We start from the raw sequence: 121896 nt of genomic DNA, 5'->3' as shown, positions 1-121896 counted from the left end.
GAACAACAACACACGCACGCAACCCCCGCGATGATCCCGTCCAGCCCCGGACATTTTGAACATACGGACGCCCACAACCAGGGGCGATTTCTTCATTAGGGCGATTGGGCGACGCACCACCAATGTCATTCAACCACAGAGTCACGCTAGCCGTCACTGTCAGCCTCTGGATATAGTCCAATCAGCGTCATGCTACGTTCTGTGGAGTACCGCCTCTTTTTGGGCGATTTCCCTCCAGCTGAGAATCGCCCCGAGTGGTCCCATAGACTTACATTCAAAGATGTTTTTTTTCGAATGGGGGCGCTGCAATGCATTCTCTATGGCTTCCGGGAGGGCTCGCCCTAACGTGCTTACGTCATCATACGTGCTTACGTCATCATACGTAAGCACGTTTCATCCAACAATATAATTTGTTGCCACCTAGTGGAATCTTTAATAAAATAAACTTGAGTGGTTTGTTTTAATATTGAGTATAGAAACAAACAAGATGTATTGTAAGAGTCACTTTATTTTTCATTAATATTAAAGAAGTGAAGTTGCCTTTACATGCTTAAGCTGTTAATTTATCCATTGCATGGGTGGACCTTATCCTTATCAATCATCCAGACATTTGCCCCCCCTGAGAGATTTTGCAGGAGCCGCCACTGCCCACAACACACAAAGAAACCAACAAGATCAAGGCGATCCGTCAACTAAATGTACAGTTCTTGACATAGGTCCTTCTCCCCGGGCAGATTTGTGGCCAACAATGACCAAGAGGGCTTGCACTCAAGCCCGGGTGGGGGGGGGGGGGGTTTGAGGTCTTCGGGCACTTCTGACGCCAGGGATTCGCAACTGGGGGTGGAACAACACACATCCCTCAGCATCCGATTACTCTGGCCCCCCGTTCCGGCCCGTCTGACACCCCAAACCCCGACCGCACAACACTGGGGATGAATGATGCAAGACTAAGACAATATACGGCACCAAGCGCAACTTATGGCAACTCAACAGCAATATCTCACTCGCCCTTGCCCGCACCGCGGCCGTCCAATTTCAACAACCTCCACCGGCCATTTACCTGACCAGTGCAAATTTCGGGGACTAAAGCAATGGCACTTCGCAACCGACTCCATGCTCTATCCCGTACTACACCTCCTCTGACTCACACACTCCGACACATCACACAGCCTGACGATTTACTGACAAGGAAGGTGTGTAACTTCCTGAGGCCGGATGCCCTCCGACATCCATAGGGGATGAATTTCCACGGCCAGCATTCCCTCAACAGAAACCACATGCAACAGGAGTCGCACTCAACCTCAAGCACCCCGAGCAATTTATGGTTACTGCCACAACTCACCCTCCCATGCTTTCCAGCATGTGTCCTTACTCAGTCCAATCTCAGCGCTCGGCCTGAACCCGTCACATCAAGCTAACCTCGCATAAGCATATTCCTTTTGCCTGAACCCCCGCAATTCCCATATCCCCGAATAGGATCTGCAGGAACGGTTCCCCCTTTCCACTTAACAGCGTTAGCACCCAGAGCGGTATGAGTCCACGGCCCTTCCGCTCAAGACAGCCCAAGGAGAACCCCAGTCTCCTGCCAGCCAGGTTTCACCGTTTGCCACAATGCAACGGGACCACTATCCCCGAGCTCTGTGAGCCCCCAGCCAACTGTTCCAGATGCGCCACAGAGGGTCTCGATCTCCGGGCCGTCAGGTCAAGCCATCTGCCACAGCACGACGGGACCACTACTCTTCGAACAATCTGAGCACACAGGCCACTGCGCTAGACATGCCACGGAGGGTCTCACCCTCCCGCTGTCAGGTCAAACCGTCAGCCATAACACGACGGTATAACTACTTTCGCGTCAGGCGGATCTCTAGATATTTCTTGAATATTACCTGAACCCCTAATGCTTGCTGATGGGGGGGATCCCCGTAACATTCTTGGCCCCATGACATCTGAACACACCCTGGACAGGCAACAATTGCAGGGGCATCTTGGTCAGGATCTCTGCCCCAGAGATAAGTCACAGCCAGCATCCCAAATCCAATATCTCAACCTCCCCCTACTCTGAAACAGGCTACTACACCCCCCATTCCTCCATTCACCGCTATACACACAATCACCACAGCGAACCTCAACGATCCCTTAATTTAAAGGGCTTTGTGACAAAACGATTCTCGAATCAAAAGTCCAAGGCACTCATCCCACAACACACATAATTTCACACCATACACAAAAAATGCTATTCCCGATGAACCAGCCACCACCACTACTACTCGGCTGCCAGCTTTTGCTACTGCAAGCCCAAGTTCTGCCTCAACGAATTCCCGATAACCCGATGCGTGAGGTGATTTTTAGCGGTCGGGTGTCTGGTTCATCATGACTCGCCTGGGCTGGGCCACAGCTGTTGACGAGGCGGTGGACGCAAGGGGCTCCATTATGTCCCCACGACACTTGGCATCCTCGCACAAAGGGTCGAAGCTGGCCGCAGCAGAGCAGACGAGCCAAGGCGCCCGCAGCCAAGGCCCCAAATTGGACCGGTCCCCTCCACGATCCGCCGCCGTCACTCCCCCCAAAGACTAAGTTTCTTCCTGCCGACGGCTCCACGAGAATCTTGGATGGTCGGCCAGTCCATGTGTCTCCACACCGAAATTTTCCGCTCCATGCAGGCCCCCAAGGCCATCCTCGGAAGGTCTTGCACGCTTGCAGGCACCCCTCGGCCCAGATTGTGGGTGGTATACAGCAGACATCTCCTTGTAGGCATTCTGAAGCGTAGCCCTCTTCCCCTCCGGGATGACCCAGAACACCGCGAGGCCATCATCGTCAAGAATTGTAGGCAAAGCAGTCAGCACCTCTTCCTCCGTCCAGCCGTAAATTCCTTGATCAATGGCAACCTTCGTGGTTGCTCGACAGCTCCTCACTCTGCCACCCGAGATGTCACCACCTCCGCCGCCTCCTGCGTAGGCTTCAAAATGGCGGCCCCCGACCACGTGGTCTTCAGCGTGAGAACCCCGCACGACTTTGCGGTTCGTCCCCAGCTGCATCGACTCCCAAAGTCGCCCCTCTCCTCTTCAACGTCAAGTCAGCGACGATCAACCGGAGCTGATCTGCCTCCGCCATCAGGGCTTGCCACTCCTCCGATGCAGGTGCCACACCCCCTGCACCCTCGGGCTTCGTCACCGGGTTCCCGGCTCCCGGAGCTGTTGCGGGAACTCCTTGACCGTCTCCCTTCTCCGTCTCTGAAGATGCTACAGGTGGGTTCTTACTATTTCCTTTCGTTGGCATTTTACAATAGCCACTTCTGACACCACTGTAATGTAGCCCACAGCTCCAGCTCGCGCTAATTACACTTTCCCGCCATTGGATCCCGTGCTTCCCCTCACGTGACCCTGTCAACGCTCGTCCCATCAATCATCATTAGCACGTCCATTAGTAACCATGGTCCAGGCCTCCAGGGGAACCAGACTGTCCCGCTATAGCTCCGCACTCTTTTTACACGGGTTTTAGTAATCCCTCGTTATGCGAAAACTCGTAGTATTTTCGCTGTAACGCATACCTGTCAACCCATACGGTTTACCTGTATTCTTGAAACAGGGAAATTGAATAAAATCTTTTTAATGTTTTTGTATTTCTCCCTTGTGATGGGACTTTATATGATGAACGTTGAGATTTATAAGGGCACGGGGTGAGCAATAATGTCTGAATTGGGTCTGTAATAAGGTAAGGGGTTGACAGGTGTGGTAACGTAACCTTGAAGCGAGGGAACGAATGCAATGTGCGTTACGTTACATTCACTATTACTGAATTTTTAATGTCTAAATTCATTTTTTTTGGGGGGGGGGGAGTCTAAGAATGCACGGTCTATCGTGCATTTCATGTCATGACACTGCTACCACAAACTCACTGTGGTGGTTCCCCACGCTCGCTGTGCCGGCTGACCTTGGCTCGTTTCGGTTTGGTGCTTCGTGTTGATCACGCCTGGTGCTGTACAGTGCACGATTTCACCCTTTTACTTAAACGTTCTTATTTCAGGAAACGTAAGTTAAGGTGTCTGAGGCTATGAAGTGCAAGTCATAGGAGAAGTGCCAAAAGATACCCTAAAGCAATTACCACATCTTGGTGCAACCGCAACCTCACATGACGATTACCAGTTTCTGGTAAATGCTTCACAGTAACTAATTTCGAAAGCAATTGTATTATTTTTTTATCACAAAATTTTCGATTTTCCATTAAATATTTTTTTTAAAGGTTTCTGAATTATTAAGTGTGTTTTTATTACATCTTGGGACTGAAAATTTTCGTCGGAACGCATCTCCAATTGTATAATGGAAGGCAATGCCAAAATAGGGTGCGATATACCGAATTTCGCTCATGGGCAACTTGTCAGGAATGTAGCTGTTCCATATATTGAGATATGACCATATATTTTTAATGTGAAGGCCTATCGTCTGACTATTTTGTTTCTTAAATTATTTACCAAAATTACATGCAACTTCCTTCTTAGCCATGAACCGATTGCCCAGCAGTGCTCCGATTTCCTATTCATAAGCATGTAGAATTTTCAATGTGACCATTCATAAGTACACAAGCATATGTTACAAGCCTTGTATGTGAGCACAAGCAAATTTTATTATCATTTTATACATTATCACGTATCGTCAAAATAGTTCTGGGCATTTTCATATCAGCGGTGTGTGTGTGTGGTGAGATGAATAGCATTTTTATGAAGCAATTATTCAAATGAAAGTGTAACATGTGACATTTATAATAATAATTCACCGGGAAAGTGAGATTTTTCAAATGTATGCTTCACATTACCCAGTGGGAATACATAATTGTTGCTTGTATGATAAGACCTTGCAATGCCTCAGAGTGCTAGCAATGTGGCCTAGTGTTAGTTCATATCAAAATGTGACATATTCTGTGTACCAATGCAAGGTACTGGATTGTATTTTTCCATTGTGCTGTAAATAACACATTGTATATCACTGATTAAATGTTAAGTACTGTGCCTGTTTATTGTAAAAAATCATTTTCTCATTAGTTTATCTTCGTACCAGATTTTTTTTTAACATGTTTTTTTGTATTTTAACTATCAACACAAAACGGTTAAGATTTTACTGAAGATGAATGCAAGACATTAATTTACAACACAGCTGTACTATTGCAAGTGAAATGTCTTGTTTATATTTAAACATATTCTCTTAGAATTCATAAGAATGTCATGAAAACGTGCACAATTACATTTATGTAACTGAATTGTGCCGATTTACAACCCAGGAATGCATGGTAAACCCATTTCCTGTCAACCTTTTATACACATTTAAGAACACAAAACAATTGTACATATTTTAGAATAATTTTTAGATCATATTCAAACATGGAAATTTGTCAAACCATTTTGTCTACTAGCTACAGCAATAAAACAAAAATAGAGCACGAGCATTTTTGTATTCAGATTACTGTTGTTTTATTTTGCTAAAAATATAATAAACGGTCTTTAAAATCTGTTGTGCTTCATACATTTGAATGTCAAAGTTTCGTCATTGGAATGCTCAGCTTAGCAAAAGGCCCCATCCATAGCTCCTCTTCGGCCGAGGGCGACTCTCCGTCGCTGGTGGAGTGCATAGTCTCCCTGGTCTCGTCCGCGTTGTCAGCGGACGACTCCATCTCGTGGAAGACGTGCTGCCGTCCGCGGCGCTGCAGGGTGCTGCTGCGCGATGCCGAGCTGGGAGGGCGCGTCAGCGTGGAGCTGCAGGATGCGCTCGACGGGAGCAGTGTGTTCATATTGTCGCCTGTCTTCCCGTACGACGTGGCCAGGTTTGACTTCTGCAAGTAGCTCTCAAGAGATGTTTTCCCATTGGACGATACTCGTTTCGCTTTGGAGTTATGTGGTTTTCTAGCACTGGAAAGTAATGGATTTTTCCCCTTCGACGTGTGTGAATTCCATTTAGTTCGGACAACCGTCCCATTCTGGGTGATATATACATGCCCCGATTGTCTGGACTCACTGGTGCTGATATAAAATCTTTCTCGCTCCACGGTACCGTCATCTCCTGTTGAGCTACTTTCCCAATGCTGAACCTTGTGCTCCTGCATTAACATAAACAAACCAAATTAGAAACGAATTATACAAATCTGAATATAAATGTTACTCTATGAGTAACTCAGAACATATTAATATAAAACATTGGTATTTTGAGGACATTTAACATATTAATCACACTGACACTTGTAGAATTCCACTTCAACCACTGATGAGGTCACAAAAACGGCACAAGATATTTTATATTGTAATAAAATGAATGGTAAAACATTCAACATATCAGAAATTCTCTATTTTAAATTATGACAGCACAAAGAAGTTAGTAGAAATATAATGACGAGAAAACACAAACGTTAGTTCCTGTTAGTAGAGCCGCATGCAAGTAACATTATTTGAGAAAGTAGTGGAATGAAGAACCAGATATAATTCTGACAAAAGAGAATTTCCAACAAACACAGCCAGACCATGCTAAGCAATGGGTTTACCAGTGCGACTAGGATGAGCGTGCTGCTTTATAACATGGTGACAGTGGAGTCACTCTCTGGAAGTGAACTGCCAACATGGTTTTCCATATCTCCTGTGAAAGACTCTTCTTCATCACTGCCCTCTGTCTCTTCAATTTCCGTTGAAGGGAAATTTTCGGAATCTGTTTTATCCTGATTAGAACTTTCATGATCTGTTTGTCCAGAAGTCCGGGCATCTGTAACTTCACTGGATGTCTGTAAACCTTGTGTGTCAGCTACACTCAGGACATCGCTAATTTGAGCCTCTTCCTCACTAGATTCTGAAATGGACTTGGGCAAGCTCCTGTTAGCAAAGTCACTAGTGGAGGAAACACTGCTGATATTTTTGAAATCATTTGTTCTAACCGTATGAGCTGAGCTACTCTCCACGGTAGTTTCAGAGTCGACGACACTCATTGTAGAGCAAGCTCCACTGGTATGGACTGAAATATTGTCGCTTGTCTCTGCTAACGACCTATATATGGATGAACCATCAACAGAAGTAATGTCTTCTGAGCCCATTTCATCTGCATGCTCCGATTCAGAATTTTCATTCTCCAATTCTGTTGTGTCAACACTGGTTCGAGATTTAGATGTTTCATCTCCTGAGACACTAGGATGTTCAAATCCATCATTCAAACCCTCACGATCAACATCCGCAACCTCATTCTCATCCTCGTGTGATTGTTGTAAACTTTCCTGATCATCCAAAATTGCATCAGTGTCTGTTGAAAATCCTCTGCTAAATGATCTATTTAAATGTATGCTGCTCATTACAGACCTCTTGCTCTGTGCTACTGTACTTGCATCAGATGTATAATCCACTGAACACATTTCACTCTGCTGTGTCTCATCCTCAAAATCTTCAGAATCAGACTCTTCTCTATGCTGGCTTCTCTCCTTTTGACCATTTTCTGAACTAAATCTGCTTTGAGAATCTTCGTTATCCTCGCTGTCTGACATACTGTCCGCTGATACGTTATCTCTTTCTGGCAGTTCAGACAAACTGCTTCTCTGACTGTAATCATACTCTTTTTCAGTTACATCACTGTCACCAAAACTAACTTTTGACTTTGTGCTAGTTGTTTTACTGGACACACTTCCTGATACAGACTTCATTTGCCTTGAAGACAAGGCACTTCTATCAGACATTTCACTGAGCACTGAAAGATCATCAGATTCATTATCTTTGGTTTTTGTTGTAGCGTTAGATTCGCTTCCTTCTTCAGAAAACACACTGGCAGTCCTACTGATGGTCTGGCTCCTGCTTCTCAGCGATGCGTTTGAGACACTGGAAGCCCTCGATCTGCTTCCCTGATCAGACAAGTTGCTGCTCGTCTCCGCACTCATATGATCTCTGCTTCTGGTTGACGACATTGATCCCTGACTTGACAGTGATTTTTTTATGCTGCCCTCACTCGTATCAGACACACTTTTCACACTTTTATCACTTATAGAAGAACCCTTTTTTAAATACTTCCCAGTGCCTTTAGAAACTTTTTTTAAGACACCACCTATTCCAAAGGTTTTTGGCTTTGAACCGTTTTGAGCTTTTTGGAAATAATTCCCATTGATTAATACAAGTTCTGAAGATGAACTGGCCTTGCTAGAGTGCCCATTGGAAATCTGTTGGGGTTCTTGAGGTTTGCTGACCTGACCTTTTATCTTTCTAAAAAACATGGGGAATAGTTTAGCTTTCTTCCAGTGCATTTGAGTTTGAAGAATAGGTTGTTTATCTGAAAAATCATCGGGTCCTATTTTGCTAAATATTGGCTGATTTTCCGCATCATGATTTTCTGGGCTGATGTTGTTCGATGGTAAAATTCTTCCACGTCTTGCTGACATCTGTGATGCTGGCAATCCATCGTAATCCTGAGCGATAGCAGCAGATGGGCTCGAATCTCCCGTTTCTATTTCACCCGCATCCATTTGGGGATCCTGCCTTAAGCTGGGCCTCTCACTACCAGAGTGCCCCGTTTCTGGCAGGCCCTCTGCAGCTGCAGGCGACACTTGCTTCTTATGCTTGCCTTTCTTTTTTTGACCTACAGCTTTTTCCTGCGTGTGACCTTCATGCATAAGCTGAAATGATAGGTGAAACGTGTTACATCATGCACGTTAATGAACACTATTATGGAATAAAAATGATCAAATAAAAAAAGCTTCATACCTTTGAACAAAACGACAAAATTGGAATATTCAGAAAAATACCAACACCATTGTTCAAACATGATGGTTTGGGGTTAACTTTCAGTGGATGCTCTACAACCTTTCCAAACAATTATATTAACAAGTGTAGGCACATTGATAAATATCTGTAGAGAACATTTGTTTATCTTGTTCTTTTATATGTATAGCACCATTTACGGTTAGCATCGCAATTTTATCTCCAACGAGGATTATCATTGTAAACGTAAACACAATTACGAAAACAACAATTGTGACATTTGCAGGCACGTTTTTCTATCTAAGTTATGTATTACATGGTTTGCGTCAAACTGGGACCCATATATAACTGCCTATAAACATCTGCCAGTTAATCAAAATTGGTTCAAACAAGTCTGACCGCTGATAAGACACTTAATGTCAAAACCTGTTCAGAGTTTGATTTTGTCGTAACAACGCTGCTCAAATGATGTACTCCCAGAAGGCTGATGGGATGTGTCCAAAACAGTTTTATTTTATGTGGAGGGGCAGATATGGGAAGAATGCAAATTGTCTGTTAAAAACATGGCAATAAAAAGCAAAGCCCTTCATTGTGGTCGTTTTAAATTCAACTGGAGAGACAAATAGCACTTGGACATCCATGGAGTGAATCTCATAGACAAGAATATATTTAACATTTTTTACGGTATTGTTCTTGGCTGAACTTAAAGTGCCTTGGGATCACTGAAAAGTGATATAAAATGTCGATGCATTGTTTACTATTACTTATTATTGTCAATTCGGGGATTATTGTTACCACATGTAAGTAGGGTTGCCACCTCTTTCACAAAAGATACCAGGAGATATTTCTCGCTCGGCCAAGGTCTAAAAGAACTGTGCATTTTACAATCACAAAGTTCAACAGTTCTAACGGATCTCGGCACAAATCCATTCCTGCCACTCAATCACAGGTGCCAATTCCTGGACTGTCCCCAGGTCAAACCCAGATAGGTGGCAACTCTAACATGTAACCATTACTGAGTGCGTTCTGAGGTGTAACAAAAAACGATCTCACCTCTCCATCCTCACCCAGACCGCCACCTTCCCCGTAGTAATAGTCGCCTTCATCCTCCACGATGGGTTCTCCGTACTCGTTAAACATCCGCTGGGGTGCCGCAATCAGCCGGCGACGGCTACCAAACCCTGCCACGCCGTACCTACAAGCACCGCAGCAAACACATTCGGCAAAAAATGTGCAATTCTATGTCGGTGTTTCAGCTGTCTTTTTTTTAATCACGTGTTTGTACTGTTTATTCGCCTATATACACTAGCGTAGCATTTCAACTGTCACAGCTGGAGTGACTGTACATGAATCCGCGATGTGCACCATTTCATTATTTATATAATTATTTTTGCAACTGATGGTGTGTGGAATTCATTGTATGAATATACACTGTATATGTTATAGATTTAAAATATTGGTTTATGTGTCATTATGTTCCTGCTATGTGCGAGTGTGTGTGTCACCTTGGACACCCTTGCAAACGAGATGTTCCACCTGAAGTGATTTTCCAGGCGTAACATTTTAACTAATAAAATACAGTTTAAATCTAACAAATATTTTCTCACGCAATGAAACATCTTGTATATTTTCCTTCCTCTGCACCTTACTGATTATGTAGCCAAAGGCGATTGCGCTCAGGATGGTCTCGTAACAAATACGTATTTATTTAACAACATCGCTGGTATCAAACAAGAACCCGGCCATTCGGTAACAATACCAGCAATAGCCGTCTCTCTCTGTCTTGACTGTCAAGAGCGCATGCACGTTTTCCATGCACGTCATTCGCACAGATGTCACTGTAAGATGGAAAGGTGTTTAATATATTTATACAAAGAGCTCAAGGTCAACAGTGGTGAGCCAGGAGACGGCAGCCATGACGCCCTTGTGTAGGGAGGGAGTTTCACAAATGTGTGTGATCCCCCAATCCTCACTACCTCCACAGTACGTGATCACAGGCCACATGGAGCATAACCATCAGCGCCCGGTAGATGATACTCACCCTGTGGCCTCGTACCCATAGTAATCATGTGGGTAGTATTCTTGACCAGGATCAATACCGGACTCCATGGAGAGCTCCTGCGGCACATTAAGAAGACATTGTGTATAGAATACCGAAATGCTGAAAGGTATATATTTTTGCAAAAACAAACCATCAGATCAGTAGTGGTAGATTGGAGCAGAGGGACAAGGTGGGGAGTTATGGCGTATGAGTGGCCATGAGGAGAGAGGGTGCAGGGACCAACCTGTTTCCTACAACTTGGACAACTCACGGAGGTGTGCTATATTCACCTTGGACTTCACCTTGTAATTCCTAACGTCACTTACGCATAAACATACCCTGCTGTCATCGTAGATGGTGAAATCAGAGGTACAAGTGACTGAGGTCAGGGTTTCAGGCTGATGTACCACTGCGAAGAAATATATGTAATCATACTTAACTACACTGGTCAATGTGGAATGGTGAAGATACCCGACTTTGGTACTGCACCACTCACGTTCAGGTGACCCACCCACCATGATGAAAGCAGGGTAGGTGTAGGCGTAAGTGATGTCAGGCATACAGGTAGCGGGCATACAGCCATACACGTAGTTTACTTTTTTGTAAGATTAATTCTGCTCTTTATAGTCAACAAATTATGTTTTCCAGGTCGGGCTGTATTTTAAGCTTTTTGTTTCTATCACGCTTTCGCCTGCACTACGACCGCAGGCGTCTTCAGGAGTTGACCTGGGTGACCTTGCCTCGTGGTTATACTGTAAACTCTTTGCGACTTGCTGTCTGCCAAGTCAACAAATTCACAAATTCCGATTGATCAATTCACAGCTGATGCGTTGTGTACACGTGAGTGAGCATTATGCAACAATTAGAATTGCTTCGAAGGTGTTTGCACTTATTCGATTTGTTAATGGTACAGGCAATGGTGGTGGTAAAGCAGAGAGTGATGGCAATGGCGGTACAACGCATTCCAGTGTACAACTGCTTACCCCTTGTTGACCATATCCAATGTTCCTAAAAGGAAATAAACAAAAACGTGTATATATATTTTAGCTATATTATCCAGACCCCCTGTAGAACAATAATGATGATTTGTTCTATATAATCATTGTACAACTAATAAACCATTGTTTATACACAGAATAATCAAGTGTCATTGTGGAGAATGAGAAACAAAATAAATTAGCAAACAATTTCCTCCTCACATCTATCTCTCTATGTAAAAAATGAAAGTGTTTTTTAAACATCCCATCAACCACATTGCCTTATGGAAGTGCATTATATCAGTTGCAGCAGTTAGACACAAGCAAACTCTGGACTGGGTTTTGACATTCAATGTCCCATCAACAGAAACAGGCTTGCTTGAACCAATGCTGGTTCACTGTCAGATGCTTAGAGATGAGGAACCTCTTTTCTAGACATGGGTCCTAGTTTTATGCAAATAATATAATTCGTAACATAAAATAAGCATTTGCGTCCTTAGTTCAAGCAAGCCTGACTATCCTGATGAGACAGTGTCAAAACCAATCCAGTTTGCTGGTATTGAACTAATGCTGCTGAAATGATGCACTCCCAGCAGGCTGTGTGGATATACTTGTATTATTTTAACAGTTTCACTGAAAACTCATGTGCATCGGGCGGTGAAGACAAGGCAATTTAAAACCAACATAAAACCAAAAATAACGTATTTATTTATACACAAAATGAATGTACCCGACATGTACAAATGATTTTTTTCCATGAAAATGTGTAGATGCTAAACAGAAAGCTATGAAAGCAAGACCAGCAAATGCAATGGCAAATACAACGTTATTATTCCTGCAATACACACATCAACTATATTCACACTGTCAGAATCACACTAATCTCCACTTCTTACCTATATTGCTCACAGCCAAACACCGCTGAAACTAAACTATACTAAAAACTATATTCTTTGGGTCTTCAGGTAAAGTCACGTAGATAGGTTCAAAGAAAATAACAAGAAATAACAAAAAAACTACGACGTTTCGATCGCAACACAAGCGTTCGTCATCAGGAAGAGGGGGTTAGCTTCGAAAGGTAAACTGTTTGTAAAGTTTCGAAATGGGCGCAGCTCAAATGTCAGCAGCCAATGTTCATGTAAAAACTAAACTATGTCTAATTTTACCAGGTAAGGCCCACTGAGCTATATAGCTCTTTTTCAGAAGCGACCTGGCCACAAATGACAGCTCAACGAAGTGGCTCATCATGTGGAAATTTGTAGCAGCCAAATACTCTAAACGCATGTTGATTCTAAATGTGGAAGGAAAAACCGGAGAACCCGGAGAAATATCCACGCGGCCATGGCAAGAACATTCAATATACAGGCGTCAGGGTCGGGATCGAACCCACAACCTCCTGTATGCCAGGCAAGGTCGTTAACTTCTCGCCAATGATCCACATATGCACCCCCTATTATTCAGTACATATCGTCATCGACTTACAAACAGTATATGTTTCTGAGACCTGGTCTTAAGTGATTTTGTTCGTATCTCGAAACCCAATATTTAATTGTATATACACTCAGTGTTATAAAATGTCATATGGTTCAACAAAAAAGGAAGCATTGCTAAACCCATAAATAAGAATAAATATTGTACATTCTCACGTAATACTGTAATAAATACTGTAAAGTAAAACACATAAATAAAGTAATATGAAGAAAAAAATCGGTTTATTTTCACTTACCTTGCGTCAAACGGTTCACTGTCATTGTGCATCGCGCCGGATGCTGGGACTCATTACATCTCGCAGAGAATCACTCCGCCGAACAAAATAGTATAGCCGAAAGTTCGCAAATCGGATGGTTCAAATTAATAACATTTTATGGCGGGCGTTCATATCCAGGGGACTGCCTGTATCCATATTTTACGACACATTCCAGTCCTTACTATACATTTACAATTCTTTATTTAACTTATTGTTTTACTGTATACAACTTTTTGTCTCCTCATTTACCTTGAGCCCAACTTTTCAGCCTTCTTTTTTATGTTTTTCAACCTACTGGTTGTTACTGTGACTACATCATCAGAATATCTTGAGATGGTTTATATTTCTACAACTGTGTTTATGCCTCAAAAACTATTTTTCGAAAATAACTACGAATGTTGCTATGAATGACGAACCCCGCTCTCCACGTGACAGGTGACTACACAGGGCTCTTATTGTTTCACAGTCGTGGGATATTTAAGTTTACAAGATATGTTGTGTTTTATTTAAATATTTTAATTAAAACACACTTTCACAAGATGTTCAACTGTTACAACTAGAGTTCATTCGACATAAACCAGCAGTGTGCACCATTACATGATATCTTTATTTACGTGAATGACTGGGTGTGATATTCATGTTATAAGTGCACGCCGTATACGTTATAGATTAACAACGTGTGTAAGTAAATACATTTATAAACGCACAACTCTTGTAGCCTAGGTTACCACGAATGAATCAGACCGTTTACACTCGCATCATGTCAGGTTTGCTATGTGTGTGTGTCAATCAACACCCGGGACACCCTTGCAAACAAGATGTTCAATCCCAGGGATTTCCAGGTGAAATATTTGAATGAATAAAAAATAAATGCAATGAAGTAAAGCACATTCAATCGAACGATTCTGTGGGCCTGATTGTGTAAACTTCGTGTCATAATTTTGACTTCTGCTCAGGTATATATCATTGCAGTCCAAAATTCTTATTGCTCATATCCATGTACGTAGAAGTAGAACTCAAGAAACATGTTGACAGTTTCCATGCAATTTACTTGCACAACAGTTAACACATGTTTGGCTTTTTGTATCAATAATTAAAACCTGAAGTGTCCGTAATAAGATTGATGCATCGTTAAAACACTGCATCCCAGTGATCTAGCACATCAGTACTGTCAGCAGAGCTTAGCACGGGCAGAAGGCTGTCAGCGTCACACCCTCTCACGGTGGTGCCATTGCTGCCCTGAATTCTGTCGGCAGAATCAATGGCTTTATATTGACCCGTCTCCACGTGTCCATTGCTCTCCTTGTAATATTTTAGTGTGGGCCCTCTTTGCGGACTCTTACTCAGCAGATGGCACTTATCTATCTGGCTGTATATGTTGGCCACAGACCTTTCAATCTCCTCCAGGTTGGGAATTGTTTTAAGGATTCCCTTGAGAGGCCTGCGGCGTCTCTCGTTAGTGGGCAGTGTCTCGTTAGTGGGCAGTGTCAGAGTGGGCGAGGAAGGGGGCTCAGAGGAATGTGCGCTTGCTTCAAGAAGAGTAACGGAAACAGGGTTGAGATCGTGTGAAGGAAGATCCACACTACTTGGCAGGGGAGGTGGAATGTGTTGAGAATAAGAACTAGGGACAAGTTGTGGAGGCAGAAGAGGAGGTGGAGGAGGTTGAGGTGGAGGAGGTGGAGGAGGAGGTGGAGGAGGAGGTGGAGGAGGAGGTGGAGGAGGAGGTGGAGGAGGTGATGGAGGTAGTAGTTGATGAAACTTTGGTACTGGGGGAGGAGTCGGTTTTCTGTTCGGAGGTGGCGACGCATCGCACAAGCTGTAAGAAAGTAATTCTCGAATTGTTTGGGAAGACTTTATGCTTCGAGATTCCTCCTGACCATATTCAACCACCTCTTCTGTAGCATCCCCGTTCATCACAGGTAACTGCAGCAGCCATTGCATTGGGCTTGCAGCACCGATATGGGGCAGCATGAGCAGCTCTTGTCTGTGCGAGAGTGGGAAGCTCCAGTTCTGCCGCAAGCGAGCTGCGTCGTCCATAATTGGAAACATTCCCTGTGTTTGCTGTGAGCCCGCACGCTCCTGCAAGCTAAGCGGCCTCCTCTGTTGCATCAGAGTGACGTACGGGTCAATGAGCAAAGGACTGGTGGTGATGTAGGGGCTCTGATCAGATAGAGCGGTGGCACGACTGTGCGATCGTAGGAGACCGTGACGGAGGCTTTCTTTGTTGTATATATACACTTGATTGGTTGCACAGAGACCAAACATCTCGTGAAATTCATCTTGCGCGAATTGGGAGATGCTGCATCCCAACACACAGCACCGTTGTAGGGAGCAGCACGTGCAGGATAAGGGAAAGAAGAGAGCAATGGAAGGGTGATGGAAGAGAGAGAAAAAAAACATAGCACGCTTTATGACAAATAAAAATGGAAAAGCAGTGTTAAGATGAAATCTGTGCAATCTTTACCTTAAGGTGCATATTTTCTTGATGATTATGCAGAATTATATATTATGTGTAATTGAGTGCACCAGATAATAATACTCAACACAAAATAACAAACAAACAAAACTACTATTTTATTTTACAAGGTAAAGCTGACTGAGCTATAAGATGTTTTTCAAAGGTGACTTGACCACGCATGACAGTGAATTTCAGTGGCTCATGTCATCACATTTGTGTATTTATAGCAGTAGCCAAATCAACTCAACGCACGTTTCTAAACGTCGAGGGCAAATCAGGAAGACACGGAGAAACATGCACACGGCCACGAGGAGAACACACAGACTCCACATATACAGGCATGGCCAGGGTCGGGGTCCAACCCATGCCCTCCTGTGTACCAGGTGAGGGAGATAACAAATGACCACCTCAGCGCCCAATAATTGTTGATGTTTTGGGAAATATAAAATCCAAATAAATAGACAATACGTCTTCGTACCATCTCTCCACATAAAATAAATTTAAGAATGTTGTACGCATCCAAACAGTCACAAGGCATTCTGCAAGTGAATTTTCCAGCAGCATTGGTCCATCACAAGCAAACTCTGGACTGGCAAACTCTGGACCACTGACATCAGCAGTTAGGCTTGCTTGAACCAATGCTGATGAACTAATACTATACTAACCATGTTCAACTAGGAAGCTAAGCCTCAATGAGTTTTCAAGACTCAAGTTTCAAATAGAATCCTGCTTCGGAATATTTCACGTGTGAAAGAAAATGATCCGGTGAAAACCCACGTAGCTCCTGCACCAACATGCCGTACCATCTCCTACATACACCGAGTTGTTCATATAATGTTCAATCTCTGCATGATCTGCCAACTGTGCCTCACAAACAACTGCATAGATAGCACTTTCATGAAACTCAAAGTAATCTCGTGTTCAAATAAGCATTGAGATGATGCTCATCTCTTGTCTATAGCCATGAAGCAGTGGTGGAAATGCGACATACCTATAGCAGGGGCGAGTTTATCATTAGGAATACCACTAACTTCCTAACAAAGTGGTTTCTCATTTTATCGACTGTGGAGGGATGATGGGCTGAGTCGACCTCCACCCAGGATTTGAACTCACAACCTTTCGATTGAGAGCAGCTCACTCCTCCCGCTGAGCCACCTGGCCGGATAATGAACCTACTATGAATGAACCTACTATGAGTGCAAGTCTAATGCAAGGATTACAATTGCAATTCCTATGAATGTAGGAATGTAAGATTCCAGTTACAGTCCTGGATGCAAATTGTTAACTTAATTATTATTATATTTACCCCAAAAAAGCTCTCACTGAGTCTCAAGACTCTTTGATCGGGAGGGTTCTGCCAAGTTTTCAAAGTAGGGGACAATGCTACTGTGATGTGATCCCGATCGAGCAACTTGCAGGTACATATTTCAGCGTTGGGAAGTTTGGCCAACGCCAGTTACATTGTGTGTTGTTTTTAGCTTTGGGAGGAAACTTCAGAAACGAGAGGAAACCCATACAGAACAGCAGGAGAACACTCAAACTCCATGCAGAAAAGCGCCCGAGTCGGGGATCGAACCCAGGCCCATCTTACCGTGAGGAAACAACGTTAAACACTAGGCTGGTACCCTGCCGCGCGAATGTGTTTGAATATCATTTCAGGACGGGCAGCTGCGTGGAAATCACTCACCCCGTGTTGTCGCCGGCCTCGTCGTACTGCTGAGCGATCGGCGACTGCGCCGTCTTCCCGGTAGGGAGAGCCGACTGGATGCGCGCATTCTTGGCACATTCCGCTTGGCGTCTGCACACCGGGAGGACACGAGCGCGATGCGTGCACAATTAGCAAATGCATGATGAACGCAAGTGTAGTTGACGTGTACAAGTTTGTTGGGATGGCCACGTTTTTCATCAACTTGTGTCAGCGGTCAAAATAACAATGTGGCTATACCGTCAGCTCCTGAGCTGGTAGTCTGAACAAGGTTAACAGCATTGCACATGCAATGTGGTGATCACATGGCTTGCAGGGCATGCATGTGTTGAACCAATGCTGTTGAAAAGATGCACTCTCAGAAGGCCTATATGGCTGATGGAATGTGTGAAAAAATTAACCTGTAAAAACAAAGTTTTTCACTATAAATCCTTCATATGCGTGGCATCGGTTTTATTTTATTATTCATTTCTGTTTTTCTTGAGTAAGAGTTTCATTTTTATCACATTGGTATTTTAAATTAAATATGAAAATTATTTTTTCCTAAAAAGTGGAAAATTTTGTCAAAAATGTTTTCACGAACATTAATTGTCACGCACAACGAGTCTGTGTGCAAAATGTCAGCTCGATTGGATCACGGGAAGTGGGTTAAAAAACGACCGAAAGATTTGCACGGTTGTAAGCGCGCAAGCAAGCAAGCAAGTGAACTTAATATAAAGGATTTAAAAATACTTTTGTTTTATGTAGAGAGACAGACATGGGAAGGAGGTGCATTGTATACTTTGTTATTTTGTATTATATTTCAATTAACTTGTTATTCACTTACTAGTACAATGAAGCATCAACTTCATACCCTATGTTCGCACTTATATTTGTATACCCATTAGCATAAGAAAATATAATATGTAGATTATATTTAAAAATCAGAAAACATTACAATGTTATACTTGACTTGTTTATGATTGAAAGTGACCATAGTACTTAGATATGTTACTTACTCTTTGAATCTTTGAGAATGCACAGGGACAAAAGAAAACAACATTAGTAACACATTGACATCAATAGCGTTTTATACAACCAGACAGCAGGGGCAAAACACAACGCTCATGTAATGTTACCACTGCGAATCTACAGAATCTAGTGATGTCCATCTACGTAATCTCACGTGTTCCGATTGCTACATCTCAGGCTTAAAGATCTTACGCAGTATTCGTACATCAGGATCGAATACAGTGTTCCTGTACATGGCCAATTCCTTTCGGGAAGAGATCTGGTACACACCATTGCAGAGTACACACCGGTTTCCTTTCCCATTCATGCAAAAACTTCCCCAATAAGGAATTTGTCCAACATCCCGAAGCAGAACTCCCCCAAAGAAGAGTCTTGAGACTCAATGATGGGGGGCTCACACCCCCAACCTCTCGCCAACACTCAGTGTGAGCGCCTAAACTACACGTGACGGGTTAACTCTGCCCCTCACCCTGCCCCTCACCCCCCCCCCCTCCCCCCCACGAATGATGCTCACCCTTCATCTCACGCCCAGCCTTTCCCCTTTCTGTGCACGTGGCATTGAATAACACTGGTCAACACACTTTTTCTGGCATAAGGTATCCCAACGGTTTTAAGGTAAGTTTGGGGTGCTGATTCCAAATCTGGCATGAGTTTTTGTCTATCACATCAGGTTTTTGAGATATCAAATATTGCATTTTCAATAAAAAACTGCAGAAGAAAAATATTAAATAAATGCGGATATCTACATAAATTTATATTATAAACACACTATCCTAAAAATGCAGCACCATATTTTAACACTAAAGCAGTCACTGACTCGCAACAACTTGCAATCATAAGTTACAGAGTTAATTTCGGGTAAAATCAATGAAATGGGGTATGCCGGTAGCATAAAAATGAGATGTGATAGAGCAAATTTGAGATCAGATTTGGAATCAGCACCCTGAAATTAGTCTAAAACAGCTGCAAAAGTCCAGGCCAGAAAAATATGTTTTTTTTTGTTGACCAGTGTAATGAACGCTCCCCTAAAATTTGTACTTTGAAAGAAATCAAGATCGAGACGTCATCATGGGCGAAGCCGCTGATGCCACCACTGCACCTCCTCACTACCGGCACCCCCTGCCCTCCACCAGATCCCGCAGCTGTTGTGCAATCAACACGCAGCGACCTCCTTCTTAGCTCTACCCTGACGTCTTTGCCATCGTCTGTTAGGACCTTCCCCTTGGTGGCCGGACTCGTAGAGACCACTCAAATGCCTCGGGTGTCGGTAATTGTGCATTTTTAAAACAGCTTTAGAAAAATAACACCTCACGAATGTGTGTTTTAATAAATGAGCCTGAATGGATGTCGTGCACAAGCGTGCTCACTGCTTGTAGGTGACAATGACGATGAGGATGGCCGGGATGCAGCAAATGATGATGATGACGGAGAGTGCGATGAGCGCGCCCTCCGTGTAGCCCAGAGCCTGGGCCTGCTTCTGCACCGACTGCACCACGGCCGGCGAGCGGATCTCCTGCACCCGTGCTCCGGCCCCAAGAGACGCCTGAAACTCTTTGTTGATGTCCAGAAGTTTCCCGTCCAAAATTCTGAAGAGATCAACCCGAGAAGGACGCTCGTGTTCAAAATACAACGGCATGTGTTTTTACCTCAGAATTAAAAAAAAGTTAGATTCTGGAGAAATCCAGTATATACCTGGACACAGATACCTTCTCTGTCTCCTTGTCTAGCTTCCCGTTGAAAACCCCTGATCTTAAAACACATCTCAGTTACATACGATGCCTAATAATATGCACAAAGAGTATTTAGACAAGAACATTTACAAAATAGATGGACAATAATACACCTTTTTTGTGCCTTCACGTAAAAAAATGTAAATATTGTTTTACACATCCCATCAGACACGTGACCTGGGAGTGCATAACTTCAGCAAGATTGATTCAACAAATGCACACTCTGGATTAGTTTTTCACATTCGGTGTCTCGTCAGCAGAGTCAGACTTTGCTTGGAGTAATGCTGGTGAACTGCCAGATGTGTATAGGAATTTACGTGAGATAATATTAAAAAAAAAATACATAACTCAGCTTAACGCCACCATGTGACGATGGACGTTATTTGGTGATGCGCCGCCATCAGCTCAAATGAATTCCTACACCATTCTTGCACTTGACGTGTGACTTAAGAGCAAGTGGAACTACTCAAAATTGCATTGTAGGCTTCACGGGTGGCATCTGTTCTGCTAATTTTGCTACTCTTTAGCAAACACACTCTGTTAATTGCAAAGCAGAGAGAGAAACATGCTTGATTCGTTTCAAAAACATTTGCCTGTGTGTTGCGACGTGCAAGTAACGGTGAGACGGAGCTGCAGGGACAAACAGAGAAGCAGAGACAACTGAGAGACTGCGGGATCATGGCTCACGTGTCTTCAAACCTCTTTGGATATAATTGTGAAACTGGCTGAGGCATTGTGGCAATTTTTACTTTTAACAATGCAGCTTAATCATCGCAATATTTATATTTTGGCTTAAACCAGTAACCATCTCCTCTTTTGGGGGTTTTCATTCCAGAGCAAAACAATCTATTTTGGTTCAGTTTTCAGTTTAGGTTCAAGACAATTAACAATAAAACCCGTTCACCGGTTACAGCTTCCAGTTCCGTTAGATGTTTTAAACTGCACAACATTTGTGTGATTCACCAACCCTCGCTGCCTCCACAGCGCTGGATTTCAGGCCTGCGCTACTGCCGCCCATAATCTCTTTTCCAAAACCCTTTTGATGATTATACTGCTTGTTTTATCCAGGAAAGCCTCACGGAGGCCTAAGATTCTCTTTCAGAAGGGTCCTGTCAAGTTTGTCGCTGTAGGAGGTGACGTTGCTATGTGTGGTGATCCAAAGTGAGTAATTCGCAGTAAATGTTTTGTGAGGTTTGGTTGATACTCGTTAAGTTGGATGGGTTTTTTTCTTATAACCTGGCTCAAATATAAAAACGTATTAACTCTAATCTATTACAACGTTATTTGTTGCTGGTCGCATGCGCATTATCCCTTGCAAAACCAATTAGTCATTCAAGTTCTCGCTGGATTTCTTCTGAAAAGGTACTTTCATAAACCTCTTCTTACATCTGTACTGTAAAAAAATATCCGTTTTATATATATAAAAAGTTACAAAAATGTCTTATACCCTATAACTTATATGACATAGGACCACATGTGTGTAATATGGTAAACGGAAGGTAAGAGTGATTTTTTTGCTCAAATGATCATTGAAGCGGTGCTCATCCTTCCGTTTACCGCCTTGAGTCAGTGGTTCCAATTTCACATTCCTCAGATGAGGGCAAGTAGGTCCATATGACAACCACTGTTGACTTCCCAAAAAGTGGTATTCATTTTATCGACCCCCGGAGGGACGACGGGCTCAGTCAACCCCGCAACCAAATTTTTAACTCGCATGCCTGTCAACCCCTTGTCAGTGCCGACCTTATTACAGACCAATTCAGACCTTATTGGTCACCCCATACCCTTATACATCTCAACGTTCATCCTACAAAGTCCCATCACAAGGGAGAAACACAAACAAATAGACATTTTCTTTTTCACGTATTGAAACGGCTGTACGCCGTATGGACCTTTAAACTCAATTTCCCTGGACAAGAATACAGGTAAGCCGTATGGGTTGAAAGGTGTGGACTCGCAACCTTCCCATTGCGAGTTGCCCGCTCTGTCACTGAGCCACCAGGCCGGACATAATATAGGTAAGCCGTATGGGTTGAAAGGTGTGGACTCGCAACCTTCCCATTGCGAGTTGCCCGCTCTGTCACTGAGCCACCAGGCCCGGACATAATATGGTAGGCCTGATAAGAATTCAACTGGAATAATGCAAACATATTTAAATGAATACAAGGACAGTGAAAGAAATGTGTTAAGTCATGGGAATTACTTGAAGAGTTCCTTGCTGGAGATGGCACGGTTAGTCATTGGGTCAATGGCATAGACAGCCACGTCTGAGTTGGTGTAGTCCTCCTGCAGGTAGCCTTCACCGTACTGCCGCGGGCCGATTGAATCCACCACCACCTTGGCCCCTGGAATCTGATCCTGGATGTACCTCTCAATGATCCTACACATCAACACAGAGGGCACGCACAGCCAGAACGAGCACCATCAAACTTCACTGCAACATGTTGATAGTCCTTAACAGTCTCACATGGTTTCAATCAGGAACATCATCATCATCAGTCAAGTTCAATCCACTGCTCGATGAAGGCCTCCCCATACAACAATACACGCAGCACCATGCTCATGAACTGATTCCGTTGCTCCATCTTGGCGTTATATTCCATGTATGCAAATTGGCTTCAATACGCATTCATTAACATTCCACGAAGCATGCATGGGCATGACATTTCATCCTTGTTGAAGGTACTACACTATATGCTTGAGAGTAATTGGGAGGTGTAATAAAGAGCATTAAGTATGCGTTCAGGGAAGTGATGGCTTAGGGGGCCTTCATCCAGCAGTGGATTGATCATGGCTAGGGTTGCTACCCTTTCCAGAGAACAAAACCAGACCATTAGTCAGCCTAGGTCTACCAAACAGTGCAATTATTGCGATATAATGCAAAATAATGATTGTATTAGAATTGCACTTGTTTACCCAGGAAAGCCTCGCTGGGTCTCAAGACTCTTTCTTAGGAGGGTCTGCTCAAGTGTTCACAATAGGGAGCGAGCGATGTTGCTATTTGTAATCCCAATTGAGTTATTTGCAGGTACATCTTCAGCATTAAGATGTTTGACCAATTCCCAGTTATGTTGTATATATATATTTTTTAAATAATGCCACCAGATCTCAGTACAAATCAATTCCTTCCACCCAAACACAGATGCCAATTCCCAGACCCATCTGACTCAAACCCTGGTCAAACTTGGACAGAGGTGGCGACCCGAGGTGAGATGCAAATGCAGCCATTCCATTCGTGTAGAGCGCAACCACTCGATGTTGAGCCAAGCGCAGTGATGTTGGAGCCACAAAGCACATACTTCATCAGCTGGTCCTTGTTGTTTTCCACGACTGCCGGTGGAATGGCGGAGACAATCACCTGCATGTCCAGCTCGTTCACAACAGAGATCTGCATGGACAGGAGACGAACACTGCCCATCTACACGCACGTGATGCACATCGCTGTCTGCTGGCGCAATGCGCGCATGCAGCATCAGTAACAATGCAGTGCACCCATCAATAATAGTGTGGCGATAAATGGAAACAAATATATATGTTATATGAGACATTTGAGGAAATGCCCTTTCTTTGTAGCACATCAAGAATTGTGGTTGCCTGTCATCTACATTTTTACACATTTTACTTTTAAGGCCACAGTGTTATTGACAAATGTGTTGAGCTTTTGTGCACCACTGACAATGCAATTTAAATTTAACACGTAGGCTTTCGCGACCAATATTATTAATAATATAGGTTTTTGGGTCAGATCGCGTTATTTATAAATGTGTCGTAACCCTCTCTACAGCACACCGGTGGGCTAAAGAAGTGAATTATTTTGTCCTTTGAAAAACGTGACACATTTTTTACTGCTTGGCCATGTCGGGTAGTGGAGGGTTACGACACATTTATAAATAACGCGGTCTGACCCAAAAACCTATATTATGAATGCAATTTCACCAAATAATTTACGGCATTATTCGAATGGTTAAACTGGGCTATGCTCCTAAAATCACTTCGAAAGATTCACTTCATTCCATTGCGGAATGCGTAAATATAAAACTACATTATATAAATTGCAGCTAACCCTATCCTTGTACACTGATCGCATATCTCAACTCTCAACTGGTCTCAATAACAAAGTATGCTCGACGGGTTTGACGTACCACCACTTCAGACGTGCCACTCAGTCCAGCTCCGTATCTGTCGACCCCCATCACCTGGAACCTGTAGTACTTGCGTCGCATGTTATAAAACAGCATGGCAGTTTTGATGATGCCAGTCAGAGGCTCAATGATGAAGCCCTCGTTGGTTGAAGATGGCAGCAGCAGTTTGTAGGCAATCATACTGTTATTGCCGCTGTCCCGGTCATCTGCCTGATTGAGATGGACATGAGACATAATGAAATGAGACATAATGAAAGAAGTTTAAGAAAAACATGCTGGGTACATACTTTGAAACCATGAAATTAGAAAGGCATAGCTTTGACACTTTAAAATGTATTCATTTTATTTAATTGCTGAAAAAAATGAAATTTCCAGATCACAATTGCTCATCACTAAAACTGAAAATGTATTAAGTTTTTAGTTGTTGAAATTTTTATATTTTGACTGTATTTGTTTTGCATTTTATGAATAAGGATGCTTTTGACTGCCTCTGCGAGCCTTTGGAACTAACGGTGAACCTCAGGAATACTAAATAAGCCTTTGTCTGACTCTACGAGCCACAGGCATTATTACAGAGACTTCATAACCATGAAGGTTGGCACTACGAGCCACAGAGAAGAAGGCTCAATTTTGCCTGGCTTTACCTGGTAAAATAAAAAAAACAAGTTTAGTTTTATTTGTATATATATTTTTGTAAGTGATTTGTTTACCCTTCCGATACTTTGCATTCCTATCGTGGTTTTGTATTGGTTGTTGCTTTAACCTTGATTTCAAGCTTTCGTAACTGCAGGAATCCATACTCTTTGGTTCTTTCGGTAAAGTCACGTAGGCGCCGGGGCCGTGCCGAGGTCCTGGTCTCAGACTGTGACCTACGTGACTTTACCGAAAGAACCAAAGAGTATGTTGTTTAAACGTTCTGACCTGCCCCTAACTGGGCATCTGTGAAAAAGAGCTTTATAGCTCATCGAATTCCTCCAGTATGACTAAATATTCTGATCGTAATTGTGAGTTTCAAGATGCTCATTTTTTACGAAGTGGCTGTTGTGTAGTACTAGTTATCGTGTACAGTACAGTATAATGTATCAGACTTCAGCAAATGCTCTCAGCCTGTGCTATTGTCATGCATTTGCATGATGCGATGTTCGTTCAGAACAATTCTTTGCATTCCGTTCCAAGCAACTGCCAGAACTTGAAGGATTGTTCCAGAGCACTCCAACTCATCCTCACTGAGAGTGGGGATTTGGCAGGCGTCGCAGGCCCAAACCCTGGAGGAGGAGTGGGCGAGATAACGAGCGCGTGGCGAGATGCCCTCAGCACGTCGCACGGTGTCACCTCTGCCACTGTGCGGCGGAATTACAAAATCTAAATCTTGATTTAGACCTGAGGAATCCGATGAGCTATGAAGCTATTTTTCACAGATGCCCAGTAGGCGTGCGTCAGCAAGTTACGACAATACAGTGAGGTCCGCATTTCCTTGGCACTTTTATAGCTCCGTCCTATACTACTGTGTTATTTATATTGTCCACAATGACTAGAATTATTGTTGTGTTATTTATGACATTTTTTCGTGTCGAACTAGGACCCATATCTAACAGAGAGGGTTCTTGCCTATAAACATCTTGCAGTCCAACCAGTGTTGGTTCAAGCAAGCCTCATTCTGCTGATGAGATACTAAGTGTCGACATTTCGCCAGAGATTGCTTGTGTGGAACCGATGGTGCTGAAATTATGCACTCCTGGAAGGGCTGTGTGGCTGATGAGATGTGTGAAAAAATAGATATTTTTCATATGGAGATACGGATGTGGGAAGGAGTTATAGTGCCTGTTTATTTGTTTTGCTACTCAACCGTAACGCTGCTCTAATCTCACAAATGTGGATGCATTCTGCTGTTGCACAGTTGGGAATCGGACCCTCATCAAAAACTAATCGCGGAATGGAGCCTCATTTGTGACAAAAAGGGCTGTGGAATGAAATGACGGCCATATATATTTTTAAAGTTATCCGTAAAATCATTTTTGACAATGTAAGCTTCATCATGTTTCTTCCATTGTATTCCCTTATTGAAGGAAATACGATTACGCTCCCTAAATTGCAACAATATTTGCACAGATTCTCATGAAATTCTGGGAAGATAACAAAACAAAATATGACTATGATGTTGACTTCCATATATGATCCCTCACCTTGACTTGCAAGACAGATGTAAACGTTCTGGTCTCCTCTGTAACGCCTCCCAAATACAGCGTCTGGTTGAATATGGGAGCATTGTCATTTTCATCCTTCACGTACACGATCACAATTGCCGAGTTTGCTGGAAATAAACACAATAGGCCAACGTCACCAACACGAGTCAGTAAACCTTAATGCACTGCACATGAATTCAAGATCAAAATGCCATTACAGTAAATGCTGATTCGACTATACACCATCATCAGCATCATTGCTGCCATCTTTTTGCCAGATCTTGCAACTTTGAGGCAACAGGGTGACACACATTGGTGCTTCAGAAGCCCTGGCTTCAATTCCTGAGTTAAATCCCTGAATTCCTGAACACTTTCTGTGTGGAGTGTTTATGTTCTCCCCCCTGTTCTACATGGCTTTCCTTTCAGTTCTCGAGATTCCTCCAATAGCTAAAGAGCATGAATTGTAACTGTTATTGGCCAAACATCCCAATGCTGAAAATATACCTGAAGATTACTCTATTGTGATTATACACATCAATCATTGACCCTTACGAGCAGACTAATGGCCACTTGCAGGCCAGTTACTGAGTCACCTTTTGCCACACAGGAACCGCTGTCACTGCGGGTCCCCTTTCCAATGTTTTAGATAAGATGTGATGTAAAGTACTTGAGTTCATTGGGCATTTCTCATCAAGCGCTCTATCAAAGTGATTTTATGCTCAGTTGAGCATTGCGGTGGTGCCCATCGTGTTTCCAGCCCTGAGCCAATTGTGGGAATTCCACATTCTTACGGTGTGACGAGTCTACCCATGGGACAACCACTGGTGACTTCCCCACAAAGTGGTACGGTACTTGTTTCATCGACCCCAGAGGTAGGGACGATGGGCTGAGTCAACCCCCAACTCGGGTGTGAATTAGCAATCCTCACATTGCGAGCCACTCGCTTTACCGCGAAGCCATCTGGCCGGTTAACTGCCATATTAATGCAATGAGTGTGCTTATGCGGACGATCATATTTCACGAATAAATGTAAAACCTCACAGCGAGAAGTGGAGCGCAAGGCTGAGCGGCCGGTGGGGAGCGAGTCGGCCTGCACCTCCAGCTGGTACTGAGGAGTGCTCTCGAAGTCAAGTGGCTTGTTCGTTCTGATCACTCCGGTCTTGCTCTCAATAATGAATGTGTCTGTGGAGGAAGGAAAAAAAAAAACCAAAAACATTACAGGAATAAGCAACGTCAGCAATCGATTTCAGTGGTGGATTGGGAGGGGAGGTTAAGAAACGAGACGTAACCTTCACATGCATTGCGCAGCTGTTTTTGCCCGCTCGTATCTACAACGCTCACCTGCCATGTTCTCTTCCCAACCTCCAAGTTGCTTACCCTATCCTCCCCCATCCTCAACACGTTCCACCCAACACAACCATTGAATCGCATCTACAACACTCGCATGTTATGTTTGCTTCCGGACCTGTGCATTGCTTCTCCTGTCTTGCCACGAAATTCCCAGCATCCATCTCGGACATATCAGCTAAAAAGCCAACAGCTTATATTAAAGCTGCTTCATTTTGACTTACTTGAGGGCCTACAACTTCTGCTGCTGCGTCAACAACAAAGGCCTTAAAGCCTTCTTAAAGAGACCCTGCCTCTGACTACCCTCCTCCTGTCTGGTTCGCAAGTACTGCCAACCTGCCGGGAGATGGGCACGTGGCATAAAATGTCACCTCTGTTAAATTTGTTCTATCATTTGGACACACATCCTCACACAATGCAACCTGGATGCACGCAGCGAGAAGCACCTGTCAGGGCCACACGAGGAGGAGGTGTAACTTGCACCATGTCCACGTGCCTTTGTTCCCCAGTTTTGGTGTTTACACAAAGGCTGAGTGGAAGTAGGGGAGGGTCCAGGACTAGTTCAGATATTTGCCACTGATGTTGGCCATAAGTGGGAATCGAACACAAATATCCCCCATATAGCCTAAATAGACTTTTGGGGCAAGTGCCAGAACGACACACAAAGAAGGGGTGGTGGCCAGCAACACGCCCGACCGCCCCACCAGGTACTAATTTGAGGCTGACTCGACCTAGGGGAGGTCCAAGACCGGTTCAGATAATTGTTACTGTTGTAGTGAACGACTTCCACAACGACTCTTGTAAGGGTGCTTCTTCTATTAACTGTAGCACTGCACAGCTCGGCTCCTTCCCTCTCTGGGTAATTTCCCTTCTCACAACGCCATGGACGAGGCGTCTCTCTCCGGTCCACTAGCGAGGTTCGCTCCCCCCCCCCCCCCGGTCTCGCCGCTGGTTGGCGGCGTGCCGGAGAGAGAAGGGACGGGCTTCGCTGGGGAACCCGCCACGTGGTCGGTGGCGAAGAGAGGAGATGACGAGCAGCGACGCAGTCCGGACCCCAGGCTTCTCACACCAACCACGAGTCCTCCTCCCCTGCCTCCCCTTATATTCACCCCGGCGGAGCCTAGGCGTGGCTGGAGGCGGAGCTAGGCTAGGCTCCGCCTCCAGCCACGCCCCCTCGTGGAACCTTCCCGATGGTTCCCGAAGCGTCCCTCTCGGCTCCGCCCGTCACCTTTGGCCCAGATGTTGTTCCCTCTCAGGATTGGATGGTGATTACATGATAGTGCCTGCACCCAGTTACCCTCTGGCAACCACTGGATGGCGCATCTCTCATTACACTGGTATTGGCCGTATGCGGGAATCAAACTCGGGTCGTAGTGCAGCGCTCTAATCGATACGCTACCGCTCTACAAAAGACAAACACACAGACACGTGCGCAGACTAACCCCCATTGTTGCCAGCGGTGATTGAGTAGGTGATGGTCTGGTTAATGGCCGACGCTGTCACCACGACAACACGTGTTCCAATAGTAGCATATTCGCTGATGGGCTCCGACCTACACACACGACAAGACCTCCATTTAGTCGTCAGACGGCGTAGATTCAACACAAACAGATAAATGCAAACTTGTCAAACATAAAGTGATTCATTGTGTAGAGTTTTGAATGATGAATATTGTAAAACAATGCGTGGGTTTGGCCTTAACCTCTGTCATTGTGAGTTTGGTAACCATTGCTCAATCAATCAATCTTTATTTTATGTGTCAATATCGCCCTCAATAAAATAGGCATCAGTCAAACATTACAACAGAGCGGGAACAGTAAAAGAAAATAAAACAACGAGAATGAAAAAACCCGTCACGACCTCAGTAGCTAACACCGACTGAGCAAATTGCTGCGTCAATCTGGCTCGACACTGGTCTTCATGTGTAATATTCTCCACAGATTTTCCCATAAGATGATCAAATTTTTTAATATTTTTAATAACACACTTTTCTAAGCATAGGCGCAAAACGTCAAGCGGCCAGAAAAAAACCCCCACTGCATTGAAATCGATTCCACAATTGTTAATATTCTCTAAGCCTATTGCAACACCCTCTTATTTTGATAACTGTGGTGTCAAGATCAAGACGTCATCATGGCCGAAGCCGCACTTCCTCGCTACCAGCGCACCGTTCCCTCCACCAGATCCCGCGGCTGCTGCATGTATGTTGAACTTATTTCGCGCCGTATGTACAGTGAGGGAAAAAAAGTATTTGATCCCCTGCTAATTTTGTACGTTTGCCCACTGACAAACAAATGATCAGTCTATAATTTTAATGGTAGGTTTATTTGAACAGTGAGAGACAGAATAACAACTAAAAAATCCAGAAAAACGCATGTCAAAAATTTTCTAATTTGATTTGCATTTTAATGAGGGAAATAAGTATTTGACCCCCTCTCAATCAGAAAGATTTCTGGCTCCCAGGTATCTTTTATACAGGTAACGAGCTGAGATTAGAAGCACACTCTTAAAGGGAGTGCTCCTAATCTCAGCTTGTTACCTGTATAAAAGACACCTGTTCACAGAAGCAATCAATCCGATTCCAAACTCTCCACCATGGCCAAGACCAAAGAGCTCTCCAAGGATGTCAGGGACAAAATTGTAGACCTACACAAGGCTGGAATGGGCTACAAGACCATCGCCAAGCAGCTTGGTGAGAAGGTGACAACAGTTGGTGCGATTATTCGCAAATGGAAGAAACACAAAAAAACTGTCAATCTCCCTCGGCCTGGGGCTCCATGCAAGATCTCACCTCGTAGAGTTGCAATGATCATGAGAACGGTGAGGAATCAGCCCAGAACTACACGGGGGGATCTTGTCAATTATCTCAAGGCAGCTGGGACCATAGCCACCAAGAAAACAGTTGGTAACACACTACGCTGTGAAGGACTGAAATCCTGCAGCGCCCGCAAGGTCCCCCTGCTCAAGAAAGCACATATACATGCCCGTCTGAAGATTGCCAATGAGCATCTGAATGATTCAGAGGACAACTAGGTGAAAGTGTTGCGGTCAGATGAGACCAAAATGTAGCTCTTTGGCATCAACTCAACTCGCCGTGTTTGGAGGAGGAGGAATGCTGCCTATGACCCTAAGAACACCATTCCCACCATCAAACATCGAGGTGGAAACATTATGCTTTGGGGGTGTTTTTCTGCTAAGGGGACAGGACACCGCATCGAAGGGATGATGGACGGGGCCATGTACCGTCAAATTTTGGGTGAAAACCTCCTTCCCTCAGCCAGGGAATTGAAAATGGGTCGTGGATGGGTATTCCAGCATGACAATGACCCAAAACACACGGCCAAGGCAACAAAGGAGTGGCTCAAGAAGAAGCACATTAAGGTCCTGGAGTGGCCTAGCTAGTCTCCAGACCTTAATCCCATAGAAAATCTGTGGAGGGAGCTGAAGGTTCGAGTTGCCAAACGTCAGCCTCGAAACCTTAATGACTTGGAGAAGATCTGCAAAGAGGAGTGGGACAAAATCCCTCCTGAGATGTGTGCAAACCTGGTGGCCAACTACAAGAAACGTCTGACCTCTGTGATTGCCAACAAGGGTTTTGCCACCAAGTACTAAGTCATGTTTTGCGCAGAGGGGTCAAATACGTATTTCCCTCATTAAATTGCAAATCAATTGAGAACATTTTTGACATGCGTTTTTCTGGATTTTGTTGTTGTTATTCTGTCTCTCACTGTTCAAATAAACCTACCATTAAAATTATAGACTGATCATTTCTTTGTCAGTAGGCAAACGTACAAAATCAGCAGGGGATCAAATACTTTTTTCCCTCACTGTAACCACCCGTGCTAATTGGAGGTGTGAGGGATAGACAACAAACTAAACACATAAAGCAGTTTGAAAGAAATGAGTTTATAATCTATATTTAAAAGTGCATAGCTCCAGTGGCTTCCTACTGTCGGAAGGAAGAGCGTTACAGACGGCCGCAGAAGCGCATGTGAAAGTGCACACAATACAGTGACCATCTTTGGTTTGCCAAAAGCTGCTGCTGCGAAGATGACTGGAAAAGTCGATCGACACGCAGCAACCTCCAAGCTCTGCCCTGACTATCTGCTCGTCGGTTGGCACTAACACAATGCCCCAGGATTTTAGCCAAACACCGTGTCGTGTATTGTATGAGATGTTAGCTTTGCGTGGTGGCGTGAGGTTGACTGGTCAGATGTTTTTTTTTGTCCAGCCCTGGCAACAGCTACCTTAGCATCTGAATGGATCTGGGGGAGATTGCGGGCAATGGGTTAAATCTGTTCTCTTCTGCTTGTGCGTTGCCTATCCTGTCTCGCCATGAAACCCCTAGATCTCTGACCCAAGATGTGCTGCAGTGTGTTGATGGCAAATGGGTATTGGTGTGTACCTGTATTCCTCTTGTGTGAAGCGAGGGATGACAGAGGGCTGCAGCACAGTAATGGTGACTGTCGTGCTACTGGTCATAACGGGATCTCCTCCATCGAGAGCCAGCACAACCAGCTAATGAGAAACACGAACGTAAAGCGACACAGTAAAGCGTGGGACTCCACATTTTTCAATGAACCAAACTCGGACACATTTCTGAGTCGGCCTGGGTCTATCGGAATTTGCGTGGATTTTCTGTTATTAAGTTCAAAAACACATTACCGGTGCCAGATCTCGGAACAAATAAGTTCCTGCCACCTGAAAACGGATGCCGATTCCTGGACTGTCCACGTGAAACTTAGGTCCAACCCAGTCATGTAGAAACCCTAGTGGAGAGGCACACCTTGAAATTGGTGTTGGGGTCCTCATTGAGGTTGACTTTGGTCAGGATGCGTCCAGTGTTCTCCTCCACCATGAAGAGGTCAGCAGACCCGCTGGACTGGGCTTCATCAACTGCGTACTGTATTACACCTATACCGCCGTACTGGACACACACATGTGCACAAAGACAAAGAGTCCCCCCCCACCCCGAATAGCCTACACAGACTGTTGGGGCAAGTGCTGCTCACAAGCACCTGTTAAGACTGGAACGGCACACGAGAGGTTTGTGTGCCAGCATCAAACCCTCCCCAGCGTCAATGTTGACTCATCGCAACACATACTCATTCGATTCTGAGCTGACCTAAGAGAAGTACACGACTGGTTCAGATATCTGACATTAATGTTAGCCATGGCTGGGATTTAAACTTGAGCCACAAGACTGCAGCCCAAAACTCTTCTCTTTCTGCTTTCTCCTTCTTCACTCGGACGGGCTCTACTTTGGAATTCCTTCCCATTGTTTTGTTTCCCAAGCTCCTATCATCAAAAAGAAGCTTGCTCAATTGAAGAAGCACATTAACTCCCATCTATTACAACTTTGATAGTGCTCTCTGTTGCTGGCCGCCTGACATTTTGGGCCCTGGAGGAAGCGAGGGTTGTGAAACTCCTTTGCCGTGGGTACTGCTCACCAGGAGAAGGCAGCACCGCAAGTAGACTAATTGCCATCTGTTTCCATCTATACGGGGACAGTGTTCCCCCCTTGTGTGCGTGTGTTTTCTCCGAGCGCTCAGGTTTCCTCCCACATGTTTCCTCCCACATTGGCTGAGAACATCGGAATATATAGAGGGCCACAAAGCTTGGGCAATTGTTGGTTTTGGCTCACCGCGTGGCTGCTGGCTTCCCGCTCGTCTGTGGTTCCCCGCACCTCCGAGTTATTCGCCGCGACAACGAGCGACTACTTTGTGAGTTACAAGTTTGAAATTATAAAAATTACTATTTATTCTCACCTCACTGACACCAATTCCTTTTTCTTACAACCGCTGTTCTCACACTACAATGGGGTTGGCCGTACGTCAGTGCTAAAGCCTAACTTGAACATGGCACGTGGATCTTAGGCAAAGAGCTCCAAGTCGTACGTACGGGAGGGTCCGGATCTCGTGCGAGCACAGAGATGATGTATGTCCCTCGATGTGCATCCGGAGCCACCAGGCCCATCTGGTCCAGCATCGTGAAATTCGGGGCAAAGTCATTCATGTCCTGCCACCAGAGAGACACCGTTTCAAGTTAGATTACAAAATTATTACAAGCATATTCTTGGTTCTTTCGGTAAAGTCAATTAGAAGGGAAATAATACCGAAGAACCAAGAATATGAATCCCTGCAGTCACGAAAGCTATAAATCGAAATTTGATTACAAGCACATCGATAATATTGTTACAGAAAATAAAACAGTGTTGGAGAATATTATATTAGTATTGGAGAAGCAGATTTTTTGCATTAAAATTAAATAGTGGTCAGGGGCCCGAGTACCGAACTGCTTACACAATTCTATACATTGCGTAGGCCAAGATTTGTCCATATCCGATTCCCTACGGGATTTACGCAAAGGGACTGCGTATATTTCCGTGAGATCCTACGGGCGGCCTACGGGCAGCAACATCAACTCATGCCCACACACACCCACACTCTCACAAAAGCATGCACACAGACACACGCCATCACACATACACATGCACATATAGACACACGCACACACTCTCACAAAAACATGCACACAGACACACGCCATCACACATACACATGCACATATAGACACACGCACACACTCTCACAAAAACATGCACACAGACACACGCCATCACACATACACATGCACATATAGACACACGCACACACTCTCACAAAAACATGCACACAGACACACGCCATCACACATACACATGCACATATAGACACACGCACACACTCTCACAAAAACATGCACACAGACACACGCCATCACACATACACATGCACATATAGACACACGCACACACTCTCACAAAAACATGCACACAGACACACGCCATCACACATACACATATAAACACACGCACACACTCTCACAAAAACATGCACACAGACACACGCCATCACACATACACATGCACATATATATAATCCCTGGTGGGCAGTGTGGAACCTGTTGTTCCTACCTGTATGTATACAAGATAACTTGACTTTAGGTAGCCAGGCAGACAGCCCCCTGAACTATCGCCCCCCCCCTCCCTTAGGCCCCTCCCCCCTTAGGCCCCTCCCCTGACCCCCTTTCCCTTAGGCCCCTCCCCTGACCACCCCCCCCCCCCCCATATCCTCAGGCCCCTCCCCTGACCCCCCCTCCCTCAGGCCCCTCCGCTGACCCCCCTCTCAGGCCCCTCCCCTGAACCCACCCCCCTCAGGCCCCTCTCCTGACTCCCCCCTTCCTTAGGCCCCTCCCCTGACCCTCCTCCCTTAGGCACCTCCCCTCTCCGTACCCGGCAGTAGGTCTCCACCAATCAAAGAGCTGTTTTTAAGGTCTCCACCAATCAAAGAGCTGTGTGTATTATATATTTATTTATGCACGACAGACAGACAGACAGTCAGACAGACAGACAGCTAAATAATCCCTGGTGGGCAGTGTGGAACATTGTTCCTCCCTGTATAATTAATATCCCCCATATAACCATTGAACAGACACAGCACACAATAGATACACACCAAACAAATGCACACACACACATAGACATTCCCTAGCAAAGTAACACACTCGAACAATTACGTGCACGCACTCTCACACACTCACACAAATATATACACTTAAAAAAACGATTAATAATATTCAAATAATACGTGCAACGTACAGGCCCCATGATACCACACTGGTACTAGTGGTATCAAAATGGACCTCTTTGGAGGAGGAGCAAACTCCGGGCCGGTTTAAACATGCATGGTCTCGGCAAGAGTCAGACTTGCTTTAAAAAACTTACACCCAGACGGCCATGTGGCTGACAAGATGTGTAAAAAAATATATTTTGTTTTTTCAACGTGGAGAGACAAATATTGGGAAGGGGCATATCGCCTGTTATATTTGGTTGCTCATATTTTCCACGACGCTTATGAACATTATTGTAATTAGGGGTATCTGCCCGGGTTAAAACGCAGGCTCTCAGCGACGAAGGCTTGTAAATGACTCCAACTGTTGTGCTAAATCAGCCTCACTCTAATCTGTGATTGAGATTTTAAGTTTAAGCACAGTTGCCAAGCACTGGCCCAAAGGCACAACACGTCGTTATGCAAGCATTATCAAAGCAATCTTTCATCGTGCACTTTTGCAATATTATTAAAAAATTTAATTTAGAACACATTCAATACAGCTTGCCCCGTTTTCGTGGGCATTTTCACAGAATCTGATTAATAGAAAGACAAATATTTAAATGCTACTTCATAAAGCCTGTCTTTGCCAGGCAAAAGTTTTCAAGAAATATAATAATTAACCTGATATGATCTTTGACAATTTTTATCTACGATCAGACACGAACAACTGCTAAAAAGATTTGTTTTTTTTTTGCGCAAAAAATTATATAGTTGACGACTTGATTCAATTTCTTATATTTAAAGACGTACCCATCGGAAACCGCTGAATTTAAAGATTCTGATCTTTTTTTTTTATTAGAAAAAACTAAAAATTATGAACTTCATATTCTGTGAGGGGAAACTCTGATCTTTTACCGTTTTCGAATAATTCAGATTTGAAAATCATAAAATGTGTATTCTTTCATTCAAACCCGCTTTCATCCAAATATCTCAAAAACAATCAAAGAGAGAACAATCATTGGAACCTCCTTTGCCAGTAGCAAAATATGATAAAAAAAAATGTTTACCCTTTTATCTGGCAACAAAACTGACACCTTTTTTTTACAAGTTATGTTTGCATTGACCACAATACCTGCGGTCGAAATGCAAACATGACTTCTTGTAAAAAAAAGGTGTCAGTATTGTTGCCAGATAAAAGGGAAAAAAAAATTATCAGAGAGAACAATGTTTCTCGCTTTAATATAATGTGTTGTTTAATGCTCTATCAAACGAAAATAAACGCAAACGTATATTTTTTACGGTTTCTGAATGACACGCACAAGATGTTTATGGGGCACTTAAAATCGACATTTGGGGGTGTTAAAATGAAAAATCTCCGATTTGCAGATTTGTCCTGTTGTTTGTGTTCTAAAAAGCGTCATATGTACCATATTTCAGCTTTCTACCTTGTCGGGAAGTACCTAAGTGGTTTTTGAGAAATATGATAAAAAAAAAATGCATCTCCGACCATGAACACATTTCCAGTGAACTCAAACACGTACGCCAAGCTCTTAAGGCTAATGGTTACTCCGACTACACAATCCGCAAAGCCATCACTCCAACCACCAAGAAGGATCCTGTTGAGGAGCCTTTCAAGACCATCACCTTACCCTACATTGCTGGGGTCACAAAAAAGATCTCCAAAATCCTGATTAAACACAAGATCCAGGTCCGATTCAACACAGTACATAAAATCCGTGATCTGGTACCGTCTGTAAAAGATGTGGTTCCAGACATACAGTACCCTGGTGTCTACAAACTAAGTTGCCTCTGTGGTAGCAGTTACAATGGGGAAACCAAACGACATGTCTCGGACCGCATCCGTGAACATAAAGCTGACCTGAAACACTGTAGGACAAACACCTCAGCCGTGGCAGATCACTGTTACAACTCAGTGGGCTCACATGACATTGACTTCTCCAAGACAGAGGTTCTCTGCAAGCCATCTGGCTATCATGAGAGATTCGTACATGAGGCGATCCACATTTACAAACACAGAGACAATTTTAACCGAGAAGATGGATTCTGGCTTAGCAATCACTGGAAGGACGTAATAAACCATTTTGATACACATTAGGGTGGGTAGAATAATACATAGTGTTATATTAAAAATGTATAAGGTATAGGGTGGTTTATAGCAATACAGTATGTAATTTAATGTTGGTTTTGCCTATGGAAGTATATAGTACGGTATAGACGCGTGTGATGTAAGAGAATAAAGTTTAGATGGAAGCATATTATATAATTTTTTACAACGTAGAATTTTTCATGTATTACTTACTGTTAGTAACTCAGCTTATTGTAGAGTATAGTAAGTTTATTGATGATGCTATGTAGTTTATACTTTAGTTTGTCATGCAGTTTATACTGTAGTTTTTTTTACGTGGTTGTTTAGTAACTACAGCTACATACTATCCTTTCCTTTGTTAATGCTCCCCCCCTTCCCCCCCCCCCTTTGATGCTGCTAATCCTGCATAATGCACGGGCATAGTATTGATTTGGAACCCCCCCCGCCCACCTCCTACGCATTTTCCATATGCTGAATTCCTCTTGATATGCAAATTATTTTGTTTAGGCGCTCTTCTTCCCACCTCCCCCCCCTCTAACCCAGCTTAAATATACGCTCCAAGCTTGGGGTGTTTCATTCTTCGCCTGAGGATGGCTGCTTGCGTTGTGGCCGAAACGTCGTGAGAATTGTTTTATTATGTTTTATTTTTATTATTTTATTACTTCCCTTCTACGTGACTTTACCGAAAGAACCAAGAAGACAGATTAAGGTCTTCATTTACACAGAAGATTACATTTTTAAACAGCAAAATCATTAGAAATTTTTACAAAAAGTGCATGACCATTTTTATGGGGAGAAAATTAGCTACCCTGGGTGCGTACGCGCTATTCACACCTTGATGTTGACGTAGACCGTTGCAAGGGATGTGAGGTTGCTGTTATACGCGTCAATAGCCTTGACCAGTAGCGTGTATTCATGTCCTGGTGTTGTCTCATAATCAAGGGACTGGAGAACAGCCAACTGGCCCGTGATATCATCCACAGAGAAGAGCTTACTCATCCCAGCAGTTAGCAGTTGGTATCTGGTGCTTGCATCCATATCTGCATCTGAAGCCTGCGAATAAACGAAGCAAAAGTTGAACAACACTTCAGCTCATCACAATAGCCAGGAAACCCAGAGAGCGAGTCTACATACGAAGCAGCTAACCTGTATGTCATAACATAAATAACTAAGCAAATACTCTTTGGTTTTTTTGGTAAAGTCACGTAGGTGAAAAACTAAATAAAATAATACAACTAAATTAAATCACGACGTTTCGGAAGCAACACAAGCTTCCGTCATCAGGTGGGACAACCACAGTTGTTTTATTTTTATTTTATTTTTCACCTATGTGACTTTACCGAGTCACGAAAACTTCAAATCTAGAACTAAGCAAATAATTAACCTGCTTCACATATCTGTCCCTCAACGTTTTACACATCCCATGAACCACACAGCATTTTGGGAGTGCATCATTTGAGCAGCAACTGGTTCACCACAAGAAAGCTATTGACAGTCATTGTCTCATCAGCAGAGCCAGGCTTGCTTGAACCAATGCTGGTTAAACTGCCATATGTTTAATAAGTAAGCACCCACTTTAATAGACACAGGTCCTGGTTTGACACAAGACCATGAAAGATGCAACACAAAACATTTATTTTTGCCATTGTGGGGAATAAGTAAGAACAAAAATGATCAGCCAATATGGCTCCGTTTAACACTTAGGCTTTCGCGACCCATATCATCTATAATATACGTTTTTTGGGTGAGATGGCGTAAATATAAATGTGTCGTTAAACCCGCCACGACCTGACACAGCTAATTATTAAGGTTTTTCATATAAACAGAACATTGTAAATGTTGTGGATTTGCTCTCCAACACACCGGTGTGCTATACTAGTAACGAATTGGCATGTTCTGTTTACGTGACAAACATTACTAATTGGCTGTGTCGGGTGGTGGCGGGTTTAATGACACATTTATATTTACGCCATCTAACCCCAAAAAAAATCTCTATTATAAATATGGCTCCTTGTGTGTGTTTCTGCATCCAGAGGACTCCTCCGAGACCGCTCCAGCAACTTCAATGAACGAGGAGGCAATTGAAAGCTGTTGGCTTTCAAGTGAGTGGCTTTTGTGAATGTGTTAAAGGGTTCTATAACACATTTGAGCTCGGACCCAATATTTGGATTATCAGCCCAGATGTTAATAATCTTCTGCCAATTATGATAGTCCAGCGCAGCATGAGCCCTGTGTAAAACGTATACAAGAGATAACTGTTGTGTGTGTGTGTATATCTATTTTCCAACTGAGCCACTTTCATCACAAACCTACTTGTTTATACTGTTGTGGTTGGTGTTGTTTTCATTGTGTTTTATTAGGACCCAACACTTGATATTGTTTGATCGTGTGCTTTTGAGTCATCAAATTAAATTAATCAACTTGCTTCGAGGAACATTAACTCCGTCCTAGTATTTTCTCACTATTTAATATCAGAGGATTTCCCACTAGTATCTCACATCTGAAGTGCAACTACTTAAAGAAAAAAAATTGTTTTCTAAACAAAAGTCAAAGCAATTTTCTGATCAAATGCTCATCTGTTTACTAAAACCGTAACTATTTTATTTACCAGGTAAAGCCCACTGAGCTATTAGCTCTTTGTCAGAAACTACCTGGCCACAAATGATAGCTCAATGAAGTGACTTATCATGTGGAAATAAATAGAAGCAGAATAATCTAAACACATGTTAATAAATGTAGAGGAAAAAACCGGTCGACCACGAGAAATATCCATGTGACCACGGGACGAACATGCAAACTCCAACTATAACAGTGTCAGGGTCGGAATGAAACCCACGACCTCCTGCATAACAGGCAAGAGAAATACCATCTCACCACCCGGTGCCCTTTCTATCGTGTACAGTTTAAAGCCAGAGCTGGAAATTCCACATTGCTATGGCATGGGGTGAGTCTATCCATAGGACAACCACTGTTGACTTCTCCACAAAGTCCACTCATTTTCTCAACCCTGGAGGGATGATGAGCTGAGTCAACCGGCAGCCAGGATTTGACCTCTCAACTTTCCGATAGCGAGCTGTTCGCTCTACTGCTGATCCACATGGCTCTATCAACAAAGGCATTTAATACACCGTACATGAGCCTTAGTAGATGGACACGCTCACAGCTTCACCACACCTCGAGACGCAGCACCAGCTGACCCGGAGAGCCATTCTCCGGCACGGTGACATTATAGACGCCCTGGCTGAAGATGGGCGGGTTGTCATTCACGTCCAGCACAGAGATGGCGAGCGGGAGGTTGGTGTGACGAGGGTACAGCGCACGGTCGCTGGCCACTACGGTCAGCATGTAGGTCTCCTGTTTTTCTCGGTCCAAGGCCACCTTTGTGTAAATGCTCCCATTGGCCATGATCGCAAACACAGCCGCATAGTTGTCCAGGCTATACACCACCTCACCATTCATCCCTGCATCTTTATCGGTTGCCTGAGAATAAAACAAACGTGCTTCTAAGCAGGAACAATGATGCATTAATGCAACAACAAAAAAACACGCATTTCACTCTCATTGGCCAAACATCCTAATTGTGACAAAGTACACATTTGGGATTACACATAGTAACATCGCCCCCTTCTGAGGTAAATTGGCAAGACCCTCCTTAAAAAGTGTCTTCAGACTCAGTGAGGCTTTTGTATGTATGTATATTGAACTTCTTTCACACCATATGTAGCTAACCGTGCTAAGGAGGAAGGAAAACAAACTAAACGTAAAAAGCAGTTAAACAAAAGTTTTGAATCGAGATTAAAACAACATAGCTCCAGTGGCTTCCTAATAAGAGCGTTCTAGACGGCCGCAGAAGCGCATCTAAAAGTGTGCGATGCAGTAACCATTTTTGTTCAATGGCTAGCCAAAAGTCGTTGTGAGGATGACTGGAGTTTGCGTGATGGTTTATGCTCCTTGACGAGATCAGCAAGGTATTGTGGTTCATTTGCGGAAAGAACTGTGTGTGTAATGAGTGCGTAATTGCAATAGCAATGCTCTCATCATGCCAATAAACCATATGCTGGCAGGAATTGTAAAAAAATGCATACGTGTGAAAAATGATAACAATATTTTTGTGCAAATAGCATCTAGGTCATAATTTTTCACCCTTTCTGACGAAGGTTGACAGAGTTTATGCTTTTGCTCTGTCCATCTGTTACAGGGGGAGCACAATGACTCTCATAAAGATGAACATATATCAACAAAATGTTGTCTTAAGTTATGCTGCAATTAGAGACTCACACTACACACAACCCGGTAAATTGATCAAAGGGTTGCTCAAAAGTCAGCGATGAAAAACTATTGTGAATTACATATTCATCTTTGCACCATTGCATATTTTATAGTTAAAACACTCATGGTATTAACCAGGGTGGCTTGCCAGATTCGAACTGCGAACCCACTCGTGTCCAACACGGCACCGCTGGGCCATGTCACCGCCCCCCACATTTGTAAGCGCTTCTCACCCGGACTTGCCCAACAAAGACACCGGTTCTTCCCTCGTATACGGAGAAGTTCGTTGGCATCAGAGGATCGAAGGTGGGATCATTATCATTGACATCCGTAACAAGCACCGCTACCGTAGCTGTTGAGGTCTGTGAGCACGCACGCACACACACACAATGTCATGTAAAACCAAACACGACAGCGACTCAACCATTTACATTAGTACTGCCCTGAACTCACTTGTGTACCTTATCATGAGCACTGGGTGAGGCTGGTGACAGAATGGCAGCCAAATGAGAGAACATGGTGTGGGGAGGCCTTAATCCAGCAGTGGATACACAATGGGTGGTGATGATGATGAAATGCGATCGCAATAGAGGTAATAAATGAAGGGGTAGTGATGGGGGCCGGAAGGTTATGTGCTGATGGATAAGACAGCTCGCTGACCCCATTAGGATGTCCGTCAGATGCTGTTAGGATCAGCTGGTACTGGTCCCTTGTCTCACGGTCCAAAGACTTCCACAGGGACAGAATTCCAGTGCTGAGGAACAAAGGGGGGCAACTTAACCCTTAAGATGAGCAGATACAAAGCAACAGTATTCATCAGTCACCATCCTATGAGCTCACCCAGATCCGGAGGAACGCTGCTGGCAAACAGTGGAATCATGTGGATGTCCAGAATAAACACCTAATTCGAGACACAAACGTCACACCTCCTGGCTTTGACATTCCTCCTCGAGGACACTGGTGGAACCATCAACTGCATCAGAGCAGCAACAAGCCGATGTGCACATCTTCATGAAATGGACAATTAAAGACAAGCCGCAGGAGTGTGCGATTGTGGCCATGAAACCCAAACTACAGACCATGTAGTAAACCACTGTGGTCTGCACGCCTTCAATGGAGGAGGAGGAACAGAAAAGCTCCACGAACTCTCTCCTGCAGCCCTCTCGTGGCTAGCAGACCACGACGTGGGCATTTCTCTCCCGAACATATTGATGCCACATACAACAATAGAATGGTCTCTCCAAGTGGCTTGCAGATGTATCCTGCCAGGGAGCCTCGCACGAGTTGAACACCTGGCAGTGAGACTACTCCACCCAGCGTCCCACCAGGGTGGATAAAAATTAACCCGTAAAAACAAAGTTTTTCACTATAAATCCTTTATATGCGTGGCATCGGTTTTATTGAATTATTCATTTCTGTTTTTCTTGAGTAAGAGTTTCATTTTTTATCACATTGGTATTTTAAATTAAATATAAGGAAAGTCGTATATAAGGATTATAAGGTTTTCAGTTTTTGTATGATTGTTTATATTGTACATTTTTGTTGTTTTCTTGAATAATTTTCCGTGTTTAGGAAAAAGATATGATTGTGTTAGTGAAAAATGTTTTTTCCTAAAAAGTGGAAAAAATTTTGGAAACATTTTTCACGAAAATAAATTGTCACGCACAACGAGTCTGTGTGCAAAATGTCAGCTCGATTGGATCACGGGAAGTGGGTTAAAAACGACCGAAAGATTTGCACGGTCGTAAGCACGCAAGCAAGCAAGCAAGTGAACTTAATATAAAGGATTTAAAAATGAATACCGTATTGTGGGGCAAGATCAACTGTGGTTGTCCTCTGGAGAGACTCGCCCCCCGTCATAGAAATGTGAAATTTGCATCACATGCTCAGGGCTGTAAGCAGGAGGGCGAGTAGAGCGTCAATGCTCACTCGAGTCGCAGGAGATCGCTGCGACGCGACGATCGTGGATAAATGTGCGCCCACCTGGAGTTGAGGTAGAACGCTCCGTCTGGGTTTCCACTCTTGATGCTGTAGACGATCGGGTCGTTTTCACGGTCAATGGCCTGAGAGCAAACGACACAAGACCACCAGGTTGATCTGTCGTGGGGGTGTGGGTGAGAATTACGGTGGTGGTATTCTGAATGATCACAACGATTATGGTCAGCGCTTATTCCGCACCTAGGATTAGCATAATTGGCTACGTACGGTGTGAAAGAAGTTCAACATACATACATGGGGCATAGAGGAAAATGTTTCAGTCATCAAGGGGGAAGTGCTACAGGCATGGGTTAAAGCTTCGACAGCAAAGGACGTACGGAATTGACGGATATGGGAGTTGAGGTGCATTGATTCCACACCTCTCAAGTCTACAGAACTTCCAACTTCCATCTCTGTAATGCCCTTATTCATGCCTTGAGTCGCATCTGGGCTATTGCAACCCCACATTCCTCACTTCCAAAGTCATTTCCAGACTTCTCACCTGCATCCATACAGTATGTGACACCACATTACTCCCATCCTCAGATCCCTCCACTGGCTTCCAGTCTAATATCAGCTACAAGCCTGCCCTCACCATATTGGATATACTCTCCCGTGCCTTAGGAATGTGCAATTTCCACCCCTGACTCAGGGCTATAAGCCATATTCAAGATCCTTCATGGGGCTGTCTGTGGCCATGTTGTGTTTTTCACTAAACCTCACACGCAGGTCAGTGTGGGTTTAAGTTGGGGAGGTCCAGGATCCGTTCAGATATCACTCGCCGGGAATGGAAGTCGGGTCGTTGGGTTCATAGTGCAGTGTGTAACCACCGCGCCACTGTCTCCCTGTACCTAATATCACGGTGCTGCTGAAATAATGTACTTCCAGAAGGCTATGTGGCTGATGGGATGTGTAAACAAATACTTTAATTGTTGACGTGTAGGGACCGACATAAGAATCATGCTTATTATCCGCTAATTCATTCTGTTTCTCATATTCTCCACGTTAACTCGAATGCGTATTGGGCGTTTCCTGCATTGTGGGCGATCGCTGCGGAACGGTGCGGTGTTAATCCACCGCCGTGCCGGCTCCATCGCTGTGGCTGTGATAGCCCTCTCTCTGCGTGTGAGCACTTGTTGCAGTGCGTTGTAAGTATGCATGTTGAACTTCTTTCGCACTGTATGTAGCCAACCGTGCTAACCAGAGGTGTGGGGGAAGGACAACAAATGAAACACAAAAATGCAGTTCTAAAGAAATTATTTTCAATCTATATTTTAAAGTGTATAGCTCCAGTGGCTTCCCAATATCGGAAGGAAGAGAGTTCCAGACGGCCGCAGAATCCCATCTGAAAGCAAGTGATGCGGTGACCGTCTTTGTTCGATGGCTAGCCAAAAGCCTTCCTTCCCCCGCACCTCGGATTAGCATGGTTGGCTACGTATGGTGCGAAAAAAGTTCAACATGCATACAAAGCCGCTGTGAGGACGAGCGGAGTTCACGAGATGGTTTATGCTCCTTGACGAGATCAGCAAGGTACAGTAAAACCTTGGATTGCGATTAACTTGGTCTGCGAGTGTTTTGCAAGACGAGAAAACATTTTAAATAAATATTCATTTGATAAACGAGCGAGGTCTTGCAATACGAGTAGTATGTATACGCTTTGTCTGCCGAGCATCACGTGGTCACAACTGATATACGAGTGCTTTGATATATGAGTGCTTTGGATTACAAACACGTTTCCGGAACGAATTATGCTCGCAATCCAAGGTTTTACTGTATTATGGTTCAGCAAGGTATTGTGGTTCAAGCGAGGTATTGTGGTTACCTGCACACTGAGCAAGAAGGCACCGGCACTCAGGGCCTCGCTGACCTCCATGCTGTAGAAGCTGAAGGGCATGCTGGGAGGGCTTTGGTTGTTTGGGGGTAGCACCTCGACGTACACGGTGGCAATAGAGCTCCTGAGCAACGAGCAACACAACAACACAGTCACTCCGGCACGGCAACCGCTCATAGCAGCTTCGGAGAGGTTTTTGTTGTTAATTAATTGGGTAATTAATCTATTCAATGCTTGCCCCCCTCCTTCCTCCCAGCACCCTCCGCTTTCTTTTTTAAAGTTTTTTTCTTCCCTTCTCCATATAAAAGCACACCCACCCCACTCTGTACTCCCCCCCACTCCCTCGCGTCTCAGTTTGTGCTCTGTACTGGGCTCCTATTGAAATATAATATAAAAAATATAGTCTGCTTGAGTGGTAATGCACTGGTTAGCACACTGCACTATGAACTTGGCGACCTGAGTTCAATTCTCAAACATGGTTGCCCATGAATGGCGAGTTATATTTCTTTCCTCTCTAGGCATGTGAATGTGTTCCTCGCCTCGATGCTTGATGTTAACGGTCTTGAGTTTGTTTGTAATTAGCTTTGGCCTCTCTTGGGCTCTGATGGAAAGGAATATTAATTGCACCAGTCTGTGCTGGCTTCCTGTGTTTGTTTGCATAGACATCTCTGGCAATTTTTCGATTTAAAGCTTTCGTGACTGCAGGGATTCATCTTCTTGGTTCTTTCGGTAAAGTCACGTAGAAGGGAAGTAATAAAATAATAAAAATAAAACATAATAAAACAATTCTCACGACGTTTCGGCCACAACGCAAGCAGCCATCCTCAGGCGAAGAATGAAACACCCCAAGCTTGGAGCGTATATTTAAGCTGGGTTAGAGGGGGGGGAGGTGGGAAGAAGAGCGCCTAAACAAAATAATTTGCATATCAAGAGGAATTCAGCATATGGAAAATGCGTAGGAGGTGGGCGGGGGGGGTTCCAAATCAATACTATGCCCGTGCATTATGCAGGATTAGCAGCATCAAAGGGGGGGGGGGGAAGGGGGGGAGCATTAACAAAGGAAAGGAATGTTAATAGTATGTAGCTGTAGTTACTAAACAACCACGTAAAAAACTACAGTATAAACTGCATGACAAACTAAAGTATAAACTACATAGCATCATCAGTAAACTTACTATACTCTACAATAAGCTGAGTTACTAACAGTAAGTAATACATGAAAAATTCTACGTTGTAAAAAATTATATAATATGCTTCCATCTAAACTTTATTCTCTTACATCACACGCGTCTATACCGTACTATATACTTCCATAGGCAAAACCAACATTAAATTACATACTGTATTGCTATAAACCACCCTATACCTTATACATTTTTAATATAACACTATGTATTATTCTACCCACCCTAATGTGTATCAAAATGGTTTATTACGTCCTTCCAGTGATTGCTAAGCCAGAATCCATCTTCTCGGTTAAAATTGTCTCTGTGTTTGTAAATGTGGATCGCCTCATGTACGAATCTCTCATGATAGCCAGATGGCTTGCAGAGAACCTCTGTCTTGGAGAAGTCAATGTCATGTGAGCCCACTGAGTTGTAACAGTGATCTGCCACGGCTGAGGTGTTTGTCCTACAGTGTTTCAGGTCAGCTTTATGTTCACGGATGCGGTCCGAGACATGTCGTTTGGTTTCCCCAATGTAACTGCTACCACAGAGGCAACTTAGTTTGTAGACACCAGGGTACTGTATGTCTGGAACCACATCTTTTACAGACGGTACCAGATCACGGATTTTATGTACTGTGTTGAATCGGACCTGGATCTTGTGTTTAATCAGGATTTTGGAGATCTTTTTTGTGACCCCAGCAATGTAGGGTAAGGTGATGGTCTTGAAAGGCTCCTCAACAGGATCCTTCTTGGTGGTTGGAGTGATGGCTTTGCGGATTGTGTAGTCGGAGTAACCATTAGCCTTAAGAGCTTGGCGTACGTGTTTGAGTTCACTGGAAATGTGTTCATGGTCGGAGATGCATTGGGCTCTATGATATAGAGTCTTGATGAGGGAATTCTTCTGGGATGGATGGTGGTGGGAATCCGGTTTTAGATAAGCATCCGTGTGGGTGGCTTTCCTGTAGACAGAGTGGCTCATTGAACCATCAGGTCTCCTTTTGATTAGGACATCCAAAAAGGGTAGCTTGCCATCATTTTCGACTTCCATGGTGAATCTGATGGCTGGGTGTATGGAATTGATATGGTCGAGAAATTGGTCTAGAGCAGGCCGGCCATGTGGCCAGATGACAAAAGTGTCGTCTACGTACCTCTTCCATAAGGTCGGGCGTAGAGTGGCAGTCTGGATGGCGTCCGTCTCAAATTTCTCCATGAAGATGTTGGCTACAACCGGAGATAAGGGGGAGCCCATTGGGGTGCCCTCAATTTGCTTGTAGAAGGTTCCATTCCAGGTGAAGTATGTATTGGTTAAGCAGTGTCTCACCAGGGGGGGTACCCCAGCATTCAGTCCTTGATGAACCAAGTCTTCAATGATTGCGATGGTGTCAGGCACAGGCACCTTGGTGAACAAGGAAACCACATCAAAACTGAACAAGCAGGTCGTCTGGGGACAGGGCAATCCCCTTGATTGTTGATACCAGGTCAGTAGAGTTTAGTACTGCAGAGGTGGTTTTTCCAGTGAAAGGCCGTAGGATTTCGGACAAAAAACGAGCCAGTTTGTAAGTCGGGGAGTTGATAGTAGAGACAATGGGACGAAGAGGTGTATCTTCTTTATGTATCTTTGGCAAGCCGTACAATCTTGGTGGCCTGGCTGCAGAAGGTTTCAACGAGAACTGTTTGGTCTGATCAATTAATGCGGTTGAAGCAGAAATGATGTTGTTGGTTTTGGAGACGAGGCTGTTGGTGGGGTCTCTTTTTATTTTTGTATAGCTGCCATCGGTGAGTAGTTCTTGAATTTTGTTGTTGTATTCTATTTTGTCCATGATGACAGTGGCATTGCCTTTGTCGGCTGAGAGGATGACAATGTCATCCCTCTTTTTTAATTGAGCTAATTCAAAACGCTCATCTTTGCTGATGTTGCTAGCTGGCATCTTAGCGTTTTTGAGGGTTACAGAGATTTCCGATCTTGCTACGTCTGCAGCGATGTGACTCAAGCCCTTGAGAGCTACATCTACTCGAGCAATTATATCATTAACTGGTATGTGTCTAGGTGTGACTGCAAAGTTTAGTCCTTTAGCTAAAACGGATTTCAAACCTTCAGAAATAGGACTGTTACTGCGATTAATTACGACTTTGTTAACATCTAGCTTTTCAATGTGTGGGTCCGGTTTCTTGTTTGAGAGGCGGTTGAATTTGGAAATCAAGTTGTCCTTACATTTAGTCGACATAGCGGCAGCTGAAGAGGCAGTCATTTTTTCCACATGTTCCCAATCCGATGTGGACATTGTTGCACTCAAGGATAAGTGTGATTTGTAGAGTGTCTTGTCTAACTGATCTAGTTCGGTGCGCGTAAGTCTGATTTTTTCTGAGATAAGAGCTAAGCTAGTTCTAGACAGAATTCGTTTCGCATTAGAAGAAGTTACAGCAGCAGATGTTAGTGTAAATGCGTTCGGTATTACCTTAGAGTCGCGGCATCTCTTCAGAAAGGTGAGAGACTCGATTAGCTGAGCTTTCTTGTCCCGGAGCTTGTTGAAGGATCTCAAAGTTATGTGGAAACCCTCCCCGTAGAGGCGGTTAAATTTCGATTTAAAGCTTTCGTGACTGCAGGGATTCATCTTCTTGGTTCTTTCGGTAAAGTCACGTAGAAGGGAAGTAATAAAATAATAAAAATAAAACATAATAAAACAATTCTCACGACGTTTCGGCCACAACGCAAGCAGCCATCCTCAGGCGAAGAATGAAACACCCCAAGCTTGGAGCGTATATTTAAGCTGGGTTAGAGGGGGGGGAGGTGGGAAGAAGAGCGCCTAAACAAAATAATTTGCATATCAAGAGGAATTCAGCATATGGAAAATGCGTAGGAGGTGGGCGGGGGGGGTTCCAAATCAATACTATGCCCGTGCATTATGCAGGATTAGCAGCATCAAAGGGGGGGGGGGGAAGGGGGGGGAGCATTAACAAAGGAAAGGAATGTTAATAGTATGTAGCTGTAGTTACTAAACAACCACGTAAAAAACTACAGTATAAACTGCATGACAAACTAAAGTATAAACTACATAGCATCATCAGTAAACTTACTATACTCTACAATAAGCTGAGTTACTAACAGTAAGTAATACATGAAAAATTCTACGTTGTAAAAAATTATATAATATGCTTCCATCTAAACTTTATTCTCTTACATCACACGCGTCTATACCGTACTATATACTTCCATAGGCAAAACCAACATTAAATTACATACTGTATTGCTATAAACCACCCTATACCTTATACATTTTTAATATAACACTATGTATTATTCTACCCACCCTAATGTGTATCAAAATGGTTTATTACGTCCTTCCAGTGATTGCTAAGCCAGAATCCATCTTCTCGGTTAAAATTGTCTCTGTGTTTGTAAATGTGGATCGCCTCATGTACGAATCTCTCATGATAGCCAGATGGCTTGCAGAGAACCTCTGTCTTGGAGAAGTCAATGTCATGTGAGCCCACTGAGTTGTAACAGTGATCTGCCACGGCTGAGGTGTTTGTCCTACAGTGTTTCAGGTCAGCTTTATGTTCACGGATGCGGTCCGAGACATGTCGTTTGGTTTCCCCAATGTAACTGCTACCACAGAGGCAACTTAGTTTGTAGACACCAGGGTACTGTATGTCTGGAACCACATCTTTTACAGACGGTACCAGATCACGGATTTTATGTACTGTGTTGAATCGGACCTGGATCTTGTGTTTAATCAGGATTTTGGAGATCTTTTTTGTGACCCCAGCAATGTAGGGTAAGGTGATGGTCTTGAAAGGGGATTGCCCTGTCCCCAGACGACCTGCTTGTCAGTTTTGATGTGGTTTCCTTGTTCACCAAGGTGCCTGTGCCTGACACCATCGCAATCATTGAAGACTTGGTTCATCAAGGACTGAATGCTGGGGTACCCCCCCTGGTGAGACACTGCTTAACCAATACATACTTCACCTGGAATGGAACCTTCTACAAGCAAATTGAGGGCACCCCAATGGGCTCCCCCTTATCTCCGGTTGTAGCCAACATCTTCATGGAGAAATTTGAGACGGACGCCATCCAGACTGCCACTCTACGCCCGACCTTATGGAAGAGGTACGTAGACGACACTTTTGTCATCTGGCCACATGGCCGGCCTGCTCTAGACCAATTTCTCGACCATATCAATTCCATACACCCAGCCATCAGATTCACCATGGAAGTCGAAAATGATGGCAAGCTACCCTTTTTGGATGTCCTAATCAAAAGGAGACCTGATGGTTCAATGAGCCACTCTGTCTACAGGAAAGCCACCCACACGGATGCTTATCTAAAACCGGATTCCCACCACCATCCATCCCAGAAGAATTCCCTCATCAAGACTCTATATCATAGAGCCCAATGCATCTCCGACCATGAACACATTTCCAGTGAACTCAAACACGTACGCCAAGCTCTTAAGGCTAATGGTTACTCCGACTACACAATCCGCAAAGCCATCACTCCAACCACCAAGAAGGATCCTGTTGAGGAGCCTTTCAAGACCATCACCTTACCCTACATTGCTGGGGTCACAAAAAAGATCTCCAAAATCCTGATTAAACACAAGATCCAGGTCCGATTCAACACAGTACATAAAATCCGTGATCTGGTACCGTCTGTAAAAGATGTGGTTCCAGACATACAGTACCCTGGTGTCTACAAACTAAGTTGCCTCTGTGGTAGCAGTTACATTGGGGAAACCAAACGACATGTCTCGGACCGCATCCGTGAACATAAAGCTGACCTGAAACACTGTAGGACAAACACCTCAGCCGTGGCAGATCACTGTTACAACTCAGTGGGCTCACATGACATTGACTTCTCCAAGACAGAGGTTCTCTGCAAGCCATCTGGCTATCATGAGAGATTCGTACATGAGGCGATCCACATTTACAAACACAGAGACAATTTTAACCGAGAAGATGGATTCTGGCTTAGCAATCACTGGAAGGACGTAATAAACCATTTTGATACACATTAGGGTGGGTAGAATAATACATAGTGTTATATTAAAAATGTATAAGGTATAGGGTGGTTTATAGCAATACAGTATGTAATTTAATGTTGGTTTTGCCTATGGAAGTATATAGTACGGTATAGACGCGTGTGATGTAAGAGAATAAAGTTTAGATGGAAGCATATTATATAATTTTTTACAACGTAGAATTTTTCATGTATTACTTACTGTTAGTAACTCAGCTTATTGTAGAGTATAGTAAGTTTACTGATGATGCTATGTAGTTTATACTTTAGTTTGTCATGCAGTTTATACTGTAGTTTTTTACGTGGTTGTTTAGTAACTACAGCTACATACTATTAACATTCCTTTCCTTTGTTAATGCTCCCCCCCTTCCCCCCCCCCCCTTTGATGCTGCTAATCCTGCATAATGCACGGGCATAGTATTGATTTGGAACCCCCCCCGCCCACCTCCTACGCATTTTCCATATGCTGAATTCCTCTTGATATGCAAATTATTTTGTTTAGGCGCTCTTCTTCCCACCTCCCCCCCCTCTAACCCAGCTTAAATATACGCTCCAAGCTTGGGGTGTTTCATTCTTCGCCTGAGGATGGCTGCTTGCGTTGTGGCCGAAACGTCGTGAGAATTGTTTTATTATGTTTTATTTTTATTATTTTATTACTTCCCTTCTACGTGACTTTACCGAAAGAACCAAGAAGATGAATCCCTGCAGTCACGAAAGCTTTAAATCGAAATTTAACCGCCTCTACGGGGAGGGTTTCCACATAACTTTGAGATCCTTCAACAAGCTCCGGGACAAGAAAGCTCAGCTAATCGAGTCTCTCACCTTTCTGAAGAGATGCCGCGACTCTAAGGTAATACCGAACGCATTTACACTAACATCTGCTGCTGTAACTTCTTCTAATGCGAAACGAATTCTGTCTAGAACTAGCTTAGCTCTTATCTCAGAAAAAATCAGACTTACGCGCACCGAACTAGATCAGTTAGACAAGACACTCTACAAATCACACTTATCCTTGAGTGCAACAATGTCCACATCGGATTGGGAACATGTGGAAAAAATGACTGCCTCTTCAGCTGCCGCTATGTCGACTAAATGTAAGGACAACTTGATTTCCAAATTCAACCGCCTCTCAAACAAGAAACCGGACCCACACATTGAAAAGCTAGATGTTAACAAAGTCGTAATTAATCGCAGTAACAGTCCTATTTCTGAAGGTTTGAAATCCGTTTTAGCTAAAGGACTAAACTTTGCAGTCACACCTAGACACATACCAGTTAATGATATAATTGCTCGAGTAGATGTAGCTCTCAAGGGCTTGAGTCACATCGCTGCAGACGTAGCAAGATCGGAAATCTCTGTAACCCTCAAAAACGCTAAGATGCCAGCTAGCAACATCAGCAAAGATGAGCGTTTTGAATTAGCTCAATTAAAAAAGAGGGATGACATTGTCATCCTCTCAGCCGACAAAGGCAATGCCACTGTCATCATGGACAAAATAGAATACAACAACAAAATTCAAGAACTACTCACCGATGGCAGCTATACAAAAATAAAAAGAGACCCCACCAACAGCCTCGTCTCCAAAACCAACAACATCATTTCTGCTTCAACCGCATTAATTGATCAGACCAAACAGTTCTCGTTGAAACCTTCTGCAGCCAGGCCACCAAGATTGTACGGCTTGCCAAAGATACATAAAGAAGATACACCTCTTCGTCCCATTGTCTCTACTATCAACTCCCCGACTTACAAACTGGCTCGTTTTTTGTCCGAAATCCTACGGCCTTTCACTGGAAAAACCACCTCTGCAGTACTAAACTCTACTGACCTGGTATCAACAATCAAGGGGATTGCCCTGTCCCCAGACGACCTGCTTGTCAGTTTTGATGTGGTTTCCTTGTTCACCAAGGTGCCTGTGCCTGACACCATCGCAATCATTGAAGACTTGGTTCATCAAGGACTGAATGCTGGGGTACCCCCCCTGGTGAGACACTGCTTAACCAATACATACTTCACCTGGAATGGAACCTTCTACAAGCAAATTGAGGGCACCCCAATGGGCTCCCCCTTATCTCCGGTTGTAGCCAACATCTTCATGGAGAAATTTGAGACGGACGCCATCCAGACTGCCACTCTACGCCCGACCTTATGGAAGAGGTACGTAGACGACACTTTTGTCATCTGGCCACATGGCCGGCCTGCTCTAGACCAATTTCTCGACCATATCAATTCCATACACCCAGCCATCAGATTCACCATGGAAGTCGAAAATGATGGCAAGCTACCCTTTTTGGATGTCCTAATCAAAAGGAGACCTGATGGTTCAATGAGCCACTCTGTCTACAGGAAAGCCACCCACACGGATGCTTATCTAAAACCGGATTCCCACCACCATCCATCCCAGAAGAATTCCCTCATCAAGACTCTATATCATAGAGCCCAATGCATCTCCGACCATGAACACATTTCCAGTGAACTCAAACACGTACGCCAAGCTCTTAAGGCTAATGGTTACTCCGACTACACAATCCGCAAAGCCATCACTCCAACCACCAAGAAGGATCCTGTTGAGGAGCCTTTCAAGACCATCACCTTACCCTACATTGCTGGGGTCACAAAAAAGATCTCCAAAATCCTGATTAAACACAAGATCCAGGTCCGATTCAACACAGTACATAAAATCCGTGATCTGGTACCGTCTGTAAAAGATGTGGTTCCAGACATACAGTACCCTGGTGTCTACAAACTAAGTTGCCTCTGTGGTAGCAGTTACATTGGGGAAACCAAACGACATGTCTCGGACCGCATCCGTGAACATAAAGCTGACCTGAAACACTGTAGGACAAACACCTCAGCCGTGGCAGATCACTGTTACAACTCAGTGGGCTCACATGACATTGACTTCTCCAAGACAGAGGTTCTCTGCAAGCCATCTGGCTATCATGAGAGATTCGTACATGAGGCGATCCACATTTACAAACACAGAGACAATTTTAACCGAGAAGATGGATTCTGGCTTAGCAATCACTGGAAGGACGTAATAAACCATTTTGATACACATTAGGGTGGGTAGAATAATACATAGTGTTATATTAAAAATGTATAAGGTATAGGGTGGTTTATAGCAATACAGTATGTAATTTAATGTTGGTTTTGCCTATGGAAGTATATAGTACGGTATAGACGCGTGTGATGTAAGAGAATAAAGTTTAGATGGAAGCATATTATATAATTTTTTACAACGTAGAATTTTTCATGTATTACTTACTGTTAGTAACTCAGCTTATTGTAGAGTATAGTAAGTTTACTGATGATGCTATGTAGTTTATACTTTAGTTTGTCATGCAGTTTATACTGTAGTTTTTTACGTGGTTGTTTAGTAACTACAGCTACATACTATTAACATTCCTTTCCTTTGTTAATGCTCCCCCCCTTCCCCCCCCCCCTTTGATGCTGCTAATCCTGCATAATGCACGGGCATAGTATTGATTTGGAACCCCCCCCGCCCACCTCCTACGCATTTTCCATATGCTGAATTCCTCTTGATATGCAAATTATTTTGTTTAGGCGCTCTTCTTCCCACCTCCCCCCCCTCTAACCCAGCTTAAATATACGCTCCAAGCTTGGGGTGTTTCATTCTTCGCCTGAGGATGGCTGCTTGCGTTGTGGCCGAAACGTCGTGAGAATTGTTTTATTATGTTTTATTTTTATTATTTTATTACTTCCCTTCTACGTGACTTTACCGAAAGAACCAAGAAGATGAATCTCTGGCAATGTGGTGTTTGTTCTATTTAATAAAAATTTGTATTACTAATATCGGATGTACAAGTAAAACCGGCCAGATGGCTGAGTGTTACAATGAGCGGCTCGCATTCGGAAGGTTGCAAGTTAAAATCCTGGCCGGAGGTTGGCTCAGCCCATCATCAAGGACGGCAGGGAAATGCAACGGCCACACCTGTGCCTTACAGCAAGAAGCTCCTGAGTTAAATTCACAACCTGGGCGCCTCTCTGTGTGGAGTTTGAATATTTCCCCCCCCCCCGTTTCCTCTGGTGTCCTCCCATAGCGAATAAACCATTACAATTGCACTGGTATTGACCAAACATCCCAATGCTGAAACATTACCTGCACATTTCTCAATTGGGATCTCACGCAGCAGCAGCTTTGCCCCTAACTGTAAAAATTTGGCAGTACTCTCCTGAAAAAATGTTGAGACTCAAGTGAGGCTTTCCTGAGTAAACAAGGCCAATAATAATAATCTTTCTGGCGTTGGTGAAATTAGTTACCCCCTAAGTCCACAGTGGTTGTCCGATGCATGTACTCTACGCCACCAAAGGAATGGGGAATACCCATCACTGGTTCAGAGCTGTAAATAGGAGTTAAGCACTGACTCAATGCTCATTCAAGCAGGAAATAACTTTTACTCATATGGGTAATTAATAATGTACTTACTGTGTGTCTGTGACCTGCATCTCTTAGCATGTAAACAATCAAAGTCACCCGAACTGATGTATAGGGTCTCAATACAGCCATCACGTGTAAGATGTATATGGATTTTACACTTTCAGCATAGTGAAGTGTATTCTGCAATGTATTTTGGCTGTGTGGTGGGCTTTATTGGTGCTATGAAGTGGGTTTTTGATGGGCTATGAACATCACTTAGGAAGAGGAGAGAGATACGTCTGAGGGTAAAGAGAAGTGCATTCAAGGCAGAAGTGCCATCTGTATTGCTGTATAGATCAGAGAGCTGCCCCCTAACTTAGCAGCTCGAAAATAAGTGATTGGCATTTAAGCTCAGGTGCCTAAAAGTGATGCTGGGAACTTGGTGGCAAGACAGGAAAAGCAATAATTATTTGTGTAAGAGAACATGGCAGGCGATAGTTGTTGATGTGGTTAGGCCGGACGGGGGAGGGCCAGTTGCTAAGAGAGACATTGGAGTGGTCTGCACGAGTTCGGGGAAGAAAAGACCTCATACCAAATGGTGGGAGACATTGAGGGGCAGAGCTTGGAGGTTGCTGCGTGTCTACTGCACAGCTGCGGGATCCGGTGGAGGGGAGAAAACATTGGTGAATTAATACTGAATGAAACTAAACTCTTTTTATTTTACCAAGTAGGGCCCACTGAGCTACATAGCTCATTTTCAGAAGCGACCTGCCAAATGACAGCCCAAATAAGTGGCTCATCATGTGAAAATTTGTAGCAGCCAAATACTCGAAACACATGTTGATTCGAAATGTGGACGTAAAAAAATGGAGGACCTGGAGAAAGATCCGCGCGACCACGGGGAGGACATGCAATATACAGGCGTCAGGTTCGGGATGGAACCCACGACTCGATGAATGATCTTGACCGATCGTGATGCAGTGCGCCATGAGAACGTGCAGCGCGATGGCAGGAGGCACCTTCTGTCGGCAGGCGGGGCGCCGTCACTGGCCTGCACGGTTAGGGTGAAGGTGCGTCCCACGAGCAGACCACCGGGCCCCGCCACGCTCAGGAGCCCCGTGACATTGTTGATGACGAACTGGCCCTGGTCTCCAGCCAGAATCTGATAGTGCACATTTCCGTTTACGCCTGAATCGGCATCACTTGCTACGAGCTGCGGAGGAAGCAAGGTATGGAATATTTACTGTCACATTACGTTTCATGCAACACGTTTTATTTGACTTTCTGTATGTCTCATCAGGTGCGCAGCCAGGCACACTGTTGCTATGTCACCTGACGGCCGTATATATTTACAAGCACTTCTTGTATTCATAGACACGACCTGGTACACAGCTGAAATGCTCATTTGTTCAACTCACAACCATTAATGACTATCAGTGACACAGACAAATAAATAATTATTCAGTGTCATCAGTTTAACAAATAAATGCATAAACATTAACATATAAATGGCAAAACTTGATGAATAAATGATGCTTGAAATTGTGATTTATCCACTTTTTACAAGTTGAACACTTGACATTGACTGTATGAGATGCAGCAGCTACTACATATGGGATGTAAAAAAATTAAGTATGCCAAAAATCTGGTGTTTTAAATAGAACAAGACTTCAAACTTTGCCTCAAGAATATTCTCATTTAAATATAAATGTGTCGTTAAACCCGCCACCACCCGACACAGCCAATTAGCAAGGTTTGTCACATGAACAGAACATGCTAGTTCTTCACTAGTTCAGCACACCGGTATGTTGGAGAGTAACGAATTGACACTTTTGTTTACGTGACAAACATTACTAATTGGATATGTTGGGTGATGGGGGGTTTAATGGCACATTTATATTTACGTGATCAAACCCAAACAAAAAAATTATGTTATGGATAAAATTCCCATTGCTTGTGAAGACCATGCCGTGGAACCATGGCAATAACACCATCACCACTCTCAATTGAAAAATGACAACTAAGAAATTTACACACACACCAGTACACTGTCATAAACGTTAAAGTGGACCGTCTTGTGGCGACTATGATTATCTGCTGCTACCTAATAACGAGTTTTGGAAAATAAAAAATATTGCACAAGGATCAGGAATATGCCCCATCCATTCCCCAACGTTTGTATGAAAACCCATCATGCACACCACAAACACCCTCACGAGTGTGTCTGGCTGATGCAAGTTGAACAACCCGTGGCTGTGACTGGATGCAAGAGGAAACAACAAAGATAATTTTCATGGTTTGTTACACAGTTGCTGAGCACAGACGCAAAGCACCACAACGTCGAGCAGCCAATGCAAAACAGCACTGACAAAGTTCTAATCGATGAGAATTAACGTCTTTATTGAACTGAGTATGTTTGTTAGACGAAAAGAGGCGTTGAGAGGAAATTCGAAAGTGGAGCGGTGCAAGGAAAGAAGCAGAAAGAGGAGTGTTTTGACCTGCAGTGTGGTGAGTGAGTTGGGCGAGTAAGTGTGTTGTTGTGACCTGCAGTGTAGTGGTTGAACACCGTGTGGATGAGACTACACAGTCAGTGTGAGGTAGGCCGAATCGTCAACATGAGTGGAGTCATCAACGAGTGAAGTTCATGGGAAAGGTAACCATGATAACAGTGATAGCAGTGTGATAACCGCCGATGAGAGAGCGAATGACTGGAGTGAATTAGCGAGTGAATTAGCGAGTGCTAGATCATCAATAGCAAACACACAAACCTGTATGACAGGGTCACCCGGTATCATATTGGAGTAGGCGTTGGCAATATACGACAGAGAAGTGAAGACCGGCGTGTTATCATTCGCATCCAGCACCAGGATCGTCACGTTGGCCGGCCCGCTGTGCAGAACCCCGTCCGAGGCCATCATCTGCAGGAGGCACATGCAACATTCTCACCAACAAGAGGGCCAGGACTCACCACCAGGACCAAGTGTGTTGCAGCCGCTTGTGGTTGTAGCAGGGTGGGGCACCGGTAATAATTGCAAAGCATTTTCTCACTCTCATACAGAGGGAACGGCTCAGAGGCAGGAGAAAGGCCCACAGACAAGCAGAAGGGCAGTCACGCAGTGAGCTGGTGCCAAATTTGCCCAAGCTCTGCAGTTTTCTATATATTAAGGTGTCATTGGCCAATCAATGAATGTTTATACGTGGTAGGAAACTGGAGCACCTGGAGAAAACAGACACGTGCACGAGGGGGAAACACTCTATCCCATCCCTTGGCAAGTGAGGGTATGGCACCTCCATGTCCACAGCAAAGGTGTTTTACAACATCTGTGCGATCCGTAAACCTTCACTTCCTCCACAGTGCTGTATTACAGGCGTGTGTAGTCACCACCACCCTAGCTAAACAGGTGCCGGTTGGTCAACATCACTGGTTTTATTTCTAGAGAAGCGGAAGGTCTTGGCTTGTGCATCTACGTACGCATGTTGAAGTTCTTTCGCACCGTACGTAGCCAACCGTGCTAATCGAAGGTGTGGGAAGCCATGAAGGCGATAGACTTTTTGGAAACAGATTAATCCAATCGGGCTGGGGGATGATTCAAGAATAACAATGGTATTTGCAGTAGAGGAATATGGATGCGACTGACAGCCAGGGTGTGCCTGGGTAATTGGCTCATCTACTGCTGCTGCAAATGTATAAAGGGTCTGTGCAATCCAAAAAGGAAGAGAAAATCAGGGGGCTACAGCTGCTAATGATGATGTTGCTTTTGCGAACCTGTGAGTTAGAAACAAAACATTTGCACGGTAACCCTGTTTGGCAGTTCACCTGATGGCATTACAAAGCCCCTTTTCCAAAGACTCGTCTCACTCTAGCCAGAGCCAGATGGACGAGCGCCTAAGGTAGTTAAAACGTAAACAGACTCTCCGGTATCGTTGTGTGGGTAGAAGGGAAGTGGAGACTGATGATTTTTCATTTGTTTTTTGTTGTTGTGCAATCACTGCCATGGCACTTGATTGCAGGGCACTGCCGTGGAGCAACGGTTGAGACCCTGGAATGCACGGCACAGGCTGTCGGGTTGATTGGATGAGGCATCTTAACCTCAAACAAGTTCATCAATCACTCTTGATGTCTATAAGAACACCACGGGCCCCACAGTCCGTGCCAGGCTCTTCATTAACCACAACACCACGCACAACCTTCACTTGCATTTGACGCATATCCTTGTCAGTTTACACACGAGTGCCAAAACCACCCAAAATCCATGTTAATATTTTTGTTGCTTAATCCTACACTGATTGGTTTTCAAAATAAAACTTTCTGAGCCAACTTTGTAATGGAAAATGTATTACATTGATAAAGATTTGTGTTGGTGCACTGTTTTTTTGTACACAAAGTTAATTTTGCTCAGATTTTTGTTCGCTTCATTGTTATACTTTTATGTATTTTAATCACTTTTGTCGTTTCAGTGACCCGGGTCACTTTTGCAAACGATGCCCTCGAGTTCTCACCCTGGTCACTGGAAACAATCTTGAACTTTGACCCGAACGCCACTCCCTGGCAACAACGCGGCGCCACCTCGACCCGGCCAACCCCCCCACCCCCCAGCACCGCACGGCGAACCGCGGACAACCAGTGCCACCGCCGGTACCACCAGCGCCCTGCTTTACCGTGAACGAGTACTGCTGACGCGTCTCCCTGTCCAGCGGCTGCAGCAGGATGAGGAACCGCGTGATGCCGGAGCTTGTCACCCCGAACACGGCACTGGCGCCTTGTAGCGACACCTGCAGCTGTGGGTCCTTTGTCTGCCGTGACGCAGCACAGCGCAGCGCAAGGAAATTGCTCGCGTCATTGCGGAGAATACAAGTGATGAATATAAATAAACAGAGACAACTCGCCTCCTTCACACATAGGTCTGTCTGCACATACAAAATATTTAAGATTTACACATCCCATATATGTATGTTGAAGTTATTTCGCACCATATGCAGCCAACCATGCTAATCGGAGGTACGGGGGAAGGACAACAAACTAAACATAAAAATAAGTTTTACACAAATTAGTTTTCAATTTAGATTTAAAAGTGCATAGCTCCAGTGGCTTCCTAATATCGCAAGGAAGAGCGTTCCAGACGGACGCAGAAGTGCATCTGAAAGCTGCTCAGTCTTTAGGGAGTGCATCATGTCAGCAGCATTGGTTCAATACATGCAATCTCTGGACCAGTTTCAACGTTCATTGACTTGGTACGATAATCAACGTATAAGAAGCTTAATAAGAAACTTAATCTATAAGTTATAGATTTCAAACATGTGTCCACATGTTCATTATTTGTCTGCTATGTGTGTGTCAATCGGCACCATGGACACCCTTGAAAATTTGATGTTCTATATCGGGGGAATTGTCCAGGTGAAATATTTAAATGAACAAAAATTAAATGTGGAGTGCTGCAGGGCTGACTGCAACCGTGGCAGGTGGCACAGCAACAAGTTGAGGCGGGCCCTGGTAGCCGCATCCTCTTCGTCTCATCTGCCCCCGACTCACCTCTTTAACATCGGCGTCCAGAGCCACGATGCTCAGAGGGCTGTCCAGCTGGAGGGTGCTAGAGATGGTGGTGCCCACAGAGGCAGATTCGAGGATGTAGCCTTGATACATGGTCCTCTCAAAGTACGGAGCTTGGTTGTTCTCGTTCAGGATCTCAATGTGCAGCGCAGCGTAGGCTGGCAGTGGGTGCCCATTATCCTGCTCAGCCTGGACGCAACGCAAAGGGTACGAATAAACAAGAAAACAATTCACCTTCGCACGTTTGTCCCTCCGCAGAAATAAATACGTGTTTTTAGACATCCCACATGGCCTTCTGCGAGTGCATAATTTCAGCAGCACTAGTTCAGTACATGAAAATCTCTGGACTTGCTTTAAAATTAAGTCTCATCAGCGGTCAGGTTTGCTTGAATCAATGTTCGTAAACTGCCACATTTCTACAGGAAAGTATCTTCTCTGTTAGATATAAGTCCGAGTTCAATGCAAAGCTACATGCAGTCATACACAACACAAACTAATCATGCATGTTATTGTACAGAATATAAGTAACAAAATAAATAAGCGGACAATTATCCTCTGAAAATACAAGTGTGACATGGGGAAGCCTTCATCCAGCCGTAGATAGAACATGGCAGAATATTAAGTGCAAATTACAAAGCCAAGCAGTCCACCTCTCTTCGCCTCAGTCTCATGGAAAAATGTGTTTCGCATTCACACTACGATGCGGAGGTGCACACATGTACACACACCTACCTTCAGCACAAGATCAAACTGCGGGAACATGTCACGGTTTACTGGCTGCAAAAGTTGCAGTTCAGCTGTTTTCCCGTTCAGATAAAAGTAATCAGAATAGTTCCCAGGGTCGCCTGAAAAAAACAGACAAATGCTAGGAATTGATACCCATATCACACGAGAACGCATGGTGATTTGGGTGGCTATATAATGCATCATCATTTCATAACACGAAAAACACATCTGGCCTGGGGTATCAGCCCATTGAACGAGTGGCTCGCAATCGGAAGGTTGCAAGTTAAATTCCTGGCTGGGGGTTGACGCAGCCCTTCATCCTCCCAGGGTCGATAAAATGCATCCCACTTTGTGGGGAAGTCAGCAGTGGTTATCCTATGGATACTCATCACCACCATAGGAAATATGGAATTCCCTCCACTGGCTCAGGGATGAAAACAGGAGATAAGCACCACCTCAGTACTCTTATTCTAATATATGGCACTGTCATTCTCACAGCACAAACACCACAGATGTCAATAGTCTCACACCTGAATGCCAGAGCAACCATAAAAAAAAAACATTTAAAACCGAACGCGAGGGTTATCAAATAGCCAATGCCTTCAACTTATATGTAAAAAATGTTGCATAGAAATAACAACAATGTGTGGCATAATGAGAAAAAATATCACACTTTTTATTCAATGATATCTTTATTTAATCAGGTAAGGCCCGCTGAGTTATATGGCTCTTTTTTGGGAAAGCCCAATGAAGTGGCTTATCACGTGCAAATTTATAGCAGCCAAATACTCTAAACGCATTTGCACCTAATGCATTGTTATTGTCTAGAATTTCTGACCAATAGCAGCTGTGGAACATTGGCACTGATGCCATCAGCACGATGCACAGTGACTGATGCCATTACAGCCAGAGGTTGGAGTGACAATGGACATTCACCATCATGTGATAGTTTGTATGGTAAACCACGGGTTGATTTTAGCATTGGTTAAACAAAGAATAAGAACTGGGATTTTTTTTTAAGACAGAATCTTCTGTTATTTCATGCATTCGGTAAAATACAAAAGGGACATTACATACAATACAAAAGGAGGCCCCTCTCTCTTTCAAATGGGACTCATCCTGGTTTCCCGAGTTCTCACCTGGTTTGACAAAGTCAACTTGATAACCTGAATTGAAGGCGAGGCAGGTAATGATTCATCTCCAACAACCCTCAATTTGAATCTCACCATTTTCAATTAAGATTAAAATCACGACTATATATTGTCCTCTTTAGTACTGTCATATTTACGCTGTGCTGTCCTTTATCATGTGAAACACAAATACAATGTGGACCCATGTCTATCAAAGAGGGTCCTTGCTTATAAACATCTGGCAATCCACAGTTCAAGAAAGCTCGACTCTGCTGATGAAACAATGAATGTCAAAACCAGTCCAGAGTTTCCTTGTGTTGAACCAACTATATGAGTATTCGTATTTTCTGCTTTTGTATTTTGACTGGAGTATAGCTTCCATGTCCTGTCTGTCTCAATTGCCTAGTCTCGGTGGTTCAAATCATTCCAGTTTAAAAGGTCGTGGCCAATGCTGATAATGCCACATCTGACCATTAGTTTAAAAGGATTTACATTTAAAAAACATTTTTTTTACATTTGCTGAGTACAGGCCCAATGGCTCAAAATGTCAAGCGGTCAGCAACAAACAGCACTATCAATGGTGTAATAGATAAGATTGACACGTTTCTTGGATTAAAACAAGGTTATTGCAATGACGGCTTGGGAAAAAAAGACGATGGGAGATTGCATAGCATGGGTACGAATTGGCGTCGCGCTAACTAAACACGCACATTCGGAGAACCCGTCCAAACGCCACCATGGCAAACGGCCGACTTTACTGCCACATCGCCAGACTTTACACACAGCAGGCCACGCACCATGGGGACCACTGACACATTCCAAGTGACGGTGTGAGGCCATTGCATAGATAGCAGGCACAAGCAGAAGAAAAGAGAAATGTCTTCAAGCTGGACGTGGTGATGATAGTGGTGGTGGTGAATTCGTGAGCTTACATTTTATTTACGAAACATTTGATTGACACTCTCATTGACAGGCGAGGTCTGCCCACGTGACAGCAGTGCTTGTTTACGGTGTCCTCTTTAATAAACATTCTGACAAGAGTGACAGAACGACATTGACGACTGAAAGGCGAGCCAGAAAATCCAAACTCGTCATTGTGTTTGCGCCCCCGTCGGATGAGCATCTGTTGGCTGAACTCACACTGAACAAACCACGGCCAAATCTTGCAGACTTCAGCCGCACTGGCTTCAAGTTGATACTGTTTGTCACTCTTCGTGGGCAGCAGTGGTGGAGCAGACGATGGTACTGCGCTACAAACCAGGTGACCTGGTTGACTGCAGGTATTGTGGTTAATGTGGTTAATGCAAACATGATTCAATGTAAAAAGGTGTCAGTTTTGTTGCCAGAAAAAAGGGTAAAAAACCTATTATCAGGTGACCTGAGTTTAATTCCTGGTCACAGTACAAATCAGTGGAAAATTATATTTGAATGGGTGCTGAGCCTCCCCAAGGTCGACTCAGCCTTAAAATAGCACCCAGAGTGTACACATCAGCGTGAGAAAGAAACAAAGGCGGCCCGGTGGCCACATCCCCTCGTGTGTCGCACCTACACAGTCTGTTCTTGCGAGCCCAAACCTACGCGTGCACTCACCGATTAGTATGGAGTAGATGATGCCAGGCCGGGCAGTGGGAGGCTGGATGTTTCTGTCTTGATCGATGGCTTCGATTGGTGGTGTGACATTAATTGGATTGACCAGAGTCTGGGAAAAAAAACAAAAGAATTACAAATGTTAGGGTTAGCAAATTCAGTGATCTCCCGCTGACTCAAATGAGCAGTGGAGCAGTGCTCATCTCCAGTTTACAGCCACGGTGAGCCAGTGGTGCAAAATGACACATTCGTATGGTGGCGGTGAATATCTCCATAGGATAACCAACACGTATTTCACCACGAAGTGGTACTCGTTTTATCCATCATAGGGATATGATGGGTCAAGTCAATGCCCAACCTGCATTTGAAATTCAAACCCTCCGATTGCGAGCCGCTCGCTCTACCACCACCTGGCCAGATAAATTAGAACAAATGTTACGTGAATGCATGAAAGATGATGATTTCAATCACAGGTGTTTTAAGATTACAACAGTTGGCATTGTTTGTAAGTTGCTGTTATGCTGAATGACTTTTAAACATTTTGTAAATAATTTAAGAAAATGTCTGTGTAATTTAAAAGGAGAGTGAGTGAGTTTATTGAAGAACTTAAAGTGCTCAGAAAACCACTAACACACAACAACATCTGTCATTCTCCACTAAGTGGCAGTCATGTTACCGCTCGGTGCTTGTGCCAGGCCAGGTGCACCTTAACACCATGTGAAGTATCGAAGGCTTACTGGCAGGAGGACATAGGACGGACCAAGGTGTTATGATGGATTGACTGAAATGACTGGCAGATGCACCACCTGTGCTCCTCACCGTACCAACTTGCTACATATTAGCCACCCGTCGCTCTGCTTGTTGTTGTGAAGATCACTCATCTGCCCTCCGCTGTTGTCAGAGGGCGACTACCTCCAACTGCCAAATAGCATTCTTCATTAACCTCCTCCGCAGAGACCGATCTTGAGACTCCTCATACCCATCATCGGCAAATCTAATCAGCTCCATATCCTTCCCTACCGCATCAGTCCACCTATTCTCTAGCCCATGCCGTGCCCATTTAGCCCCCTCTATCTGGCCAAACGGAAAATGTATGGGCATGTGGGCTACATGACCTAGCCAATGCAGCCTCGCCTGCCGGAGTAGCTCACTTATGGGGCCCTGACAAAATCTTTCAAGGTCCTGTGAGCTCTTCACACGATAGAGTCTGGTTAAACACAGGAGAGATCATAGGCAGGCCAGGCTGAATGTTTCCAACCAGTGCAGATGTTCTTTTAAAGGGCTTCACGTTTCGCAAGCATAGAGAAGAGAGGGCATATGTTTAGCTGATGAAAATGTAATGTGGCTCAACTGAATCGGTTTGAGATCTCCACTGCCAACCAGAGCTGGTCATAACCAAACTGCCCAGGTATGGAAACCTCTCCACACTCTGCACAGTTGCCCTATCACTCATGGGGAGTGGGCAAATCAGAGCATTTGATGATATAAAATACCCAGACCGGTGCGTTATTTTTCTGAGGCTGATAGTAAAGCCCCATTTCCTAGTAGCATACTCCAGGTTCAGCACAAGTCTCTAATTCATTCTCAGAGTGAGCAGCAATTACCAGATCATCAGCATACATAGCATGGTTGACCAATAACGAGTTATCTCTTGACCACACCCAGATACCGATCAGGCTCCCATTGTATCTATACTCGATGGAAATTCCCAAGTTACAGTAATAGAAAGCATCTTGAACTATGTGGTCAAAGAAGATGTTAAATAGTGTCGGGGTCAGAAAAGACCGTTGTCACACACCAAGGCAAACAGGGAATGGCTCTGACTCCTGGTCACGCAGCTTTACCCAGACCTGCTCACCATCATGAAGATCCTGAATGATTGTGAGTAGACGGTCAGAGACCCCAAAAGCACGAAAAATGACGCAAAGATAACTCACAGCCCTGCCCTAATAATAGTATGAAAGGCCTTGGACCAATTCAATAAAGCAGAGATGCAGGTCCTGTTGAAATTTCCTACACCTCAGTAAGCCTGTGTACCTGTTCCATACTAGATTTAATTATTTTGATGGAGTGATTTGTGATCACGTGCTGCTGAGGCGGTTTCCATCTCCGTGTCAGCAGAAATGGACCTCATCGATGTAAATCTTGGCTACCGCAATACTCACTGGCCTGGCGAGCTCCGGGATGGCAGCAAAGTACTTGACGGGCCGACAGTCGCGAGACACGCTGATGGGAATGCACGGCAAGAACATCGGGCCCAGATCGTCTCCGTCCAGAACTTCGATGCTCAGCGTGGTTGTGCTGCTCTTCCGCTCGGCCACATTGGGACATCGATCCTGGTGAATGCAAGCGGTTATAAATGGCGGTTATTTTTCCCACTGCCAAGAAAGACGACATTACTATATATCATAGTCACACAGCATTAGCAATCTCGTGTATTTTAAAACAACAAAATAATCGGTGGCGTCGCTGTTGAAAGTACGAGAAACAAAACATGAATTAGCATAATAATTCATATCCTTTGCACACATCTGTCCTTCCATGTAAAAAATAAAAATGTGTTTTTCACATCCCAAAAGCCACACCGATATCTGGGAGTGCATCATTTCAGCAGCATCGGTTCAGCACAAGCAAAGCCTGGACCAGCATTGACGCTCGGTGTCTCATCTCTTGTGCTTCACACAATGCTGCTGACATCAACGTGGGGGGTTATTAATAATATGAACAGACAAGAATACCTGTCAGGTACAAATGTAGGTGAAGTGACCCATGTATCGCATAGTACACTCACACTGGCCTGGACGATGACAGAATACTTCTGGAAGTCCTCATAGTTGAGTCTCTCGCGGAGGATCACAGCACCAGTGAGTGTCAGCGGAATATCAAACGTGTTGTTGGAGCGCTGCAGAGAATCAACACGGCAAAGGACCCTCCAGGTGTTTATCAGTTACTTGACACAACTCTTAGCTCCTTCTGGGAGACAGTACTCAACATGCGTTTGTTATGGCGGGCCCCTGAATGAAGACCACTGATCGTGCTCCACACACTCAGACACTCACCAATCACTACATTCACCTACTACCCATCAAACACTTACAGCTCATTTACCAAATGCTCGCCACACACCAGACAATCACAATTAATCTAAAACTTCTTCTCACCAGATACCAAATAATCACCAGGCACTCACCATAATCACTGTGAACTCACCACAATCAACATCCACTTACAACTCAAATTCTACTTTCTGATGGTGAGAGGCTCGCTCTACCGTGGAGTGGCCTGGCTGGCATCTCCACAGCAGAGTACAGGATTCCCTCGTTTTTCGTGAGTGATATGTTCCGGAGATGCTCATGAATAGCAAATTTCACGGATGATGATATTGGCCTACGAAAATCTAACCTTTCAATCAATTACCTTGAATGAATCCATAAATCATCTATTAAATACACGACAATTTTCCTTAAATTTTTTTTATAATAAACATAAAGTAAATAAAAGTGTGTGTAGTGACTGACTCAGAGACACTAAGAGTAGGAGGCACTCTGTTTATTAACAGCCTCAACAGTTCACACTTGTAACTACAGCTCCCAGTCAGGACAGCTGGCAGACTGCCTGACTGACGACGCCGAGATGGTGAAGACGGCGACGGAGACTCCAGCAGCACGACAATCCCACTCCAAATGACAGCCCTGAGCTCTCGCTCAGAGCCTCCTTTTATGCTCCCAGCGTGGTCTCGCTCTGCTCCGGCCACGCCCTCTTTCTAGAACCTACTAGCGGGTTCCCGGGCTTCCCTCACGTGCCCCTTCTGTAACCTTCCCCCTATATCCCTCTGTCTGGTCTATCACGTGACCTGCTGTCAGTCAGGGCTGCTGCAACTGCAGATCCCCTTCCCTGCCAGCAACAAGCGCTATGCTGCTAAGTGACCGATTCTATGTCACTACATTTGTTTGAAAGTATTAAATAATACTTTATTTCATTGCTCTCTCGCATCACATTCTCTCTCATTGCTTTATCTCATCACTTTTTTCTCCTCTCTCTCTCTCCTCGAGGTAGTCGTGCAGGGTTCTCTACGCGATTCGCAGATAGCCAAAATCGCGGATAGCAAGTTTGTGAATGACAAGGGAATACCGCGCGCGGCGTAGCACGGCACGAGGGGCGAGTGTGCAAAGCGGCCCTCACCGGATCGCGGGGGTTGTAAAGGATGGAGTACTCGATTTGCCCATTCGCTCCATCATCAATATCCACTGCTCCAAGCGTGGCAAAGCCAGTGAAGATTGTGGTACCTACGGGAGCCAGCTGAACAACAACACCGTCACCATTATGAAATTAGACTAAATCGTGTTAGTATAATAATCGTGTTTTTTTTCATATACATTGCTTGAATGCCTCAGAAACTCAAAGTGCCTTCATCACGTGTCATCTCAAACATCCGGAGGGCACCTCCAGCGGCAGCTGACCCTGTGAGGCACAATCTGGGCAGTAGGGAGCGATTATACCTTTGTGTAATCCCCCTTGAGTAATTTGCAGGTAATTTTTCAAATATACAACATTTGGACCATGACTCCAGCACACCATAAGCTACTATTTTCAATTACTTCATGCAATAGTTCACACCTACTGTGAAGCACAGTGTGTATTTCATGATGAATTCACCCAGAGTATTAACCAGGGCGGCCTGCCATATTCAAACAACTAACTACTGAGCACGCTACTCCTGGGCCATGTTGCATCACCATATCTACTTCCTGTTACTCTGCAAACTTAAATCGATTTAGGTGTCAAACATTCTTTTTTTAACAGTTGCTCAGCAAAATGTCATACAGCCAGCGGCAAACAGCACTTTTAAAGATGTGATAGATAAGCGTTAACACATTTGTTGAATTGAGCAAGGTAATGGGTTTGAGATTTCTTGTAAATAATTCCTACCCTGAAATGTCCTGTAACTGCTGCCACTACTGACAGTCTTGGGCTGTGGTCGTCCTTGTAAAAGAACTGCTAAGCTGCATGGGGTCTCGCAGGGCTGACACAGAGTCCGAGTCTGAGTTATAGGAGCTTTGGGAAAAGAGACGATGAGATGGAATTCCAAAGTGGAGCAGTGTGAGGGAAGAAGCAGAGAGAGAAGTGTTTTGACCTGCAGTGTGGGGAGTGGATGAGTGAGTGAGTAGATGAGTGAATGGCTGAGTGTGTGAGTGAGTGAATGGCTGAGTGCATGAGTGGGTAAATGGGTGGGTGAGTGGGTGAGTGAGTGGGTGGCTGAGAGAGTGGGTGAGTGCAAGGGTGAGTATGTTGTTGCGACCTGCAGTGTGATGGTTGAACAGTGTGGATGAGACGAAACAGCCAGTGTCTGGTAGACCAACTTCTCAGCATGGGAGGAGTAATCAAGGAGCGAAGTTCACGGGAACAGTTACCATGACTCTAGTAGCGATAAAAGAGGCACAATGAGGCGACCGACTGCCAGTGGGCGAGTGGCCGCAGCGAATCGGTGAGTGCTGGCTCATCAATCACCCTGACTGCTTGCTGCTGCGTTCTATCAGGTGTGACAGGATGAGGGAAACTGTTATTTGTAGGCGCCGCAAGGGTGGGGGGTGCCAAGTGAAAATGGTTCATGGACAGATTTATTTATTTTGAAACCTAGTATTTTAAATATTCTATATAAATGCGCCGCATGTAGCTTGTCATAACCGAATAGATTTTGACCGCAGCTTCACTGTGAACGCAGATTGCCCCGCATGCCCCGGTGTGTGGCCTCGCGTACCCCGGCACACAGCACTCACTTCCTTGCTTTTCAAAGCTTCCTACCACTTCCCAGTTGTAAAATGCAATGCCAGACAAAATTGCTACTTTGTGGCTCAAAAAAAATCGCATTTCTATTGTGTATCGTATAAGCAGCAATGGATTCACGTGTTAATTAATACCAATGAAGCTTGTGAAACCTTCTGGTTATTATTAAATTGCATTGCCGATGGTGCACGTTTATTACGCTGTAAAGAACGTATTCTGAATAATTCGGTGATTCATACTTTTGTTATTCGTGGAATCGTGGCCATTCTACAATCACGAAAAATATCATCACCATTTACACATACAAAATAAATTTTAATACAATTCCTGGTAATTACGTATATGTGTATTACACAATGCACAAGCCATATACTCATATATACAGTTTTGCAACAACTAAAACATTCCCTGAAATATTAAATCTATCTTAGTTTTAAATGTATTTATTAAAAACAGTAAACTTTTTTGTGACGCAGATATCTGTCAAAACGAAAGCACCACATGACACACACATGTCTTACTAACACCAAGTTGATGAGAGGCAGAACACGTGATATCTCTCTCTGAGTTGTGACCTTAGTGACCTCAGTTGAGCTTTGCAGCTGGAGGGGAAGCGTGGATAGCGGTGGTCTTTATTGTGGGGGCGGGGGGGGGACCGGCTGAGAACCTTTGTTGTCCTTCCCCCGCACCTGCCATTAGCACGGTTGGCTACGTACAGTGCGAAAGAAGTTCAACACACATACATACTGCCGTACAAATGGGTGGCCGGCATGGACCCATGCTGCTTTGAACACGAGTCCCCCCGGGGTAACGGCCAGAGGCCAGGTGCTGCTACCACTTTCCGTGCCAGAGGACGCGCGTGCGTTCTTAACGGACCTCGTTGACGCTCATGTTGTAAGACCGCTGCTGGAAGATGGGCGGATTGTCGTTGATGTCGCGCACCAGGATTTTAACCTCGTGGTTGATCGTGCTCCCCACGTTCAGGTTCTGGCACTGGACGATCACCGTCAGTGATTGGATGCTGATTGGCGGCTGCGAACAAAGGACACGCGGAGGTTGCGGCGTTGATGAGATTGGCACATCAATATACACGGTTGAATTTCAAAATTAACTGGTAAATAATTCATGCTTCCCTTGAATGTTCATATCGACAACAAAGTAAAATTGCATTATAACCCATGTATGAGGTAGTTTGTTCAATCCCACTGGAAAAATGTCTTTTCATTATTATTATTATTCACCATAAACATGCTAGCAAAATGCTAGAATGGTAATCAATGAGAGTTCGATGTATTTTTTGTACGTGAAATCTCTCTTGTATTTCACCTGAACTGCTCTTATCTGAAATCCCAGCATCTGTGCTTCTGTTCTCTGTGGCCCTGAGTCGATCGAGGAAGACTCCTGTTATCCACAGTTCGAACCTTCCCTTGTTCGGCGCAGAATTTTAAACAAAGTAGAGTCACGCGGCATTGGCCCACTGGAATGGAAATATCTATATCCAAGCACGGACAATCCATCCGGTGCAAAAACTGATATAATCGCTCCATCTCCTTGGGGGGCAATCCTCTCGGACACGTTCCATTCCCCGGCTGCCACTCCGTTATTATTTTTTGTTGATCGGACATCGTCGTCCCTTCTAGCCGTGACGCATACTGCCCAATCCCACTCACTTTTATAAATAACTCGGGCGATGTCATTAACCTGCGTGTGTTCCCTGACCATCTGTTCCTCTTTCATTCTCGTCAATGCCATTCCGAGCATGCACGTCGCCATGCTTCATCGGGCACTTTTAAGTCTTTGGGCACTTTTAAGTTTTTGGTCGATATTTTTAGCTGAACATCATGATTTTTGAACCATGTCAAAGCGGGCAGTGCGCACGATCTAAGATTTAATTAAAAGTATATAAACAGAAGCGTCGAGGCATCCGGCTGGGTGGCTCAACAGCAGAGCGAGCGTCTCATGGGCGGAAGGCTGCGAGTTTTAGGGGTTGATTCAGCCCATTGTGCCTTTGTGGTCGATAAAAGGAGTAACAATTTGTGGGAAAATCAACAGCGGTTGTCCTATAGAGACACTTGCCCCATCGTGTGCTTATTTGAGCAAGAAATCACTTAGAATCTTTTTTTACGGAGGCATATGTGTTTCTCTAAATAACCATTTTATTTGAGCGCTGTTCTGCGAGACGTTACTCACATCGCGATCGAAAATACGGCCAGCGGTGTTGAGGTAGAGTCGTTGTAAGGCCGGATCCAAGCGAACCCACTGGTTTTCGTTCAACAGCAGCGCGAGGCTGATGGTAGGACTAGGCCCAGACGATATGCCCTTGATGTGCATGCTGTCCACCAGGACAGTACCTGCAAATATAATACAATTAACCTTATACACACTTCTATTCGTGAAAATATTTCACCTGGAAAATCCCTCTAAATGGAACATCTCATTTGGAAGAAAGTCCAGTGTGACACATACACATAGCAGCCACGTAATGACACGAGCACACACGTTTAAAATCTATAATTGGATTTGAAGGCTTTGATTAATCGCAGTTGGGCTCCGCAAGCCACTGATCAATGTGTGAATCTTGTATAGTCCACACCTGTCAGGATGGGACCTTGATTCATGTTGCGTGAATTTCTCATGGTGGCAAGTTGGTAACTCCCTCGCTTGGAATGCGGGAGGACGTGGGTTCGATCCCGACGCTGACGCCTGTATATTTGTAGTTTGCGCATTCTCTCTGTGGTCGCGTGGATTTTTCTCCGGGTTAAACAATTTTTCCCTCCACGTTTAGAAACATGCGTTTAGAGTACTTGGCTGCGATAAATTTCCACGTGATGAGCCAATAATGAACCACAATATCTTGCTAATAATCATCAAGGAGCATAAACCATCATGCAAACTCTGGTCATCCTTGCAGCGGCTTTTTGCGAGCCATCGAATAGAGACGGCCATTGCTTCGCGCGCATTAAGATGCTGGAACCCTCTTTCTTCTAATATTAGGAAGCCACTGGAGCTATGCACTTTTAAATCTCGATAAACAAAAAACGTATTTCTTAAAAACTCATTTTTGTGTTTAGTTTGTTGTCCTTCTCCTGCACCTCTGATTTAAAAACAGTTGGCTACATACGGTGCGAAAGAAGTTCAACAAACATACACTTAGTTCACCTATCAATTGTGGCCAGGTCGCTTCTGGGCCTTACGTTTAAAATAAAAAAAATTGCTTAGTTTTAGTTTAGTTTATTGAATTCAGTATTTTGGATGATTTTCATAATAATTATAAAACACTGGCCGTGGTTCCGTCAGTGTTTGTGTGTGCCTCGTTCAGCTAAATTAATACATAAATTACGAACTAATATTATTTTGCACACGTTAAATACTAATTAACCGTTATACCACTGATTAACATCTTATGGTAGAGGCTCAAGCCACAATATTTAATAATTTATAAACATCAGGTAAATATTTGATGTTGTTTACCATGTTAATTTATACAATCAATTGCACATTGATAATAAATATGTACAGTTGCAGTATAAAACACAAGATAATCCGTTAGCATCATCATGTTTACAAATTCAACTAACAAAATAAACAATCAGATGATCCGCCTTCCACGTACAAAATGTAACAATTTTTACACATCCCATCATTCACACGGCCTTCTGGGAGTACATCGCCTCAGCAGCGTTGCTTCAACACAAGTACACTTTGGACCGGTTTAAACATTTAGTGTCTCATCAGCAGAGCCAGGCTTACCTGAACCGATGCTGTTGGATTGTTAGATGTTTATAGGCAAGAACCCTCTCATTGATATGGGTAATAATTCAACGCAAAACTGTATCATACGTTATACAAGACAATCATTAGCGTCTTAGGACATCTGAGCCATGCCCAAACGTCACGATCTCCCTCGAGTGTGAAAAGGAAATGATTAAATAAAACATGTTTCCATACATCCGTGCCTTTACTGGGCCAAGCAGAAGGGAGCGTTGTGTGGTGTGACGTTACAGCCCTGAGATCCCAGCGCCTGGTGACACAGCTGAGGTGCTGTGTGGTGTGATGTTACAGCACTGCTAGCGACGGACGGTGGTCACCGTGCTGTTAGTTTCATGTTCATTATTAATACATCTGGGGCATGGATCATATGTCGATAAGTCTAAGAAACTTAAAGTGGTTTAGTTATTCACCATCGCTGCACGCATGTGACATGGTATGAGGGATAAAATGTAGCTTGAAAGTCCTCATTATAAGTGGGACTATGTAATCGTTACGTGAATAAAGCGGCAAATTCATGTTCGGTTGAAAATACATGATGGTAATGTAGTATGGGTCTGGCCAAAAATAAAATGAAACTGTAAACATTTTAAAAGTGTAATTGTGTGTTATGATAACTTATATACGTTAGTGTCAAACGAGGACCCATATCTAAGAGAGAGGGTCCTTGTTGACAACATGTGGCAGTTCAATAGCAGTAATGGTTCAAGGAATCCTGACTCAAATTGCACAGGGTGAGGCTGTGATACAAAGATCAAGGGCGACAGTGTCTGGCATTGAGCTCAACCTGCAGAGGTTGCAATACCAAATTAATAACTAACGGGTCCGGCTCAGCAACTGTGACTATTCTCTGAATGTTCCAATCTTAGAAAGGACAGAACCTTTCTCCGAAGTGAGCCAAACCTAGAGGCAAAGACTTCGCCACTTGCGCATCCAGCCAGGGTAGTAACTTTCAATTTGTGTGAAGTGAGGGAGACATTTTTTGTTCTATTCAATTGATGAGCACAGGGCCCAAAGGCTCAACATGTCCAGTGGCCAGCAACAAACATAACTCTCAAAGTTGAAATAGACGAAGAGTTAAACACGTTTCTTGAACTGAGAAATTTGATGATAATAACAACTTGAGAAAAGAGGCGATGGGAGGCAATTCCAAAGTGGAGCAGTGCGAGGAAAGAACCAGAAAGAGCGGAGTCGTGACCTGCAGTGTGGTGAGTGGGTGAGTGTGTTGTTGCGACCTGCAGTGTGGTGAGTGAGTGAGTGGGTGAGTGCGTTGTTGCGACCTGCAGTGTGGTGAGTGAGTGAGTGGGTGAGTGCGTTGTTGCGACCTGCAGTGTGGTGAGTGAGTGAGTGGGTGAGTGAGTTGTTGCGACCTGCAGTGTGGTGAGTGAGTGGGTGGGTGAGTGAGTTGCTGTGACCTGCAGTGTGGTGAGTGAGTGAGTGGGTGAGTGCGTTGTTGCGACCTGCAGTGTGGTGAGTGAGTGGGTGAGTGAGTGCGTTGTTGTGACCTGCAGTGTACTGAGTGGGTGAGTGAGTGAGTGAGTTGTTGCGACCTGCAGTGTGGTGAGTGAGTGGGTGGGTGAGTGAGTTGCTGTGACCTGCAGTGTACTGAGTGGGTGAGTGAGTGCGTTGTTGTGACCTGCAGTGTGGTGAGTGGGTGGGTGAGTGTGTTGTTGTGACCTTGTGTGAGGAGCTCACAAATCCTTGAAAGATTTGGATAAAGTCCCATCGGTGAGCTCCTCCGACAGGCAAGACTGCGTTGGCTGGGTCATGTAGCCCGCATGCCCAGCCACCGCATGCCCAAACAGCTTTTGTTCGGCCGGATCGAGGGGGCTAAATGGACGCGGCACGGGCACGTCTGAGATGGAGTGATGTGGTACAGGAGAATGTGGAGCTGAGTGGACTTGCTGATGACTGGTCGGCCTCTATGGAGGAGGCTCGTAAAGGACTCGACTGGGTAGTTGGAGGCAGTCGCTCTCCAACAACAACGGAGGGCGGAAGAGTGATACTCACAACAATGAGCGGAGCGCCGGGTGTCTAAAGCACAGCAAGTTGTCAAAGTAGGGGGCACAGGTGGTGCATCAGCCAGTCATCTCAGTCAATCGACCCGTGGCAACTGGGTCTGTCCCATGATCTCGTGCCAGCGGGCGTTCGACACTTCACGTGGCCTCAACGTGCACATAGCCTGGCACGAGCGTCGTGGTGACGTCACCGCCACTTAGTGGCGAATGGTGGTTGTTGTTGCTGTTGTGACCTGCAGTGTGGTGAGTAAGTGGGTGGGTGAGTGTGTTGTTGTGACCTGCAGTGTGGTGAGTGGGTGAGTGAGTGCGTTGTTGTGACCTGCAGTGTGATGTGTGAGTGAGTGCGTTGTTGTGACCTGCAGTGTGGTGGGTTAGTGGGTGAGTGAGTGTGTTGTTGTGACCTGCAGTGTGGTGAGTGAGTGATTGGGTGACTGATGGATGAGACGAAACAGCCAGTATCTTGTAGACTAAATCCTCAACGTGGGTGGACAAATCAATGAGTTAATGGGAACAGTTACCATTGTAGCAGCTAAAGAAGAGTGATAAGGAGATGACTGGCCACCAGTGACTGAGTGACTGAAGTGAATCAATGAGGGCTGGATCCTCAGGTCAACCCTGACTGCTGCTTGACTCTGGAATCTCTTAACGTGCAGTGAGGTCGGAACTTGGTGGCTCCACCCGAGATCTGACAACAGGATTCAAACTTTGGCCGAATTTGTGCGTTGTATGGTAGCAGTAATAATTTTTCAGAGTGAAAGGTGGAGGATTGGAGGTAGAAGATTGATAGCACTATGTAACACAATTTTTGTTCCTGGGTAGTAAGTGTTATTTCGTAATTGCTTATGCCTAAAAAGTATACGAAAATTACTCTTTGGTTCTTTCGGTAAAGTCACGTAGAAATAAAATAAAATATATAATAGAATACGACGTTTTGATTGGAACACAAGCAACCGTCATCGGGTGTGAATGAATGCAAGCTCTGAGAGAGACACACACACAGAGAGAGACAAACACAGACACGGAGAGAGACACATACACAGAGAGAGACAAACATACAGAAAGAGACACACAAAGAGTAAACTTAGCTATTTTCCCCCACACAAACTTTGCTTTTGTGTTCAGGACAGTGATATGTTGAAACAGCTTTGTCGCAGTGGTTCGTGGCTTCCTGGGCAATCGCAAGGTCGAAAACTATGTAAAGCTGTTTGAGACTGTTGAAGAACTACAGCACAATGGGCTATAGGATGTCCCTCAAAGTCCATATCCTAGATGCTCATCTTGATAAATTAAGGAGAACATGGGAGCGTACTCGGAGGAGCAAGGCGAGCGCTTCCACCAGCATATACTGGACACTGGACTTTGAACGCCGCTACCAAGGACAGTATAACGAGAACATGATCGGAGACTGCATTTTGGGGCTGATTCGTGAAAGTGATTTACAGTATAATCGTAAATTTCGAAAAACTACTCACTTCGAAATCTTTTGCAGTCATTTTTTTATTACTTTAGTATATATACAAGTTAATTTTGATTAATATGTTTTTTTTTCTGACTTTATGTGAACGAAAAGACACAAATTCGCCAGTTTTTTCATTGAAAATAGGTAAATTTCAAAGTATCACTGTCCTGGTCACAAAAGCAAAGTTTGGGAAGAATAATAGCTATTTTCTGTACTTTTGAGACGTAAGCAATTAGGAAATAACTATCTTCTTTTGAATCTTTCGTGACTGCAGGAATCCATACTCTTTGGTTCTTTCAGTAAAGTCACGTAGATAGAAAATCAATAGATCACGACGTTTCAATCGCAACACAAGCAACCGTCATCAGGAAAACTGCTGACACAAGAGAAAAGAGCTCTTTCTTCTGCTGTCTTTCCAACAGACCTGTTCTTCACCTGAGGACGGCTGCTTGCGTTGTGGCCGAAACGTCGTGAGAATTGTATTTTATAATGTTTTATTTTTATGATTTTATTATTTCCCTTCTACGTGACTTTACCGTAAGAACCAAGAAGATGAATCCCTGCAGTCACGAAAGCTTTAAATCGAAATTTAACAGTGTAGTTTACCTATGGATTAGAATACTCATTGTTCAATACGATGGCAGGACCTGTGGAGTTAGCAGTGTGTTCCGCAGTGGAAGTGTTGAGTTTGTTGTCCTTCCCCCGCACCTCCGATTAGCACGGTTGGCTACATATGGTGCGAAATAAGTTCGGCATACATACATTGTCGAATATAACTCGGAGTATCTTAGCCGCATGCTCACCATCGGGGCTTTCCTCGTCTATGGTCACGATGGTTACCGGGGGTCCAGGACGATCGAGGCGACAATCTGAAAGAGAGCCACAAATCTGCATTGAAGCACAAAGCATTCCCTACGCGATCGAACGCGGCAACATGCAACTGCTTAGCACGTCTTAATCGTGTTTCTGAAGCTATGGTGTCACGGAAGCGACCTTAACTACGCGACTCCAATCCAAGAACACAATAACAACGGGGCAAGCATAAGCAGGCGAGGCATACGAATGCAAAGACACTGGGGAGCGTCAAGCGAGTCTACATTCAAGTTTGCGGCGATACCACTATGGATACAGAGGACAGCGGGGAAAGGGCCAGCGATGAAACACACGGTGAATATCAATGTCTCGGGAAGCTGGAGCGACTGGGTTTGCTTGTCGAAGGAAAGACAGCGGGGTTCATAGGGCCAATGCAGGACACAGTCGCGGTGTGAAACAGCTGGCAGTGATCTAGCACCAGCTTACCCTCGTAGAGTTGAGCTAGTGGAAAAGGAGGCAGTGTGCCGGAGGTGTGAAGAAGACGAGGAGGAGAGGACATAACAGGAAAGGAAGAGAATAAGCAGCTGGCAAGAGCAACGCAACCTTTACCAGACCAGACCTTCCATGCAAGAAATACTTTAAAATAAGATCACATTGTTCTGCAGGATATCTGAAAAGATGGCACAGAGTATAGGAAGCAGGTGTTGTAGTGAAACTCATCTGTGGTGATGTGCGAATAGGTGCGAATACAATGTGGACAGCAGGAATTCGCCACCACGTCTGGTGTGCACTTAGCACCCGTCAGCAATGACTTCAGGCAGTCACTCATATCCACTGATAAATGTCACTATCGCTGTCATCGTCGTAAACAGCGGACACCATCACTATCACCTGCATCACCATGAGACGCGGCCTATCCCTGGTGGGTGAACCTCTTCCTGTGCTGTCCACTATCCCTCGCAGCACTATGAAACCACAATCCATGTCTCTCTGGCACACTCAACTATCCCCCATTAGCTCCATCTCCACGGCGATTGTCCTCTCGGGCGCGTTCTCTTCTTTGGCTGAAAATCCATCATCAGCATCATCCATGCGCAGATCACCAAGTTGATGCCGCTGGAAATTTTGGCCCAGGCACCCCACACTACTGTTTGTTGTTCAACGGGCAGAAATCGAACTTCAGCCTCCGGGTTCGTAGCGCAGCATACGAGCCACTTCGCTCTCCACGTTGCACGGACAACCGCAACAACAGCCGATGCTCACACGGCGATGAAACCGCGGCGCTCGTGCCAGGCTAGGTGCACCGAGGCCACGTGAAATGTGGAAGGCTCTCTGGCAGGTGTTACGCGCGCGTGTGAATGCGCGCGCACGCGCAGGTGACGGTCCCTGGAGCGTCCGTGTAAGCTGGGCCAGAGGTTGCAGCGAGGCCCTCCCCTCTCTGGCACCATTTTCAGAAGTGATGGCGAGAACCGCTATTGCTGTTACTTAATTAAATCACATTAACTACGTACATGTGCGTTACATAGATTTTGATCGTTAGTACGCCGAAATGCGAATATGTGACGAAAAGGCCTGTTATAACTGGAACGTATATTCTTAAAATATATTATTATTATTATTCTCTATGCAATGCAAAAAAAATCATCAATTATATCACTTTAATGCACAATTATTATCGCCAAATATGCTATTATGAATCCGACATGTTACATTAACGTGCAATTTATTTCTATAATTCAAATATGCAAATGTGATATGTTACTGTTGTGGGGTATTCATTATTGTTTTATTGTCATTACATTACTGTTACAGTTTTGATATATCGTGTAAGAATGTTATTTCTACATTACACGCAGCTTGATCCGGGCCTCGCCACCACCGTCGTAAATGTTCTCAATGATCGTGAGCAGCGGCTCGGGGAGCACGAGTGCGTGAAGGGCAACCCCACCAGCCCCGGCCCTTTTAATGGCGTCGCGGGCCCTGACAACAAGCAGCAGAGACGCAAGTCCCATTTACATTTCCTAAACCTTTACTGGAGCGGACGGACAAAGAATATGGTGCGTGTGTAGGACTGCCCCAGCCTGAAACCACACTGAGGCTCCGCAAGCTTCTCCTCAGCTTGCCTTGGCAAGACAGTGTTGAATAATCCTTGCCAGGACCTTTCCCGACCTCACACTGAAGAGGAAAATGCTGACAATGTATGTGTGTTCTGATTGAAGGAAAGACAAAGATCCCCAATACAGCCTTAACAGATTGTTGGGGCAAGTGCCGTTAGCTCGCATCTATGAAGGACGGCACGGCACACGAGAGGGCGGTGTTACTAGCACTACGCCCGACCACCTTTGTCTCCCCAGTGGTGAGGTTTACACACCGCAGCAGGTACTCATTTATGGATGAGTCAGCCTAGGGGAGGCCCAGGACTCGTTAATATATTTGTCATTGATGTTGGCCACAAACAAACACCCATACACATGCAGTTTTAAGTACTGAGGTGGGACATTGGGACAGACACTGAACCATTCAAATACTTAGTCAATGGAGAAGCTTCTGTACATGCATCATTATTGTTAGTAGGAAGTGAGAATGTGAAGACAGAAGATGTGATGTGGTTTGAGATACTATAGACATCAGGTGGTGACTGCAAGAAACTGTGGGATGTTACAGAAGGAAGCTCTGGAGGGGTGTGATGGTATCAATAACGGCGTGATTATATCTTGGCTTAATGTGGCCTCTGTACAGGTAAGGATAATCTGTTGGCCTCTGACCACTACCAACGCGACAATTAACGCCATGTCAGGAAAGGTTCAAGGTTGCCACCTATTCCACTGTAAATCAAACCTGGGCACATTTCTCAGCCCAGGTTCATCAACACTGTGTAGTTCCACGTAATAAAGTTCAACACAGTACTAACACCAGATTATCAATACAAATCAATTCCTGCCATCCGAAAACGGATGCCAGTTCCCAGGCAGGTGGCAACCCTCTGAACGTCTTGACCTTTACCCTGACGAAACTATTGCATACGTCTGAAGCATTACAGTGCTTGAACAATGATGGCTGGTGGCTGCGCACATCTCTAATCCAGCGCTGTGGAGGCAGTAGGGGATGGTGGATCATGCACATGTCGTGAAACTCCCTACCCGTGGGCAACAAGGTCGCCATGTCTTGACTTTCAGGGTATGGCAGTACAGCAAATTGATTCATTTCCATCGGGTCGGAGATTGTTACCCCCCACTCGTGCACGTGGGTTTCCTCCAGGAGCCCAGTTTCTCTCACATCGCACAACATCTATGACTGTCGTTGGCCAAATATCCCAATAAAGGCCCACAGAGCTTGGGCAACTGTTGGCACTGGTTCTGGACCGTTTCTGTTATTTCCCACGCCTCCGTGCAAAAACATTGCATGTTAAAAATTCTACAGCAGCGTTTGGAGATGCAACTTGCATGACAGACTCGATATACAATTTAAAAACACCATTACCTTTGTCAATTCGGACTGTTGACAAGATGTGTACTGGCTTTGTGAGTTTTATTATTATTACCTGGATGGGGAAAAGCGAAAACCAAACATTTCCCCAGTTCCTAAAGTTAGGCCTCATGAGAGAGTGACCCTTGGCCAAGAAAAATAGTGCTGACTCGTGGAGAAATATTGCTTACAGCAGAGGTTTCCAAACAGCAAACAACACGAGAGTTTGCTTCAATATTTAATCACCGCACACGACAAGGGTAGTCAACTGAACGCTGCACACCGACCGTTGAGCGCAGGTCACGTGTACCCGGACTGCAGAGCTGCTTCTGCTGCTACTGCTGTGGTTCACGAGCAGGTCCCAAGCTACTGTCAGTCTACATGTTTCTCTAATCCTACTGCCTGTATTATTTTTCATCTCACGTACATTGCGACCTCTCCCTCTGCGTTTCGCTTCCACGTCACTCGAACTCCGGTCATCCTCGCGGCAGCTTTTGGCTGGCCATCGAACAAAGATGGTCACTTTAAGATGCACTTCTGCGGGCGGCCGGTCGGAATGCTCTTCCTTCCAATATTAGGAAATCACTGGAATTATTTACTTTTAAATCTAGATTGAAAACTAATTTCTTTAGAACTGCTTTTATTGCTTAGTTTGTTGTCCTTCCTCCGCACCTCCAATTAGCACGGTTGGCTATGTACGGTGCAAAAGAGGTTAAACATACATACACATCAAAACAAGTTTGTAAATCATTATAAAATAACGAGAGTAGTTGAGCGCGCATGGGACATCTTACCATCTTGACTCTGTGCGAGTTTTAGGCGGAGGTAAATGAAGTAACACAATAACCAGATCGTTGTTGGCTGCAGCAGGAGCATGGTGTGGGTTCACATGCAGCCTGCAACACAAAATACAAAACCACACGCACATACAGGGGAGCATTATTACAGCAATCCTCGAATAATAGCAATCTTTACATTCACATGGTGTTGCTAATATGCCTCAGCAACTCACGAACATTCGATGGGGACCCCCCATGGCAGCTGTCTCTGTGTGGCACAAGGTGACTGAGCACCGGCATGCTAGTGGGCTTGAGATTGCTGCCGATAGGGGGGTGATGATTGCTGCCGTGTTTCAAACTGAGTAATTTGCAGATCACATTTCAAATTTGGGCCATGATGCCAGTACACAATGACCTACTATTTTGAATGACGCCACAGGATCTTCAATTTCCACTGTGAAGCAGATGGCACATATATTACGGTGAATACAAACCGCAAACCCTGCAACAAATGCTAAATGCGCTGCCGCTAGGCGAAGCGACCTCCACTTACGGAGGCCAACATAAACGGGTGTAGAGGAGATTGAATCTCCCTCGTCTGGTGTGCAGGAGGTCATGGATTCAACCCCCACCCTGGCGATGCCTGTATTTGTGGAATCTGCGTGATCTTCTCGCGGTCGCGTAGATTTCTCTCCGTGTACTTCGGATTTGCCCTCCACGTTTAGAAACATGCCGTTAGATTATTTGGCTGCTACCATAAATTCCCACGTGATAAGCCACTTCAACGAGCTATCATGTGTGGCCAGGTCACCTCTCAAATAAAGATAATGGCTCAGTGGGCTTTACCTGCTGAAATAACATAGTCAGCTAGTAAGCTAGGAATCATGTGTCCACAATTACAATTTACATATTTTATAAAGTTTAAAAGGTAACAGCAACCACAGGTGCTGCACAGATGTGACCATTTACACAACGTGCAGTTCAAGCAAGTAACAAGTTGGCAGTTCTACTAAATATACAATAATAACATATTAACATATGAGATGAAAGATGCTGCCATATGGCGACACCAGGTAAACGCTCACATTGAATCCTCATGCCTCGAGCGCACCACCCGTGGTGCAGAGAAGATAAAATGCAGTGCATGACATTCCCGGCTAAAAATAAAACGGAGGAATTCATCCGCCTCTGTTGTCACCTGGATACGGATCCTCGTGCATCTCATCTCTTCTGCAGAGATCCATAGGAGAGATAATCCAAAGAGCTCAACACTTCACAAGATGCGTAAAGGTTTCAAGCCGGTGCTTTCAGATACTGTAATAAGCATACTGTACTCATTTAATCAGGAAAGCCACAATAAGTTCCAAACACTCTTCTTTAAGAGGGTCAGGCTACATTGGGATGTTTGGCCTACACATAGTATGTTTTAACTGCGGGAGGAAGCGAAATAACCCAGAGGAAACCCATGCAGAACAGGGAGAAAATATACAAACTCCACAAAGAGAAAGGTGATAATGATATGTTGGCGTTTTGGCAGAGGACAAGAAAATCCTGAACAGCAGACACACGCTAAATGTTCCCTGGGTCTGCCCTTGTAAATGCGTCTGTTAAAACTGAGCCACGTGCTGTAGGTCACCTTGAATGGTTGCTCGTCTGTTCCTTGGACTCTTGATAACGGCAATTATTTCATGAAATGCTCCGTCATGTGTATGTGTGTGCGTTTGTCAGCAAAACGAGAGGCAATATCAGAAGTTGATTTCTTATGCGTGTACCAGTCAGCAATTTTACAAGGCCATATTTCCCTCAATAATTTTATGGCCAAAACCATTTTAGTAACTCTATTTTAGTAACTCTATTGACAGAAATTATAAAATGCCTCGTGTACATCGATACGCATGTAGGTTTGCTTTTCCATGGGCATTCAGGATGAATTAGAATCTCATTACAAATTGATAGAAACACCACAATGGAGCCATCCACCTCCAAACGCTGGCAAAAGTATTTCGATTAGTGTCCCGTATTCCGCCTTACTTCTGAGACTTGTATGGGTGTATTCAATTATAACGAGATCGAGAAATTAACGTAAATACAGGGCCTTGTTAATCATATTAATTCCAAGTCCTTCCCCCGCGTGTTTTTATCCCCCCTTCACCAGAAACCATCGGCGCGTTGCACCGGGCTTGCGTGCTTACCACAAAAAAAATTAAATCATAATAATAATCCCGACTTGTAACGCGGTGCCGCACAGAATTGCCTCACTCTCGACAAGAGAGAATGACTCAGAAGGCACGAGGAGGAAGCACAGATGAGCTGGCAGGCAGCGACACGGTGAGACGGCGCCAGAAATTGCCCAAGCTTGCGGCCCTCTATACTTTAAGATGTTTCAACCAATTAGTGAATGTCCATTCATGCAGGAGGAAACCGGAGTGCCTGGAGAAAGCGCGCATATGTGAGGGGGCAACACTCTATCCCGCACTGATGGAACGGATAGATTATAGAGTTGAAGTTTTCTTTGAAGTTACTTAAGCGGTTGTTCTTTCGCTGTTTGTCCCCACCTGAAGACGGACGCTTATGTTGTGCCCGAAACGTCGTGATTTAATTTAGTTGTTTTCATTTTTATTTAATTTATTTTTTATTTTTTGCCTACGTGACTTTACCGAAAAAAAAAGTATGGAACGGATAGAGTCCAAATTCGCTTTATTGCCTTTTACTGGAAAACCAGGATAGGGCACCTCCTCGCCACCCACGGGAAGGGAGTTTCACACCATTTGTGGGACCCACCAACCCTCACTGCCTCCACAGCGCTGGATTACAGGCTTGCATAGCCACCACTGCCGGGCGTTAATGCTGATAGCTTTGCATTGACAACAGCACTGGGATAGCAGTACCGGATATCAGTGGTGTCCTTTCAACATTCGAGTACTGCAGTGCATTTATTCAGACGGGGAGAGCTCTTGAATCGGTCGGCTTTCTAGAAAAAATATTCCGTACCAGACCCAGACAACAACAAAGTACAACAGAAGTGTAGTGTTAGGTGGTATCAACATTGCACGGTCAATCCACTGCTGGATGAGGGCCACCCCAAACTGCCGCCACTTCTCACAATATTGCGATGCAACAATCCATCCGGCAGCTGCGTATTAACTGATTCCATCGCTCCATCTCCTCCACGAATGCTGCTCTCTACGACGAGTTCCATCCCTGAGTTGCCACTCCGTTATTAACCTTGACCATCGGCCGTCATTCCTTCCAGTGAAGTGTCCTGCCCAAGCCTTCGACGACTTTTATTAAGAGTTTGGATGGTGTCACTCACCTGTTCTCTAATCCGTGTGTTCCTCTTTGTTAATGTAATTCCTAGGGTGCATATATTCATGCTGCTTTGTGCTTTTTCAGTTTTTGTCCTCTGTTTTTCGTAAACGACCACGTTGTTTCTGAACCCCGTCTCACAGCTAGCAGTGCACGCTGATAAACATCTTACTTCAATAGACGCGACATTTTTTCACGTCACTTCTGTGTGGTTTAACAGGAACACAAAATATTACTGTTTCCGTGAGAGATGGAGGCAGCTTTGGGAGGCTTTTATCCAGCAGTTGGTGGCGAACGGTTAAATGTTGTTCAAGTCAGAAAATGAATCCATCATTAATTTTTTTCATTTTATTATTACGTGTTTCTGTTTGAGTAGAAAACAACAAGCCCGCCACGCTTAAAATAAAATCACTCCCATCACGGCATCGCACACATTTTTGGAGGAATTGGCCCGCATAACTCTTAAGCCTTGAACTTTTAGCGATTGGAGGGGGTTTTAGTCACCCTCCAAAAAGACCCAAAAACCTCAATCACGCGGATCTTAGGATCATCGCACGGGGCTTCTGGGAGGAGTTGCTGCAAACTGCGGTGGTGCCGCAAGTTTTAGTTTTCACGGATTACTGGAGCACGGATTATAATGAGGGTTTTATTGTGCTTTGCAACAAGGCATTTGTTTCTCCGTGAACCCATGACTATATTGCTCAAGTAACAATGGTAGTAACACAGTATTGTGCAATTGGTTAGGGCTAGCCCATCGGAGCAACAAAAACACAGGGCCAATCTGATAGCTAAGCATTGGATCCATGTCCGATTGGGTCCAATGTAATTTGGGTCACATCAGAGGTGAACCTACACAAGCCTAATAAAATCAAACGGTTTCACTGAAAAACCAGCTGTCATCATTCAGCGACGCAACGCAGGGCTGCGAATGATGTATTAATATGAATCAATAAAGTGTCCCTCTTGTTCAAAGGAGAGTAGTGGGTGGGGAGTGTGACGCGCGCCTCTTCACCATTCCCATGGCATGCTCACTTCCTGCTAAGTGCTGCACTTTGATGCGCATGTGGAGATGATAGGATGAGTCGTATAATCGACCAGGGTTTGAACTTGCGACTTTCCAATGGTCAGACAAGTTCTGAACAGTACCATTAACCATCACCAAACACTAAACTGTATAAATAACTAAAGCTCAAGTTTTTTTTTAGCTTTAACAATAAATTGCTGAACAAAATCCAAAAGACCCCAAACGTCCAATGGCCAGCAACAAAACAGCACCATCAGAGTTATAATAGATAAGCATTAACACGTGTTTTTAATTTGGCAAGGTAAGAAATTGAGAAGAGAGACGATGATGGGAGGGGGGAATTCCAAAGTGGAGCAGTGGCAAGGGAAAAAGCAGAAAGAGAATGTTGCGACCTGCAGTGTGGTGAATGTGTGAGTGAGCGAGTGGGTGAGCGAGTGGGTGAGGGAGTGAATGGGTTGGTGAGTGCGTGGTGAATGTGTTGTTGCGACCTGCAGTGTGGTGAATGTGTGAGTGAGCGAGTGGGTGAGCGAGTGGGTGGGTGAGGGAATGAATGGGTTGGTGAGTGGGTGGTGAATGTGTTGTTGTGACCTGCAGTGTGGTGAATGTGTGAGTGAGCGAGTGGGTGAGCGAGTGGGTGAGGGAGTGAATGGGTTGGTGAGTGCGTGGTGAATGTGTTGTTGCGACCTGCAGTGTGGTGAATGTGTGAGTGAGCGAGTGGGTGAGCGAGTGGGTGGGTGAGGGAATGAATGGGTTGGTGAGTGGGTGGTGAATGTGTTGTTGTGACCTGCAGTGTGGTGAATGTGTGAGTGAGCGAGTGGGTGAGCGAGTGGGTGAGGGAGTGAATGGGTTGGTGAGTGGGTGGTGAATGTGTTGTTGTGACCTGCAGTGTGGTGAATGTGTGAGTAAGCGAGTGGGTGAGCGAGTGGGTGAGGGAGTGAATGGGTTGGTGAGTGGGTGGTGAATGTGTTGTTGTGACCTGCAGTGTGGTGAATGTGTGAGTGAGCGAGTGGGTGAGCGAGTGGGTGAGGGAGTGAATGGGTTGGTGAGTGGGTGGTGAATGTGTTGTTGTGACCTGCAGTGTGGTGAATGTGTGAGTGAGCGAGTGGGTGAGCGAGTGGGTGAACGAGTGAATGGGTTGGTGAGTGGGTGGTGAATGTGTTGTTGTGACCTGCAGTGTGGTGAATGTGTGAGTGAGCGAGTGGGTGAGCGAGTGGGTGAGCGAGTGAATGGGTTGGTGAGTGGGTGGTGAATGTGTTGTTGCGACCTGCAGTGTGGTGAATGTGTGAGTGAGCGAGTGGGTGAGCGAGTGGGTGAGGGAGTGAATGGGTTGGTGAGTGGGTGGTGAATGTGTTGTTGTGACCTGCAGTGTGGTGAATGTGTGAGTGAGCGAGTGGGTGAGCGAGTGGGTGAGGGAGTGAATGGGTTGGTGAGTGGGTGGTGAATGTGTTGTTGTGACCTGCAGTGTGGTGAATGTGTGAGTGAGCGAGTGGGTGAGCGAGTGGGTGAGGGAGTGAATGGGTTGGTGAGTGGGTGGTGAATGTGTTGTTGTGACCTGCAGTGTGGTGAATGTGTGAGTGAGCGAGTGGGTGAGCGAGTGGGTGAGGGAGTGAATGGGTTGGTGAGTGGGTGGTGAATGTGTTGTTGTGACCTGCAGTGTGGTGAATGTGTGAGTGAGCGAGTGGGTGAGCGAGTGGGTGAGGGAGTGAATGGGTTGGTGAGTGGGTGGTGAATGTGTTGTTGCGACCTGCAGTGTGGTGAATGTGTGAGTGAGCGAGTGGGTGAGCGAGTGGGTGAGGGAGTGAATGGGTTGGTGAGTGGGTGGTGAATGTGTTGTTGTGACCTGCAGTGTGGTGGTTGAACATCGTATGGATCAGTGTCTGGTAAACAGAGTCATCAACATGGGGGCAACCTACACTTAACTTTGTTGACCTCTTAACATGTGGCCCAGCATCCCGTGTAAAAGCACTGCCACTGCATTGTTTCTGTACTGCAATGTAGTTGCACATTGCCGAGCCATAACAAGCAATTCACTGGCCAAGGGCCCGATTATTGTAGCCATTCTGTTCGTCGTTATACCACGCTTTGGCGGAATAACAGTCGTATTCATGGAAATAAGGATTCGCTCTACTTTCTGAAATTCAAGTCTGGCCAATCTTCGCAACATGCACCAATTGTTATGGCTCAGAGTTGGCGGTGTGAGTGAGTGAGTGTCCACCTGCCTCGTAGACAGTGAGCGGCTCGCAATCAGAAGATTACGAGTTTAAATCCTGGTTGGGGTTGAATCAACCCATAATTCCTCTGGGGTCGATAAATTGACGACCATTTTGAGGGGAATTCAACAGTGATTGGATATACATGTCTTGCCCAAAGGAATACAGTTTTTCCACCAAATGTTTAAGGTTGTAATTGGGACATTAGCACTGTCTCAAGAAATCACTTAAACTTTTGGACTCTGAATGCAGAAATGCTTTCCACATATGGATAAATATTCCACCGTCGTGCAATGTGGCCTGGTTGTACCTCCACTCCACTCTTGTTTTGCAGCATCAACACACGAGAGTGGTGGAATCTTGCAGAATGGAGGACTGCAAACGTAGGGAAATGACAGTGCTAATGACTAAAATGATGTTGATGCGGATGAAGAGCATTATAATAACGGCATTGCTATTACCACTGCCACTGTTGCGGACAGTGATGGACATGCGGAGGAGGTAGTGTTCCCAAATGAGTCTCACCGAGTCCTAGACTCGCTTTAAGTGCTTTGTATTTTGGAGGGAAACTGGAGTACCCAGAGGAAACCCACCTTCAAAGTAGATATCACTCAAGCGTCCACACTATTTCTGCACTTGCCAGAAGCCATGCGAATTTCGAGTGTATTTTGTGTAACCGGGTGAGAACTCAAAAGAGATAGGATGAGACTCATTTGCGACAGTGACCTGGCTCACCAAACATGACCAAAAGAACCAACGTGAAAGAAAAGTGCAACAATTAAGTAAATTAAAATCACAGCAAAGACGCCTGCATCAAAAAATAAATGGAAAACAGTGCACATCGATAAGTAAAATAAACGTTCTTAAATATTAAATAAAATGTATTCCCTTTAACAAAAGCTAGTTCAGACAAATATATATTTTTAAATCGTTCAAATTAAAATAAACTTATAGATACATTTAAAAATCTACTTATAGAAACATAAAAATATGTGTAGGGTGATTAACTAACGAGCAGGTAGACAATGATAGTTGTCAAATACCACCCATGACCTACCGTTATTGTTGTGGTGGACTAGCGTATTATTCCGCTCGCCATCGCTGAACCGTTTAAGCGGAGGTTACACGCACCGCAGTCTGCTTATTTATATTAATTTATATTGCCACTATTTAGCTCATTACGATGGTCCATCACTAAGCACTCATGACAAATTCACCACACGTTTTTGCTCTTGTGCACCACTGCCAAAGCAGTCCCTTTTGTGTTTAATTATTTGCGTAACATTGATAACCAAAATTGTATAACAATAGCTGTGAAAAAAATGCAAAGGACAGAAAATCAATCACGTCTTCTATATTTGTGGAGAAGGCTTTCAGTCGTGCCATATTAAACTCAATTCTGCAGATATCCAAAGTTCAATTTCTGTGATTGGTCTGGCAGATATTCCCAGGATAATAGGGCTTAAGTGTCCTCAAATTAGAAATGCATTGCAGTGATTCTCGTGTGTATATGCTACAGACATTTCTCAATGTGCAACACAGAACGGTGTGGGGTAGAGGCAGAGAGGTTACCATAATGCACCGTGAGCGCGGTTACTCGAGTTTGATTCCTGGCCATTGCTAACATCATTGGCAAGTGACATCCACACTGATCCTGGGAGGATTGTCCTCGCTTTCACCAACCTTGATGGACCAGCTTGGTGAAGTATGGTTAACGAACCCTCATGGCCAACGAGCAGACCTTCATTCAGCAGTAGTTTGATGAAGCATTGGAGCATTATATCTCCCATGTATTGTCAACAGAGTACAAAAGACATTGCCGTTTGCACGCCTCTGGATACAATCGCACCGACATGTCCGTTTAAAAGTGCAAGTGTTTGTATCAAACGTGATCCCAGATCAACAACTCCAATGATCTGGAGCAGTTGTTCCATCCAATCCTAATCTATTTGGATCGGATTTCAATGAAAGTATTTCGGTTATGCATCATTTCACGGCTAGAAGTCCTCTGGTCTAACACCGTTTGAGACTAGACATAAGAGTATAGAAAGCTATACTCTTAGGTTTTTTTGGTAAAGTCACGTAGGTAAAAAATTTAATTAAAATTAATAAAAGTAATAATAGAAATACAATAAAATAATAAATCACGACGTTTCGGAGGCAACACAAGTCTCCGTCATCAGGTGGGACCGTCACAGCTAGATTTATTATTTTATTTTATTTCTATTATGACTTTTATTAATTTTAATTTAATTTTTTTTACCTACGTGACTTTACCAAAAAAACCTAAGAGTATGAATCCTTGCAGTCACGAAAGCTTAAAATCTAGAATCGAAAGAAAGCTGTCTCTGGTGTGGACCAATCAGTTTCAAAGACAATGCATAAACTATCAGAATATGATAATTGGTTCTTTACCCTTCTATCTGGCAACAAAACTGACACCTTTTTTACAAGGAGTCATGTTTGCATAGACCGCAATACCTGCAGTCATAATACAAACAAAAGAACATAACTCTGATAATGTGCACTGTCCTTAAAGTTGATTGATCCACACCCGAGACAGCTTTCCTTAGAGCCTAGTCTCATATGGGTTGGACCAGATGACGCCAAAAGGCGCACAACTCAAAGACAATGCACCATCAGAGTATGAGAGCTCGGGGCAAGCATCTACACTATGGGAACCTCATTTGCCAGTAAAAATATGATATCAGAATATGTTTTTGTTTGCATTCTGACCACAAGCATACGTGGTTAATGCAGATATTATTCCTTGTAAAAAGTTTCAGTTTTGTGTTTTAACATCTTAACACCTGATTTGTTGCCAGAAAAAGAGGAAAACCTATTGTCATATCATTGGTTGTATTTATTTTAGTATCATAATCCAATAGTTTTAAACATTTGGTTGATGTAATATAGACATGATTTAGTTTCAGTTCGTTATATTATATCGACGTTCATCAGGTTTTCAATTTTAACAAAATTGTCACGAGTTTGGTTGTAGGCAACGCTGTGTACAGACGCTGCACAAGCTGAGGCTGCACTGCACGCCGTGGTAGGGAGACGGGATTAGCTACTTACTACTTAACTACTTTCATTTTACCAGGTAAGGGCCACTGAGATATGCAGCCCTTTTTCAGAAGCGACCTGTCCACAAATGACAGCTCAACGAAGTGGCTTATCGCGTGGAAATTTGTCACGGCCAAATAGTCTAAACGCATGTTTCTATCTTGACTTAAAGCTTTCGTGACTGCAGGAATTCATATATAATACGCATGTTTCTATCTTGACTTAAAGCTTTCGTGACTGCAGGAATTCATATATAATACGCATGCTTCTATCTTGACTTAAAGCTTTCGTGACTGCAGGAATTCATATATAATACGCATGTTTCTATCTTGACTTAAAGCTTTCGTGACTGCAGGAATTCATATATAATACGCATGTTTCGATCTTGACTTAAAGCTTTCGTGACTGCAGGAATTCATATATAATACGCATGTTTCTATCTTGACTTAAAGCTTTCGTAACTGCAGGAATTCATATATAATACGCATGTTTCGATCTTGACTTAAAGCTTTCGTGACTGCAGGAATTCATATATAATACGCATGTTTCTATCTTGACTTAAAGCTTTCGTGACTGCAGGAATTCATATATAATACGCATGTTTCTATCTTGACTTAAAGCTTTCGTGACTGCAGGAATTCATATATAATACGCATGTTTCTATCTTGACTTAAAGCTTTCGTGACTGCAGGAATTCATATATAATACGCATGTTTCTATCTTGACTTAAAGCTTTCGTGACTGCAGGAATTCATATATAATACGCATGTTTCTATCTTGACTTAAAGCTTTCGTGACTGCAGGAATTCATATATAATACGCATGTTTCTATCTTGACTTAAAGCTTTCGTGACTGCAGGAATTCATATATAATACGCATGTTTCTATCTTGACTTAAAGCTTTCGTGACTGCAGGAATTCATATATAATACGCATGTTTCTATCTTGACTTAAAACTTTCGTAACTGCAGGAATTCATATATAATACGCATGTTTCTATCTTGACTTAAAGCTTTCGTGACTGCAGGAATTCATATATAATACGCATGTTTATATCTTGACTTAAAGCTTTCGTGACTGCAGGAATTCATATATAATACGCATGTTTCTAAATGAGGGAAAAACCGGAGGACCCGGAGAAAAATCCACGCGACCACGGGGAGAACATGCAAACTCCAAATATACAGGCATCAGGCTCAGGATCAAACTCCCTACCTATTATATACCAGGCGAAGTAGTTAACATCTTGCCATTGCAACTCCCTTATTGGAGGATGCACATGTGTATGAGAGGCTACCTCATTGTCCAGATGATAAGAGGCTCCAGAAAGCTCGAAACACAGCATGGATGCAGGGAACTAACGCATGTTTCATATCTGAAAACACTGCGGTGCCATGAGAGTCGTCGCCCAGGCGATGATTATGAATGCGCCGCTTGATCGCAGGGAGAGACGTCTTCTGGAAGATTATTCTGATAAAAGCACGACTCCTCGAACACATTCATAATGCAAATAGATAGTGTTTATAATTAGGTAAAAACCTCTAGTCATTGACCCTCGCCCATGCAAAACACGTTTGGAACACAACTCATTCGCCGGGCTACAAGGATGCACAAACCTGTCAACCCCTTATCAGTGCCCTACCTTATTCCAGACCAATTCAGACCTTATTGGTCACCCCGTGCCCGTATAAATCTCAACGTTCATCCTACAAAGTCCCATCACAAGGGAGAGACACAAACAAATAAACCAAAAAAATGTGCCCGAATTGAAACGGCTGTATGCCTTTTGGACCTGAAAACTCAATTTCCCTGTACAAGAAGACGGGTAAACCATATGGGTTGACAGGTATGAAGCCTCATCTTTTTCTTTAATAAACACGGCGAGAGTAGGTGGGTGGCGGGTGTAAAAGGTGCTTCCTGTAATCAAAGCGTATGGTACTAGGCAAGCGTCCGCTGTTAAAATAAATAAATGCACTTCTTTTTGTGCGCAGTATCCTGGGCCATCTCTCACATCCCAATCTCTGCATCGTCAACAAACCCGCAGGAGATCATACGGCCCACGCAGCCACGTCACACGATTAATAAGAATCAATTTCCGAATTGACTCATCATGGCTAAGGCCACTATCGATGGATTGCGCATTCTACCTGAAAACAAATCTATTCACGAAAGACGAATCCTACAGCCATTATGGATCATGGGCCTGCCATTACTCAACCGCAATGATTGATTGGATTGCCACTGTTTGGGATGACAATTTACCAAATTGCATTGTATTTTGGTCCCAGTTCGAAAGCTGCCAACTTAAAATAAAGCAAAGTTGCAGATCATTCATTTAACTTTAAACAATCTATTTTCACGGAAACAAAACACACGTGAACTTCTCTCGTCACGGTTCTTTGACACAACCGTTGTTCATCAGCACCCGTCTCTCCAGTCAGGTGTCCCAGCGGAAGTGAACAGCCTGGACTCGGAAGGTTCCGAATTCATATTTATTTGGGAGTTGACTCAGCCCATCATCCCTCTGTGGTTGATAAAACAGCGACCACTCTGTGAGAATGTCAGGAGGGGCTGTCCTACGGATAGACTAGCCCACAGCCCAGAGGAATATGTCTACTCCACCACTAGCTCAGGTCTGTAAACAGGAGAAGAGCACTTCCCGATAATCATTTGAGCATAAAATCAGTGACAGTGATTACCACGGTCCAATCGCATGAATCCACTGGCCCTGACAACCTTCTTTACGCTGGTAAGTAAGCAGGATGCGGCACGTACAGTTCCATCAGAGCTGCCCGAGTTACTGTGATTGCACTTTTTATCTGTCACCCACGTCCTTTGCGATGTGCAAGATGATGGGGGGAGGAGGGAGGGGCAGATGAAGGATCCTCTGATGGCTGCCAATAAAATATTTTTTGGACCGGAGGGTGATGGATAATTGGCATTTCTGTGGTGCGTGGACGTTAAATGCAGTGTTTTTTGTTAGTTTTGCATACTATGCGTTGAAGTTGTTTTTTACATAACATTGAAAATCAAAACCATTCTACGGATGTAGTTGGGTGGGTGGGTAGGTCACAGAGATAAAGCCATATCAGTGCTTAGAGCTGGCACTGCTGAGATTCAAGGGTTCAAATCCAGGCAGCTATCCATGGTTAAACCACGTTCGCAAGTGCAGCGATTTGATCTCAAGCCCAGTCACCAATGCCAGCATAAAAAATAAATCCATTCCATTATCTAAAAATACACCAGCGGAGGATTGTGCATAACATACTAGTACATCATGACACAATACTTTTCCTAACCAAATAAAAATAAACTGTTATATACCATCAGCCTATTGGTCTTCTGGATCAATGTTTTCCAGGAGCATTTAAAACAGGCTAACGCTATACACTTCCATCAGGCCTGGTAAACAAATGCAGCCATTGCTTAAGACATCAGGCAAGCCAGCAGCAATATTTTAATTGCATATGGAATAACATTTGACATCTATTTTTCAATTAGAGACCCATTAACCCTTCATTAGCTTCCTATCACACACACACATTCTGTTAATTGTTCAGAAAGACCTTAGGGGAACCAAATTACAAACGTGTTACAGGCCAGCCAATAATGTCAGCAAGATGGATATAAGGAAAGGTTTTTGCACCGCATACATACAATGCAATCCACAAAACGACAAATTCATATCAAATACCATTATGCCTGGCTTTCAGTATCAAAATACAATATTCAATGGACTGAAGATTTAAACAAAAACAAGCCCTAAATAAATAAAAACAATTTACAGAGAAGGAACCACATTGAGTTGCATGAAAACAGCAGCAAAATACAAATCAGGTACTCATGATGACTTATGCAATTCTAGAAGATTGTCCTAACTCCATTTCCACATGGGATTTACGGAAGAGAAATTGCGTAAGCTCCGACAGATCCGACAGATCTAAGGGTGGTCGAGACCACCCTTAAGTCGGCCATTACTCACGTCCACACACCGGCTCTCACAAATGCAAAGGTCCCCGTATAGCCTTACCAGACTGTTGGGGCAAGTGCTGTTAGAGAGCACCTATGAAGGCCGGCATGGCACACGAGGGGGTGGGTGATCAGCACCACGCCCGGCCGCCTTTGTCTCCTCAGTGACGACGTTTAAACATCACACCAGGTACTCATTTGAGGCTGAGTCGACCTAGGGGAGGCCCAGGATCGGTTCAGAAAATCGTCACTGGTAGTGGCTGTGAGCGAGAATCGAACGGCAAGTTCGTAGCGCAGTGCGCTAACCACTACACTACCGCTCCCCCACTTTGTCTTTCTCTCACAGATACACATGCACACAGACACACACTCTCACACATATGTACAGACACGATTCTCGCTGACGGCCAACACCAGTGATGATCATCTGAACCTGTCCTGGAACTCCCCTGTGTCAACTCAGTCGCACATGAGTACCTGGTGCAGTGTGTGAACATCGTCAAAAAGGCGGCTTGGGCATGGTACTGGCCACCCACCCCCTCGTGTGAGTGCTGGCCTTCATAGGTGCTACTCACTAACTGCACTTTCCTGACAGTCTGTTATACGGGGAGTCCTTGTCTTTGGAGTGTAGCTGTCGTACCAAATCACCTGCAAAACTAAATAACAATTACAAAACAACATAAAAGTCAGAGTGATTTTCTGCTCAAATAAGCATTGCAGCAGTGGTCATCTCCTGATCACAACTTTGAACCAGTGGTGGAATATCCCCATTCTTATGGCAGGGGCGAGTCTCTCTCAAGGACAGCTACTCTTGACTTGCCCACAAAGTGGTGGCAATTTTATCGACCCCAGAGGGATGGTAGGTTGAGCCAACCCCAACCCGGATTTAAACTCACAACCTTTGGATTGCGAGCCACTCGCTCTACCTCTGAAACACCTGACCGGCAGATCTAAATAACGATTAAACCACGCATCATTGGCACTTTCATATGGACCGTGGAGTCGATGAGAACAAATTTGTAAAACACAAAGGGTGTACGTGACATGCGGTTGTGCATTTCTCCGTGTTAATCCAATTTGCAGTTTTATAACTTTCGAACAGCATCCAATCGGTGGCTGTCCGATGCCAACACTGTAAGGCCCTCAACGCAACGGGCAGAAGCAGCCTGCGACAGATGGTACGAGAAGCCATTTATCCACTTCATTTATTATATTTCTTATAATCTGCGCAGTCAACTCAGGGGCACACGAATCGCGTGCAGACCTGAAGTTGAAACGTTACCAAGTTAATTGGTTATGTGACGTCTCAAACATATGGCATATGGCCGTCAACATTTAATTATTGCCCATCAAACCTGTGAATCCACACTGCAGTGCTTAATGCATCACTTCAGTGACACCGCGTCATAATTAGTCTGCTCTGAACTACAATTGTGTCAGCGGTTGAAGGAAATGCACGAGAAATGTGATGCTAAACATATTCAAAGGATAACTGCAAAGGTTAAACAGAATAAAGTTTTCTGCCTAACAAAAGCACACACGACTTTGCGATTGTGCCGCTTGGGTAAATTCCGTACAGACTTAATGATTTTGACTTGGTGTGATATTCATTGCGCAATTGCATACCGTGTCAGTTATAGATTTACAATGTTTATATAATGTTTGCTACGTGTGCGGGTGTACGTGTAAAGTGTAGGTGGGCGAGTGAGTGAGCGGGTGGGTAGGTGAGCGTACGTCTTCGTTAGGTTTGTGTGCGAGTGTGTGGGTCAATGTGTGTGTTTGCGAGTGAGTGGATGAGCGAGCGCATGCGTGCACGCGTATATGTGTTAATACGCAAACACGGTTGGCTCCGTGCGGTGCGAAAGAAGTTCAACAAATACAATATGTAACACCCTCGCAAACGAGATGCTCCATCTCAAGCGATTTTCCCGTTCAAACACTTAACTCATTAATCAACAAAAACACCCCCCGCACCCCCCGAAAAAAAGAATTTCCCACGGCACCGTAATTCAGAGCAACGGTTTGACATCACCGTACAGAGAGGGCCCACTGCTCTGGGTGCGGCGAAGAAGACCGCCCTGAGTCCGATGTGGAATCGCGTGAAAACGCTTGGGCAACCCATGGCGCGCCTCGGGCTCACCTCAAAGGTCGCTCTGCGGTGGCAGCGGCGGCGGCGGCGTAGGGCAACACGCGCGAGGCATCACCGACCACTCACGCCGCCACAGCGCGGCCCATGGCTGTCTGCGACGTGACCCCCCCAATGCTGCCGCTCGGGGCTGTAAGCGGATTAGGCGCGCGTGTCGTCCAAAGTGCCGTGAATAATTATCCCCGCGCCCATCCCCACCGCCGCCACCACCTCCACCCCCACGCGGCTCGGATTACAGCACCGCAGGATGAACCCGCGCGAGCGAGAGGCTGCGCCCACTCTGATAATTACATTTCTGTAACTGTAGACGTCAATGAATAATGCAGTGCCACTGGAAGCAGCGGAGCGAGATGCGGGAGCGGAGCGGAGGGAGAGGCGACCGTGGGCCGAGGGGCGACTGCGCCTCGCAGATGACGCGCGCGCTCGAGCTCCCGGTGCTGCTGCTGCTGCTGAACCGGCGGCACACGATGAGCGCCGTGAGACACCGGCGGAGGTTCCGGTTCGACCCCAGCAAGCCGCCATAGTTAATGCTGCGCTGACAGTTGACCAGTGAACGTTAGAAATCACGCGGCAGCGTTCGAAATGAGTAGGCCATTGCGTTCTGGCGTTCTGGTCCAAATTTGGCAAATTCGAAATATTTCCCCTTTGGGTTCCCAATTGGGATTGCACAAATGTAACCGGTGTGGGCTTAACTGGAGACGACTCGCACGTAAAATGTGCACTTTGTGGGGTTTTTTTTTCCGTTGAGAAATGATATGCAAGTGTCGGTTTTAGTCCCGCAATTCGGTTTGGGCGTCTGTGATTGGTCCAGACGGTATATGAATAGCATTCTGTACAGAATCCCTCTCTGATATATATGGGCCATCGTTCGATGCAACACTGGTACGTAACACAAAATAATTAGCATCGTTGTGGAAAATATAAGGCACAAAAAAGCCAAATACGTCCCTTTCCCAAATGCGTCGCTTTTCGACGAATTAAACTGCTCTTGAAATGTGTAACCATTGTATATGTGGTGATATTTAGTGTACATTCGTGTGTGAAATTGCCTAATTGAAAGATTAAAATCCACCCTTCAACATTATTTCAAGCCAACCACTTGGTCAATAAATGGTAAAGATCTAGCAATTAATCTGTAAACAAGTTGTTCAGACGAGAATAACTAGTTACAAGTGGGACATTTTTTTAAAAAATGTATTGCAGTAACTGACCATATATTCTTATTTTCATTACTCGGGGAAACAGTCGCCTTCGAGTTCACCAGGACCTCAGTAACGTCCCTCGTCATCGCTTGAAGGCACGGAAGCCCGTTTGGACCATTCGCTTCACCTTCAACAATGCGAGTTCAATCCTGACAAAGCTCGGACAGCTGAATGGAGTTCAAAATAATTCCCACAACAAACACCTTTTGAAAGACCCAACACAGAAGATCGCTAGGTTTGATCTTCCACGAAGCTCATGGTCCGCCTTAAACCGCATCCGCACAAACCATGACATACTTTTTGCACAAATGGAATATAAAAAAAAAACTCTCCAGTGTGCGACTGTGGTCATCCAGCTCAGACCGTACAATGTTTAACAACACAATGCCCGATCCACAAATACTAAGGTGACAACACAGCGATACACTCCGCTGATCCTGACGCGGTTATCTGACTTGACCACCTGAATGTGAAATGGTAGTTGTTGCTTCGCGTCTACAACCCATCAATCGGTGTGCCAATGAATCCCTGTGGACCCTGAGGGTTAGGGTTACCTTTCATTTTCTAAACACAGCTGCTGGGCACAGGCTCAAAACGCCAAATGGCCAGCGGCAAACAGCACTGCCAAAGTTTCAACAGATAAGGAGTGTAACACATTTCTTGAATTGAGCAGGGCTATTATGAGAGCTTGGGAAAAGAGACGATAGAAGGGAATTCCAAAGTGGAGCAGCAGTGCGTGGGAAGAAGCAGAAAGAGAGGAGCTGTGACTGGCAGTGTGATGTTTGAACACAGTGTGGATGAGATGACACAGTCTGCTAAACCGAGTCCTCAACATGGATTGCGAAATCAATGAGCACAACGAATTAGAAGAATTTCACTCTAAAATAAAAATGGGATATCGCCCACAATGCATTGACATTGCTTTTATTCACCATCTGTGGTCAAGTGCACGTTGCAGGAGACCTTGTCTTCCCGTTGTCTGCAAACGAGGCAAGATTCAGCTCAGTTCTATTACAGCTGCTCTCATGGTCATGACCAAACATTTGTCTCACCCCTCTACAATCTTACCTGCGAATCCCCGGGGTTCCGATGATAATGGGAAAAATCACAGATCCACTGGCCCCGGCGGATAACGTGATTTACGGATAAGACGACGGGGGAGGCGTTTGATGTGTTTCCCCGTGGAGGGAACGATTGTGATCGCCCGACGGGGCAAGGCCTGGGCTCAACTTTCACCATAAACTGTATGTACTATATTAGAGAGAACAAAAAGTTTTGTTGGCTGGCCACGTGCCGCCCAGCGCGCAGAGGGGAAGGGGCACACAATTAGAGGGGTGCGTGGGGGGCATGCGAGGGTGGGGGGGGGTCGACTGGGGGTTGTCACGCGTGAGATGGGGGCGTTGGGGTGGGGAGAGGACCTTCGTTCAACGATGGGTACTTTCACTTTATTTTTTATTTTACTTTGGCTGACTGGCAGCACGCTACGAGTACGTTGGCGAAAACAACATGTGGCCGAGATAAACCGGTCTGTGTTTGTGCACGAGAAGGAGTCTGGTTGGCCGGCTCGGTCCGTCATCGGGGCCACGCGTGCCAACACTGGCACGCGTGGCCCCGATGCCATCAACGCTCCCCTGGCCACTGATGGGCTGTGAGGCTTTAGTAGAATTTCGGAACGGAGCTCCATCCATTCCGCAAGGGGGCCCTGGCCGAACGCTGCTTTGTGAATTTGAAAGAATCGATTTACAGATGATGACAATGAAGGCGATGTTGAAGAGAATGATAACGATGAAGATGATAGTCATAGTGGTTCTCAAGATGAGTAAAGGAGGTCATCTGATATTCTTTGGTTCTTTCGGTAAAGTCACGTAGATAGAAGAAAAATAATAATAAAAAGAAAGTAAATAAAAATGATAAAAATAAAATTAAAATAATAATAAACTAAATATAGACTGTAGCCTGGTTCTTAACCTGAGTGGGCGTACTGGCAGTCTATAATGTAGATTTATTCTGATTCTTTCAGTAATAAAAAAAAATAAAGATAAAAATAGTCTACATTATAGACTGCCAGGACGATAACTCAGTTTAATAACCATTGCTACAGTCTACATTACAGAATGCCAATACGCTCACCAAGCTTAAAAACCAGGCTACAGTCTACAGAATAGACTGCCAGTACACTCAGCGAGGTTAAGAACCAGGCTACAGTATACATTAATGTTTTTGTTTTGTTTTTTATTATGCTTATTTTATTTTTATAACTTTTTTATTCACTTTATTTTTATTTTTCTATTTACGTGACTTTACCGAAAGAAGCAAAGAATATGAATTCCTGCAGTCACGAAAGCTTTAAGTCAGGTCATCTAATATTTCACGCCAAATGCATTATTGTGCAGCCTTTCTCAGCAAAGATGGGATTCTACATTGTTTCGCATTAAAATACACACCAGCAATTTGAGAGATGCAATTTGCATGAATGACTCTACAGGTTATAATAAAACAGCATTATTACGATGCACTCGTTTGAGGCGCGAATCATCTTACCTATCAAGTTCCCGGGGGAGAGGTGCCTTGAGTGGCAGCCAAAAGCAGGCATCGAGATCCACTACGCCATTTCAGCACGCGACCAAGAGCGAATGCTGAGTGCGTAGAAATGAATACTCCGAGACACCTGCGTGCACCGGCAAGTGATAAGGCATTGTTAGTATCTCACATGGAGTCAATAGGGTACAGAGAATCAGCCGACCCAAGATGAAAAAAGCAAGGAGTAGCAGATTTAAGACTGTTGTACAGGACAGTGTAACATCTAGGACGAGGGGCTTTTGTGAGCCTAGGTACACAAAGACAACGATACCCCGTATAGCCTTTCCAGACTGTAGGGGCAAGTGCTGTTAGAGAGCACACGAGGGGGTGGGTGGCCAGCACCACGCCCGATTGCCTTTCTCTGGGGAGTGGCTCATTTGAGGCTGAGTCGACCTAGGGGAGGCCCAGGACCGGTTCATATAATCGTCACCGGTGTTAGCCGTGAGCAGGAATCGAACCGCTAGACCACCACTCACTACACAAGAACGTGTTTGACCACACATCCTTGCGTGACTACACACACTCGTGCAATAAAAATCACCAGATACTTGACTATGAATTTACTATGAATGTTGCAATAACTTTTGAAAGTAATTTGCCTGAGTCGACTTTGTTACGAGTAATGTATTAACATTTATACGTATGTATGTGCCGTTTGATTTCTTCTGCAAAATTTATATTTTTTCCTCTGGCGAGATGTTAACTACCTCGCCTGGTATACAGGAGGTCGTGGGTTCGATCTCGACCCTGACGCCTGCTGTATATTTTGAGTTTGCATGTCTCTCTACCTGTGGTTGCGAGTATTTTTCTCCATATCCTCCGGGTTTTCCCTCGACATTTAGAATCAACACGCGTTTAGAGTATTTGGCTGCTATAAATTTCCACATGATAAGCCACTTTGCTGGGCTATCATTTGTGGCCAGGTCGATTCTTAAAAAGAGCTGTACAGCTCAGTGGGCCTTAACTGGTAAAATAAAAAAAAATGTTGAAATAGTAAAACAAATATGCTTGTTTGCTTTTGATACGATTGCAATTTACATCATTTCTACAATATTTGTTTTTATGTTATTGCGTTTGTCCTTTTGGTGACCCATGTTACTCTTGCGAATTCATGGCTCTTGAGTTCTCACCTTGGGTAAACACAATCCATCTGAAACTTGAAACTATGTTTGCTTTACGAGTAGAATTGACACTTTTTTTTTCTTCCATATAGACCAAACCCAAGCATAGTTCTCAACCAGTCTAGGTCTATAAAAGCCCAGGCATAGGTGCACAGTCTCAATGTCTGGGTCAAACCCAGACATGCAGCAATCTTATTCCCATGTCTATCTATACACATATGGGCCCGCATACAACTGACGGTCGTCAGTCTTTATTTAGACGCAGATTATTCAGAGGTGACTTTACTCAGTGACATTAAATGACCTGATTTACTGCGTAAACATAAGCTGCTTATCGTGAAGATATCACCGTATGCTTATCAATTACCCCCCATGACGCCAGAGTCTACACGGAGCTGGCGTGTAAACACAAGAGAAATTACTTCATAATGGGAGCTCAAAGAGGACGTAGTATTTCACGAGTAAAAGAATGTTGCACGCGAGGCAGTGAGACGGGGCAGATGAGTGGGGGGGGGGTCTGCCTCTCCGATGCGATATCAACAAAGCCGCGCGCCAAATCGGGTGCTTAAGACTCGGCGAGTTCAGACAATTTACTTTCTGGGGGAAACACTTGGCAGGACCCTCTTGAAAGTCGCGAGGCTCTCTTGGCAAAACAGTCACAATTACAATTACCCCACACAGGCCTGCAAGCGAGTGTATTATTACCCCTGTCCTACATTTTCAGGGAAGAGAGCGACAATCGCAGTGAGTTTCCCGAATTCAGTGATTTGGCAGCCCACAGCGGCACTGTTTACAGCACTCACTCTCGATAATGAAATTCAGAAAGTAAAAAAAAGTCAGGGCAGAACGTCACTTGAACAAATGCCGATGGAAAACAGAAAGTTCGCAAGGCGATAGCCGTAAATGTTCGTGTTATGTGTGTTTCAAACAACACACAGAAACGTGTTCTTGTTATATATGTACACACGTGAAACTTATTTTTTACCGAAAAACCTAAGAGTATTCATTTCGCACCGTAGGCAGCCAGCCACCAGCCGTGCTCATCGGAAGTGCGGGGGAAGGGCAACAGACTAAGCACAAAAATCTGTTCTAAAGAAATGAGTTTTCAATCTAACACAAACACTGTACTACACATATGTTGAATACACTGTATACGTGACTATATTTAAACATTTATGTAGCACCCGGTGGCTCAGCGGTTGAGTAAACAATGGGAAGCGTGCGAGTTCAAGCCCTGGATGGGGGGTTGACTCAGCCCATCATCCCTCTGCGGTCGACAAAATAAATAACACTTTGCGCAGAAGTCAACAGTGGTTGTCCCATGGACTTGCGGAAATCATAGCGTTGGTTCAGGGCTGTACACGGGAGTTAATCGCCGTCTCAGTGCTGATTTGAGCAGGAGATAATTTGATTCTCGTTATGCACAGCATTATACGTTGTGTTGGTATAAAGCCACTATTTTCAACAATTAAATTAACGTCACAAGTGATTATTGATTATATTACTTTGAAAAAAACCGTTACTAAAAATATTTGTTTCGGGTCTATAGACGTATGCATGCTACATTGCTTTTGCAAATAGGTATCGAATATCAGACAAATGTAAAAACATGGATTTTTATTCAAGCTGGCAAAATGTTTACCTTTAATTTTTTAACCATATTCAGATAAATCATTGATTGAATAGCAACCGATATCGCTAAAGATATTTAATTGGATGTTGCAAATCTCAGCTATATTAATTATACATTGAGAATATTCAGTTGCTCACGCGAATATTGGGATATCAACCGATATTGTAACAGGGTTTTTTGTTTTTTTTGGCCTCTTCAGGTAAAAAAAGAAATACATGTCCCCAATGTATTCCCCAATGTATTCCAAACACGCCATTGCCATTCTGCCACGAGATGACGAATGACATCGGAAATTTCTCGGAGCGAATCTCGCCGTGTCTTCTCCAATCGCCTGCGGAAGAGAATGCTCAGCGGACGTCTCTACCCCCAAGGCAGGAGGAGCTGCGACTCCCCGCACGGCTCCGCCCAGAGTCTGTTTTGCTGCATTACAGTCAAATCGATATTCGTTTTTTTGTTTCATTCTCAGAGCTTAAATTTCGCTACATTAAATGCAAAAAACAATTTTAATGCGATGGATTTTTTTTCCGTGCACCCCTTTGGCAATCGGACCATCAACTCGCTACACATTTGAACAAAACATTTAAACGAGCAGACAGTTGGCCTCCGTCACACGCCTGCCCCTCCACATAAACGTATAAAAGTGTTTTAACACCTGACCATCGACAACATGGCCTACTGGGAGTGCATAATTTCAACAACATTGGTTCAACGCAAGGCAACATTTTCAACCAGAATCGACATTCAGTGTCCCATCAGCAATTTGTGTGTTGTTGTAACTTTCTGACCACCCCTACTGAACATCTGTGAAAAATAGCTTCATAGCTCATCAGATTTCTCCACGATAAATAAAGATTCTGACCCTGAGACAGGCTAGCTTCAAACTAATGCTTGAGAACTGCCACACGCGTGTAGGCAAGTACCCTCTCTGTTAGATACGGGGTCAAAGTTCAACAGAAAAACTATACAATACATAACAAAAACATAAGCATGACCATTGTTGTGGAGAATACCGGTATCAAAATAAACAAGCAGACAAATTCGATTCCTTCTATCATCTGTCCGTGCTCAACGAATAAGTCGTTTTTACGTATCTCAAGATATGAGAACTCTGTTTAATGATGGCGGCTGCCTGCAATGGAGACCTTGGATCTCAGCGCCACACATTAACGTGACATTTCATCAGCGGATTTGGCCTTTTCCCCCCAATCCTGTGAATGAAACATGAAGAAGCATGATGTGCCTCTGCTGCTGTGCACTGCATAAAAGGCTACCTCATAGCAAATGTGCATGGCCATTCAGGATTTAAGTCAAGGTTAATGCAGAATTTCTTATTGAAAGCCCTGGAAGACATAAACAACGTTTGGAGCTTTCTTTGTTTTTGAAATGTAATAAAAAAAAACAGTCATGAAAATATTTGCATATATTTTCGGAGCCGATGGGTTTTTTTCTGTTCACAGTTGCGTTTGTAAAGATAACGGTGGAAGCCCAGCAGAATGTGTAGACCTTAGTATCTATTGAACTGAGATGGGGATCAAACGGATGAAATAAATATGCAGACGAGTTCAGAATGCAGTGCTTTTCGCAAAACTGATCTTGATCAACAAAATCAACACAGCCGAGCGCCTGAATGTTAATTACAATGCAGTCGATATCACGGTGAAGAGGTCACCACAGCCCAATCTCATTGGTGCCTCCATACTTCACTACCGATGCTTTATTGCTGCCAGACCTGGCAGCTGTTATAGTCCACACTATCAGCAAGGTCCACTCACAGTATCCAACCCTACGGTTGAGCCTTCCCTCGGTTGTTGACCCTCAGGTCTCATTCTGACCCTCCATCCTGCGAATGTGCGGCCACTCACCGCGGCCTCCGCTTCCACATTGCAGGACATCCGTACCGTTCTCTCGTCGCACTGTAAATCCAAACATGTCACTTGCTTCTTGTGTTTCTTTGGGATTTCTGGTATTCTCCCCTATCGTCTCTTCCCAAGCTTTTGTAACTTTGCTGAATTCGGGAAACGTGTCAACACTTATCTATTCCAACGTCGATAGTGCAGTTTGTTGCTGGCCTCGTGACGTTTTGGCCCTTAGGAGTTGTGATAGGCCAAACGCTCTTTTGTAGTCTCATCATATGTCTTAGTACTAAGGTTGACTTCCCTCAGAGTCAAGGTGGAGAGGTCATCAGGCTCAATGCTGTTCATGCCACCACACCTCACCATCTGCTGGCCATCGCAATTGTTGTAAAATTGACTCAACTTCCGAGGTCCACATTTGCAGTCTCCCGCCATTGGAGTTCAGGTGTTCCCTCCTGGTTTCCATCCTCTGGATGCCTGTCTGCATGCCCTGCCTTCTCCGTCCGCCAATGTTCCCTACCCATTACAAGCTTATCTTCCTGTTTAAACCTACAACACTTCCTTGCCACGGTCAGATGTGGGTATTCGGCCTAATTGAGGCTCCCCTCCACCGCTGCAAAGCGTTCAGACGCAACATGCACAACGTAAGCACATCTTACTCGTGGGACTTACACCATTACTTGGAGAGCACAGTAAATCCTCCTCAGCCTAATATTTTATCGAGCACTTCAACAATTCTCAGCACTGCATTTGGTGGACGTAAAAAAAACGCATCAATCCCCGTTCCTTTTACCTAAGATTGCTAAAAAGTGTGCGCAACGCTTCCGCACCACCATGAGTAATGTTTTAAACATCTATTCATACACATAGCGACGGCCTTGCCTTACTAATAATACCCACTTCATTATCGCCACCTTGCACGAAGCCCACGAGATTAATTCTCATTCAGCGCAGAACCGTATTACGCCTGTCACTTACATTGTGCACCTGCTACCATGAGCTGTTTGTCCTGACTAATTCCCCAAACAGTGCAGACGTTACAATTACAACTCGAAGCTGTGCCTGGTATCGGCTGCTCAGAGACTTGGTTTTTGCTTGCTGCTGTAGCTGCCGGGGACTCGACGACTGCAGAACCTGTCTTCAAAATGACACAAATGGGTCGGTGATGCTGCGTTTGGAGTGTCTCTCCTGCACATGTCTGCTCGCCACACCGTTAGAACAGTCTCCACCTGAGTGCCCAATTACGCCTCAAGAGCCATTCCCCATCATTGATCAATCAGTGGCGGAGCCACAGTTTACGCTGTAGATCAAACCCGGACGCGTTTTCTCCGTCAGCATAGGTCAATCAGAAGTGTGCAGTTCTACCGTGATGAAGTTCAACGCAGTGCCATCAGATGTCGGTACAAATGAATTCCTGCAACCTGGACAAGGATGCCAATTCCCGGGCTGTCCATCTCAAGCCCGTAGAGGTGGGAAGCCTAATTAGCACGCACCACGCTATGAAACTCGCGAACCTGGGTTTGATTCCTAGTCACGGGTGACATCAATGGGTTATTTAAATAGTTTTGCAATACCGGTGAATGCTTGAAAAGACTTCGGATGTGCAACAATATATTGTATACTTATGTATGCACACCCATGAATCACTTGAGATTAATAATGGCTAAACCCAAGACACATTCTGGGATGAGATGTTATGTACCCTTGAAACATTAAAAATGTCAGTTCAAAATATGATACATGTAGTCAGCTTGAAACAAAGATATAATTACCAGGCACTGACTGTTTCGTCTCATCCACACAGTGATCCACCAATACAACAACACACCCACCCACTCACAAAAATACAAAGATCCCCCGTGTAGCCTTGACAAACTGTTGGGGCAAGTGCTGTTAGCGAGCACCTATGGAGGGCGGCACGGCATACGAGGGGGTGGGTGGCCAGCACCAGGCCCGGCCGCCTTTGTCTCCCTAGTGGCGATGTTTACACGCCGCACCAGGCACTCATTTGAGTCAAGCTAGGGGAGGCCCATGACCGATTCAGATAATGGTCACTGGTGTGTTGGCCGTGAGCGGGAATGGAACTCAGGTAGCAGCGTTCGTAGCGCGGCGTGCTAACCGCGACACTATCGCTCCCCACTCACACACCCACTCACCTACCTACTCATCCGCTCACTCACCCACTCACTCACTCACCCACTCACTCACACACTCACTCACTCACCTACCTACTCACACACCCACTCACCTACCTACTCACCCGCTCACCCACTCACCCACTCACCCACCCACTCACTCACACACCCACTCACTCACCCACTCACCTACCTACTCACACACCCATTCACCTACCTACTCACCCGCTCACTCACTCACCCACTCACCCACTCACTCACTCACTCACCCACTCACCCACTCACTCACTCACTCACCCACTCACTCACTCACTCACCCACTCACTCACTCACCCACTCACTCACTCACTCACCACACTGCAGGTCCCTTCACCTCTCTTTCTTCTGTTTCTCCCACTGCTCCACTTTGGCATTCCCTCCCATTGTCTCTATTCCCAAGCACCATAATTAATTCAAGAAACGCGTTAACTGTTACCGATTATAACTTTAATGGTGCTGCTTGTTTCTGGCCACTTGATGTGTTGGTCCTTTGGGCCTACGCTCAGTGTGACTGTATTTTAAACAATTATACACTTTGATAAATACGAATTTGCATTACTGTATGTAAACATTTTTTCACCTCCAACAATATGGGTAAATGAGACATCCACCAGCTGCTGCTGTACGATAGTAAATTACAGCTCGAAACGAGCGCCAACGGTACTGTTACAAAGAGTTTTCTATACACCCCGAGGGACGCGTTCCTACCGCTCAATCCACGCATGATCATGACTTGGGAAGGGCAAGCAGTCCTCAAATGCAGTCACCCATGTCAGGTCCAAAGATTTGACAAAACCTCCGGCACGTTCATTACCGGTTCACTCGCTCATCTCAGGTAGACTACCCCACCGCCCCTCCATGAAATCATGTTATTTTAAAACTATTACTATTAACTATGTTTTATTTTATCAGGTAAGGCCCACTGAGCTACATAGCTCTTTTAATAAGCAAAATTATAGCTCAACGCAGTGGCTTATGACGTGGAGAGTTATAGCAGCCAAATACTCTAAACGCATGTTTTAATTGTGGAGGGAAAAACCGGAAGACCCGGAGAAAAATCCACGCGACCACGGGCAGAACATGCAAACTCCAAATATACAGCAGGCGTCAGAGTCGCGATCAAACCCACGAACCTCCTGTATACCAGGCGAGGTAGTTAACATCTTCCCACCGCGGCGTCTCCTTCCAATATCTGCCCCTCCACACACAAAATAAATACATAAATTCCAAATCCATTCAGCCGCAGAGCCTTCTGGGAGTGAATGCATTTCAGGAGTATTGGTCCAGCACAAGCAAACTCTGGAATTGTGTGCTCTCAGAATGCTGTGTGACTGACAAGACATGTTAAAACATGATATGATGTTTGCGTGGCAGGATAGATATGATAGTCTCCACAAAGGTACAAACTATTATTTTGTGTTATGCATTGGTGCTGTTTTCCTTTCACTGCCATTAGCTACACGTCTTATTGGTCGTTGCAACGGTTTTTTTAGTGCCTTTGCATGATGCTCCAAAACATAATTTGTTGCGCAGTTGAATTTATGACTTACATGCTCGCAAAAAACATCATCACCAACATCATACCTAGCATCCTCATGATCAGCATCAGTAGCAGCAACACACAGCCACAGTGTTCGTGAATGGCGCATCGGGTCGTTATGTGTCTGTTCTGGATGACCACAGTAGCCTCACACCGCAAGGAGAGTTTTTAATTTTCCACAGATCCGATCCACAAACACGAAGGGGGCATCATCACAGCGATGCTGCACCACGCCGCTACTACTGACACAATAATCAGGCTCAACCACATCCATGCCAAATTAAAATTGCTGCTCTATAGGGTGATCCAGCTGTCTTGTCACTCCCATCTAATTCCATATTTATTTTTGCATACCAATGGGTGTTTGATGTAATGTAGGCAAAATAACAAACAAAAAATAGGACCACCCTTGTACATCAACATCAGCCACACGCAGGCGAAGACAGCCACAGTTCGCTGCCTTCCTCTCTCTCCCTCTCTGGCTTCCACAGCCACTTTATAGAGCGGCAGCAGCATCAGCTAAGCCAATTACTCAGCCACAACCTGGGTAACGAATGCCCTCTCCCACCAATCAGGTGAGCATTGTTACTATTTAATCGCCCTCAGGTCGATTGGATTCACCTGTTTTCGCGCAGTCAATCCCACAGGAGGCAGCTGTGAAGTCGACACGAGCCTGATGCCTTTCACTTCTCTTGCAATACGAGCAGTGATGCAAGTGTAGTGACATCTCGGGATGTCACTGTGCAATGCCGGCCCGAGAGAGGCACGGCGTGCGGTGTAACGACATCGTGGACACCACGAGGACGTGGGTGCAGTACCGGCCCTAGAGGGGCTCGGCGAGCGCTGATCGATAGCGCTGGATGGCACCACGCTTGGCGTGCAGTGCCGGCCCCTACAGGATAGGGTGTAGGAGTGCCGTCCATGGAAATGGGGTTACTCAAGGCCGTGGCACTCTGGTTGACCCGATAGGACACGTGACCGGTTAAGTCTACCAAGGGGCCCCAAGCGGGGGATAGGGGTGGTCACGTGGTCGGGGTGCAGATCCTGCTCGAGGATTCTGGAAGGTGGGCGTGGCCAAGGGCGGAGCCAGAATATAAGCCGGGTCCCCCAGAGGGAAGAAACCTTCGTCGACGTTCAACAAGTCCCCAACACGTGGACCTGGACCTGAGCTGTTGGTCCTGGTCCGTTGTAGCTAGTTACGTTGTAATTAGTGTAGTCAGCCTGGTGGTCACCACCATAGGTTGTTATTCTGTTCAGGGGCCGTTACCCCGTGTGCTGCTGTTAAATAAATGTGTTGCCTCCAAGAGTATGTCTGCGACTCAGTTGAATCCACTACACAAGTCATGATAGCCATCATTGAGAATCTGGAACGTGCACAGGTTATGTTCACTCTGAGAGCGAATCACTCAGAGGCGATGAGAATCACAAACAAGCGGCGGGGGAAGGCATCTGGAACCATCATCAGGCTCCGTAGCCCTAAGGGCCGGTGACATTACCCAGCGGTAGAAAATTCGCAGCTCGTTGCAGAGGTTCATGGCTAGCTTCCACACTTGCGGGTGTATTAACCGTAGCAATATTAGGCACTCTCTGCTTCCAAGTGGGATTTTCAATATGCAGTGACGTCATTCGAAAGAGGAGGACATTATATGCCGACATCACGGCTGAAATAAATAAAAAATTGCACCGCTAATTACTAAATTGGAATATATATACGTGTAGCAATAGTTGCCCCCGACTGGGAAAATTTGGCAGGACCTAAATAAGTCTTGAGACTCGGTGAGTGGTGGTGGCGGGTCGTAAGAACCCCCCCCCACCACCACGCTACGCCTGCCCGCGTGAACCAAATTACTCTCAATTCAAACACAAATTAACTCGCTGCACACTGCACGCGTCCGATGATTGTTAAACACATAACGTGCTTAGAAATTAACGATTCCTGCATTAATAGAGCCAATTCTAATTCAAGAAGGAGATCTCAGTGTACGCGCGTGTGTACCCACGTGCGGCATGACGCAGACAGCGGTGCACGTTCGTATGTTTGTATGTAAGTAGGTTGAACTTTTTTCGCACCGTACGTAGCCAATCATGTAATAGGAGGATGCGGGGGAAGGACCACAAATTAAACACAAAAAACAGTTCTAAAGAAATTCCTTTTCAATATAAAATATTTAAAAGTGCATAGCTCCAGTGGCTTCCAAATAGAGCGTTCCAGACGGCATCTGAAAGCGCGCGATGCGATCAACCGTCTTTGTTCGATGGCCGGCCAAAAGGATTGACTTGGTCGGTAATCCCTCTGTGGTTTTCGCTGAGAAGAGACCAATCCCTGCATCCCTACGGGTGGGAATGCAACCCTTACACTGCTGGTTCGGCGGGGCTGACAACGCAGCTTAGCTCTCTGTCCAATGTTCAACGGAACAGGCAGACAATTTTGACTTTGAATAGTTGTTTAGCACGTGAGCCAATGAGCCGGTCAACCGGCGCTAATGTTCCGTCGTCAGAGGACGCCCGCCATCTGAAATGGCTTGGGCACGTTTAGCCTACCGGACATCTGTGAAAAAGAGCTTTATAGCTCATCGGATTATTCTGGTCATAATAAAGATTCTGAGTCTGAGAGCAGAGCGAGCCTTCTGCCGGACCCCAGGACACGGGGCACGCAGGAGAGGGTGACCACGATGAAGCCGGTCTACACAGCTGGACGAAGCATCATCTGGAGTCACTCGGGAAAGACTGACACTTGGGAAAGCGTCGTGATGAGTGGGGAAGCACTGGATTGTCCGACGTTTCAGCGACCCGGACGGTCTTGGTCAGTGGTTCTTAACCTTTACTGCAGCCTTGCACCCCTTCAGAATCGTAAAAAATATATATATTTAATGTTAATAAATACATAGGTTTTATTAAACAAAGTAGTTGTACTTCCGTGACCGTGCTTAATTTATGTTTCGATAATTTACCCTCTAAAAAAATCTGGCCACGTCTCGCACCCCCAGAAAAGGCATCTCGCACCACCGGGGGGGTGCGTGCACCCCGAGGTGGTCCTGGCCGATTAGGGGGGTGGGCCCGAGGCAGAACTTATTATTTGGGGAGTCCAAATTGTGTTAATAAACTCCTCGTGAGATGATAGAAGATACAGACGGAGACAGAGTTGTAGCGAATGAGAGAGAGAGAGATGGAAACACAAAACAAAGGTGATGTTACGCAAGAGCAGAGCGATCCAGACACGATATGGATGAGCGACTAATTGGATTTTTAGAAGATAGTTCACTTTATTGCTTTTTTGGGGAGGGAATTTGAATTCAAGTTGCTGGTTCGTTCATCCCCTATCAGCCTATCTCTTCATGAATCCGGGACACCTTGAGTTTTTTAGGTCGTGTTTAGGTGGCTCACGTCACCAGTGTTCGTCTCTAACTCTCTCTGTGTGTGCTGCTTCTTTGTCTCTCTGTGTGTGAGTTGTACTATATCTCTGCGTTGGTCTCTGCCTACGGTGTCTGTATCTCTCTCTATATCTCTCCGCACGCTATATCTGCATCTCTCTGCTTCTCTGTGTGTGCTGTATATGTATCTCTGTCTCTATGTCTCTCTGTGTGTGCCGTATCTGAATATCTCTCTCTGATGTTCTGTATCTGAATATCTGTCTCTACTTCTCTCTGTGTGCCGTATCTGAATATCGCTACCTCTCTCTGTGTGTGCTGTATATGTATATGTGTCTCTACTTCTCTCGGTGTTCTGTATCTGCATCGCTGCCTTTGTCTCTACATCTCTCTCTCTCTCTTTGGTGCTCATTCTATCCAGCTCTTGCCATTACGTGGGGTGGACACGTCTCTTCTTGGGGCAGGATATCGACAGCACAGAATGGCTCATTTTCTCAACAAAGAAATGAAAGGGGTCTGCGAACCCATGAATCCCAGGGTCCTTTTGGCTTCGCTAACTGTCAACAGGAGGTAAGGAATGATGATGATGGTGGCTGCCGATGCCTCGGGCATAGATACGCATCTGTGGCAAAATGTAAAAAAGGCGTTTCAATGTTGTCTTCAGTGACCGTGGCTCCTTGGAATCGACCGCTGCGTTGGGAGGGTTTAATACCCATGTGAGCCAACATTCTGACACCTGGAGGAAGTTATTGGAAGGCATCGGCGAGGTCAGTTTAATAACTGCAAATACACTTAGGGTTACCATCTGCCCGGGTTTGGCCTGAAGAGTCTGGGAATTGGCATCTGTGTGTTCAGGAGGGCAGGAACTGATTTGTACCAAGATCTGGTACCAGGGTTGTGATGAACTTTATTACACAGAATACTGCACAGTTTTATATCGACCAAGGCTGACTGCAGAATTATTGCAGGGGTTTTGACGGGAAAGGTGGGGACGCCACTCGCAGATCCAGGCCTCGCGACGGCCCCATTGAGGACAGAGGTTTGAAGGGGTTTTTTTACCCTTCTAAAAGGTTAACTCTCAGTGAAAGAGGAGTCTGAAGCGGACATACCGTGGGAAGGATTCAAAACATCTGTTGTTGTGACAGTGCCAAAAGTGCTTGGGGTCCAACAGGGAAAAAGGGTAAAATGAAAAAGCTATAGAAAAGGTCAGGGCACGTGCATGAACAACGGCATCTGGGGGTTGAGCAAGGGGAGAGGATGCAGCCTTCGTTGAGGGAACAATGATGGAAAGATATTGACTCGCGTAGCATTGATTATTTGCACAAGCGAGCAGGGGAAATGAAAGATACGAAAAGAAGAGGGGCAGCAAAAAAATATATAAAAAAAATTGTAACGAACTTTGCGGGGGGGAAAATGCACCAAGAGAATACAGTGTAAAGTCAAGCCATTAATGTAATTTAAATATCACATCTTGATAATTGCGATGATATTCATTGTTATGGTTGTAAGTAATTGCCACCGTAGTGCACTTGCAGGCATAGCGTTAGTGAAACTGTTAATTGCTCTCGTCGTAGTTACCGAAGTCATTAACCCTGCGAAGATCGGTAATTCGAGGGGGGGGGGGGGGGGCTGCCTTGCCTGACCCTGGTGCGTTCCCTGGGCCGCGTGGGAATCCTAAACCACTCGAACAGACCAGCGCAGATGAGGTATAGCAAAAAAAAACAAGGGTCACAATATTCTTGGTTCTTTCGGTAAAGTCACGGAGAAGGGAAACAATGAATAATAATAATAATAATATAAAACAATACAATTCTCACGTTTCGACTGCAACACAAGCAATCATCATCAGGTGTGAAATCCACAGCAAGAACATTTTGTGTTGCAGTCGAAACGTCGTGAGAATTTTATTGTTTTAGATTTTTATTATTTTATTGTTTCCCTTCTACGTGACTTTACCGAAAGAACCAAGAATATGAATCCCAGATTTGAAGCTTTCGTGACTGCAAGGATTCATATTCTTAGGTTTTTTCGGTAAAGTCACGTAGGTAAAAAATTTAAATTAATAAAAAATAAAAATTAAATAAAAATCACGACGTTTCGGAGGCAACACAAGCTTCCGTCTTCAGGTGGAACCGTCACAGCACGATAGCTGTATCACTTGATCACTTGATACAGCTATCGTGCTGTGACGGTTCCACCTGAAGACAGAAGCTTGTGTTGCCTCCGAAACGTCGTGATTTTTATTTTATTTTACTTTTATTAATTTAAATTTTTTACCTACGTGACTTTACCGAAAGAACCAACAATATGAATCTCTGCAGTCACGAAAGATTTAAATCAAAATTTAAGGGTCACAATGTTCAAATTACACAGTCGTGGTCCTGCTGGGTGGGTGGTTGTAGAAGCAAAGGGTGCACAGAATCCCTGGGTGCGCAGATGACGCAGTCTCGATTTGCCTCTTGCATTCTAACAACGCGAGGAGTCCATGCAATTCAATCTCATTGTGCTGGAGACGCAGTACGTGATCAATACGTAAATAAATATGGCAAACTTGTTCCGTGCACAGTTTACGTTCACGCTCAGAGATGCAATAATTCAGAGGCGTAGGAAATCAGACTCACGCGGGAAGGCAGCCAAAACCACTGTCAGTAATTGTCTCCAAGGGGCCGTCAGTAAATTACGTCACGCGATTTTGGAAGATTTTTGACCCCCCCCCCACCCTTTCGTCACACTGCGTCAGAAAAAATCAGACCCTCAAATATGACGTCACAAAGCTCTGCCCCCCCCCCCCTAAAAAAAAAAACTTGATTCAAATCGCTTTAAACTATTGTCATTGTAGTGCATATTTAATGTGGCGCTGCACTCTGATGTTGTAGGATAAAACATTTATTAAAAAGTCGATTTAATTAAGTATATATAACGTGTTGTCTATATTTATTTAAAGTTGCGCACTTTGATGTGACGTCACATTTCTCACCCCCCCCCCCTCGTCACACATCGTCACAAATGTCTGACCCCCCCCCCCCCTAGGTGCGTGACGTCATTTATGGACGGCCCCCAAGCTCCGCGGTCATATATTTGGATGTTTGGCCAACTTCATGAATGAGTGTTTAATACACGAGGGGAAATCCGCGCGTGTGAAAGAGGTAACACTCAGTCCTCGTCCAGATGGAAATCAACCCACGTGCTGCACTGTCAACATACCCTGTGGCATGCCTGCAGATGGCAACCCACGGATAGGAAGGGAGTTTCACAAATGTGTGTGTGATCCACCAACTTTCACGGCCTTCACAGTGCTGAATCACAGGCCACATGAGCATAGCCACCAGTGCTCGCTATGTCCACAGAGTGTTGCAATGCCACCATTGGAACCTCATTTGCGTCATCTGGTCCAACACCATGTGAGACTAGGCTCTAAGAAAAGCTGTCTCGGGTGTGGACCAATCAATTTCAAGGACAGTGCATACATTATCAGAGTTGTGTTTTTTGTTTGCATTCCGACCGCATATATTGTGGTCAATGCAAACATGACTCCTTGTAATAAAGGTGTCCGTTTTGTTGGTGCAATGCCAGTTACAGTCCAACATCGCCAGAGAAGTTAAAGATTATTACAGAGAATCGCAAGACGCTTAATATAAACACAAATATCGTTCTGTGTGGAATAGAGAAAATTAGACAAATTCTTAGCAAAATATTCAAAGGCCTAAAGATGCAAACTAACTATTTGAATCAGTCTGACAGGTAGGCTTTCACGACTAATATTATTCGTACGAAAATGTGAACCCGCCACCACCCGACACAGCCAACCAGTAAGGTTTGTCACGTAAACAAAACATGCCAATTAGTTACTACTTCAACCCACCGGCGTGTTGGAGAGTGGATTTACTCTTTGTTTACATAACAAACCTCACTGCTTGACTGTGTCTAGTGGTGGTCGTGGTGGCTTAACGACACATTTATACTTACGCGATCTAACCTAAAAACCTTTATCACGATTACTATTTGGATGTCACCTCTTATTAAAATACATGTAATGAGCAAATTAACATTGGAATGGGAGCAAGGCAAACACAACAGTGGGCAAGTTGTGCTGCCAACATCCTTCCAGTGAGTTCCCGCTGCACATTGCGTCTCATCTCAAATATTCCAAGGGCACCCCCAGTGGCAGTTGTCCCTGTGTGGCAAAAGGTGACTCGGCACCGCGCCTGCGAGCGGGAACCAGCCTGCAAGTAGAGGTGTGATGATTGCTACGCAGATTCCAATTAGGTGATGTGCGGATAATATTCTGTTTCAATCGTTTGGACCCTGACACCGGCACGCAATCGCCTATTCTTGCGAATTACGGAATTTCATTCTTAACATCCACTGTGAAGCAGACGGCGTGGATTTATAGTGAATCTACCCGCGGTAATAACCAGGGTAGACTGCAGGATTCGAACCGCGAGCCTTTGCAATAAGCAGGGGAACAAAGCACCACTGGGCCATGTCAGCACCCCCAAACATTGTATGCGTTTCACAACTGCAGTGCCGTGTTGTAGCATTTGACGCGTGCCCCTTGTCTGTTCGCACACTCGGCGCAATAATCACCCCGAGTCCGTGCTGATGTCTCTGCAAAGTAACTTTACTGTTTAAAGTAATTTTGTCCGAGTCAACTTTCATTTCAGAAAATTCGTTTCACGTGTAATGTTTAGTGCACTGCTTTCGATTTCTTCTGCAATGCAGTTGTTTCAAATCCCCTGTTTTCTATTAGCTGCATTGCTGTTCTTGTTTTGATGTCATTGTCGTGTTATTGCTTCTGTTATTGTGGTGACTCACTCTTGCTCGCGAGACTGTCCCCTGGTCCCATGCGTCCTCGCCGGCTCAAACAAAGCACACTCGACATAAACTCGCTGCAGCGATGTCCACCATTCTGCAACGAGAGGGTCATCCTCGATTAACGAAGAGTCCTTTCAATCGAAGCAGGACTGTGGTCAGTGTCAGGACGAAAATCACAACGCATGATCGATCAGTGATGCACGATCGCTAGCGTGATGGGGAGCGGGCGAGCAAAATTATCAACTCACGCACATGGTAGGGCGCGATGCCAGGCAGAGAGATGTGGGCAAAGTGGGGAGGGGGGTCGCGGCTTGCTTACAAATTCTAACGGAGATACACAGGGAAGAGGCACGGTGTTATTTAATTGACAACGTTACTCCGTGGACAGCGTTTGGGGACACCCTGCGTCTGATTCTTGTGTTGAAAAAATCAGTTTCTACAAAGGAGTCAGCAGTAAAAGCCAAACCACACGTAAAACGCAACAATGGCAATTTGGCCATATTTTGAAATAATTAAGATACAATCTGCCTTTCTGCCAACATATTCATCAGGCGCTATGTGCTTGCACGTGATTTACAGCTAGCGACAATATCTAGGTCATTCACTACACGTGCCAGGTAAGAATACATTTTGGCAGAGTAATTTACATAGCTTCGTCAATCCATTGTTGGACGAAGTCTGCACACTGCTTACTTTAACTTAACCAAGTCAAAGTGATTTCGAAGCAGTTGCTCATCTCGTGTTTACAACCCTGTGCCGGTGTTGGAATTTCCACATTCCTATGGCAGGGGTGAGTCTATCCACAGGACAACTGCTGACTTCCCCGCAGAGCGGCATAATAATTTTATCGACCACAGAGTGATAATAGGCTGAGTCGTCCCCCAGGCAGAATTTGAACTCGTCCCCTTCCCACTGCGAGCTGCACACTCCACCGCTGAACCACACGGCCTGATGTACATCGAACAAATCCCAACACATTCGTCCAAAAACACTGCCTTCAGAGGGACCTTATATATATAACCATGGCCCATCTTTGTTGCACACTGCACTATTGACGAACGTGTTCAGCTTGTGTACCGTGTGCACCGCCGCTAACGCAGTATCACCAAGCCATTTGTTAAATATGTTAATGTTACCCATATTAAATCCTCACCTGTGTAAACACATGGAATGCACTGTTTAAGCGGCTCAAAAGGGTCAATTAACAAGTCATGTATCTTGTATTGCTAAGTCATTTGGTGAAATAATGTATAAACCACTTACGGAGTAACCCCGGGGTAGCCCCACTGCATCATCGCTGTGAGCCATGAAGCTGTGTGACTCACAGTGCTGAGCTCTGCTGACTACGCAAGAACGTGTACTGGGGCTGTTGGTGGTGGTGATGGGTTGGTAATATGGTGATGGGGGGTGGTGGGGGAGGTGGGGGAGGTGATAGTGATGGCAGTGGTGACAGTGGTGATTTAATGCGGGTTGTGGTGGTGGTGATAATAATGGTGGTAATAGTGATGGGGGGGGTGAAGGGGGTGATGGTGGTGGCGGTGATGAGTGTGATATTGATGGAGGTGGTGATAGTAATGGGGGCCGTGCTGATTGGTGAGAGTGTTGATTTATTTAGAGGGAGCGTTAGTAAAGCAGACAGTACGCTGCGATACGAACCCGGCGAACCGAGTTCAATTCCCGCTCACAGCCAACATTGGTGACGAATATCTGAACCGGTCCTGGGCTTCCCCTAGGTCGACTCAGCCTAAAATGAGTACCTGGTGCAGTGCGTAAACATCCTCACGTGGGCTAGTCGCGCGTGGTGCTGGCCATCCATCCCCTCGTGTGCCGTGCCAGCCTTCATAGGCGCTCGCAAACACCACTTGCCTCAAACGTCTGTTAAGGCTATACGGGGGATCTTTGTCTTTGTTGGTTTACGTGGTGGTGATAGTGATGTGGGTGGTCATGGTGATGTGGGTGGTGATGTATTAATGGAAGTGAAGGTGATCAATTTCAGATTTAATTTCTTCTAGAATTTAAGACAACGGAACTCTATATCGACCTGCGTGTAAATAAACGTGTATGCTGTCCGATTATCGGGTTGTAAATGTCTCTTCTTAGCGTTATCGATAATGCACCTGCAAAAAAAACTCCTTTTAAAAAATCGCTTTGCCATACACATCGATATATCTGTGAATAAAGAAGGCTTCCAACATTGGGCCCGGTATAAATGAGCAAAGCAAACAAGTTGCCTAAACGATCGGAGATGTTTTGTTGGAGGGACACGGCTCAGGAAACTGCTGCAGACAGACAGGACACGACAGAAGTGATGGAACACAGAAGTGGATCGAATAAAGAGGCATGTTTGGGGAGAACTGATCTTGAAAACGAAAGGCAACGTATAAGATGATTTAAGAATGTTTTTGATCAGCATATATTACCTGCT

General features: G+C 44.7%; 2 protein-coding genes across 3 annotated transcripts; both read right to left on the bottom strand.

The window, feature by feature from the left end:
* Positions 1-4598: 4598 nt before the first annotated feature.
* LOC144720693 (uncharacterized) lies at positions 4599-6096 on the bottom strand. Its single transcript, XM_078597653.1, has one exon. It carries the CDS (start codon positions 6094-6096, stop codon positions 5524-5526), a length of 573 nt encoding a protein of 190 aa, XP_078453779.1. The 3' UTR covers positions 4599-5523.
* On the bottom strand, positions 6011-103057 carry PCDH15 (protocadherin related 15). Of its 2 annotated transcripts, XM_078597652.1 has the most exons (36): positions 99180-99298; positions 83480-83581; positions 79211-79276; positions 73353-73513; positions 72039-72194; positions 69561-69677; positions 68170-68280; positions 67544-67714; positions 65382-65490; positions 62668-62780; positions 61918-62124; positions 61047-61181; positions 59156-59305; positions 57407-57600; positions 45813-45945; positions 43997-44076; positions 42674-42767; positions 42247-42375; positions 40919-41224; positions 38579-38797; positions 33947-34063; positions 32832-32972; positions 32451-32563; positions 29488-29597; positions 27740-27880; positions 26699-26826; positions 24516-24725; positions 23673-23761; positions 22577-22753; positions 20011-20229; positions 18631-18639; positions 17615-17725; positions 11729-11753; positions 10746-10822; positions 9758-9899; positions 6011-8619 (listed from the first exon to the last, which is right to left on the bottom strand). In XM_078597652.1, exons 2-36 carry the CDS (start codon positions 83559-83561, stop codon positions 6550-6552), a joined length of 6612 nt encoding a protein of 2203 aa, XP_078453778.1. In that variant the 5' UTR covers positions 83562-83581; positions 99180-99298; the 3' UTR covers positions 6011-6549. The 2 variants fall into 2 exon arrangements, with proteins under 2 accessions (XP_078453778.1, XP_078453777.1); XM_078597651.1 differs by lacking the exons at positions 6011-8619; positions 9758-9899; positions 10746-10822; ... (2 more) ...; positions 18631-18639; positions 99180-99298 and adding an exon at positions 102929-103057 and having other exon boundaries at positions 19176-20229.
* Positions 103058-121896: the final 18839 nt, after the last annotated feature.

Source organism: Lampetra planeri, chromosome 9, assembly GCF_965212315.1.
Source record: "Lampetra planeri chromosome 9, kcLamPlan1.2.h2, whole genome shotgun sequence".
Taxonomy (NCBI): domain Eukaryota; kingdom Metazoa; phylum Chordata; class Hyperoartia; order Petromyzontiformes; family Petromyzontidae; genus Lampetra; species Lampetra planeri.
The sequence above is the reverse complement of the archived record's forward strand: the minus strand, read 5'-3'. Positions and strand labels throughout refer to the sequence as shown.

What these genes read in the sequence shown, in the direction of transcription:
- PCDH15 (XM_078597652.1), bottom strand. Translation starts at nt 83,561, where the DNA reads ATGCTCCTGCTGCAGCCAACAACGATCTGGTTATTGTGTTACTTCATT. An exon ending in AGCTGGTGCTGCGTCTCGAG is followed by an intron (nt 38,798 to 40,918) that starts GTGTGGTGAAGC and finishes GTTTATTCGCAG; the next exon opens with GCTTCAGATGCAGATATGGA. An exon ending in CGGTCTACGTCAACATCAAG is followed by an intron (nt 34,064 to 38,578) that starts GTGTGAATAGCG and finishes CTCTGGTGGCAG; the next exon opens with GACATGAATGACTTTGCCCC.
- LOC144720693 (XM_078597653.1), bottom strand. Translation starts at nt 6,096, where the DNA reads ATGTTAATGCAGGAGCACAAGGTTCAGCATTGGGAAAGTAGCTCAACA.